Source organism: Sprattus sprattus (assembly GCF_963457725.1).
Source record: "Sprattus sprattus genome assembly, chromosome: 1".
Lineage (NCBI taxonomy): Eukaryota > Metazoa > Chordata > Actinopteri > Clupeiformes > Clupeidae > Sprattus > Sprattus sprattus.
Genome location: NC_137920.1, coordinates 58,843,700 through 58,987,878, shown reverse-complemented (window position 1 = coordinate 58,987,878; position 144,179 = coordinate 58,843,700). Strand labels below are relative to the sequence as shown.

The 144,179-nt window shown below is 44.8% G+C and overlaps 6 protein-coding genes across 7 annotated transcripts in view; 3 read left to right on the top strand and 3 right to left on the bottom strand.

The window, feature by feature from the left end:
- The window catches only part of cnih2 (cornichon family AMPA receptor auxiliary protein 2), a gene marked incomplete at both ends in the record, with an annotated part of 3,878 nt that extends 2,841 nt beyond the window's left edge, over nucleotides 1–1,037 (bottom strand). Inside the window, one exon of the mRNA XM_080838035.1 lies at nucleotides 957–1,037. Within this exon, the coding sequence (XP_080694161.1) occupies nucleotides 957–1,037 (81 nt within the window). The remainder of the gene's footprint in view (nucleotides 1–956) is intronic.
- Nucleotides 1,038–27,236: 26,199 nt separating this feature from the next.
- Nucleotides 27,237–46,853, top strand: ehd1b (EH-domain containing 1b). The gene is made up of 5 exons (XM_080839450.1): nucleotides 27,237–28,072; nucleotides 32,401–32,498; nucleotides 43,278–43,690; nucleotides 44,033–44,197; nucleotides 44,867–46,853. The coding sequence occupies exons 1-5, from the start codon at nucleotides 27,672–27,674 to the stop codon at nucleotides 45,386–45,388; spliced, it is 1,599 nt and encodes a 532-aa protein (XP_080695576.1). The 5' UTR covers nucleotides 27,237–27,671; the 3' UTR covers nucleotides 45,389–46,853.
- A 1,620-nt stretch (nucleotides 46,854–48,473) lies between these two features.
- On the bottom strand, nucleotides 48,474–53,226 carry rnf214 (ring finger protein 214). 2 transcript variants are annotated; one of them, XM_080855731.1, is made up of 14 exons: nucleotides 53,063–53,226; nucleotides 52,926–52,982; nucleotides 52,499–52,639; nucleotides 52,074–52,207; nucleotides 51,820–51,888; nucleotides 51,581–51,677; nucleotides 51,391–51,479; nucleotides 51,193–51,280; nucleotides 50,598–50,693; nucleotides 50,046–50,443; nucleotides 49,321–49,438; nucleotides 49,107–49,211; nucleotides 48,713–48,802; nucleotides 48,474–48,595 (listed from the first exon to the last, which is right to left on the bottom strand). In XM_080855731.1, the coding sequence occupies exons 1-14, from the start codon at nucleotides 53,123–53,125 to the stop codon at nucleotides 48,536–48,538; spliced, it is 1,605 nt and encodes a 534-aa protein (XP_080711857.1). In that variant the 5' UTR covers nucleotides 53,126–53,226; the 3' UTR covers nucleotides 48,474–48,535. The 2 variants fall into 2 exon arrangements, with proteins under 2 accessions (XP_080711857.1, XP_080711858.1); XM_080855732.1 differs by having other exon boundaries at nucleotides 49,122–49,211.
- Nucleotides 53,227–54,536: 1,310 nt separating this feature from the next.
- Nucleotides 54,537–56,964, top strand: btg3 (B-cell translocation gene 3; the record flags this gene model as incomplete). The annotated part of the gene is made up of 4 exons (XM_080835405.1): nucleotides 54,537–54,709; nucleotides 55,116–55,253; nucleotides 56,135–56,483; nucleotides 56,598–56,964. The coding sequence occupies 4 exons, from the start codon at nucleotides 54,537–54,539 to the stop codon at nucleotides 56,871–56,873; spliced, it is 936 nt and encodes a 311-aa protein (XP_080691531.1). The 3' UTR covers nucleotides 56,874–56,964.
- A 1,379-nt stretch (nucleotides 56,965–58,343) lies between these two features.
- cxadr (CXADR Ig-like cell adhesion molecule) lies at nucleotides 58,344–111,437 on the top strand. The gene is made up of 7 exons (XM_080852085.1): nucleotides 58,344–58,449; nucleotides 89,458–89,627; nucleotides 99,080–99,284; nucleotides 105,862–106,017; nucleotides 106,206–106,328; nucleotides 107,450–107,588; nucleotides 110,205–111,437. The coding sequence occupies exons 1-7, from the start codon at nucleotides 58,362–58,364 to the stop codon at nucleotides 110,476–110,478; spliced, it is 1,155 nt and encodes a 384-aa protein (XP_080708211.1). The 5' UTR covers nucleotides 58,344–58,361; the 3' UTR covers nucleotides 110,479–111,437.
- An 11,097-nt stretch (nucleotides 111,438–122,534) lies between these two features.
- Nucleotides 122,535–144,179, bottom strand: part of auts2a (activator of transcription and developmental regulator AUTS2 a) — a gene marked incomplete at its 5' end in the record, with an annotated part of 31,737 nt that continues 10,092 nt past the window's right edge. The window contains 13 exons of the mRNA XM_080845301.1: nucleotides 122,535–125,580; nucleotides 125,920–126,157; nucleotides 126,490–126,573; nucleotides 127,178–127,258; nucleotides 127,899–128,040; nucleotides 128,912–128,983; nucleotides 129,418–129,447; nucleotides 130,426–130,497; nucleotides 131,047–131,142; nucleotides 133,211–133,255; nucleotides 135,070–135,311; nucleotides 136,194–136,474; nucleotides 137,549–138,128. Of these exons, the coding sequence (XP_080701427.1) occupies nucleotides 124,161–125,580; nucleotides 125,920–126,157; nucleotides 126,490–126,573; nucleotides 127,178–127,258; nucleotides 127,899–128,040; nucleotides 128,912–128,983; nucleotides 129,418–129,447; nucleotides 130,426–130,497; nucleotides 131,047–131,142; nucleotides 133,211–133,255; nucleotides 135,070–135,311; nucleotides 136,194–136,474; nucleotides 137,549–138,128 (3,383 nt within the window). The 3' untranslated portion in view covers nucleotides 122,535–124,160. The remainder of the gene's footprint in view (nucleotides 125,581–125,919; nucleotides 126,158–126,489; nucleotides 126,574–127,177; nucleotides 127,259–127,898; nucleotides 128,041–128,911; nucleotides 128,984–129,417; nucleotides 129,448–130,425; nucleotides 130,498–131,046; nucleotides 131,143–133,210; nucleotides 133,256–135,069; nucleotides 135,312–136,193; nucleotides 136,475–137,548; nucleotides 138,129–144,179) is intronic.

Below are 144,179 nucleotides of genomic sequence, written 5' to 3'. Positions count from 1 at the left end.
AGATAAAGAGAAAGAGAAAGAGAAAGGGAGAGAGAGAGAGAGAGAGAGAGAGAGAGTGAGAGAGAGAGAGAGAGAAAGAGAGAAAGAGAGAGAGAGAGAAGGGTCTCATGACTGATGTGATGTCTGGATGTGCTTTTAGATGCAGACATGCACAGTACGGTTATGCCAGAGCCTGAAGACCCCTCTGTAAATATCATTCATAATTCTGTAGGAGGGTAGACAGAAATGAGTAAGTGTGATATCTTACTTTTTGTTTTCTTTTTTTGTCCCTCCCCCCTGTCACATTCCTCTGCTTTATGTTTCTGATTCTGGTGATATTGATTCCATTTTATATAGTCATTGTTTTATGTGTACTTTTGACTTTCAAATGTTTATTCTTTATGTTTTTTTTTTTTATTATTATTTAAAGAAGGCCGGGTATGTCTCGGATCTGACACAGACAGTGACTCATCCCTGGCTGGTGCTCACACATGCCAACATCATCATGGCGAAGACGACACCAACTCACACTTAGACTCATTCATACACAGGTGAAGTGGATGGGCAGGGCAGCTCTGACACACACATAAAACACACACTCTCACTCTCTCCCGCACACTTACATACACACACACTCTCACTCTCTCCCGCACTCTTACGTACGCACATACACACTCTGGATTACACCTGCAGTTTGGTCTGAGAGGTCAGTTCACATCACAGTGACCTTTCATTTATATCAAATGCTTCCATCTGGGCAAGTCAACGGCGCTGTTCTTGAGCAGCAAGTGACTATATCAATAAAATACTTTAATTAATTTGTGCATCTTTCTATTCATTAATTCGTAAGTTGCATGTATGTGTATGCGTAGGTGTTTGTGTTGGGTGTGTATTTCTACATTACATTTTTGTGTGTATGTGTGCAGTGTGTGCATGTATTGGTGTATGAAACTTCTGGTGGGAAGTGCCACACTCACCTGCCATATGACGAAGAAGATGAGCGCGGCGCAGAGCACGAGCGTTAGCATGTAGCAGAAGGCTGCAAAGGTGAATGCCATAGCGGTGTCTGCCAGCTTGTCAGTCAGTTGGGCCGAGAGAGAGAGGGGGAATACTCCCCGACTCTCCCTCTCTACGTCTCCGCCACGGGGATCCCTCACCGAGAAGACTGGAGGCTTCCGCCTCGGAGGTTTCTCTCTGCACTTTTTCGGTCCCCTATTCTTTTTCTTTTTTTTTCTTTCTTTTGTTTACTATTCCTTCCTTTTTCTTTTTTTTGTCCTTTGCTCCCTCTCCTGGTTCCCCAGGTATAGTGTGTGGATGTCAGGCAGGGGACTTCAGCTTCATGCGGGAGGCTCCACCTTCTCCCTCTCTGTTTCAAGTCCTCTCGTCCTCTTGAGTGCTTGCGTATGTGTTTATGTGTGTCTCGCCTTGCGTGTGTCTCGTCTGTGCATTCACAATGTCACAGGATGTGCAAAGCTCCGTCTCCGGTGCGTGTCCAGGAACACTGACAGACGTTCTGTTGCCTTGTGTGTCTCTTCTCGTCTGATCCCCCCCCTCTCTTGGCTTTCTGGACCTGACTGGAAGTCTCTTTGAATGCCTGTCCCCCCTCCCCCTACCCAAAACCTCAGCTCTCTAAAGGGTCGATGTGTACCTCTCTCTGCGTAACCCCCCTATGGAGTGGTTTACTGGCACACCTCACAGGTGGCACGAAACATAAATCTTCATCATAGTGTTGGTTTTGGTGACAGATCAAACATGGCTTTTGAGCAGTCTGCAAAGTTAAATCACTGTCGTATGGCAAATGTTATGGCTTTTTGTAATTTTGGCGACAAGAGCGTGCTGTGCACAAAATAGCAGAATGCTGTACTGTGCCAGGACTCTTCATGTACACTATAATGTTATATGCTATACAATTTCAAAGGTTCAAATCAAGTACAAGTTACATCTTTGCTGATAAAAAAAATGGGAAAACACCATGTTTCAATTGGATCACAGTTGTCTGTAATAATTACAGAATAGGTGTTAACAGTCCCCTCAGACAAAGAGCAAAATGTAAAAAAAAATTCATTAAAAAAATGAACAGTGAATAATAAATGCTAAACTTCTTTCTTGTTCCCGTGTACAGCTCAAGAATTGATGCTCATGAAAAAAACAACACTTCTGACTGATGACCATGTCGTGTTCTTAGGATGCTGAGAAAGCTGATGAAGATCGAGTGTTATTAATGAGAGCGAGCGACAAATAAGTGACTAGATGCTCAGCGTTCGCCTCTGTGTACCTGCTTTTGCCGGGAGAGCTGTGTGTGTGTCACTGTTTTCTCCAGTGCTCTGTCTCGTCATTCTCTCCCCTCATCCATCTGGGTCGACACCATGTCAGCTTTGGTCTGAGAAGCCTCACTTTGTCTAGCTGTGCTGCGTCCATCAGAGAATCTCTGCTCGCTTGTCAGCGCCTCAGTGCCCGCTTGAACATCAGAGCAAGCCAAAGAGCAGAGCACACTCAAAATCACTTAAGAAGATAAGCCTTGATTCCGTGAAACAGGTTTTATCACGTAAGACGGGAAAAAAACCTGATGTCCCTCGGAAGTCTTGAAGTTAATTGATTTCTCTTCCTTTTTTTCCTCTCCAAACCCTCCTCCCTGTCTCGGTCGCTCTCTCTCTCTTTCTCTCTCTGTTTTAAGCGCCTCTTTTCCTCTCTCGCCTTTCCAAAAAGGGATGGAGACGATTCGCTGGCAACCCCTGAAACATGCTCCCTTTCTCTTCTTTTTCTCTCCCCCCTCCACTGGGTTTTCCTCTGGCTCAGTGGTTGAGGAGGCTGTTGGTCTCGGCTAAGACAGGGTTGTAATCACTAACACATTCAACTGTTCTCTCTCTCCCCGTCTCAGTCTTTCTGTCGATTTCCTCCCTCTGTTTGCTGTATTTCCCCGCTCCCAAGAGAGATGTGAGGGGGCAGGGGGAGATCCGAATCATTTTTTTTCATCTCAGCTGGCGTCCCTTCATCTCTTTCTCTTTCTCCCTCTCTCTTTCTCTCTCTCTCTCTCGCTCTCTCTCTCTCCTGTCTGTCTTCTTTTTCCTTCCTTCTTATCACATTATTTTCTGACCTCAAACAGTAACAGTTCAGCCATTCAACCATAGAGTATTAATTCTAGGCATCCCTGCAGGCATGAATAATCATCCATGTGAACGCTTTGTTCTTTAGGCTCCATACACTATACACACTCAATACACAACAACCTTCTTGGCTCTGTGGTATATAACCTCAGGACCCCCAGGGACTCCTGCTCAATACTGCTCCCTTTTGAAATCATTCCTCCAGGTTTCTCTCCTCTTCTCTGACTTAATCACCATCGTCATGGCTTTTCTTTCTCCCTCTTACACACACACACACACACACACACACACACACACACACACACACACACACACACACACACACACACACATACACACACACACACACACACACACACACACACACACACATATAGACAGAACACACACGACACACGACACACACACACACACACACACACACGCACACGACACACACACACACACACACACACACACACACACACGCACACACGCACACACACATATAGACAGAACACACACGACACACCACACACACACACACACACACACACACAAACACACACACACACACACACACACATATAGACAGAACACACACGACACACGACACACACACACACACACACACACACACACACACACACACACACACACACACACACACACACACACACACACACACACACACACACACACACACACACACACACACACACACACACACACGCACACACACACACACACACACACACAAACACACACACACACACATATAGACAGAACACACACGACACACCACACACACACACACACACACACACACACACACACGACACACACACACACACACACACACACACACACACACACACACACACACACACACACATACACACACAGGAAGCGATATCAGAGAAGTACAAAAAAAGAAAAAAAATGTGTTACTTTTGTCCTCATGTTCAGTCAGGGATGACTGCCCATACTAATCCTTGGACAAAATTTGAATCATGGATGTCATGGTTATTTACAGCATTTGGCTGACAGTTAAACTTATCAAATTGATGATACATTTAAAAATATATATTTACCCATTTGGTCAAATTATCAAACGATGTTGATGTGTTCCTAACTAGCATCTTTTATTGAAGGGCTGATCACAGGTGCTGGTTTTGCATTTTTCAACAAGTAAAGGTAAGAGTTAGTTCAATTATATCTCTGTAAAGGTCAAGGGATAAACCATATGCTGCTGTGCAGCGAGGGAATACAGAGAGCCAATATAGTTGATCTCAATTAGGAAACATATGAAACTCAAGAGAGCCGCCTGGTGGATAGTTGCGAAAGGCCTTCTTTGATGAAGTAACCCATTAAATCAATATGATGAACTGACATGTTGCTGAGAGGATTTATTTAGTCCCTAAATCATTTGGTTTTATGTAATTTCAAGAGTGATCATCAAGCATGAACCTTCTTTTGTTCTTTATGATTCTTTAAGTCGGTAAAGCCCTGTTTAAAAGCTCTTAAAATCACACATTTACATAAAAATCTCTCATAAAGCCAAATTCAACTAGAAACTCCTTTCCAGTACCAGTGCGTTTCGGCCACCAGAGAATGTACTTGGAAGGCTCGCCTCACTGCAGAGAAATTCTGTACACTAGCTGGGAAAATGGGAAACTACATTATGCTGGTTGGTGTGGAGTTGACTTAACAGCCGTCATGAGAATTTCAGGGCTACCCTATCATACACTCATATCGTAGAGAAATATAGTCTACTCTGTGGTTGCACCACCACTTCCTCCTCAATCAGAGCCAGATCTAGGAGTGAGGCGAGGATTTCAAAGGCAACAGAAGGACAGTAGAGGAAGTGCTGAGGTGAACCAGTAGACTCTTCCTGCATTCAACTTATTTTCAGTGCGGGGCTAATTATCCCTGGGGCAGCAGGGATGGAGACACATGAAATTTCTCTCAGCTGGATTCAGTGAGTGAGAAAGAGAGTGCCAGACTGCCCAGCAGTCTCCTGTCTCAGGGACGATTTAATGTCTGGCCTTGGGTATGGAGCAGATTTATTCTCGTTTTTATTCAAATCTGAGCAAATTGGGGCACTTGATTCATTCAAATGTCAAAAGTCATTCTGTTCCAGCGTGGGGGATGTTGTACATTGGATATTAGAGTTAAAGGGTGTCAAATTGATCATCCAGAGATGAGTGGCCACAAAAAGGTTGAAACAGGTAAAGGTCACGGCAAACTTATAAGCTATTGTATCCAAAGGTCCAATGGGAAAATGGGAATAATGTATGGAAATGCTTTTGTCCCCTGGCTGAGCAATATGCGGCAGGCCTGATCACAATGTCAACCCTCCAACCCCAATCTGATGGCAGTAATGACCCTGCATGTAGACATATTTCTTAAAGACATTTGCAAACCAAAGCACTGTGCAAGTTCATCTGCAAAAACAAAAAGTAAAAATAAAATAAAATTGAGAGGGAACACCTAAGACCCATCTCTGTCTAATTGCATTTCAGACAAATATTTGCTTCAGTAATGGCTCTGTCATGAGCGAAAAGTTCCGGCCTAGCCAGAAGTTCCGGATGACGCAACAGAGACGTTCCTATCAGCTGTTTTGTTTTTCACGTGAATGATATAGAATCTTCATGTCACACCGAACATTACTAGGCATGACAGCTCCTGAAATTATAACTGAACACAGAATGATTGAACATCTAGTCACAAGCTGGCTCTTGCATGTGACATGAACGGGAGTTCGACCCGCACATTTGTATAATAAAAGACATTTATTTAAGTATAATACAAGCAGTCAGTGTAATTGTCTAAAATCAAAGTGTGGTGCAAGCGGGTGTCTGAGTAGTGTACACATGCCCAACAAACAAACATAAGCCACGCATCGAGGAGAGGGAGCCTCCTGCACACTGGACCAAGGCCTTCTTTTTTCCAGCTCATCATGGCGACATTCCTTACACCTGCAACGAAGGACGCACGACCACGAAAACAGCATCCTGCACACCACTGACCATAGGCGACAGGCCAGCCCCAGGACCAGTTGGTGGAGGCGACGGCCGACAAAGAAAACCCGACAATTTACCCTCAGCCACAAACCGAAGCCTCTTTCTTTCAAGGTCAATTTTAGCCAGTTCCAGCACAACTTTCATGTTGGCCTCACGTTCGTGAGCTTTTAACATTGCCAACTCTAACTGCAAATCTTTTTCCCTCTCCTGCCGGTCTTCCTGTGCTTAACATTTTTCCCGGCATATTTCTAATTGTAACAAAGCTTTTTGTTCATCAAATGACAAATGGCCTCTCATGCACGTACTCCATTTCTAATGCGACTTGGTATTAGAAACACATCGGAGAAAATGTCCTGCCCATACCAACCAGTGAGCTGTCCGGCATCTACCAAAAAAACCTATGTCCACCACCTACCGACTTCAGCATGACCGCCTGCGGCTTGACTGCTAACCAGTCCCCCCACGTGCGCCACGCCAATTTAACCATCCTTTTAACAAAAAACTTTTAGGCGTCTCACCTGTTACCGGGGTTGCACTTAGCTCTTATCTTGCCCTATTTTGTTCTCCACCAGGCACTAAACACCAAGTCACACCAGAACAAAACAACCAGATAAAGTAGCCCTGCATCTCAGTGCAGGACTCCAGTGAAACTCCCTCTCAACGTCGTTACTCCCGTACTGGACTCAAAACTAAACAACCATTGCTTTGAACTCCCAATTAACTTTACAAACCCAAACACGACCAAACTCACTAACCTGGGAAGCCATATCCCACCGTTACTCAATACAGTTCCCAACAAAACGACCCAAAAATCGTGCTCTAACGGAAAAATATTCAAAAAATCTTACCGATTCTAGCCACGACCACAAATTCAATCCCGGACGAGACCCCACATGTCACAAGCTGGCTCTTGCATGTGACATGAACGGGAGTTCGACCCGCACGGTTGTATAATAAAAGACATTTATTTAAGTATAATACAAACAGTCAGTGTAATTGCCTAAAATCAAAGTGTGGTGCAAGCGGGTGTCTGAGTAGTGTAAACATGTTCAACAAACAAACATAAACCACGCATCGAGGAGAGGGAGCCTTCTGCACACTGGACCAAGGCTTTGTTTTCTTCCAGCTCATCATGGCCACATTCCTTACACCTGCAAAGACTCTGCTACTCAGCTGTGGAGAATAGAGAGCACTGATAGCAGGGGGGCGGGGCAGACCAGGCTGGGTCGTGACAATCTCCTCTGACAGCTATAAAAGGCAAAACATTTTAACATGGTTAAATTGAATCTGCATTCAATTCCTCTTTCACCAATCAGACAATGCTAAATGATGGTATGAAGACCACCACAGGCTGCAAGCAGAGGAATGGCAGTACAACAGATGGTAATGAGGAGAGAGAGAACGAGTTCAACCTCTGCTATAACCGTTTTGACCGCCCCGTTCCAGCTCCTGTCTGTCTTGCTCCTGCTGCTGCACTACTGCCTGTCCAGCCATCACCCCCTCACCTCCCCCATAGCTGCTTATGCACCCCTCCCCCAGGCTGCCAGCTCAGATAAGGCAGTGCCCCCCCCTCACTTTCGCATATCAGCACATCAGATTAGGTCAGCAAGCCCCCTGCAGCGCTATAGACCATCATATGGTACTACATGTACATAACTACATTAAGCCCCCTGCAGCGCTATAGACCATTACTTAATTAAGTACCATACCGCACCAACGGCCATACACTTGCCTGGCTAATTTCCTACCTCTTTGACCATCTTCAGTTTGTCTATAATGAACCATCTAGTAATACGAAGGTAAATTATGGAGTCCCCCAAGGCCCTGTATTTGGACCCTTACTCTTCTCTTTGTACATGCTACCTTTAGGCTCTGTAATTAGGAAGCATGACATCAACTTTCATTGCTGATGATCCTCAACTATACCTGTCCATGAAGCCAGATAAAATAGCACTAATAGCTAAGCTTGGCACTTGTCTTAAAGATGTTGGATGACAACGACTTACTTATTTATTTATTTACTGCCCTAAAATTGGTCGTAGACCCTTATCATTAGAGAGACACACTGTCTAGCCACCAACGTATGCACATGTTGGCCTCTCACCCAACCCAAGATGATCTTGGTATAATCATCAATTGGGACCTCTTAAAACAGATCTTAGAAACATCCTTTTTTCAACTATGTAATATTGCCAAAGCCAGGAAAGTCAAATCAAATCAAATCATACTTTATTTGTCCTTTGATTTAAGGATGCAGAATAGTTAATCCACACATTTGTCACTTCAAGACTTGACTACTCCAATGCTTTACTCTCCGGATGCAGTAATGACTTCCTGAAGAGCCTCCAGCTGATACAAAATGCAGCTGCTTGCTTAGTGTGCTAGGACTAGTACTAGTAGTGTACTTGCTTCTTTTCACTGGTTCCCTGTCAAAAGTACAATCAGTTTCAAAATACTCCTTGTAACATTCAAAGCCCTGAATGGCCTAGCTCTGGATTTCATTTTGGATTACTAGTCCCATATTGCCCATTCAGAACTATTCAATCTCAAAATGCACGCCTTCTCGTACTCCCAGGAGTGTCTGAAATTATGGTAAGATGCAGAGCCTCTGCTATCTAGCCCCCCTCCCTTTCCTCTTTATTACTCCCCATAGTTAAGAGTGGTGTGCGGCGGTCCAGAACTCATTGCAATACCTCTGATGAAAAGGGCTGCCTCTGCTGTTGCCTCTGTGACTGGCCTGTCAGTCGTGGTTGGTACAGTCAGTTCCAGACCATCCTCATGGTGGTGTCCTCAGTGTGCACACTCCCTTAGTTATGCTGCCATAGGTTTTAGCTGCCAAGGACCTTATAGTTACGCTGCCATAGGTCTTAGCTGCCAAGGATTTTAGTTATGCTGCCATAGGTCTAAGCTGCCAAGGACCTTATAGTTATGCTACCATAGGTCTTAGCTGCCTTTCTCCTTTCTCTGTCTCTCTGATGGCTACTTTAACATGTCATTTTTAAATAGTGTACTATATTGTCTCTCTTCCCTCTCCCTATAGTTGGACCATTGCCAACCATTGCTGCCATTGGTCTTAGCTGCCAAGGATTTTAGTTATGCTGCCATAGGTCTAAGCTGCCAAGGACCTTAGTTATGTTGCCATAGGTCTAAGCTGCCAAGGACCTTAGTTATGTTGCCATAGGTCTAAGCTGCCAAGGACCTTAGTTATGTTGCCATAGGTCTTAGCTGCCAAGGACCTTATAGTTACGCTGCCATAGGTCTTAGCTGCCAAGGACTTTAGTTATGCTGCCATAGGTCTTAGCTGCCAAGGACCTTAGTTATGTTGCCAAAGGTCTTAGCTGCCAAGGACCTTAGTTATGTTGCCATAGGTCTTAGCTGCCTTCCTCCTTTCTCTGTCTCTCTGATGGCTACTTTAACATGTCATTTTTAAATAGTGTACTATATTGTCTCTCTTCCCTCTCCCTATAGTTGGACCATTGCCTCTAACGCTGATGGCCGTGACCATTGTTCTAGATCATCATTATAATATATTAACATAAGACAATATATTTATATATACACAACATACATTTCAAGACTTACATATGAGACAATCTATTAGAATCCCTAATTCCATTTAGTCATTATGTCTTATTTCCTCTCGTCTCACTTTAGATGTTCCACTGTGAGGTGTTGCTGTACCTTTCTTCCTGTTGCCCATCACGTCCATAGTTCTACTACACATTGCCTACAATGCATCCCACACACATTCGGATAGACAGCCTAAATACCTATTTCTCCACCTCTATGATTACAATCATCCACTCATTCTATTAATAGGAACCCTATGAGTGCATTACGACCACTCAGGGAGTTTTTCCTTGCCATCTTAGTGTTTGCAATAGGGGTTTCAGGCTCTGGGCTCTGGGCTCTGTAGCACCTTGAGACAATTTCAAGTGTTATTGGTGCTGTATAAATAAACTTGAATTGAAATGAATTACAGCCTCCCCTTCCACACATCATCACTGCAGATCAGGTCAGAGGAGAGCTAAAAAGACTTCGGCCTAGGCGGCTGGGCTGGGAGAACTACTTCAGCACATCTTTAATCTGAGCCTGCTTAATGACTTCAGACCGGTTGCATTAACCTCACATATAATAATATAATAATAATTGTCAGACTGTATCCGCACAAGCGACACACTGCAACACACACATGGATACATGGAGGCGACACAGGACACACACACACACACACACACACACACACACGCACACACACAGTCCTGAGGTCGTTTGTGAATTTAGTCTCCTCTCTTACCCATCCCGGACTGTCCTTCCTCCAGGACCCCAGGAGCAGTCTGTATCATGGGGTTCTGGCAATGTTTAAATGTCTTTGACTGCTGATATAGCCATCAGGGTATAATTAAAGTAATACGATTTTTACACATGCCACTTCTCTCTTCTCCATGGCTGACTAACTACTTTGGATTTTTAGATTTGTTCCCTGATTGAAATCAACGCAGGGACGGACGTGCTCTGAACGAGACAGAATTTCTCAGAGCACAATCCGGAGGCCCCAGGAGGGAGGAAAACCCACTGCAGAATAAATGACACCCTTAGAGAAGAGGCCAACCTATTTTTTGCCACAAAAAAAAACATTTCTCAACTCAATTTCTCAAACTGCTGTCATCCAGAGCGCTGGCATTTTATCAGCAAGTCTGCTCCCTGGGAATTAAACACATGACCTGACTAACTGCTCTGCTTAATTTTGCCTGAGTGACTAGAACTGAAACTGTTAACTGGTCAAACTTGAGCACATAGAGTACAATCTCTCTGAGGCACATAGATATGAGCATATTTATATTACATCTCAGAAAGCAAGCCATTCAAACATCACTAAAGTGTACACAAAATAATGAGCTTCCTTGAAAAACAGTAATTCTACCTATTTCTATTATTGTGCTGAAGCAATTCTTAGTGTTTCTTTGCAGTTGAAACTGCACTTGTTGTGCAAGAGAAAAGAAAAAAAACTGCAGGGTGACGCTTTTACATCTACCAGCGAAGGAAGAATTGCCTTGATGAAAGTATCCAGGGGCCCCGCATTCTGCACTATTTGTTAAGAGGTAGCTCAAGTTAGTCGGTTGAGGTCTAGTGGCAGGATGTCGGAAGGCACACTTACACAGAATAATGGGCATCATGCAACTGGTGAACAGAAAAGACAAACCAAGCAGACTAAGAAGGAAACATGCAGTGGGCAGAAACCAAAGGTTAGATGGCCAGGGGCCTGTGAAGCCAAGGAATGGAATTGTATAAATGTTGAGTTTAGAAGGATTGAAGGGTACAGCGGAGAATAAATTGAATCGCACTGGTGAGGTAACAGAGAGGAGGTATTAGCGCAGGCAAGAGTGGACTATATGTTAAGGAGGAAGGAGCTCCTCGGACAAAGATGGAAGAAGAAAAGAAAAGAAAGAAAAAAAAGCTAACACTAGCCAGCATTTAAATTCATGAGCGTGTGGTTTATTCTTAGACTGATTAACACCTGCCATCTGTTGAAAGGCTAGCCTACACATAAGTCTCTCCTGCTTCAGATGTAACTTTAACATCTCATCTGCTTAGGGCACTCAAATGGCCAAGAGTAGCCCTGTGTAAATGTGTGTGAAAGTAACTTTAAAGATACTACATATAATTTACTTTCCCAATAACCCTTGAGGTTAGTGCTCTATGCCAGCTATTTGAAACTGTTCTCTTTACTTTCTGTACAGAAAAAGCTCAGTACTTGAATGTGAGGCAGGATTGCCTGTGGCGTTCTTGACGGCTTTTACAAGGTGTTTTCTGTTGTCTGACCTGCATCCCCATGTCTCTCCCTGCTTCAAGCCTGCTGTGTGGGTGTGTGAAGTGTTTGGCAGAGGGGAGATGCGGGGGCTGTAACGTCAACCCCCCCTCCCCCTCATGGCCTCCAGTGGGTTTGATCGCTTTCTGAAGGTACAAGGCCTACAGGAGTGCTTACTGCAGCACAAGTACACACAAACACACACACACACGCACATGCGCACACACACACACGCGCACACGCACACACGCACACACACACACACACACACACACGCACGCACACACACACGTACACTCATACACACACACTTCAGAAATCTGTTAAACTTAAACATGATATTGCAATAGCATAAATTGTTAAAGTATTTGATGCTGGACCTATATGATGTGTAATACATACATACGTACGTACACACGCACACACACACTCACACACACACACACACACACACACACACACACACACACACACACACACATACACACAGCGTTTGCCTGGAGGGCTGGTCCACATGGCTAGAGGAGCAAAGAAGCAGACACAACACTCGATGACACATCCAGCCATTAAGTGCAATGAGGTGTGAGGAAGGCCTCCCACGCTGACATATTCCTGTAGGTTGTGACTTCCGATGATTTACATTTTATTCAGAGCTGTGTGTATTAGCCCCTCTCCCCGCAGGTCGAGCTGGAGTCACGACTCTGCTGTCTGCTGTTCTCCAGTCACCTGGTGAAGGGGAGGCAATGGATGCACAGGTGAAGGTAGCAGGTGAAGAAGTGCCTGTTTGCCTTTTATTGTGTTATTTTATTGTGGGGAAAGCACAGTTCATCCCCAAGATTTCATAATATACAGATGTCCTCTGAGAGGAGACAAAGAAAAATCCCAATTCTTTGATCACAGACATGGATATGTATTCCTTCCATTGATTTGTCCCAGTAGCCTCATGCCTTGTGCTTCAGATTGATTCAGTGGTTTTCTAGGCTTTCTGCCCCAGTGCTTTCTCACTCCAGAGCCATCAGGGGGACTATGGGGGGGAAGTGGAAAGAGTCAAACAGGAAGGGGATGCAGAGGAGGATGAGATGTGGTACGCCATGTAGACAGAGACAGAGGAACCAGAAGAAGAGACACTGGAGTGGAGAGTGGAACAGACAGAGAGGAACCTGAAGAGGAAAACAGTGCCAACACACTATGAAGAGGGGAAAGATACTCTAGATACACTAATAATCTAACAATGTAATTATTCTCAAAACTCTTTAATATGTTCATATTGTTTTCCTGTTTTCTAGGCTGTTGCCATTTATCCAGGTATGAATTCACATATGTGTCTGGCTCCCTCTAGAGGAGCCAAGTGGACTACAATGTAACAGAGTTATGCCTCTCCAGCAGAATAAAGAGGCATAGCTTCACTAAAATGGTGTGCCATGCAGTGGCTAGATTAAACAACATTTAAGGTTTGTATGTTTTCTGCTTCTTTGGGTTTGGAGGCTTCGAGTGGCCATTTGTGACTGGCCAGGCAATATGATTTAACATACTGAACCAATATGTATAACATTGTGCTTTGTTGCCCTGCTTAAATGTCACCATACATTTGTGTGGGCTTGTCACAATTACAGGTTCACCGTTGCCTGCGTGGGTGTATCCTTGACAGCACATTAACTCATATGCAAAGAGTGTGGTGTGCAGATAGAAGTGTTCAGTTTCACTCTGTCTGATTAGACTATGCACACTGAGACACACCTACTGAGCCCTCCACGATGTCTGATAAGATAATCAGGAAAGGGTGTAAGGGACAAAGATTCAAAAAGAGAGCGCAACTTTTTTTGTAAATTTGAAAAGAATGTTGTATCAAAAAAAGCACAGCTGAATAATTTAGTTTGCCGAATGTCAAGCTTGATCTTGCAAATACATTTAAACCAGAAGTAAGGAGTTTTGGTGGAAAACTAGCAATCTAACCTTAAACACTGGCTCTGAAAGGCTTAATAGCATGCTAAGTCACATTTATTGGCTATATAGTTATATGCTGTGAGATGACCACAGAACTGCATAGTACATTTCTACACACTTTTTTTGGTGTCTCCTGAAATGAATGACTTGCGCCAGGCTGAATCTTGACTTTCCCTTATGAAGGAAATGTGTAAAGCGCATCAACCAGCTCTCTAAAATAACTCAGGGGTGCATCTTGTCAACCTTTAACTTGCATCCATAGAGCAAAGCACAGTGTTAACATTTCTCACAATGGAGGAGCAACAAGGAAATGAACAGGGTCAACAGCCAGGAAGAAGAAGAGGAGTAAGGTTGCGTGGTGGAAGGGTAAGGAGGCAAAACAGAGGAAGAGGTAGAAGAGGCCAAGGAGCCCATACAGCACTGCGTGAATAGTTCTGCCTAAAGGGGGTTTCCTATGTTATCATATCTTATTTTATATTTTTTTCCTTTGTGCTCTACAGTCCTGTAAACCCGTCTTTCTTTTCTGTATCGCTATGACATGGTCTGTCAACAAATTACAGACCAAACCGTAAAAACATAAATGGGAATCCTGTTCAGTCTCTTGCAATCAATCTACCACCTGCAGCAATGTGTAACTTTTACTGTTGAAATTGGTATATGCCACACAGAAAAAGTGCAGCCTTGTGCCTTTTCAATCGTTGTCTTCAAAACCTTAGCCATAGATCATATCAGAAAATTGTTAAATAGTATACTTTTAAATTGACAATATGGCTAAGCATTTGGACTATCTTTTTAATATCTTCTTCTAGTATCTATCTTGTAAATACTGACTTGAACAAGCAAGGACTTGTCCTTTTGATGGCTGACATGTTCATTTGAGATATGAACTAAGCATTTTGACAGGCTTCTTACAGGCTTTTGCAGGTCATTTTGTGGTGCTGGTGTGGTCCATTGTGTGATGCTGTTTGAACAAATTGTTTTGAGAAATGCACTTACTGTTTTGAAAATGTTACGGATGATGTAGACTACCACTGTATAAGTTAATACAATGTAAAAGTTTTGAATTTTGTTGCAGGATGTGCATTTTTTCGTGGCAAATGTGAACAGTTTACTGTCAAAAGACAAAAGCTTTTGAAGACTTTTTGAAGAACTCTCACCAAAGAGATAAAATCTCAATAAGTGCATCATTTGAGGTTTTGAAAGTGAGAAAACTTTGTGAATACCATCTGCCTCAGCAACCTTCTGAGTCAGCACAGAAGTTCCTAAACATATTCCTCTCTTCTATCCTGAACATATCCTTTTGTGATAGTCTTTGTAGTTTCTGATATCATTCTCACTGTGATATGATAAAGTGCATTCAACAGTAGCCAACAGTGCATTGTAAATGTCTTCACGTCACAGTGATGATTAAATGATTAAATATTTCCATATAATCAAGAAAGACTTCAAAGGAAATCATATTGATCTGTGCAATTTGCAGTTTGCACCTAGGCCAAAATGTACAGTCTACAACTCAGTAGAGTAATACGGTCAAAGTTTAGTTTATATGCTTTCATAATTACAGAATAACGCTCCTTAATACTGATAGGAGCCCCTCAGCCTTCAACCTTGAGTAGCAATGATTAACACACTCTTCAGAAGGTATTTTTATTATGCTATTATAAACTGTCTTCTTTTCCTCCTTTGTAGGGAGTAAAGAGTTCAGAGTCTCTCCATTGCCCTGTAAGGTTTCATCTTTGCTTATTCCTGCAATTAAAAGATAGTAGCTGATTGTATGATAGAGACACCGAGAGTGTGTGTTTGCCTGTCTTTCTGAGATTGTTTGTCTATACATTTTAACGGCTTTACTGAAGCAAAAAAGACATTACCCCTAAGGTATGCTGGTAAAATATGTCACCTCTTTATCACAAACAAACAGTTTACTAAATGAATGAATGAATGAATACTCCATGAAAGAATGCTGCAAATGCAACGTCACTTGTTAATTTGGTATGAAAAATGGCCTTATGTCTTATCTACAGGTGGGACCCACCTACCTTTCCTTCCTTTCCTGAAAGGAAATATGAAGTCAGCCCTGACAGCTCCGTACACACAGGCTTGATAAAGCTAACACAAGTTTTGCTGTATGTTTAACATACATTGCACTGCTATGTCTGTTTTCATTGTTTACACTTGGCTTTTTTACCTGTTTTAAGGGTTTCAAAAAGTGACAATACATTTCACACATTGGGATGTTGCCAACGATTGATAGATTTACCTGTATGTAACAGATCATGTTTGTTGTGTACATATGAACTTTAAATGTATATTGAATGAAGAATGTTCTTAACCTTCCAATAAAACCAATAAAAGCATTCTTTAACCAAAAAAATGGTGAAAAAGGAAACTAGAGACAGTGTGTTTCTTGGGGCGTTAACTGTTGGATGTTCATTTTACAGATAATAGCCTCTTTACATGTCACTGTATGCAGTATGTGTAAAAGTTTAGTCCTTTTCCATTTTCTTCCATTAAAAAGAAAGACTTGTACAGGCCTTGAGGTCAAATGAACCCCTGTACTATTCCCTCTTTTATCTACATGTTGTAAAACATAGTTTTATCCACAGTCAGCCGTTTCTTCAAACCATAAACTGTGTGTGCCAAAAAAATCTACCTGCACACATCCAGCTCCTGAACATTTAACTGGTTTGCTGAATTGTTCTTTAACCAAACCAGCTTTTGATACACATTACTTTTTTATGTCAATTTACAGACTTTTTATCATCAGGTACTTCCTCGAAGCAGTAAAAGCACAAGTCACGTACATTTTTAAGGTGATTACTGAAACACAAGTCAGGCCATGGGAAGGCCGTACCTACACCACACCAACAACTGCAGCATCTTTTTCACCCAACACAGAACATCCCTGCAGTCCTCAGTAGCTCAGCCCTCGGTGGTCTCATCGTCATGGTCACACTGCATCACGATGCAGCTGAACAGGTGGTACATTGCTGAGGCCGCATGCATACATCAAACAAGTGTTTCATGGACACAGCCCAGGCTGCTTCTTGTGCATTTGAATGTGAGATGTACACATATTAACATATGTAAATCTGAACTGTGTGAGCTTTAGAGGGGGAGACCAAATGTATGCTTTTTCTTTCTTCCATGTTCTCTCTGGTAGTAAATGGTGACCTCATGTCTTGTGTTGGATTTCTGTGTAGGTCTGTGTTAATACAGGATGTTGTACTGAGGGGCCGGGCTACGGGCCTGTTAAATATTGACGTGACGTGTAATAATTAACCAGGCTCTAACTCCAGATCTCTCTTAAATGGAGTTCTCTGGCTCTGACATTGCAGTGCTGCCAGCCGCGCCTTACCCTGCACCTTAACTTTCAGGGTAACTCTCTTCTCCTCTCTTCTCTTCTCTTCTCTTCTCTTCTCTTCTCTTCTCTTCTCTTCTCTTCTCTTCTCTTCTCTTTTCTTTTCTTTTCTTCTCTTTTCTTCTCTTCTCTTTCTCTCTTGCTCTCTTTTTCGTTCTCAGCCTTTGTCCAGTTATGCCACCCCAACCCAACACACAATGCCACAGCTCCAGAGTGGTCGGTGTCTGCTGGAAGGTGAGTAAGGCTCTTAAATTATTTGTGGAGGTGCTGTAGATACGAGGGGACAAAAAGAAGCTATCCTATAGAGACAACACAGAGCAGACAAACATAATGGAAATGGTTCTCTTTTGAAGAACCTGCATGTGTTGTGAAAAAGGAAGGCAGTGGTATGAGTCAGGGAAGAAGGTGAGGCACACCAAACAGAGAAGTCAGGAAATAAAAGTGTAGGCCATTGTTTGAGAGAGTGGTAACGATTGACCAGCAAAGCCCACCATTATATCTAATCTTTATGGCTCCTTGTGTTAATAGCTTATAAATCACCAGTTAGCTGATTTTCAAATAAACTTGTGTGGACAAAGTCAGTGCTAGAATGAATCAAGCTTTTAAAATATTTTACAAACATGGGTGTATCTATGTTGTTACGGTAGATTAAAATATATATTTTGGTACAGGTGTTGTATAAAAACTATTGTCTGTGCACTATTGTCTCGATTGCTGCAGAGTATTTATCAAGAACAATAGTTTTCTGCCCCTTTCTAAATACCAGAAGATCAGTCAGATGACCAAGGCCAGAAACGTTATGGGAGGCAGGGAGACAATGGTACGAGCCAGAACCAAAAGCATAAATGCCTCACCTTCTTTAATTGCTTTAAAGTATTGCTCCTCCAAAGATAGTTGAAGGGGCTAGAGGGCTACCTTGAACTCAAAGTCTAGGAGATAACAGAGGTGAATAAGGAAATCTTTGCCAGACTAAAGATAGAGAAATTGTGACTGATAATGTAAGCAGTAAAGTAATGATACCAGATTCAGTAATCAGGATGTAATATAATGTTTTTAGAGAAGAGGGACTAAAAAGGTAGTGATGAGTACTGAAAGGAAAAAGCATCCCATATGATATAAGAAAAAAGAGAGTAGAAAATCTGAGAAACTAAGTGAGTTTGTCATTTCGAAACTGCAGAAAAAGAAAAGACCAAACGCCATCATGGCTGACACACCCATATCTGTCAATCTGCGCTTTCACATTCTGTGTTGTATCCCTCTGTTGACGTCCATCATAAAAGTCCTGTTATCAAGATAGGCCTTGGCACTTTGACCACTCTATTGGAGGCTTGCGCAGCACGATGTCTTCAATGGCCTGTCATAAAGATGAGAGAGGGAAAAAAGGGGGCAAAGTCGATTGCTATCACAGGTTCTCTCACGTGTACACCGTACTCCATGACTGTTCCTAAGTCCAAACCCTGACTTAACCTTTTTTCTTCTCTTTCACTCCATTGTTGCAGACAGCCGGCTTCCGACATTTCCAGCAAAAAGAGACATCCAGTTTATAGCCCACTGTAAACCAGTGTGTATGTGAGTAAGCAGATGAACACTGCTTACAGCACTGAGCCTGAATTTGAGTAGAGGTATGAGTGCCGGTGCACTTCCCCTCCTGCCCTTCTGCTATGCTGTGTCACTATGCCGGCTGGGAGAAAAACCTGGTACTTGCTGGTTGTAACAGCAACTCCATGTGGAAGCTGCCATTGTTCCAGTGGAGATGCTGTTACCTGTGGCGAGTTCACCTATGACCTACTCAGATGGACCAATGAGGAATCACCTTGAACTGTTACATGAAATGCCATTGTTCCATCCAGTAGAGCACTTAATGTTTACATCAGAAATAATGTCAGATTAGTTTCTATAACAAATTCCATTTTTCAGAGGAATGGCAGAGTTATATAAAAGAATGGGGCACAGGGTGATGACCTATGAATTGACAGCCAGTGTTTGCTGACTGCCTGTCAGTTCTGTAGGCCACTGTCCTGTTTGCCTTGCTGAACACAGACACAGTCGCACATATTTGAGGAAAGTGAAGTGATCAAGACAGCTGATAGATAGTTTGTTGTTTAACCAAGTTCAAGTATATGACATGTCAAGGAGTTAATAATTTCATTATGTTTTTTAATGTAATAATGATATTTAGTGTTTATGGAGTTTATGGATATTTAGTGTTTATGTTTAATTGTCTGAATTACCTCTCTTATGTCTTTGTTGTGTTTGACAATGCAATAAACAGACATGCAATAACAAAAGCATTGAAAAAACCTTTGTGTCTGTGTGTATTTACAAAAGTAAAAAGTGAAATGGTATTTTGTCATTAACATTTTTTCCCTTAAGGCTTAAAAGTATGGTTGAAGAAGTCCAATAAATGAATCCTCTATGCCAAAAGATTCAAAGTGTAATTACCACATTCTGCCACAGAGTGAGGCTGTTGTCAGGTAAACAGATAAGCTGTATTTATTTCAAAGGCAGAGTCAGCATTTTACCTGAAAGATAGCTGCGTTGGCACTCAATAACACAGACAAACACCCCTCATCTGCTGTATCATTTTGCTGAATATTATTTTGAAAGTGTTCTAAATAAAACTGACCACTAATTAAAGAAAGGGTTGTGAATACAAGGGTAAATATCATTGAGTTTCGAGTTCTCCACCCACCTGAAAAAACCCTCCACTCTCACCCTCCCACCACCATCTTGATCATGTGATATCCAGGAAATCCATGTAGAGAAGATTTCTCTGAACTTTCACTTTCCCTTGGTTTATTTTCTTAGACAGCTTTGACCTTCAGAAGGTTGAGCCGTATTATTCAGATGAGAGCCAATAAGATTCCTGCAATAAAATGTGCGTTTGTGTGTGTGTGTGTGTGTGTGTGTGTGTGTGTGTGTGTGTGTGTGTGTGTGTGTGTGTGTGTGTGTGTGTGTGTGTGTGTGTGTGTGTGTGTGTGTGGTGTGTGTGTGTGTATGTGTGTGTGTGTGTGTGTGTGTGTGTGTGAGAGAGAGAGATATATAGAGAGAGGGGTCTGCTGAAGAATTTCCAAGAAGAGATCAGGTAACTTTTCCCAATTTTTTTTATTTTATCAAAATTGAAGTCCTCGCAAGATTGGACCCTGAAGAGCAATTACCAGAAAAGAAAACACAAATATAAAGTAAAAAAGACTCTCAGTTAAGTTATACCCTCACAGCACTGATATGCTCTGTTCTCAAAGGTCTTTGAAATTATGGAATCCTAGTCTAAGCCAGTGGCTGCAACAGTGGCACGAGTCAGGGGTTGCGGCCCAATCTTTCTCCCTGACGTCTCCTCTATCTCCTTCAGTTTTAGTAGAGTAGTCAAGTGCTCACAAGGGCAAAAAAGGCGTGCTGAGATGAACTGATAGAAGAGAACAGTTTTTAGACTCGAATAAAGCCAAAACCTTTTTACAATTGCTCCAAGATGGTGTGGCATGGTTGAAACTCTAGGAGTGCTTACATTTTCCAGACTGGAAAGAGACCAAAGAGATTACTCAAGACTGACCAATCGTGTTGGAAAGCCGATGACTGTTGGCAGTGACCATCTGTCTTTCTAGATTAGCACACATATTGTCTCAGTATAGGTCCTTGACATATAGGCTATAGGCTATATGTCTTCCAAATGGAAAAACAAACAAAAAACTAACAAACAAAAAACAGCCACATTAAAACATGAATAAAAGTAGTAAAGGGAACTGAATGTATAAATATCACTGATAGAAATGACCAACGAAGGGATATTAACTTTCTTTTTTGTTAGCATAATAAACTGTTGATTGCAGTTTTAGTCTGTCAGAACCACGCTGACCTGAAGACTTTTTAAATAGGCTGTGTAGCCTACCCATCTAACCATTTTCAGTCGGTCTTAAACTGTGAAACTTTATCAAGACTTTAAGAAATATGAATGAAAAATGTGCTTTCAGTAACGTAATTAACATGTACAATTGGAACCCGGGTGGGGATTCTTCATATTTCAAATAAATCGTAGGCTCTATAAACGGACCTTCATTGAGATTTCCTAGCATGCCCGGCCTTTTATTTTGACGGGTGTTTCCGGTTACTCTGACGCCGATAGCAGCGTGAACCTAGCGGGAATAGAACGTTCAAACCGGATATGAAAACTGTTAGCCAAAACGGCTAAAAGTTAGCCAAACTATCAAAATAAAAGTCCCGCGATTTATACGGATCCACAGCGGTTAACAATGGGAATCCCTGACAATAATGATAATGAATTCCATGCAGCCACCCAACGGTCGAAATTTCGCCTTTTAATGTATAAGAATGAGAAATTAATGAAGATGTTTGGTGGAAACCTTCCAGATTGTTCAAATTACATGATAAAAGTAGCCTACTATTTTTCAATAGCTCTAAAAATGGCTCTATCTTTTTCAGGGGGATATATATCATTTGGGATACATATATCATTTGCCTTATTCGAGAAATAATTTATTTCTTATTTGAAGACCAAAGAAACTAAGAGGGTTACACTAAACACTACAGCTTATTGATGAAAGCCATTAAACAAGGCATTATACAATGCACACAATTAGAGTGCATGCATGACATTCAAATACTTGAAATAGGAAAACTAAGTCTTGTGCACCCTCAACATGGGGGTAAAATGAAATCCTTACAACATGACCTTTCAAATGACATATGATTTACAGGGCCTGAATCGCTTTTGTGGCATTGGCGGGGCATCTTGTGCCAACTGTGCCATTCGCCATAGACACGGCTGGAGAGCACATATTCAAATAGCTGAAATAAGAAAACTGAATCTTGTGCACCTTAACATGGGGGTAAAATGACATCCTGACAACATGACCTTTCAAATGACATATGATTTACAGGGCCTGAATCGCTTTTGTGGCATTGGCGGGGCATCTTGTGCCCGCTGCACCATTCGCCATAGACACGGCTGGAGGGCACACCTAATATTCAAACAGATGACATAAGAAAACTAAATCTTGTGCACCTTAACATGGGGGTAAAATGACATCCTGACAACATGACCTTTCAAATGACATATGATTTACAGGGCCTGAATCGCTTTTGTGGCATTGGCGGGGCATCTTGTGCCCGCTGCACCATTCGCCATAGACACGGCTGGAGGGCACACCTAATATAAAAACAGATGAAATAAGAAAACTAAATCTTGTGCACCTTAACATGGGGGTAAAATGACATCCTGACAACATGACCTTTCAAATGACATATGATTCACAGGGCCTGAATCGCTTTTGTGGCATTGGCGGGGCATCTTGTGCCCGCTGCACCATTCGCCATAGACACGGCTGGAGGGCACACCTAATATTCAAACAGATGACATAAGAAAACTAAATCTTGTGCACCCTCAACATGGGGGTAAAATGACATCCTGACAACATGACCTTTCAAATGACATATGATTTACAGGGCCTGAATCGCTTTTGTGGCATTGGCGGGGCATCTTGTGCCCGCTGCACCATTCGCCATAGACACGGCTGGAGGGCACACCTAATATTCAAACAGATGACATAAGAAAACTAAATCTTGTGCACCTTAACATGGGGGTAAAATGACATCCTGACAACATGACCTTTCAAATGACATATGATTTACAGGGCCTGAATCGCTTTTGTGGCATTGGCGGGGCATCTTGTCCCCGCTGCACCATTCGCCATAGACACGGCTGGAGGGCACACCTAATATTCAAACAGATGAAATAAGAAAACTAAATCTTGTGCACCTTAACATGGGGGTAAAATGACATCCTGACAAAATGACCTTTCAAATGACATATGATTTACAGGGCCTGAATCGCTTTTGTGGCATTGGCGGGGCATCTTGTGCCCGCTGCACCATTCGCCATAGACACGGCTGGAGGGCACACCTAATATTCAAACAGATGACATAAGAAAACTAAATCTTGTGCACCCTCAACATGGGGGTAAAATGACATCCTGACAACATGACCTTTCAAATGACATATGATTTACAGGGCCTGAATCGCTTTTGTGGCATTGGCGGGGCATCTTGTGCCCGCTGCACCATTCGCCATAGACACGGCTGGAGGGCACACCTAATATTCAAACAGATGACATAAGAAAACTAAATCTTGTGCACCCTCAGCATGGGGGTAAAATGACATCCTGACAACATGACCTTTCAAATGACATATGATTTACAGGGCCTGAATCGCTTTTGTGGCATTGGCGGGGCATCTTGTGCCCGCTGCACCATTCGCCATAGACACGGCTGGAGGGCACACCTAATATTCAAACAGATGACATAAGAAAACTAAATCTTGTGCACCTTAACATGGGGGTAAAATGACATCCTGACAACATGACCTTTCAAATGACATATGATTTACAGGGCCTGAATCGCTTTTGTGGCATTGGCGGGGCATCTTGTGCCAACTGTGCCATTCGCCATAGACACGGCTGGAGAGCACACCTAATATTCAAACAGATGAAATAAGAAAACTAAATCTTGTGCACCTTAACATGGGGGTAAAATGACATCCTGACAACATGACCTTTCAAATGACATATGATTTACAGGGCCTGAATCGCTTTTGTGGCATTGGCGGGGCATCTTGTGCCCGCTGCACCATTCGCCATAGACACGGCTGGAGGGCACACCTAATATTCAAACAGATGACATAAGAAAACTAAATCTTGTGCACCTTAACATGGGGGTAAAATGACATCCTGACAACATGACCTTTCAAATGACATATGATTTACAGGGCCTGAATCGCTTTTGTGGCATTGGCGGGGCATCTTGTGCCCGCTGCACCATTCGCCATAGACACGGCTGGAGGGCACACCTAATATTCAAACAGATGACATAAGAAAACTAAATCTTGTGCACCTTAACATGGGGGTAAAATGACATCCTGACAACATGACCTTTCAAATGACATATGATTTACAGGGCCTGAATCGCTTTTGTGGCATTGGCGGGGCATCTTGTGCCCGCTGCACCATTCGCCATAGACACGGCTGGAGGGCACACCTAATATAAAAACAGATGAAATAAGAAAACTAAATCTTGTGCACCTTAACATGGGGGTAAAATGACATCCTGACAACATGACCTTTCAAATGACATATGATTCACAGGGCCTGAATCGCTTTTGTGGCATTGGCGGGGCATCTTGTGCCCGCTGCACCATTCGCCATAGACACGGCTGGAGGGCACACCTAATATTCAAACAGATGACATAAGAAAACTAAATCTTGTGCACCCTCAACATGGGGGTAAAATGACATCCTGACAACATGACCTTTCAAATGACATATGATTTACAGGGCCTGAATCGCTTTTGTGGCATTGGCGGGGCATCTTGTGCCCGCTGCACCATTCGCCATAGACACGGCTGGAGGGCACACCTAATATTCAAACAGATGACATAAGAAAACTAAATCTTGTGCACCTTAACATGGGGGTAAAATGACATCCTGACAACATGACCTTTCAAATGACATATGATTTACAGGGCCTGAATCGCTTTTGTGGCATTGGCGGGGCATCTTGTGCCCGCTGCACCATTCGCCATAGACACGGCTGGAGGGCACACCTAATATTCAAACAGATGACATAAGAAAACTAAATCTTGTGCACCCTCAACATGGGGGTAAAATGACATCCTGACAACATGACCTTTCAAATGACATATGATTTACAGGGCCTGAATCGCTTTTGTGGCATTGGCGGGGCATCTTGTGCCCGCTGCACCATTCGCCATAGACACGGCTGGAGGGCACACCTAATATTCAAACAGATGACATAAGAAAACTAAATCTTGTGCACCTTAACATGGGGGTAAAATGACATCCTGACAACATGACCTTTCAAATGACATATGATTTACAGGGCCTGAATCGCTTTTGTGGCATTGGCGGGGCATCTTGTGCCCGCTGCACCATTCGCCATAGACACGGCTGGAGGGCACACCTAATATTCAAACAGATGACATAAGAAAACTAAATCTTGTGCACCTTAACATGGGGGTAAAATGACATCCTGACAACATGACCTTTCAAATGACATATGATTTACAGGGCCTGAATCGCTTTTGTGGCATTGGCGGGGCATCTTGTCCCCGCTGCACCATTCGCCATAGACACGGCTGGAGGGCACACCTAATATTCAAACAGATGAAATAAGAAAACTAAATCTTGTGCACCTTAACATGGGGGTAAAATGACATCCTGACAAAATGACCTTTCAAATGACATATGATTTACAGGGCCTGAATCGCTTTTGTGGCATTGGCGGGGCATCTTGTGCCCGCTGCACCATTCGCCATAGACACGGCTGGAGGGCACACCTAATATTCAAACAGATGACATAAGAAAACTAAATCTTGTGCACCCTCAACATGGGGGTAAAATGACATCCTGACAACATGACCTTTCAAATGACATATGATTTACAGGGCCTGAATCGCTTTTGTGGCATTGGCGGGGCATCTTGTGCCCGCTGCACCATTCGCCATAGACACGGCTGGAGGGCACACCTAATATTCAAACAGATGACATAAGAAAACTAAATCTTGTGCACCCTCAGCATGGGGGTAAAATGACATCCTGACAACATGACCTTTCAAATGACATATGATTTACAGGGCCTGAATCGCTTTTGTGGCATTGGCGGGGCATCTTGTGCCCGCTGCACCATTCGCCATAGACACGGCTGGAGGGCACACCTAATATTCAAACAGATGACATAAGAAAACTAAATCTTGTGCACCTTAACATGGGGGTAAAATGACATCCTGACAACATGACCTTTCAAATGACATTTGATTTACAAACATCCAAAGATGAGGTTTGTTGTAAAGCCGAGATTAATGGAATAAACACAGGTTTGTATTGAGGTAGGTGTTATTGTGGAGACTCTTGTTTTCTGGTAAGGAATCTGTAGAAGCCGCTGTGGTGCATCTAATTAAAATGCCTGAGAATGATGTTGACTCCAGTTTGATATGTATTAATAAATTGAATTGAATGGAATGGATAGGGTGTGTTTGTGTGTGTCTGTATGTGTGTTTAGGTCATGTATATGTATGTGTTTGTGTGTGGGTGTGTGGTTCTGCAAAGAAACAGAATACAAACTACTTAGCAATAATACTATATGAATCTCTCAATATACAGCTAGTCACAACCTAACATTCACAATAGCATTAATCAACAAGTTTGTCATCTAACTAAATTCACACTACTACCTACATTAATCACTTATTATTACACTTATAATTACATTATATCTGCTAAACAGCACAAGTTACACTAAACATATCCCTAAATCGCTAAAGAAGATTATATACATTTATAATTTAACCGCGACCGGCATTAATTAAATATACACCCGCGATCGTACAACGGATTTAAATATCAATGCTCGGTTATCTAAACACATACTGTAAGCAGAATAAACTAAGCATAATAAAGGAACATTATTAATACTTACAAGTATCTGAACGCACACGATTTAAATGATAATATTTAAACGGTAAACGTATGCAAACCAACTGCCTTCACACCAACTCTCCATCCACTGTTCTCCTCTTCCCGCGACTGGGTACCTTAAGTGCAAACAACTCTGATTGGGTGCACGAGTGGAGCCATGAGTATGCACGCACTACAGGAATGACCCAACAACAGCGAGTGCCAAATATCAACAAATAAAACGGTGCACAAGCCGTCACTTCGTTGCCAATGGCTCCCTATGCTGTAAATGACTGAGACACGCTTGCAACTTGTGTCCATTTTACTATCAATTTTTGCTGTTTCGCTGTCCTAAAATATTGAAGACAGACGTTAAAATGATTCTAGCAAGACATACCTACAGCCAAAAGTGTGATTTCTGTCAACAAATCGAGTTTCAGGAGAGCGTTTAATTGTACTTTTATTTTGACGGTATATTCTGCCGTTTCGGACTGACCGGACGTCTTATTGCCGCTACAGAAATCCTTAAATCCGCTAGTTTCACGGAACTGACGCCGATACACCCAACTAGAATTTTGCAGCCAGCGGTATCGGGACATTTTCACTCAAAGAACTCAGGAGAGGTGGGAGCAGCAGTGCTCTATACGCTAAGTCCAACTGACAGGGGAGAGTCTTGGGTTAAAAGGGCATCGGAACGCCTGATTAGTTTTGCTGTTATTTTTTTTTTTACAGATTTTTGTTTGAGTGTAGCAAACGAAATTCCGTTGATGTCTTTTTGCCCGCTAGTCAACCTACCACGCTGGCAATTTAACTTAGCGAGCTAACGTTACACAGACGGGGCAACAGACGAACGTTAGCTAGTACCCCTTATTTTGATCGAAACGAACAGTTGCTTAACAGCTTAGTGTAACGTTCCAAACAGACGAATTCAGATAGCTGAAGCTATAGCAGTTTACCAGAGAAGAACGCCTAGGCAGTCAATTATTAAGCACCATGTTTAGCTGGTCAAATAAGGACGGGAAGAAAAAAGACCCCGAACTATTTCAAACAGTCTCAGATGGGCTTAAACGACTTTACAAAACCAAACTCTTTCCCCTAGAAGACGCCTATCGCTTCCACGACTTCCACTCACCGGCTTTAGAAGATGCTGATTTTGACAACAAGCCTATGGTGCTATTGGTCGGCCAATACTCCACAGGCAAAACTACATTCATTAGGCATCTTATGGAGCAAGATTTTCCTGGTATGAGGATAGGCCCCGAACCTACCACCGATTCTTTCATTGCGGTTATGCATGGAGACCAAGAGGGACTGGTGCCAGGCAATGCACTGGTTGTTGATCCCAAAAAACCCTTCCGAAAACTTAACGCTTTTGGAAACGCGTTTTTGAACAGGTGAGTCTTTTTTTCTTTAAGGTAGCATTTTCTGCAATCTCTCTGTGTAGTGGCTATCTGGTCAAATGTTCCACGCTAGCTACAGCATAGTGTATCACAATGTTTTGTTACCCTAGGTGTCCATTGCTTTAGAGCTGTGGACACCCACAGGCTAGCGGGCTAGCTCGCTAGCTGTATTCGCTGACAAAGCGGTACTATGGCCAAGTGCTAGCAAATCAAGCAACATTCATTCATTTAATTAAATTGGGTTATATCTTGCATGTACAAAGTATTCCCACTGATGTGTATCCATATTTCGAAGGCAGAGTAACGCTATTTTCAATGAATGAAAGAAAGAGGTGGGGTTGACGCCCAACAGAGGCGTCCCCGCTTCTCTGGGTGTCACGGTGACATTGAGTTTCATCTCTCTATAGTTAGGAAGGTTTGCCATGTGGTGTATCATTGTCAGACAATACTTCTCTGGCCTTCTTTCTGTACGTAGCTTTACATTTTTTTTTGCCATCTGTATTGGTTCACAAAGAGATATGTTTTAAAGAGTTTTGGAAGGTACTTTTCATATACTAAGTGATGTGGGGAAATCAGACCTTAACTGTTGGAGGGATTAATACTTATGTTCTTTAAATTGATATAAATGGTTAATCTGCTCTATAGAAACTATGAACACTGGCGTTGCAACCTTGAAGCTGTGACGAAATCATCTAGTCACGTCTCTGGGAATCTCCTGTGCTCTGTAATCAGCACCAAAAGTTCAACATGGGCCGACTGTCAACCTTTCTGGGAAAATCCAAAGAGATGGACATCCCCACATGCCTAGAACCTCTCTTTGCATTGAGGATGGGCTCTTAAAGCTGCGTCCACAAGTAAAACAGTAAGGAATACGAAGGGATTGACAGGAGAATTAAAACAATTAAGTTAGCAGTAAGGCGGATGACAAGTTAAATATTCATGCTAGTGTAATGCAGTGCCTCCCTCTGGCAAAGCCTCTGTCCTGCTTCTCTCAGGGCTAGCTTGATGGCCTTAATATATTATCATGATCTCTGAAGCAGTTGTAGTGCTTCAGCTCTTCTTTCTTTCACTTTTACTTTTGACTGCCAGTGTTCACCTAACACATCTGCATTTTTTTTTATTAGCTTTGGTCTGTGGCAGTGTCATTTTTAAACACTGTTGATTTTTCTTTTCTTCTCTCACAAATCAGCATTTGTGGCGCATGGGATTCCCTGGATTTCCTGTCTATAAGCTGTCAATCTCTCTCAGCAATGTGACCCAAGCTGACTCTGCACAGCTTTGTTCAGCTGCTATCATCAAAGGAAGGAGAGCCTTTGTGTCAGTCCTTATGGAAGAACCGCCTTATTGTCAGCAGTCTCTGTTCAGTGCCCTGTTTTGGTTTTCAGAATAGAGTTAGGGTTCCCTCTGGACCAATTGTGAGGACCTTAGAAGCTTCCTAAAAGGTTTAAAGGGCAGATTTAAGAGTCAGGATAACCAGAATTAGCCTGGCCATTACCAGCCTGTGACTCCATTTCATTCCGTCTTTCAGTCTGGGCCAACCCAATGCATTTTGGTTTCCGAGATCGGCGGGTGCTTATCTTGAGGTTTAAAATCATTGGAGTTCCCTTAACCAATCAGCAACGTTTAGTAAGCATTCGGTAGATTAAACTCTTCCCAAAGCCAGTTGGGAGAAGAGCTACGACGTCCTTTCCAATCATAAAACTTACAAGAAAATACTCTTGTTCTCCTTTTAATTTTCTGATGTTCTCGAGAATTGAGACAACTTTTCCGATAGCTTTTCGTGTCTTTTCCTCCAAGGCGAGTTTTGCGTCACAGCTCTGAACTGTTCGCTGATTGGTCCTGCAAAATTTTGAGTTCTGGAGACGATTGTCAATGGGGTTGGGCCAGACTGAGTATGAGCTTGAAATCAATTCAGGCGGAAATACGTAGGCTGGTGTCACCAGGCTAAACCAGAATCACAGCTGACCTGATTGGGTCTTTTAGCGAGACTGAAATAAGATCTATTACGAACTGCTTGTGACTATGTGTATACACATTTCACAGCCTCATGCATGCATGACACTCAAATCCTCCCAACTGCTAGTGCCATGTGACCAAGAGCATTCTTTGCCATTGTCTTAACAGTCATAAGCCTCTGAGTCACTCATTATCTCTGTATATATGCAGGTAGTGGCTCCGGATCTAGCTGGAGCGTATAGCCTGTTCGACCTCTGTTCTGCATTGCACAGGCCCTTACAAGCACAGATGAAATCTGTGACTGGATATCATATTCCAAGACCAGACACAATCATACACACTTCAGTGTTGCTCCAACAAAATCGTGTTAGGACTTGCCAGGAAAGAGGCGGGACATATAGCAAACTATGGTATGTAGGTGAGGTTGCTATCGCAGAAGGCTCTGTTTGGGGCAATATGTAGATTTGTGTGAAAGTCTGGAGAAGCTTGTACAGTGCGGAGACCAGATTCATGTGAATCAGCTTAATGCTGCCAGGTCCCACCCCTATCACACCTTTGTCCTTAAAGCATAGTACAGGACACAGGGGCACCATGCCGCACACCCTTCTTTTGAAAAAGTATCCCATTGTCATTTTCTGAGATTCTGATCTGCTTTTCTGTTTTTGAAAAACTTCAAATTGACCCCCTGGTTTCCTGGTCTGAGACCTGGGTTTTTGTGGTTGAATGATTAGGGAAGAGAAGAAAAGTCAGTCGTTTTGTATTCGCTGTGTGCTACAACTCCTATAAACCAGGGAACTGACTCAGCGCTTTCACATAATTGTAGTCAAATGGCCTCTTTCTCTCTCTCTCTCGCTCTCTCTCTAAAAAGTGTTGTCTGCATGCATTTTCTTGTAGGGCTTTTTTGACCTGAGTATTTCCTTTGATTCTGCTGTGGCAGAATGAAGCCCTCCTTGTTACGTACTGGTGCTGCTGGGACTGCCTGTTCTTGAGACTAGCCCAGTCAGGTAATGATCAGGTGATCTGAAGGTGACTGAAATTATGTCTCAAGGGTAGTTGCCCTCAGTCCCCCCTCCCATTCCTCCTTTCTGTCTGGCACACACACACTTTCACATTGACATACTTACCTCACCTTCCTCCTACATGTTAATTAACATAGGGCTTGCAACTGTAAATACTCCTCCTAGAGAGGTACTCCAGGCACCGTGAGTGTGTTTGACAGGCTGGGCTGTTTTGGGGGCTCCCCTGGGGTTGCCCCGTGCCTCTCTGAGCCGTCTCTGTGTTTTGAAGCTCTGTTCAGCTCCTTGGCAACAGGCACACATGGAGAAGAGACCAGCGTTGGCTGGCAAGCGCAGCCAAGAACGTGAAGAATGCACGAGGCCGGGGAAATGTGGAAAAAGTGAGTGAGAGAGGGTTGAGGAGGCTGGGGGCAGGATTGGGGATGGGGCCGGAGAGTGCGATGGTTTGAGAGAGAGGAAGAGAGAGAGAGGGGGGAACTAACTGACAGGAAAACTTGTAAGATGAGAGTGATTGAAGGGTGAAGAGTGCAACCGAATGGGTGAGGGGTGTCTGTTTTTTGCATGACTTCAATCTGCAAGCATGCTGTGAAAAAGGGAAAAAGATTAGTGTGAGGGGTTGGAATGGAGGGCACGATTACGGGTGTGTGAGTTATGTACGCACAGGCACAGATAAGCAGAACACATGGCTTCATGGAAAAGGTGAGAAAAGGGTTAAGAGTGAGAATGTTTGCCCAAAGAAGAAGCTCAGCCTAACCTTGTGCAGCCTTGCAGCTAAGTGCACCTTAGGAAAGAGGAAGATGGCTTTGCATTGTGGCCCCAGCCATAGTTTAGCCGAGTGTGCTGCACACTCACTATTCTAGATGGCACAATCACTTACTGTTTTACTTATTGTCTCACCACACTCAGAATGTGAAAGACATGATTGCAGCGAAAAAAACACTCCACTCTCCCCACTTCAATGCTGCTTGCACTCGGCCAAAGGGCAGCATATGGTTTTCTGACTTATATTGGAAGGTCTCCAAAAACAATAATGTTGCTATTTAAGGCTTGCTGGAGCGCTAAGGGGAACCTTTCTGCTTATTGTCCTGTAGTCTTGCTGCGCCCTCAAGCAGCGTGGAGAGCCAGGTCTGTGACATGGAAGGCCATAAGCAAACCGCCTTAGCCCGCAGTTGTCAAAGAAATCTCAGTTTTTGACACTTGTGTGCTCATGGTTATTATGATGAAGAAAACGTTTGATTCCCATTGCGGTTGTTGTTTACAGATGGTTTTTGCTGTTGTCTTGACAGAGTTATGTTTGTTTGTTTGTGTGTGTGTGTGTGTGTGTGTGTGTGTGTGTGTGTGGGTCGGCAGGTTTGTGTGTGCCCAGATGCCCAACCCTGTGCTGGAGAGCATCAGCATAATTGACACCCCAGGAATCCTGTCAGGAGAGAAGCAGAGGATCAGTAGAGGTGAGTGATTGGAGCCCTTTCTTTTTCTTTATCCCCATCCCCCTACCTCTCTCTACCCTCTCCACTCTCTCCCTGTCCCTTTCACCTGTTTACTTTCACTTCCTCTTTTCTTGATCTTTTTAGTCTCAACTTTCACCACTCTTTCATTTTTATGTCTGCTTTCTGTCTTGACTGGTTTGTCTGGTTTGTGCTTGGCTTCATCAGCTCCCTAGCTGTCCATATTTGGGTCAGTGCCGTTTTTGAGTTTCCAAACAGTAAAAAAAAAAATGTATAGTTATAAGTCAGGTTTAGCTTTTCCTGTGTGAATCCACATGTGTATTTTTTATTTCTGTTAGTGCCCCTCGCAAAAGACGACAATATATGACATTTTAATGCATTTACCTGTATACACCCCTTAAAAATGTCATGCGGTAAAACTAATTTATTTTCAGTATAATATTAAAATTAATGTTAATGGCTCTGTTACAAACAATCAAAATGTAATTATTGATCTACACAGATGCTATACCCAGTTGCAGAATGTCAACACTAGAATTTTAAATATTTGATATTTTGTCTTTAAAGACAGCAGCATGTCATCTGTCAACATTTGTTACATCTTTTTTCAATTAGAGAGGCAAAAGTGCTTTAAAGTCAGGAATACCTTTAGATTTTATTAGCTCTTCTTCATTGTGTTCATTCACAATTTCACTTAATAGAATATTTTGTATATTTATTTCAAAATTAAGCGTTTTACCGCATGACATATTTTGTTTTACCGCATGACATAGACTCATGCGTTATGGTCTAATGCAGTTGTGCTAACAAGTTGAAGTTGGCTACTTCTGAAAAATGCCAAAGATAGTCAGGGCTGTTAAAGTGAACCTTTTAATGACATTAAAAACCTTTTTTGCAGCAGTCTTGTAACATTTGAATACATTTTTGGCTTGTGTTCTTATGTGAAATATGAACTGATAAATCAGATTTAAGGATTTATTTCCATCACTTAAAACAACTTAAAAAGCACAATAATAGTAAACAGTTTATCTGGTAAATCTGATTTAAAATGTTAATTTTCATCACTACAGTCAGATTAAAAAGAACAATGACATTCTTATTTGGTAAAAATGATTTACAATTTGATTTCCAACACAACAGTCAGCTAAAAATGTTTCAGCATATTATCAAAACCTTATGAACAGGTCTAAAACTCAGAATTCATTTTCTCATAGAAAAACACACTTCACTCCAATCTGCCCTCTCATTGTAATCTATCACTTGAACAATGATTAAAAACAACAACATCTTCTGAAATGGTAATCTGGTACCCCCCAATCAATCACCGCCCTGCTGCCAAGCCGTCACCCTCCCACCATGGCTGATCATCGTTATAACCACTCTTTCCAGCTTGCTTTATCTGTCGATACCTGCAAGAATAATAACAAAATGATTAATCTGATATGTGAATAAAATATAGTCATTAATAGTTCAGTTATTCATATCTTTATTGTCTGTAAGTCATTGAAGACACTTTATCTTTATACTAGTGTTGATGATAAAGACTACAATTCAGGTTTAAAGAGAATGCAGTCTGTACTGATATAACTGACTGACATCATATACTACCATCATATACTTTCACAGTTACTCTCTAGCAGCAGGATCTGCCCTGATCTTTGCACGGAAACGTGCACCCCTCTCTTTACTGGAAAGAGGCATCTGTAAAAATGTGAAATAATGTTTAAAATATACAAAAATGTATTAAATATGTTAAAAGTAATTAAGAACAATTGTACAAGCTTCACAAAGTATTAAAATATTTAGGAAAGAAAAAGATAATTCAGTTTAAAATATTCTCTGTCATGTGGTAAAACAGTATGTCATATGGAAAAACGTTTGTCCACATGACATTTTCATGACATTTTTTGTTTGTCCGCATGACGGATTGAATCATTTTCATTCCTAACAGGCAATTGCATGGCTACCTATTCACCACACTTTACTTGACCTTGACCTATAAACTTTAAATTTCATGTGTAAATCAAAATGTTTTACATTTTTAACGTTATCAACACTTTTTTGACGTTTGACCGCATGACGCTCAAATCTGTGACACTTTGTATGTCACCTGGAAAAGGTGATAATAACTTAAATATAGGAGCACATTTTGAACTTACCTCCAACTGTAGTTGTCCTCAGGGGTCCTCTGAGTGATGTCATCACAGGTCACATGATATGAGTCATATTTCTAAAGTACAAAATGGCTTCCAAATTTAGTTTTACCACATGACATTGAGGGAAATCTGTCTTTGCGGAACAAAGTGATTTAGATATGAATGGTATTTCTTCAAGATATATCCTATCAATATTTTGAAGGGCTATTCTGTACATATTTAAAATTATGCCAAAGACGAAAGTTGATGAATTTTAAACCTTTTTAGTCATTTTAAAAGCAGTTGTCTTTAAAAAAAAAAACTGGCTTCCGTTTTACCGCATGACATTTCACTCTTTAATGGTGTAAAAGTCTACCAATTTTGTATTTTTCACACAAATATGAATAGTGATGAGGGAGAATGATGTATGATTAATGAATATATACAATAAAAAACTTATTTTTGTACAAGTATGTGATAGAAATTTTCACTGGAAGCCAAAATCAGTATGGCACGTCATTGACCCATTTAACCTTGAGTGTGTTACACTTCCATCAGCCAGAACCACATAATAAACAGTGCACAACAGTTGCTTCATTTCACACTCTAAACAGCCACATTCAAACACTTTGGACACACCCTAAGCCACAGAGGGAACCGTAATTGAATTTGCTTCATCTTACCCCCACATTACTAGTGGAGTATTTTTAGCTGTCCTGTTTATATTATCGCATAACTATGCTCTCTGTGCTGCTATGTCTTATTCCTGTGTGTGCTTCTGTGTGTGTGTGTGTATGTAAGTGTCTGTTCTTGATTGTGTGAGATTATGTGGAAATATTAAATATGTGTAGTAGGTGTGTATCAGATACACTGACAGTCCATGAGGGTGTGTGGGTGTGTGTGTGTTTGTGAGTGTGTGTGTGTGTGTGTGTATGAATCATAGTGAGTGGAGTGTGTGTTTTTCTTTTTTGAGGTGCTCAGTGTCTCACTGAGGTGACTTCCCGTCCTGCTATCCTGTGTGTGTGTGTGTGTGTGTGTGTGTGTGTGTGTGTGTGTGTGTGTGTGTGTGTGTCTGTGAGAGAGAGTGGATGTGTGCACACGTGCCTGGCTATGGGAGAGTAGTGTGTGAGTGGCACCCTGAGATAAATGCTCCGACAAAGAGTGGGGCCACATCGGCCAGGAAACAGACGCTGCCGCTGCGTCAGTCCCCAGGGTGGGGCCAGGGACAGAGAGATACACTCACTGCACAGATCAGGAAGTGTGTGTGTGCGTTTGTGTGTGTGTGTGTGTGTAAATGCATGTTTTTGCAAGAGTAGGTGACACTTGGCAGCTTATGACAGCTTATATTTGATGTGTTTGATTTTTCAGTCCTCTATGCAAACTATGTGGTATAGGGTTTACACCCTTCCCCAAAACAAATTAGAATCATTAGCCATGTTTGGAGTATCATTTTCTTCGGTAATGTAAAATGAACTGTCTTGTATCTACAAGATATGACTCTAACATGATGTAACTAGTAACTTCCTTTAAAAGGTTAAAAAGTTTTAGGAAGAAAAAATTTGAATTGCTTAAATAGCTTGTAATATCTAAACTACATAAAGGTCAGTTATTAAGGCGGTAACAGTGGTAACAGTGTTTTGGTGCAGCATTTCCCAATAGGTAAATGTAAAAAAAATGGCAATGACTTTGATCCCAAACTTTTTTGTGGTGGCGCAGTGGATCCTTGGAAACAGACTTGGGAAACCCCGCGGCCAAGGTGCGTGCGTGTCAGGGCACGCCTAGCTGTAAAGGCTTTATTTATGAACGAGAACCCTGACCCCGGGATCTGGAGAAGGCAGTTTGTAGAGTACATACCTGACTGCTCAGTCTTATTTCTCACACTGACGCGGGACTTGCATGTTCCGCTTCTCCGCTCTGACTTTTCAATCTGAGCATTGGCCTTTACACGTTCACCCTCGCATTAAGCGGAATAAATCAAATCGGGTCCTTGTGATTCGTCTTTTTAGCCATTAGCGACTGAATTGTCAGCTCAATAAACTACCCTGTAGTGACACTGACTTGTGGTCAGTGAGAAGAAGTGACATTTCTCACCCAGAAGTCTGGTGCAATAAGGAAGCCATTCAGTAAGTCTTAAGTCTAAGAGCTTATCTCGGGGTGGGGGTTCTCCAACATTTTGTCTCCTTGTCATTGTTGAGGAATGGATGACCCGGTGACATGCTGGCCTCTGCCTCCACTGTGAAAGTCAGGGAAAGAGTGGGTGAGATCAAAGGTTGGTGACAGTGTGGTGCTAATACAGGATGGGACTGTGAACAGCATGCGTCATCGCTAAGACACGTCACCACAATCTACCTACAACTTGATTTCACAGCTAACTAATCTAATATGTTACCATAGGAGGATTGATGGCTATACCAGGCCACTTATCCTGTGATCTTAATTTCTCAATGATTGTGCCGTTGGTTTCATACCATATGGTCTGAGTGGGAATCATCCTATAGCTACAGAGGGGGAAGGAAGGATATAGGCTAGTTGTGTTTTGTTTCCTACCTTAGGTATATGTCTACACACACACACACTCTGCCTATATATAGTGTGTGTGAAGTTTGACAGGAGATGGGGGTAGGTTTCACCTCTTCTTCTGCCCAGGTTGTGAAAACATTACTCCTTTTGAAGAGTGTGGCGAACAGAAAGATGAATGGAACTGGAAACAAATGAACTCTGTAGGTTGTGAGGTCCCGTGTGTGCGTGCACCAAAGCGCCCACCCAGTCCTGTACTCACATCCTAATGACCTTCTTCCGCTTCTGAAAAGCTGTAATTGTTATAGCCTGATGTAGTTGTTAATAGAACCAGCCCTGTTATAATAATTAGCCAGGCATGGAAAATATGAACGGATCACTTTTCCCTCAGTTTTTTCTCGTAGTGTGAGAACACTCTCACGTCACCGTTTATGTCAACTATGTTATTTGCCTTTGGACTTCAATTTCTAATAGGTTTGGTGAAACACACACACACACACACACACACACACACACACAGAATCCAGAGGAAACTTAGACAAGCGTCAGAGTGAGGCCATGGTGGTCGCTAGCCCATTGTCTCTGTGTGTTGAGTGGCACCTGTCCAAATAAATGCTCTCACTTGTCCCCTCTGTGCACACATCTCCACCTTCCCAACCACATCCACTGGTCATTTTTCCTCCATTTCCCCTCACGCACACACACACGCACACACACGCACACACACACTCTCTCTTGCTTCCTCTCCTCCTATATGACATCACATGAAGAGGGCTCTCATTGATCTCCCCTCTAGCCTGTCCCAGACAGCAGGCTTGGCTTTGGTCTCTCACAATGGTGACATATAGATTATTTTCTCAGCTTGAAGAGGATATTAGGCTTCCAAATGTTTCAATTTCTTCTTATGGGATAGAATTTTACATGGAAATCCCAAAAGTAAAAGGATTATTAAACATCAATGGATACGAAATGATGGATGCCTTCAACAATTATGCTGAGTGGATTCCATACACTTAGCCGTGGTTTCACGATTGACTTTCTTTCCCCTCCAGTGCACCCAAAGGTGAACACACACTTCCTCTTTAGTGTCCTCCATTTTCTGTTGGCCCGGTCAGGAGGGTAGTTAATAATCTGCTCAAGTCTGCTGACACCCTTCTGGCCGTACTCCGTTTATAAGCCCATGGGGTGCCTTCACATCCAGTTAGTCATGAAACAGAGGCTGCTAAAGTGCCACAGCACCTCCCGCCAGAGAGACGCTCTCAGGTGGACAGGGAAAGAGAGAGGGGAGGGAGGGGTAGCGGCATCTGTTTAGACGCCTGTTGACTTGAGTCTTCTTCTTTTTCAGAGCCATTAACGTAGGTAACGTAAATAAGTTTGTGTGCAAACATTTTATTCTCTCGTCAGAGGTCATGTTTGCAATGGCCTGCCAGGCTTCTCTGGAAAGCCATTCTCTTTGTTAAAACAATACGTGAAATGTACAAACTGGTCCAACCCAAAACAAAAAACCCACTGAATTTCTTTATTTTGTTTTTTGTTTGTTTCGCAAATTATGCTGGCGGTGTTTAGATTGTCCTGATGACCTTGTTGATGACCGTGAGGAGAGTGTCGTTTTGAATTTACGCCTTCCTTTGTTTACTGTATACGCACTGAAATTGTGAAGTGCCCCGCATTTTGTTTAAGTGGCTTCACTAGTTTTGGCAAGCTGTTGTCTTCAACTTGGATCAGATGGCGCTTGGCAAAGGAACCCTTCATTTTGGCGCATAGCTGTCCCGACGTTCAAACTGCGAGCGATTGCACACATATGGATTAGCAGTGACAACAGATGCTTTATGCAACGTGGCTCGTTGAAGGAATTCATCTCATCATCATTGTCTCCATGCCAGAACAGCGCAATAATGTTGTTTTTCTTTTAGGAAGTATGTGAGCGCCGCAAGCATCCCCCAGTACGCAACACCCTTTGGCACTCACCAACACATAGCCTCTCAATGAGCAAGCATTCCAAAGAGTTCCCTAACAACCGAGTGGCTGAGCCAAATAGTGATGTCGTTCTAGGCGTAAGGTGCTATAGAGCATAGTTAGTTTTAAAAAATCCCTTTTCCTGAACGTCCGCTAAGATCCTTCCCTTCTGGAGTTTTTCCACTCCCCGGGCGCTCTGTTATTGGAAAAGACCCTGTGGTGTTGAAAGGTGACCATCCGCTAAGCACAGATTAGCTAATTATTACTGGGGTTAGCCAGTACCACTCCAAATGGCTACATTCCTTTAATGTAATATAAGTTTATAATATGTAATGTTTTTTCAGTCTATGTGAAAAGCAACATGCCTGTGAAGTATATGTAGTTGGTGCTGTGCAAACGTGTATGAAGTATGTGTATGTGTATGTGTACGTGTGCGAGAATGAGAGTGTGTCGAAAGCTTTTCCAAGCACTTATCCTGTCAAGAGCTTGAAATATAGGCTGTGCAGTTGATGCAGAACTAAAGGCAACATGATAGTAATGCGTCCTGCCACAAGATCATCAGGCCCTTAACACTAATGATACTGATGAAACAAGACAGCATAAGTTAGAAGTCAGAAAAGGAAGCTATATGCATGTTTAAGGAACTTTAAAACCCTAGTCTGATTTCACAATCAATCTCAAGTGGGAAGTGGGGAAACCCAGAAAACATCCACATTTAGGTTGAGTCTTATATTTTGAGCACTGAAGCAATGAAAACTGAAAGCCAGGTGTGATGAGGGAAAGGCCAGAAAGACATTTGAGAGGCAACACTCCAGTACTTTCCAAGTCCCTGCTTCGCATTTCACTTTCATTATGTTTTGCTTTCAGCTTGTGTGTATTTGGGAATGCATGTGTTCCCCTCTCCAGCTGCAAGTCCACGCTCTGTGTGTGTGTGTGTGTGTGTGTGTGTGTGTGTGTGTGTGTGTGTGTGTGTGTGTGTGTGTGTGTGTGTGTGTGTGTGTGTGTGTGTGTGTGTGTGTGTGTGTGTGTGTGTGTGTGTGTGTGTGTGTGTGTGTGTGTTCTCTCTTTCTCTCTGATTAACCAAATCTGACATCACTGTCTGGGAAAGCTCTGGTCTGTGTGTGTGTCTCTGGTCATGAGGCAGACGTCAGAGCAGGAAGTGGCCTGCTGATTAGTTTTGGTCCTTGTCAGCATCTCTGCTGCTGAGATCTGGTAACGCCGGGGCCAGATCTGCACCTCGATGGCAGCCGTGCCTCCAGGCCATCAGCAGTGCAGTAGTAAGGCAGGGCTCCACCCGATCACGCAGATAGCATAGCGTAACATGGAGCGTGTTTGCAGTGAAAACTGGAGGAATGGTGGCGGAGCGGAGGCTGTATGTACAGTGCATACAAACCGGCTGGCTCACACTCAGACAGCTGGGCTGCTCTATTTCCGTCCAGCACCCTGGAGGCTGGTGTCAGTTTACTACGAGCTCACAGTGTGGGACAGCAACGCACTGGGTCACTACACAGCACCCCTGAGGCCTCTCTCTCTCTCCTTCTCTGTCTCTTTATCTCTCTCTTTCTCTTTCTCTCTCTCTCTCTCTCTCTCTCTCTCTACTGGTCCCTTTCACCTGTTCTCTTTCACTTCCTCTTTTCGTTATATTTCTTTTATATCTTCATCTCATCTTTCCTCTCTCTCTCCCCCCCTCTCTCAGATGAGTATGCATTCCTTTCATCTGTGTAACAGCAGTCAGCCACACATCTGTGCATTCATGACATGTACTCGGTCCCTCATGGACACTGAGGCATCCCCTTTAAAACCTTATTATTTGGGCCTGATGAAAGGCATGCACTTAAGCTCCGAGCATTTTGTTCGGATGCCGTCATGAAAATGTAAGCTGTCCCTCCAAATAGCAATAGGCCTCATTTATTTCAGGAACGTACTTACATGGACAATCTGCTGTGGTTTATGAACGCTAGTACTGCACCAGCTGGAAATTGTTGGTGTTTTGCTTATTTGTAAGCATTTGTAAGTCTTTTCAGTTACATAGATGAACATTCCCTGACCTGACTTAAGTGTGATTAGACAGGGGTGGGCTATCCCAGAATGCCTCACAGGGAGATTTCCTTTTGGAAAATGCTGAGAGGAAGGAACCAGAGGGGAGAGGGGTGACATGTTATCGAGGAAAAACAGGAGAATACCTTCCATCTGGGCACACCCTCCCCTACAATGTGCGTGTGTGTGTGTGTGTGTGTGTGTAGGTATAAACGTGTGGATGTACATGTGTACATCTTATCAGGGCTCCCTCTCAGCTGAGCTTACACAGTTCTGCCGTTAAACATCTGGAGGTCGTTCCAGAAAAATCTCCCAGGAATACTCCCTGAGGGAACTCCCTTGTTGTTCTGGCTAAACAAAAAAAAAAACAAGAAATTAAATTAAGGAGGGGAGGACTAAATATTTTCATATATCTTATCGTCCTCACATACTCTTTCCCCATGGAGACCATGTAAACTAGATGATACAGATGGGCTCCTTGGCAGGCAGTAGTTTTTTTTCTTCTTTTTTTTTTCTTCATCAAATTACCTTGCACTTCCCGTTTGATCTCTTCCGCTGCTTTATGTGCTGAAGCCACTCCTGCGTTTGTGCTGTTTTATGGGATGAGAGATAAGAGAGTCTTCAGGTTGGACTTTGGTAAGGTTGGGACCAGTCGAGGTCACTCCTGGCAACCTGCTGACATTGGCAGAACTTTGACAGAGAACATGAAGTTCTTCCTACTCTATTTAAAGAAAGTTTGTAGATTTTAACAGTTGTGATTTTCTACATAATAAAAGAAATACTCAGCACAAAGCATAATAGTGTTTTTAAGGATTATGAGGATGGTAATATAAATCATACAGATTTGTGTATACTTTTGTAAACCTTTAGATTAATTATATATTACACTTGCTGACACCGCCCTGTTGCACAAGATGGTGGGGAATGGTTAATTATTAAAGGTAGTACTTATTACTGCAGTACTCAGTAGTAAAGTCATGGGAAATAATTGAAGCCTTCTTGTCGATCACCATGATTAATTCACAAGGATGAAGAAACAGTATGTGGAAAAGGTCCACGATGTTATCACTCAACTTCCCTCCAGGAAGAACCCAAATGACAAATGATAATTTTTTGTTAAAAACAGCTATTTGTGGAACTGGAGACGAACGCAGTGCTTTTCCCACAGCGGTAGCTATAGATCACACTCTGGCTCGTCCTCATATCAAAAGCATTTCCAAACAGACAGGCGCACACACAGGCGCACACACACACACACACACAGGCAGGCACGCGCACAGGCATGCACTCACACCCTTGATGTTCCGTTGTCCGGGTCAATCTCCCTACTCTGCCTCCTCCCTCTCCTGCTTTGGCCTTGTGACCTCCTGATAAAGACGACCTTGTCACTGAGTCAGACAGGGGAGGTGGTCAGCACAAGGAGGCAGCGTCTCCGTCCGTTCCAGCGCGGATGTTCCTGGGGTTCCTTCCTGTTTTGTGACAGTGTCAAGAACATGTGTGTGTGTGTGTGTGTGTTAGTGTGTGTGCATGCGTGAGGAGAGGAGAGGGACAGCCTGCACTCGGAAGGCTCCTGCCCGAGGGCACCTCCCTGGTTAGCTGGTGTCATAGAGACGACAGCGGGAGAATGGATGAGGTGCTTATTTGGTCCGCCGTTTCCTGCCACAGGAAAAACAGACAGTATTTTTTTTCTTCATTGTGTAATTGTTACCTGTTTGTGGCTGTTAGACACCCAGAGCGATGCAGAGTGCCTCTAGGCTTGAAGGCCGGCCTCAGGAAGTGCCTGGGTGGCATTGTCAGCAGAGCTGATGGATATTCACTTGGGGAAGCCAAACACACTCGTGACACGGCCACAGAGGAGCAAACATAAAATGAGGATGTTCTGGACACAAGGCCTTGACACTGGATAGTTACTGTAATTCATATGCATTACCAAGTACAACATGGCATGTTCAGTTGGAAATGGAGTTTGATATAGGGTGATGGGGCTTCCTCTTCCTTTATCCCTTGTACCCAGTCAGCTAAACAGTCTCCTCTCTACCTGTGCTTCTCTGTTCAATCTATCTATCCATCCATCTATCTATCTATCTATCCATCCATCTATCTATCCCATCTATCTATCTATCCAACCTCACCCCAGGTTATGACTTTGCCGCCGTGTTGGAGTGGTTTGCTGAGCGTGTGGACCGCATCATTCTCCTCTTTGACGCCCACAAGCTGGACATCTCGGATGAGTTCTCCGAGGTGATCCGCGCCCTGAAGAACCACGAGGACAAGATGCGCGTGGTGCTCAACAAGGCCGACCAGATCGGCACACAGCAGCTGATGCGTGTCTACGGCGCCCTCATGTGGTCGCTGGGCAAGATCGTCAACACGCCCGAGGTCATCCGCGTCTACATCGGCTCCTTCTGGGCAAACCCGCTGCTGGTGGCCGACAACAGGAAGCTGTTTGAGGCCGAGGAGCAGGATCTCTTCCGCGACATCCAGGGCCTGCCCAAGAACGCCGCCCTGAGGAAGCTCAACGATCTCATCAAGCGCGCTCGCCTGGCTAAGGTAGGTGTCGAGACGCTCAGGAGCTGATAAACGGCCCTTTCATCTACAGGGCAGTGCTCTGTCGTTGGCACCGTCTTGCAGTGTTTCAGGAAACCGTTTGATGGCTGAAGAATGGGAGGATGTCATAAAAGCGCAATGTTTAAAATGCAAGTTGATAGTTCCCAGGTTAAACACTTAATAATAGTAGTAATAATAATAATAATATTAAGAGTAATGTTTTATTTTGGTACTCAGCTGGAAAGATTTCATTCTCTCATATGGAGGTGGAAAGATTGAGCTAAACTTCCTTGACATGGCAACGACAGCAGCCAGGTTTATATAAGCGTCATTTGTCTCCTCCAGGTCCATGCCTACATCATAAGTGCTCTGAAGAAAGAGATGCCCAACATGTTTGGGAAGGAGAACAAGAAGAAAGAGCTCATTGCTAACTTGGGTGAAATATACATCAAGATTGAGAAAGAACACCAGATTTCGCCTGGAGACTTCCCCAAGCTGGCCAAAATGCAGGTAACGGCAACGGCAGGACAAAGTAAACCTTTCTTTCTCACTCCCATAAGCATTAGAAAACAAGTCACAGTCTCCATCCTGAAAAAAATATTCCCACTTGTTTAATGCTAGTCATTTCAACATAAACTATAAAAGCACTTTATGTACTCTTGAAAACTAACCAAGCGTGGCCACTGAGGAAGGAATTGTGGATTTAGCAGACAGAATCGATATCAATTGTGTCATTAGATTTGTTTGCAGGATGTGAATAAGACGCTAGATGAAAAAGTATAATTTGAGAAAATGATGACTCACATAATTAACTGGACGTTGTCATGCAATGACAGATTTAAGAATCCGCCCACTCCCACTGGTCATTCAATTTGAGTCCATTTGTTTTCATTTACTGAATGCAATCCATCTGACATTGCTACAGACCAGCGCCAAGCCATTAATGAGCCAAATAATGCTTGCTCCAGACACTGGCTGCTAAATCACCAACATAAGTGACAATAAAAATACCAAGCCATCTATCTTCCCCTCTCAAACAAACCATCAAGATGTGAAAAAATAAGTCAAATAGATTTGTTTGTGATGTGAATTGACATGTTTAGATGTAGATAATCTAACACTCCTTTTACTGAATCTATGCTGTATATTGACACGCCTGTGGTTGTTTCCATGTTGTAGGAGATCTTGGCAGGACAGGATTTCAGCAAGTTCCAGCCAGTGAAACCCAAGCTCATGGAGGCAGTGGAGGACATGCTGGCCAACGACATCGCTAAGCTGATGACCCTGGTACGGCAGGAGGAGGCATCCATGCCCAGCCATTCGGTCCAGGGTGGCGCCTTCGAAGGCACCATGAACGGCCCGTTCGGCCACGGCTACGGTGAGGGCGCAGGTGAGGGCATCGACGAGCTGGAGTGGGTGGTGGCGCGTGACAAGCCCACCTATGACGAGATCTTCTACACGCTGTCGCCTGTCAACGGCAAGGTGTCTGGCGCCATGGTCAAGAAGGAGATGGTCAAGTCGAAGTTGCCCAACACGGTGCTCGGAAAGATCTGGAAGCTGGCGGACGTGGACAAGGACGGCTTCTTGGACGACGAGGAGTTTGCCCTGGCCAACCACCTCATCAAAGTGAAGCTGGAGGGCCACGAGCTACCCAGCGACCTCCCAGAACACCTGGTGCCCCCCTCCAAACGGGGGATATAGACAGAGCCGAGCGGAACAGGCAGCGGCGGCGGTCTTTGAGCCAGGGTGGGGTGGGGTGGTGTGGGAGGGGTTAGATTCTGAGAGGGAGTCAGGTGTACAGGTTTGCATTCCAGAATCCTCAATGTTACAAAACATCCCAAACTACAAGCCTGTATGGGGAGTTAACACACATGTAATCTACTGGGATATGTCTTTAAAAAACAACAAAGGCATTTGTTTGGCATTTCTCTCGTAACTAAAATGTTTTGATCGTTGTGGTGCCTTGAATGCAGCCTTTGGGGTAAGTGGGGATTTCACAAGGGAAGGTTTTGAAAGGTGAAGATGGAGTTAGTAAAATACACCATATAAAATAACCATAATTAAAAAATGAAAATAACTTTTTAACTTATTCAACACCTGAATTCCAGTGCTGTGATATTATAGTATGACCCATTATCACCACTATTATTCTTAAAGCTTTGGGGCTGCAATCTAAGCCTAAACTGAAATGGTTTCATAAGTACCATTCTTTTGTCATTGAAAATACTCTGCCACAATGTATGCAAAGAGTTGTTGACCGAGAACCTGCTATGAAATGCATGTGAAAACCCCTTTAATCTTAACATGAAAAAGTCTACCATCTTCTTGATGTCAATGTAGTTTTCTTTCAGGCTATTCTCTTGGAGAAGGTTGAGCCCTTGTCACGACACTCCTCAATGTCAGACACAGCAGTGGAACAATCCCTCAACAAGGGACTTATTAAAAGGGCCCTTGTGTAGTGGGAGAAAGGAGAATTTTGTCTGTGTGTGTGTGCGTGTTTCTGTGTGCATGAATGTCTGTGTGTGTGTATGTGTGTATGTGTGTATATGTGGGTGTCTGTGTGTGCTGGTAACATCTGACTGGGTCCATGTGTAGTCTCTAACACATATGTCTAATTAAAAAAGAAATGATTTCCACCCTCAATATGATTTGTTTTTGACTAGACTAGAGTTATCAAAAGGCTGTTTAGAACTTAGTAGACACAATGTACAGTCACATGCATAACAATGTTGTTATCCCAAAATAAAGAAATGTTATTACACAGGCCTTGAAATCAGTGGTGAGATATTCAGTTATGTTATGTCAGAATTCAGCCTCTCTGAAAGTTGCAAATGCTACACTCATCACTATCTGTGTGCTGAATCAACTGTTGCACGCATTAAGTCTGCGTGATGCACATTGACATAAATATGGAACTTCCATTTTTTTTCCTGACTGTTCTTCAGTGTAGATGTTTCACAGGCCTTTCCAAAGATTTTCTTGTTTCCAAATTACAAATAAATGACTGTGTAATTTTGAAGTTAACATTCTCTGCTTGTATGTTCTCTCTTATGTTTTGTAGAACACCACTGTTTTTAAAAAGACCTGTTTTGAAGCAAAGTGCCTCCAATTGCAACAAAATGAATAGTACAGCAGCCATCCTATAAATAATGTTCATATGTATATGTTTTAGTCTATTTTGAAATAAAAATGTATCACATTAACATTCTTTTTTTGGTTCAATTAATGTGTACATTGTCTGTTATCATCTCATGTGTGAACAAGTTTAATACTCTTTGCCATATCATCAGTGCCCCCTGCTGGATTTAAGCCTACATTTTATAAATAAATAGCCTTTGTCCACAGACTGAGTGGCTGAGTACACAAAATTATATTTGATTGGTATTTTTATGGAATTCAGATTTTTTTTGTTATTTTAATGTGGTAAACCTGCATCATTCAACAGCAGTTGTAGTGTGTTGAATATTTTGTGAGGTGCTTTGGAGGAAAGCCATTTGAAAGGTTTAAACTCTACCAGGAGACCATGGATAGTCATCTTTTCCCCAAAAAGGTAGAAATAGACTTCCCAAAAGTAAACGTAAAACAAAATGTCTTGCCATGATAATAGTCTGTACAGTTGTACTACCCAACAACCTCAGGCACAAGTGTGAAATGGGCGCAGAAACTATCCGTGTATTGTTGCAACCTACTGCTATTAATATATGTTAATAAATAACCTGTGCTGGGTTTTGTATAATAAGATTATTTTGTTAACTGCAGTTTGCTTGATGGCAGCCTTTCATCCCAAGAACAAGTCATTAGCGTAATTAAGCATACACATTCAAGTATTATCATCTATCCTTATGCCTGATTAGGGATGCAGAGTAATTAGTATTCCAATTATTTGTAAACATAATTTATCTGTTTCCAGTATGTGGTTCAGTTACAGAACTGGTTAATTTCACTCAGAGTAAGTGGTAACCTCCTAAAAGAAGAGCCCTTAGGCTTTGTTTTGCTAGGAGCATGAAGCCATATGGCTGTTCTATTAGAAAGTGTACCTCTTTGAGTTGCGTACCCTGGTTTGTCAGTAAACCATGTCCCTTGAATACCACCAAGTTGTTTTATGGAGCAGCTGTTGTCTTCATAATCTCACCCAATCCAAAATCGTGTTAATTCATGGCTCATGGTATCAGGCCGTATAGTGTCTAAAGGTGTAGTTTTCCTACTTCCTCCAACTGTCTTTTCCTACACTTATGCATACCAAAACCAAGTCAATGTAGCAGCACAAAGCATCAATACGGCAGTAGAGAAACTGCTCATGTCATAAATGTTTGATTGTCCGTATCAGATGCCTTCCTGCCACTGAGTTATTCAACACAAACCTGCCACTCCACATGTAATATATGAAGTATGTGAAGGAAGTGTTTCAGACTGCAGATAAAGAGAGAAAGGTTCAGCCATGTTTGATGGATGAAGCGTGGCTGAGGAATTGCTTCCCATGGTATTTTAGTCCTGCCCTTGGTGGCGCTGTCAGTGATGTATGTGTGGTGTCACTGAAGAGCAAAACAACACAACAAATCAGACCCAACTCTTTGTCACTGTAGTGGATGGACCCATTCAACAGAAGGAAAAAATATATATCCCCAGTACTGTAACCTCTGCACCACAAATGTATTCACATTTGATACAACATTTTTATACAAAAGTGTTACATACAAAATCAATTTGCATCTGATATAATAGCACTTGAAAGAAAAAAAAGAAGTAGAGAAGTACTATCAAAATGGAGAGAACGTATATATATTTCTGTGTGTGTGTGTGTGTGTGTGTGTGTGTGTGTGTGTGTGTGTGTGTGAGATGCAGAGCCCTTTAGTCTGGACAGATGGGACATTCCTTTTTCGTACCGGTCTGGAGCCAAACACGGACACACTAGAAGGCCACAGAGAAACACATTAACATATAATACCCTGAGCTGTAAGGTTGCGTATGAATACACACATACAGTCTTCTGTAAAGGCATAGTAAGAAAGGGATTCTACTTCTCACCTGTGTGTGAATGATGTGAGAACATCTCATTCTATACTGGCTGCGTTCATCTACATGGCCCTGGCACACCAAGCACAAACTAACCACAGGCTGAAGGGTGGCGTTTGGGGGGGGGGGGGGGGGGGGGGGGGGCAAACACACACACACACACACACACACACACACACACACACACCCACCCAAACACACAGAGATACAACACAGATATGTTATTAACTGAGGTGCTAAGTATGGACCTGCAGTAAAGATGCCACTATTGTAAATGGGACACAACCTGCTTGAGGTAGAGATACATTTTACTAGGAAGGACCAAGAGTTACATTTTTGACATTTAGTCAATTACAGTTGCATTTATTGATTTGCCTGACTTTCTTCAAGTAATTGAGACATTGACCTGTTGAAATGGTACCTGGACACCCTGTGGAAGGTTTGAGGGCTGCTGTAGCTTAGACAGGTGAGGGGGGACGCCAACAGGTGGATGCCCAATAGGTGTCATCACCTGAGGGGCAGAGGAGTTGGAGAAACGGATAAAGTGTGTGTGTGTGTGAGTGTGTGTGTGAGTGTGTGTGTGTGTGTGTGTGTGATGATTAACTTGAGTAAATCCTCACAGGTTTCTGGCTGTGTTCCAGCCGCTCTGCCACCTGCTGGCAGAGATCCTCCATGGCCATGCCAGCCAAGGTGCCGCGTGCAGACTTAATCTGCTGCAGGGCAACGGTGATCTCGGCCCTGAGGGACGCAGGCGATAAGGGAAAGAGACAAGACACAGAGTGACATAAAGTGACAGTCAGTGCAAGATAAACTATGGGTTGTGTTTACATGACCAAACTGAACATACAATTTAATCAAAATGACTTTGCTTTGTACTTCACATTATTTTTGCACTTCGAGACATTAAATCAGTCCTGTCTAGATCCAGTCATGTTGTGGAGAACACCACAAAAAAAGGCCCCAAATATTGCTGTACATGTATCAAAAACCTGCACCAAGAAGGAGATGGCTTTGAATTTTATGGAGGTCACCACTTGTTAAAACATTCAATTCAGGAAATATGACATTATTGATAGTCTAACGACTGCAACATTACTTTGCTTGACAGAAATTGCTATTTTGTGTGAATAGTAAGTGTTGATGTGTTTCACAAGCACACAGAAAAACACCGAAACCAAACAGGATGTAATAATAATAATAATAATAATAATTCATTTTATTTTTAACGCACTTTTCATTCCAAAGAATCTCAGAGTGCCTACATATTAGAAATTAACTATAATAATACAATAAAATTAAAAACAAATTTAAATAGAGGATGTCCACAAATAAGAGTCAGACATACCTTGTCCTTGTTGGTAGGCGAGAGCCCAACATTTGCAGCACCTTGTCCAGCTGAGAAGGCTGGGCAGTAGCAGAAGCAGGGGGCGGGGGGGCAAGTGACGGCGTGGTGGTCGTCTTCAGTACAGGCCTCTGCAGCGCGGCACCGGTATACCCTGGAGCCAGGCCTCTGATTGAGGGTGCCATGCCAGGGTGTGCAGCTTGGAACATTGGGTGCGAGGCTGGTGCCGCTGGGGCGCCTGGGCCAAAGGCTGGCCTGGCTTTGGACTGTGATGCAGGGCCAACATGGCTCATACGGGCAGGGGACGAATAGAAAGATGACATCTGGGGTGCAAACGGTCTGGCCATGAAACCATAGGGCTGGCTTGAGACCACGTGGGTTGGCTGGGAGAAGTAGAGCAGCTACGGGGGTGAACATAGAGGGATGAGCAATCAGGGATGAGCACGAGGAACAAATACAAACACATCCTAATGTCAGGCTGCCCTGTGTTCATCCACAGTCAAGCGCTGCGGACCACAATTTAAAGGAATAGCTGTGCTGTCTTAAAATACTTACCACTGGGATTTCTGGTAAAGGGGGAAGGGTAACTGTGGGAAGGTCCTCAAGTATCTGACCCTGTTGAATCTGCTGGATCATCTTGTTAAAATGTTCCTGGAACAAAGGAGAGGGAAAACATTAGGCAGGAAACACTGACTTAGCATAACTGCATAGCGGTATAACAGCACATTGTTTTAGCTGACCCAACTGAATTCCAAGCCTGGTGAGTAATCCACCTAACAAACCTACAAGCCTTTTCAAATACGCCCACACCCAACAGAACAGTAGCCTGATTATGGGCCCTGCTTTCATTGCAGGCAACAGGCAATGAGCAAAGTCTGCTGCGCATGAACTAAAGCTAATGTTATAACTTGGCTAAATCAATTTGCTCATTTAATATCATGAGCAAGCCCCTAGGCATAAGCTAGAGTGGGTCAGCACAATGCTCCCACACGCCACACAAAAGCTTAAGTTTGTTGCTCTGCTATGAAGTTGAGGCCCATTAAAATAACGTTTTTTTTGTTTTTTTTTAAAGAAGAATACATTTTCTTACATGGAACACATTTCCACAGCTCATATGCAGTCCACAGACCATCACCAATTTAATCCTCACCTGTAGGCTGAACACAGTGCTCCGGATCGTTGCTACTTTCCTCTCCCACTCCAGGCTGTGGTGCAGATATTCTGGTGATGGGTTCAACCTATCCAGTTTGGACACGCAGAGAGAATACGTGGCAAATTCAATGGCCCATCAAATTATAAGCCAATGATATGTCACACATACAGACAAACACATAAGCATGTGGCATACCTCAGAGACTGAATATGTTTCTCAGCCTCGGCCAGCCATTCTTCAAACTCACTCATGTACACCTCTCTCTGAAACTCCAGTGCTTCTATCTGTTCACACACCAACATACAGCAGGTGACTCAAATGACGACACGTGTGGTCTCAGAAAGGTGTGTGAAAACTGAAGAAATAAAATATGTAAAAAACTCACCTCTTCTCTCAGAGCATTCCGGCTGCCCTCTTCAAATTCTTTCTTTAGTCTGTCCCTCTCTTCTTGAAGATCAGCTATCTCTTGTTCCCAGGTCTCTCTATGTGTGAACACACAAAACAATGCGTAGATTTCTTAGATATTTAAACTCGTAAAGAAAGTATTTTTATATTTAAAACAACTGAGACAACTCTGCAATACAATGCACAGTGGTAAAACCCTTTGTATCTCCCGATACTCACTTCTGTAGTACCTGCTCTCCCTCTAGCTTAACCAGTGCTTCTTCCTTCTCCTCCAGCTCCACTGTCAGACTGATAAGAGACAAATAAATGGCAAGGTGTGGCATCCCCCCCCCCCCAAAAGAAATATAATTTTCTTTACCTCTATCCACTACCCAGTAAAACAGAAAATATTTCCATGTTTATTTGGCAGTTGCATTTGTCAGAAGTCTTTTCCTATTTCCTTTTGCATTCCTTTTTCTTGAAATAGTTTTTACCTTCTCCCCTTCTCCTCTACTTGTTTCAACTCTGTGAGGAGCTCTTCCTGTTTGGCAAGGAACTTCTTCTGGTTTGCTTTTCTCTTGCTATGTTCTAGTTTCAGGTTCATGGAATCCAACTTCTCCAGAAGAGTCTGCGGTATATAGACTGAGTTTAAAGAACACAACCAACAGGCACAACAAAGAGAGGGCACCGACAAAATTAAGAGATCAGAAACTCTTACAACTGAAGAAGGCACACATAGGCTATAGCCTATGCACACTATTGCATATTTGCATTTACATTACTGATGCTTAATTATCATCCAAATCCTATACGGTGAAAATCAGAATGACCACTTCGTTTGTGGCCTTCATAACTAACACATTGGGTCAATCAACGACTGAAGAAACAACAGTTACAAAAACACAGAGTGTGTACTAACCTGATGCTGACATTTTTCGGCATTGATCATTTGTTCTAAGTTCTTGACTCTCATTTTATGGTAAACAGTTCCAGCCTCCTGCTGATGTTTGAGGTCTTCATACTCATGGGTCAGGATCTTAGTCCCCTCCTCCAGCAACCTCTATGAGGACAGAGAGAAAGAGATAATAAATAAAAAAATAACCGCAAGGTGTATGGCTTAATAGCTGCTCGATTTACTCTTTGACTTGGACATAGTTGATATCTTTGGGTAGATCAGTCCCTATAATTTAAATACTCTTAGTTATGCCTGTGCCCAACGGGATAGTATTGGTGTAGATTAGAGGATAGACATTACACTCATTAGGGAGATTTTAGTCCTGCAACCCCACTATGTATAGTAGATATGAAGTTATAGAAGTTATAAAGCCCAACATGTAAATAGTCACCATCTTAGTTTCCCAATCCGGGTCAGTGTTGACAGCTTTGTCTTCCATTAGGGAACCCTATGAAAATACAACAGTAAACAGTTTGTCTGTGAGTTTACATGTAAGCGAATTTGGTATGGCATCTCACGCATTCCTACCGAGAGCACTTCCTTGTCTGTTTCAGGACTGGCTGACGATGTCAATTCGGTTTTGTTCTTCATGTTAAAGCTAACCGCACAACTTGTCGCTGGTGGCCAAGAGCATAACTATCTTAGGCAAGATTCGGACCAGCAATCATAACAATGAAATAGTGTTTAAGGATCAAAACTGTCTCGGGTGACCGAGGTGTTGTGCATTAATGCGGTAACTCTGGGACATGTGAACTTCCGTGTGAAAGGTCTAAAAACGCCATAATAAGAGTACAAAAAAGCTACTCTCACATACAGGGGTTTCATTAAATGCTTTTTAAAATAATCAAATCCAATAATATATTTAAGTTACTAAACTGTAATATCTTGTGCTTTGTAAAGGTTACATGCATACAGCTATATGAGCACATTACGTGAGTATAATCATGCCAACCTCAATAAATGGATAGCTGATATTTCAAAATCAGCACAGACCTACTTGCCTAGGGTTACACAAACAAAAACCAAGCACACAATGCACTATTTCTTACAATATTTGCAACCATAGACCTATTGCTTAATACAATAATAAATGCGCGCTGCTACACTATGCAGACCTGGTTACGTATTTTCAGCACAGACATTGAAATCATGCAAACTAAATGTCCGAGAGCTGTTCATCGCACCACCATAAACCAGATACACACACACGCACATTCCTTCACAATCATAGTGCCCCTTGTGCGTTACATATCTTCAACCAAGACATTGAAATCATGCAAATCAAATTGTATTCAAAGGTTTTTTTCTATTATATATTTTTTTTAAATTAAAATGTACTTTAACTTGTGTGTGATTGGTCATATCAAACGAAGTGTATCCCTCTCTGCCATTCAACTATCCCTGCTCCACGCCAGTAGATGGCGATCCTTGCCAAAGAAAGATAAAACCGAACTCAACTAACGTTATGAGCCAGTCAAGCGAACCTTCGCGCCTTGTTGGCGCGCCGGTGGAAAACTTTAGGGCAGAGCCAGAGCCATAGGAAGGCCACACTGTCAGTTGCATGTTGGCAGCTAAATACCACCCACCACAACATCAAGCAACCATAATTGGGAACACGCATTTCTCCAGGCAGGAAATACACGGTTAATGTCGAGGTGAGTGCTTTCAGAAGAGATGTCTGTCTTGTAGACTGAAAATGTATTTATTGTTAACTTAAAAACTGGCATCTGGACTGGGTGTTTATCCGCACGATAAAGTTGAGTCTGTTACATTAAGCTTATTACAAAGCTGTGCAGATCTCAACATTAGATCTGCACCTTATTGGCAGCTCATCAGAAATATACAAATATTCATGTGGCTATCACGATTTTTTGTCAAAAAACATTTGACACCAAGTTGAACAGCTTTTCATAGTTTTATTTTTTTGATCACTATATGTACTTTTTATTTGCAGGAATTGGTCAATATCTGCTCTACTTAAAGTTTTCAGGTCTTCCTAAGTATGAAGAAAGAAATCCAAGCGGCAGGGGTTTTCCTGAAAAATCTGGTTAAAAAAGCTGACATGTTGAATTCGGAACAAGTGGATCTCTTTGTAGAACGGCTCATAGTTCTACTACAAGAGAGGTACAAAGGTCATTGGTACCCGGAGAACCCAACAAAAGGCCAAGCGTTTAGGTGAAGTAATATTTCCTAGATGTTACTCGATCAATAATTAGGCTACTGCTGTAACTTCGTGAATGAATTGAAGATGACATTTTACAGGAATGTTTCGGTAGGCTATCTTTTTTTCGCTAAAAATACTTTTAGGAGTAGGCTACAGCAGTAGCCTAATGACAGTGTTTGAAATAAAAACGTGCGGTCTACATTTTGTTTCAGCTGTGTTTTGACAACAGCACCTTCGGTTTTCATGCAGAATACTTGAAGGGGAAACACCTGAAATAAAATAATATGAATAAAGTTAAGCTTAGTGAGAAACATGTTTTTAAAATCAAACTTTAAGAATGGCATCATTATTTGCATTTCTTGGAGCATTTATATCTTTTGAACTATATTATCAACACATGGATCATTAATTGTGCAGGTGTATTCGTGTCAATGGTCACCATAAGAAGGATGCTGACTTGCTTTCGGCCTGCCAGGAAAGTGGCGTGCAGTACTGCTACTTAGGCTTGCCTATAGAACTCACCCTCTGGGTGGATCCAGGAGAGGTCAGTTGCAGGTGAGTCCTTACACACATAGATATATGGCTTGTCTTTTTGTTGGATGTGTTGGATGCATTGTGAGTATTATTTCTCATAGATCTTTAAAGTGCAGTATGGATGATTTAGGGTGATTTGTGTGAAATGTAATATAGTATTCATAATTATGTTTTCATTGGTGTATAATCACCATAAACTATGAATCGTTTTGTTTTAGTTAACTTAGAATGAGCCCTTTGTATCTAAATAGGGAGCAGGTCTTCTTCTACCGAGTCCCCCATGTTGCACCACCATGTATCTACATTGGCTCAGAACGGACAAACCAAAATGCTGGCGCTAGAGAGGGCCTTTGACATTTTATTTTATGGCACCTCATGGCCAAGATGGCTTCTCCTACACGCTTGGAAAGGGAAGCATATTCAGGTGGTTGCAATTTGCAGCCTCACTACTCGATGCCATAAAGTCCCACATACTGTACCTTATGTTCTGTTTCGACCTCTGATCATGATTTTTATTTTAAGATGTTATAACCGTTTCCATGAAGATCAAGCTTAGCAATTGATACAAGCATTTATGTTCTTCTATAATTACATGATGAAAAGCTCATGCAGACCCAAATGCACTGAGAGTGATTCTGATCCCATAGGTTCTGTAACAGGAATCGAAGAGAACAAAGCAGAGTTGTTTACATTATTTAAGGACATGGTATGGTTGCTGTAGTAAAGTGTCTTGGGTTGCTTCATTGTAGATTCAACCTGCAGCGTTTGTTTGTAGTTGTTTTGCAATAAAATAATGCAGAAAGCTGTGTGTTGAAAAATGATGTTTGGTCCAAAACTGTTTGCCCTTTAAGTGGTGCTTGGGTCTGAGAGAAAATAAATCAAATTGGTTCTGTTCTTCTCAGGTACAGTGAAGACACCCCACCCTTTACTCTTGCAAGGTTCATTGGAGAGGATGATAATGAGAAGGTCTTGCTGAAAGTGAGAAGTGCCCTGGAAAGAGTCACCTCTGACTATCATTCGGAGACCTCATCTGATGATGATGGTGTCTGTATATCCCCACCTCCTGAGAATGACAGTGCTTTCGCTACCCCTCCTCCAGAGAGGGACGTAGGTTATGGCACTGCTTCTCCTAAAAGCATTTTCTGTGCCAGGCCTTCTCCTGACAACAATAGTATCAGTGCCACTTCATCACCCCCAAATAGGTGTGGTGGTGCCTGCACACCTCCTCAAAACAGAAGTCCTCCTTTGCAGGTACACTGAGAGAAAGTTGCATACAAAACAAAGCCTATGTGTCATTTATCTGTTCATGCGGTATCAATTGGTGAAATTGTAATGTGTATGTGTGTTTGTTTTATTTTTCTTAAGGTTGTTTACCAGGGTCCACAACCATTGGCAGCACTCTCCTGGAGAATACCTGTGAGAACTCCTGCTGAGCCACGACCCTATTTCATGCTGAACCCACGTGTCAGGCCCTTTCCTCCGGTCAGACCTCATAGTTTGTCTAGGCCGGTCTACCGCAATCCTATGTGGGGCTGTCCTTCTGCCAGATCTCACCATGGAGGTACTGCAGCAATATGGTCTTCGCCTGGAAATGAAAGAAGATTTGTAGGACGGATGAATTTGAACAGACCACTAAAGTAACTTGACCAAATACGTTTTTTTAAATAATCAAAGTCACTACTTTGACTTTTGTATGTCCGATCTGCATGAATGTTTTTGCACTTTAGGTGACTTGTTGGAGAATTGTGATTCTGTATTTTGTTAAATCAGATTTTGTATTATTTATGTATAATGTCTAATGCAATCAGTGCTCTTTGATAATGGTCTGTATATTGTCAATAACTAATATTTAAAAGGCAGTATTGTATTTATTTACACAATGGTGTTAATCCTTTAATGGAAAATAAACGTGCATCTGCTAACCTGAACAGGTTCAGTTGGGAAATATCTGTCAGAATGGCATTTTCCCTGGAAAATATCTTTTTGTTACTATACTTTGTAGCTCTAATTCAGTCTTCACAGAACAATACATTGTAAAGGTAGAGGACAAAAGGGGCTCTGAAATTAAAAATGTGGGATCTATTTGAAAGGTTTCCAGGTCAGAGACCATACATACTGAGACAGACAAGGCAGAATGAAACTGTCTTCTTCCTATCGCAATGGACCGAGAGCAATGAAACAAACCATTATTCAAAAAAGCTGTCTTATAATAGGATGAAACCTCTGCGAACGAATTCAGTGGTTTGTGGTAGCACAAGTGCAATTACTTTGTCATGGATGGGAAACTCAATGAGTAATGATGAAGAATGACTGTTTGATTGGGGATCACCATGTTGTAAATGAAATGCTCTGAGGCTAATGAGGATCAGAGGCCAAGTTGCTTTATCAGATAACAGAATGAGCAAATGCAGCAAGTGAAGCTCTTACATGGCAGGCTTTTATAGTGAAATCATATTGCAGTGCCGTATTAAAATGTTCACAGAATAAATTATTATACAGAAGGCTCACTTTGACTATGCTAATAGCATCAATACAACTCAGTCAGTGACCTGTAGATGTGTAAAACTTGTCATCTTGTTATGGGAAGGTTAAGTGGTGGTATTCTCATTAGTTTGTCCAAAAATGGGAAGTGTTAAGGTTTCCATGAAATCTAGATTCACGTGTAAGAGCCCAGACATAGCCTACATCACTGCAGAGGCCTGCAGTAGCCTATGGCCTTAACATGAAATGTTAAGTAGGTAAATAGACCCCTTCTTAAACAAGAAGAAATACACGATTTTCCTTTTTTCTTTGTCATTATGACTATATTTGTTGATTATAGGAAGAGGTTACGGACAGGGTTTTGGCATTTTGACAGCAACACTGTGCCACCACGTATGGGATTCACATAAAATATGTGACAATTGGTAGCCTATATTAAACATACCATAGGTCCAGTTTATATGCACACTAGGTGGCGTACAAGGTGCATTGTGCTTAAACAAACTTTACAATGGGAATGGGTACCCTCCGGAAATCACGTGTCTGTATCCCAGCCTCTATCCACCTGCTGAGGCAGAGAGGGAGCGGAGTTTTAATACAACGAAAGGGAGGTCGGAGAGAAAAGGCATCGAAGTTGGTGTGTTGTTTATGCCAAGAAGAACCCGTGGATTTAAACCAAAAGGGATGGATTTGACGACATTTCAACTTTGTTACTTTCTATTAGTAGTCACCGCAGGTATGTTCTTCAGATTTATTTTTCATTACTTTGGTGAATGTCCCACAATTTGAGGTAACGTAATGTTCCTGAAGTAACGTTGGCCTTAACGTACCAGCTTCCGAGTCCAAAACTTAACCAAGGTTCGGTAACGTTCGCTGGTTTTCGAGTTACAAAGTTAATGTTGTGCCACCGGAGACTAAGTCTTTCTTGTGGGTTTGTATATTCATTGATTCAAATATGTATTTTTATTTACTGACCCTTTCGCACCGAATTGGATCCTCAAGCAAGTGAGATTTTGAGCTAGCTGTATAATGTTACCACAGGTAGAAAAGACACATTAGCTAGCAGCAGAGACCATGCGACAGGTTCATTAACTCAAACGTTTCGATGTTGACCCAACACTGACATAATGGTAAGTTCTTGTGAGATGAAACTTGAATGCTTCGTGATTAGGCAGCCTTCAGTAACTCTTTATATACCCCTATGTTTTATTTAATTGTTCAAACAACGCGACGCTGTATGTAAACCGATATTGGCAACAAAACATGCTAGCAAACAATACGAAAGTTGAATTAAATACTATAACAGTGATCCTCCCATTGTGTCTTTGGGATTTCAGTCAAATCATTTCACGAATTTATGTGAAACGCCTGAAGGTCATGCTTCGGATACAATTTGACATTTTAAACTGAAGTTACGCCAGGTAAACATTAACCTTTAATCTAAAATGATCGGAAATTTAAAAAACAAATATATAAACCCATGTAATTGAGAGAACGTTTCTTTAGTCTAGCGTCAATGAGTTCAGTAAACTTGATATAAGGCTAAGTCCTTATATTTGGCTTATAACATGGCTAGATCATTTATTTTATCGTTTTTGGTGGAATGTGGCGTAACAGGCATTGCCTGTGAAAATTCGTTGTCAGTGTTTATCTCATGTTTTAGTGTAATTTAATGCTAAATCTGAAGCTTCAAAAATCACATACTTGAGTCTTGGAACCTAGCTTCCACATGGCTATAACTAACGTTAGGTTTTTTGGAAAATATGACATTGTATATAGCCCAAAGACCTATAATTGCTAATTATTTCGCCCAAACTGTAATCTACGTGGGAAATGTTCTCAACAAATCGTTCATGTATGATGCAGACATCAGGCTTAGTTGGTATTAAGTTGTGAGAATTATTTTTTTTGACCTTCAATTAATTGGTATTCAGGCCGTCTTTAGAAGGAGTGTTTCAACAGTTTGTTTTACCGCCGATAGCTAGTTAACACAATGCCTTGATCCGCCTTAAATCCTTCACCGGGTTTCAAAGAGCGGCGGGTTTGTCTACCATCTGCCAGAGTAAAAGCGACCAACAACCCACCCCGCCCCCTCCAACCCCTCCATAAGACAACAGTCCACAGGTCTTTTATGTAGATCTGATACCTTTCCCCCAGCAAGTTATTTGCCCCTATTCATAATTGTGGTTCAAACACAGAGGTAGATGTTTCATTTCCTTTTCATGTGATCAGCAGTTCAGAAATGCGTCCAGCGATAGAAACATTTCAATTCCAATTTGCGGAAACACCATCGAGACCACACAGTGTTGTTCTTGTGCAAAATACATCTGTTTTTTTTTTTTGTGGTAACCCAAATTCCCCTCCGCTTGTGATTTTTAATTCTTGTATATGGAAGGGAGTGGACACGACCACTACCAATGTAGCTGTTCCGTCCGTTATTGGGAATAGACCCTCAGGGTTCATCTCAGTTGGGCCCCAGGTCCTGTCTGGTTTAATATCTGTTGAGATGGTCCTCTATCGCATGAAGACATATGGAGAGACAAAGTGTTCAGGGTTATATGTCAAGTGATGCAGATGGATTGTTAATATTGATTGCCAATGAAACGGCTGCTGTAAAATGCAGTTACAGTTCCTAAATGTACCCCTTTTTTGTGTGCCTTCTGACAGCGAAAGGGAGAACTGAAAGATGTAAGCTGAAAAATATTGGGCAGAAACTGCCATACCGATCCATTCTCTCCTTTTATGCCGGAAGTGAAACTAAATATAGATAGTGTTCAGATCAGGCTTTGACACTAGTTGTAGTTAGCAGTTTAAAAGGCCATTAAGGTTAGAGAGCGAGAGAGGGATAGAGACAGAGAGACAAACCACTGACAGTGCAATAACATTCCAGTCCACTGGTTACTGATAAACCCCTAGTAATAATGACAGGCTTTGCATACAATTGCACTTCTCCAATGCATGTCTTTGTCTAAAAGCCATAGACAGTGAAGACAATGATGTGAAGTTTGTGTGGTTCTGCTGAATTTCCTTCCTCTCCCCCCTACTGTGTTTTTGTGTGTTCTCACACCATACACAATGTAGTAAAATGAAATTATCATTACAACAGCATTGCAACGTTTGTTTAATAATAAAATTTGTTTCACACCAATAATAATATTTACGTCACCGAAGAGTCCAGCGCTTTGCAACATCCAGTTTTGACTTGCAGTGACATTAAAGTGCTCACGCAAGAGTTTTGACATTTCTTTTTACTTAGTCCAGTTCCCTTTGGTAGTCATGTTCAATGTGTAATTTCCTGTATGTTTGGGAGCCTTCTCCCTCCAATCTGGTTAGTAAGCAGGTGCTAAGAGAGACAACCCAGGACTGGCTGTAGCTGTTTGCATTTCATACCAGCTCCTCACTTCCCTATCCCCTTTACCACTGGTGACTATTGGAGGTGTAATCCAGATATGTTTTTACATGTGAAGTGCTAGTCAGATGGTTATTTGTTTAGTATCTGAAAGATGATAGATGTGTTGTATAGATTATTCTACAGTAGGCTTTGTACCATCTAATGGAATAAACACTGTATCAAAAGATTTCATGTGTCGTGTTAGCAGACCAAGTGTGAAATTGGCTGAAAACATTCACATTAATAGTAATGTGAGCTTGCAATGCTAATCTAGTTTGGCTAGATTGAGAGGCCAAAAGGTTCAGTTAGTACCTGATCAGCCTCCCAGGCGACCGTTGCTAGGATACCTGTTGCAAACAGCAATGCAAGGATATCCTTGAAACGTGTGGTTGTGTGTCCCAGTGTGTCCCAGTGTATTTCTCTTAGATGTGTCAAGTCTATCCACTCCTGAATGCGAGTGGGTGTTGAAAACAAAAAAAGGAGTGTTTTTTTTGTGTGGTCTCAAATGATGCTTTGTTTCTCCCATTTCTCAGATTAACCTTTAACACAGTGAATTCACTGTCATGGGAAAGATAGTTGCCCTATTTAGCATCCTTTTTCATGGATACATTTATCTTAGCCTTTGTCCCTGTGTCTTGGATCACATGACAAAGCATATTTCTCTCAAATGTGGCCAGGACTATCGGGTTTCAAGGTAGCCTCTTGGTTTTGAGTTTCTCTTGAAATGGTTCTGTTTTTGATGAATGAGACTGCTGGTCACAAATGGCCCTTATTCATCATACTCTCTGAGCAGATTTTGGTACAACTTCAAGTGAAGTGAGCCATGAAACAAAGTGTTTGAAATGTTTGTTTATCACAAACAAAACCAACAGGGGATGGCTCTCACATGTCTTTTAACTGTGAGCCCCGCCTAGGAGCTTTTCATCACCTCTGCCGAAGCATTGGAATATTTACACTTCAACTCGTCAATCAAGCGTTTGCAAGTAAAATTGCAATTTCTGCAAACGACAATTAGTCTGGATTATGTGCAGGCTATACTGATAGCTTTCAGATGGAATTAGACGGATTTACTAAGAGTAGGATTCCAGTGGCGGATATTATTAGGCTTGCTTTTATTTTATTTATACATTTATCCTTCCAAATACTGCAGTACACATCATGCGTTTTCATGTTTTCTGCCAAAAATGTCCAAGGAGATGTGATTTTGGTGTATGTGACCTTTGAGTATTTAGTATTTGAGATTGTGGTGAACTTTGCTGTAAATGTGTTTTTTTTCCCCACTAATTATGTCTCATACAGTTTCCTATCAGAGCAAATCCACAAACATGCCTTGTAACGCTTGCCTTTGGGACGTGAGTGTTAACGCAATTATGAGAATAGAGGAGGAAATAACTGAATGGCAGAACGAGAGCGAAAAAGAGGGAGAGCGTGAGGGAGCCAGTGGCTGATGGACTGAAACAGACTTGAGGCGAATGAACCGCTCAACCTGAGAGATTGTCATTGTCCCAACGCAGGCAGTTCCTGCTGGAGGTCACCACTTTGCATTCCGTTCCCGTGGCGGTGCTGTCGTAACCGCGCAGCGCTGATTTCTGCAGTGGCAGTGCTGTGCTCTCACCTCCAACCCAACGCAAGCATCCACTTGCTCGTTGTCCTTGGAAACTACCGCTTCATTTTTGTTAGACAGACTTGTGGACTGCGCATGGGCGGCATGGAGCAAGTGACGCAAATGTCGGGTCAAGCCTCGTAATTGGGCTTTTCATGCCTGTATTTAGTTAAAGATGTAAATGCACTTTGTCATCGGTGGAAAACACTAGATATCATTTCCTTTATTTTTCCAGTGCTGAGAATGACTAATTTATATCTGTCAGTTAGACAAATCAGAAACCTTTATGTCTCAGTAAACTTCAAGCACCTACTGTCAAAAACATGCACATGTAAACCATAGAAAAAGCCATTTTGTGTAGATAAAGCCCTTTCGCCGCAACCCGTTTGCTCAGATGATGTTGCAAAATGGCACTCACTGAACTCACTGCAAAACGTAGTAAGTAGACTTAGTTGGAGATGTGTGCTGTCCTGCATACGATCTCCTGTTGCAGAGGGCTCATTTGAGCCCTGAGGTCTAGAGCGTTAGGCAGGGGTGTCACCGAAGCAGTGCCCTCCCCGTCTGTCCTCCACTGAGATGATGTGTGAGGCTGCATGAATATTCAACACCGCACCCCCTTTAATATTTTAACATGCCAGAGCTGTACAGGCAATGCGTCTGCTCCTGTTCCTTTAACTTTGTGTGTGTGTGTGTGTGTGTGTGTGTGTGTGTTTTGCGTGTATGTTTTGTGTGTGTGTGTATTTTGTGTGTGTGTGTGTTTGTTGTGCGTCACAGATCTGGGTCTTAACCTTGCCCAGCACACCAACAGACTCTCACACGCGCGCACACCCCTACCCCCATGCATGCACATGTTATTTTATTTCCTTCATTTTCAATTTGGAGAGTGAGTGGACCATTAAGACGGACCGCGATTGCATGTCATTAAAAGCGGTGATAAGGATTAATAGCAGTCCTGGCAGCTTTGTGCTCCGTTTTCATCCTCTCTTTTTATTATCGCTCCGGCAGAACAGGGGGCCTTCTCTGTATGCACGGCCCATCCCTCATACCCCTCCACCCCTCATTCACAGCTACCTGCTGGAGAGACATCAGCCTCGCCATCAGCCCCTCGCTGGCTTCACGCCAAACTCTGCAGGAAGGGTAGATGAGAGGAGGAGAGAGGATGGGAGATGAGGGGGGGTGGTGGTTGTGGTGGGTGGTCAGGATTCACAGGTGTGTCATGATGCTGTGTGATATTGAAAGAGGATATACACGTGAAGAGGATGCTGCGACACGGAACAAAACGCACGCTGCCTACTCTCGAACTTTCGCCACCTTTTATCGATTCATTGTTGTGTTGTTTTTTTTCCTTCTCAATTTCTCTTGTGTCTCCCCCCCCCCACTCAAGTTTTCCGTCGATAAGCACAAGGTCACAATGCCATCGCTAAACCCTCCTCACTCCATCAGTCATCCCAGTGGTATCGCTCCGCCCAGCTGGTAGGAAGATAAAAGGCGTCGCACATCCATCACCCCCGAGCCTCACGCCCCTCCGCTGTAATGAGGAGTAATGGACAGCATGACGGATACACCTCGAACTGACACTAAAACTGGAGCTCAGGGTTTCATGACGCTCTTAGGTTCTTCACAGAAATAGCCTCTTTTCACCCCACTTCTCTGGAAGATCAGTGGCCTTTAGATGTCATCTGTCGTCGTTTTCTAAGAGGTCTTGTGTTTTATGTATTCACTTCACATCTCTCATAGAATTAGTCTGTAAACTAGCCTAACGGAGGGTGTTTTGAATAAGTTGGGATGGTAGTGTGGGTTGCATTGTACAGTGTGCCAAGCACTTCCATAGAATTGCCTTAAACCCTCTTGCTGTTCTCCCCTTGTACATCACACCAGTCAGCAGTTATGTAAGAACCTTCTGAACTGAGGATGACTTAGCCCTTAACAGATCTCAGCTCCAGCATGAGAGAGGCGAAAGTAATAGAGAGATAAAGAGCTCCGAAGCTGCCGGTGTCTCTCTGTCTCCACGTGTGTGCTGTTTTGCATTCATGAAGAAATGCCTCACCAGAACAGCTGGAATAAATGAATAAATGGATAAACCAAAAAACAAATATGCTTCATAGCCTAGGCTTTGGAAGCCATATTAAAACTGGGGAGATGTGTGTGTGTGTGTGTGTGTGTGTGTGTGTGTGTGTGTGTGTGTGTGTGTGTGTGTGTGTGTGTGTGTGTGTGTGTGTGTGTGTGTGTGTGTGTGTGTGTGTGTGTGTGTGTGTGTGTTTTTTTTTTTACATTCCAAACCCCCCCAGTGGTTTGGAATGTGTCACTGTTGAGAGGGTTCTTCCTTCCTATCTTCTCATCAACTCCTCTTATTTAGATTCTTCCTCATAAAGCCTGCATCTCAGGTAAACATTCACACCCCACTGTTCTCTTTCCTTTGCTGCCTTTTTTGTCTCGTTTAGGTCCATTAACTCTTTCAAAGCCTCCCTCGCATTCCTCAGCAATCTAACCTATTTCCTGTGCTCTGATTTCCCTCTGGGAAAGGGTAATATATGCAAGCGAAGTCAGAAGCACTCGTTTTGGCACTCCGCTGACTGATGTAGACTCCTTTTAGTCAAAAATAGTCACAGGTTTTATTATCAGTGCTATTACTGTTAGGAAATGCACTGACCCAGTATGTGGCTCACATAATTACGAGTGTACAAATGACTGTAATTTCCTGACTATTAATCATGGTTTATACGTTGATTTAAAAAAGAAACCTGCGGTTAATACTCAGGTGCATCCTATAGCATACAACACAGCGATAAACCAAAAGTGCTGCAACCAAATCTGATGAATTCGCATACAAAACACCAGGTAGTTAGTAGCGCAGACAGTAACACCACCAGGTAAAGCGTGAAGGGGTCTCTCTCTCTTTCTCTCCTCCCATCTATTTATCAGGATGCTATGGAGAGCGAACCTCCGCAAGAGGTGAGTGATCTAGGAGAGAAAGAGCTTACTCTGATATCAATGTAGTGTTACTAAATGAGAGGGTAGAAGTAATAGCACTGATACGTTGGCGGTTAATGGGTCGGAATAATGCTGTAATCACAAACCGCAAATCAAAGGTAGATTCCGTAGCACTGTAGAACACTCCTCTCCCTTTTATGGGTGTGTGTGTTTTGTTTTCATTGCATGGCAAAAGGGAGATTTCACATCATTGTTTGTCTGTGAGCGAAGAGAGTGCTCTTTGTGTATGCGTGAGGGAATGTGTGCGCGTGACATTATTGCCGGTGACAGCTGTGTCTCCGGGGTGTGGTTGTGGCAGGTGTTCTCAGGTGCCGGCCCTCATCCTACCTGCCAGCAAGGTCTCAGCTTGCAGCTCTTCCCAAACCAGCCGTCGAGCCGCATTATACGCCGATGCTGCTGCAACCCTTGCTGCTGCACACAACCACCCCCACCCCCCTGTCTTCCTTACAGAGGAGCAGGAAGCATTCCATCGCACTGCTAACCTCCCGATTACCTCCAGGCACTCACCAGGAGAGAGAACACTTTGAGAGAGAGAGAGAGAGAGGGAGTTTGAGAGAGAAGCCCTTTTCATTATTAACTCTAACTCCACTCTCCCGGCATCGAACTGTAGCCTAATACTCTTGTCAGTGCAGGTTGTTTAATACTCCTTCACACGGCTTGCGTACTGATAGCGTTACAGGGTTTTTTGTGTTATTTTGACAGGGCGGATGTAGGCGAAAGAAAATGACCTTGGGTGGTGTGCTCTGTCTTATCAGCCTGGATCCTGGCCCCATTATTAGGCTAGTAAAGAACACTGGAGATATAAAATATTATGCTTCTGAACTGTAAGAAGCAGAGGGTAGAGCTGGATTTAGAAAGTGTGTGTGTGTGTGTGTGTGTGTTAGCCTGACGATGTCATACTCATAATTCTAGTCAGAATATGAGTCTGAGATCGGACAATTGGGCTGTGATTATGGGGCGTGTTTCAACGAACCAGGAAAGAAAATTCCTCTTCGCTGAATTGGATACCTAGAACCAATCAGCGTAACGTAGTATTACCATCTGACAGATTAAACTTTTACCTGCTCCCGTAGGAAGGACGGCAAAAACATCTTTTCAATCGACAAATGCCTTGATCGCGTTTCTCTGTTCCTCTTTCAAAATGAATGCGCTGTCAATATCTGCTGAGATATGCCTGCTCACGTTACTTAATTAGCACTCAAGGCTAGAACGATTATTTTGGCCAACGCGTTAGCATAACCGATCAATAATGGTCTAGAGTGCTTTAGTTAGGACCTAAAATCCTCGGCAACACTCGTTTTGCGTATACACAACTAACCGAGTCAATGTAGACATAAAAAAGTCGTGTAGATAGCTTAAATCATATAAAATATGTCCCACTAAGCTCCCGAGACGGCGCCATCTTTGTTCGATGTATATTCCGGTATATTCTTTCTATATCTGTCCATCAACGTATAAAGCCCGCCCTTACAATTTGATTGGTTTAGATTGCGTTTCAACCTTTTTGAAACGTTAAATCTCTCCCAACTAACTCGATTCCAGACTGAATCTCCCAGAACAAAAATTTTGTGGGCGGAGTTCAGGCTGGTATCCAGGCTATGTGTGTGTGTGTGTTTGTGTGTGATGGTTGAGGTTGGGAGGCGATTGAAGCAGCTGTTGAAGGATCCATTTTTAGCGGTTTATCTCATTGAGAAACATTACGCAGTGTTGACCGTCAGCTCACAGGGGAGGAAGGCAAATATGCACAGACTGAGCAGAGAATGGGGGGGGTGGTGTTAGCAGCAGCGAAACATTAGGCCCTGCCTCATTTCATTGCCCCCTCAACCCCCACCCAACCCTTTTACACAAACCATTGATATTCCAACCACTGCTGTTCTAATGTCAAATCAAGGCAAATTATAATTATGCACATACATATGTAAATGCCCTTGGTTTATCTCAGAACATGTGATTTGTTTTCCTCAGATAATAATTAATATGCCAGATACTTTTTTTTCCCCCCATGGTAAATTTGTATTGACTGAGATTGAGAGCGCAAAGACTGCCCTTTTTTTTCTGCTTGGTTGAGCGTGGGTTACCATATCTCATGGTATTTTACAATAGAACCATTTATAAAAAAAAACCTAATCTCGTTTTGCCCTGGGAATATAAATAATGTAGATGGGGCTGTCTATTATTTATCTTTTTATTTATTTGTTGTCGGGGTGAATTGCATTTGAATTAGTTTTTTCCCTGCAAACTCACAAGGGCTTTGACAGGGGGTGAGAGTGGAGCACGCCACACAAAGCCACCGCATAAATGTTTCATTTCAGGAGTTAATGGGGGAGGGCAGGTAGCACCTGCATCTAAATGAACGGCATTAACGCCGCTCGGCTCTGTCACACCTCTACATCTCCCAGCGGGCGACAGCGTAAAACACCTCAATCAGACTCCTGGCTGCTTCGTCCTTAACCTGCAGACATCACCTGTGCCCTCGTTCCCTCTTTCTTCGTGTGTGTGTGTGTGTGTGTGTGTGTGTGTGTGTGTGTGTGTGTGTGTGTGTGTGTGTGTGTGTGTGTGTGTGTGTGTGTGTGTGTGTGTGTGTGTGTGTGTGTGTGTGTGTGTGTGTGTGTGTGTGTGTGTGTGTGTGTGTGTGTGTGTGTGTGTGTGTGTGTGTGTGTGTGTGTGTGTGTGTGTGTGTGTGTGTGTGTCTGGTATGTCCGTCTGTCACTGCCTGGTGTTACTCCCACTGACAGTGACGGGGTTGAATATGTTACACATGCAGGTGACCCCTGGGGCTCCAAGGTGATTGGCTGAATCCCAGCAAGGTCAGCCGGGCCAGGTTTAATTACAGGACTCCATTTTACACCTGTCCACCCACATGGACTGGCCTCTGCCCGGCAGCAGCAGTGGCACACAGTTGATTCCACTGAGGGGGCTGAGTTCATGGAATGCGATGGCCGCTCGATAGATCAGCCCGTTGCGTGGAGGCCAGCGTTGACACCAGTGGCAGCTGAGTTTGCCATGGAGATGGGGAACAAAATAAGCACCTGCCAAGCGTCAATGGTGTGTTAGATGTCTGTGTTGGCTGCTGAATGATGGCGGTCGCTGCGCCACTCTGGTGTGTCAAATACAGGTGCTGTTCATCTTTGAAAAATACTTTGGTTGTCTGTCTACAGCTTGGCATATCTACATGACCGGGGGAGAGGGGAGAGTATGACACTAATATCCACACAATTACACAATTCGAAGAACTTCTCCACCTACCACCGATGTTATGAGACCTAAGGCAACCAGCATTACCTCAGCTTACCTTGCTACAGCTACTGCTGCTAAGGGGATGAAAGAATTCAGTGTGATGTAGGGATTGCACACAGAACACGAGCGCCGTAGCAACATTCGTTCTCGGCATTAACATTGAATACTCGCGCATAGTTTTGTGGTTTAGTTTTGCATTTTGTCCGTTTTGTATTCCAGTTAAGCCCTAATCAACACCTAGGATCGATGAACAAGTTTTTTCCCCCATTGACCCGAAAAAGGTGACCCGTCAGAGATCTAGCCTCTAGCCTCCAACTTGCACATATGACCTCATCATTTTAAGTGCAAATCGTATGTTTCATAGACATACGCTCGGGGAAGATGGATCAGAAAGTGGTAATGAGTAGTAGTGTACAAAAAAAAACAGCAGCATATCTTTGTTATAGTTTGCAAGGCCAAAGTCACCTGTTCAGTCTCAAAATAGGCAGATCTTCATTGATTTGGTGATTGACATTGATTTTTTGATCGCTCTGATGAAAAACACACAATTACTCGGAGTTGACGGGCCATTTCTCCGAGATGGCTCTACTGATTCAACTGATAATGAGGACTCGCCAAACTGAAGGAAAAAGAAGAACCTATATCTGAATAAAATGGAAACCCACTCTGGTGGCGGATTTTTTTTTATCTCGGGCTAGTGTAGAATGTTGTCTATAATTCTGGTAAAATCAATACTGGTATCATCAATACTGAATCACTGCACAGGGTGAGGCCAATTGTTCAGGACAGGTCCGAGTCTTTCTTGAGATTACTGACATTTGTGTTATTTATTTTTGCTATGGATTTTTTCCTTATTGACAGTATTTGAGTGCCTTCACTTCACAACGAGCCACTGTTGAATGTTTACATTTTCCACTGCTGTACCAAAAATGTACCAAACCGTGACCACAAAAGCGAGGTACATACTGAACCGAGAATCTCGTGTAACGTTACAACACTACAGGGTTCTTCATGGCCTCTCTGGTAATTCCCACCCCTAATTTGACATGTCTATTATTGTCAGAGGCTTTGTGAAGGAGAATGCTGTTGAGACGTGGGACTGTTTGCCAGCTAACTACTGGTGTTGGAAAGAAAATGTATGGCAATAATGAACAATTACTGTTAATGACGGTTAACAGTTCATTCTTTTGTGCCAAATCATAAAGGAGTTGGCTGTGTTGAGGTCTAGACTTGTAGACGTGAAGCAGACTCCGTATCATGTATTCATTTTTCAGTGGAAAGTCTATAAAGCCGCAAGAGGTCCTCACAAATTAACATATTAGGCTAACAGAGTAGAGGTGTCAAATTTGCATTCGTCCCTTACAGTAATTACATGATATGTGTTGTCCCAGCTTTGTATGTTCTTCTCATACCTTAATCAGGTTTATACCAAAATGCACAGCCTACTGAATTCAGTTATGTTTTATGAGCCCCCACAACCCAAATTTCTGACTGGTCATAAATTTGTTGGGTGGTTGGACACTTGACAACACAATAATGGAGTGATCATTTGCTTATGGTTCAGTCACACCGTTTGGGCCAACGATAATGGTTTTGTCAGCAATTCAACATGCAGCCACGGTGAAGTAACAATGAGTCTCTCCAAGCCTCTCTCTCTCTCTCTCTTTCTCTTTTTCTCTCTATCTCTCTATCTATCTCTCTGTGAACATTTCCATCCACCTCTCTTAATGCTCCCAGGAGAAGGGCAATCTGCTCAAAGTGTGCCGCGTGCTCCTGGCGCTGTTGGCTGTGGCTCTACCGCGGCTCTGTTTGCTTTTAGTACCCCCCTCAGCCCACCCCCCGCTCCCAAAGACGGTCACTAATGGTAACATTTGTCAGGACGGTGTAATGTGAGCACACTGTTTCCTGCTGTGCCTCTTCTCTTCCCTCTCTGACTCTACTGGGAGTCGTGATGGATCCACTGGGTACGCCGGCTTGCTCAGTGTGTCTCGCTGCCTGGAGGGGACATCACTGCCATGTCTACTCATCGGGTTCTCTTCCTCCTTACAGGGAAAAAAATAAAGCTGACAGTCTTGCAGAAGCCAGCTGTTAAGTGTCTTAATGGACTCCATGTTTAATTCATGACCATATCACAGGATTTTCTCTGCGCTCTCTTTCTTTCTCTCTCTCTTTCTTTCTTTCACTCACTCCCTCTATTTTTATAGTCATTCTGTTCGTTGCGTCAGCATGGAGAGTGACAGTTGTCATATTCAACACATTACGGCCAACGTTAACACCGTAGACTTGGCATTTCTACATGACTCAAGCTGTGATCCCGCACACACACACACACTGTGCACATTTATACTCCAATAAATTGTAACATTGTAATTGGTGAAGGAATCCAGGGAGTTGTTTTTCCTGAACTCTGCTACTATATCACACTACAGAGAACAACCGCTGCTTGTGAGTGCTGGTTGTGTTTAGTACAAGAAGTGTTCAGAATGATGTTTAGATATTTGAATGATGGAGGCGCATGGATCAGTTAGTAATGAGGAATGGTCAGTGTGTAGCTATGCATATAGTGTGTTCATGTTCGTATTTTGTCAGCCAGCATTCTGACACTGCCTTAAAAAACGACACTCTGCCAAGTTCAATTTCAGATCCCAAATCGAAACGATCTTATAAGAAAAGTCCCATGAATAGAACTTGCACGATCCTGTTACGATTGGAGTGCGTAGAGTTCATGTAAGTTTTCAATTAAGGCCCACATGGAGTGTTTATGCCCAATCAGGCTTTGTCTGAGTGGCTAAGTGCACATTAGGTGCCACTGTAAATTATCCTTTGTAATAGTATGCCACCTTTGGCTTAACTCGGCCAGTCTGTCTGTCTGTTGGGCCATTCACGGCTGAAAATCTCCTTACGCTGGTCAGACCAGTCGCCGCACATGTGTTGTGGTTTTAGCATTTTGCTGAGGGAGTGTGTTTTGCATTCAGTGAGTGTGTGTGAGTGTACGAGACAGTGCTCTGGGGAGTTAAAAGCCACAGATCATTTTGAGATTAATGTCGCCAGCTCCATGCAGCCGTAGCAAATGTCATTCTCTCCCAGGCAAGCATGCTCTCTCCTTTGCTTTAAGTGATATGCAGATTAGCGTGTGTGTGTGTGAGTGTGTGTGTGTGTGTGTGTGTGCGCACATGTTTTGTGGGTAATTCAGGTTAGGGCTATTTTAAGTGTGTTATATTTCACTTTGAAATGACACTGAAAGGTCAAGTTTTTTTTCTTTTTTTGTAGCTTTTTTGCTTTGTTGTTAACCAGCTGTCCACTTAGCTTTTATTCTTATGTCCTTACACTTATGCTCGGCCTCTCTCTCTCTCTCTCTCTTGACCTTTTGCACATGCACACGTACACACACTCCTCAATGTGAATATAGGGCAGGAGCTGGAGCCTTCCCTCAGGTGTACCCAATATCACGTCTTCTCCAGGTCACCTTTGCTCCGGTGTCTCAGCACAGCATCTCTCTCTTTCCGTCACTGTGTCGCTCCTCAATCAGTCAAAAGGGATTTTTTTTTAAGCTCTCTGCTCCCATAAATAATGTTTCTGCTCAGTGCAAACGCTTCATCATGTCCCCCTAAGATGGATGGGTGGACTGCTTTTCAACACAACACAACACCGCAATCACTCATCCCAACTCTGCGCCCAGTCACTTGTTTTGTTCACTCTCCCCGCCATTGTTTGGCCGTCAAAGAAGGAAACTAAACAAAACAATAAAAAAAAAAACGTCCATGTTTCATACGTCTCGGTTTCGGCTCCTCGCTTGGTTAGATTGAGTTGCCCTTAAAGCACAGTCTTTTTAGTTTCAGTCTCAGAGTGATGTCTGATGTTTTAAGATGGAGCTGAATGCGTCCTGTTTTGGGGGGGGGCAGTTTAAGAAGGAAGTGGCATTGAATGATTTAAATGTGGGTGAAATATAATACCACAATACCACATATAACCACAAAACAAGACAAAAGGGCTTTCCTTTCATTGTGAGCGGGGAATAATCCAAAGCGACATGCTTTTGAGGGAGCTAACAGCAACGCTGCACTGGGATCAGGCGGTCGTCGGCTCCGGTTTCCTCCCCTGGCTCCCCGGCTCTGTCGGTTCGGTTTCAGCCTCGCTAAATCACCCCGCTCTTCTCTCTCGCAGGCGATCCCAGGCAGATTTCATGCTCTGGGGGCCATTCCAAGCGCCTGCTGAATGTGGTTACGTTTCCTCTGGAGTGTGAGAATCGTGTGTGTGTGTGTGGTGTGTGGTGTGTGTGTGTGAGAATGTTGTTTAAAGCAGAGATGAGTTAGGTTTGGAGCCATAGGGAGTTGGAGCCGCGGCACCACACCAGCGGTGAGGGGAAGGAGGTCTCTGAGAGGAGAGCTGTTGCAAATGGCCGCTTCAAGGACAGATGCAGGCAGGAGAGTAGGAGAGCAGACCCATGGGTGCCGTTTGCAGCTGGTCTGGCCAGAAAACACTTTAAAGCACTCACATAGTCATGCATACCTACAAACGAAAACACTGTACACATACACACACACACACACACACACACACACACACACACACACACACACAGAAAATCGCAAATCTTGCTCTTTTGTCTCACGCACACAGGTATACATTCACATACTCACACGTTCTCTGTCTCTCTCTCTCTGCAACACATGTTCACACACACACACACACACACACACACACCATTTCCCAGGCTGCCAGTCCACTGCATGTGTGTGGCTTAAAACGGAGCTTACTGTGTTTATCTCTGTGGGCCAGGCTTGCTGCGCATCTCTCTATCGGCTTTGACAAGCCTGGTCTCACGCTCACGCTTTGAGCGAGCGCCGCGCAGAGGGATACAGTACCTCTGAGTGATGGAGGGCGAGTGTAAAAAGAGGAGAGGAGAGGAGAGGAGAGGGAGGGGTAATCTCTCCATCCATCGTCTCTTCACAGCCGTGATTGCTTAACCAAAGCTGGGTTGATTGAGTGCCCCCCCCTCCCGTCATTCCTTTTTTTCCTTTCTTTGGGTCCTATCTGTGGTTGTCACTCACTTGATTGAAAGAGGCAAGAAGAGGGAGATCTGTGTGTGTGTGTGTATGGGGGTGGGGGGGTGGGTGCGTACATTTGGCTAGGCAGATACGAGATAGCCACATATGACGTGTGTGTGTGTGTGTCTGCGCCTTTTTTGTGCTTTTGTGTGTGTGAATGTGTGTTTTTGTTGGAGGTGTTGTAGGAAGTGAAAGAGCCTGTGTGTCAGGCACAGCCAGTAATGGACCGTGACAGACCTCTAGACATCTGCAGGAGTGATCTGACAGAGCTGTACTAACAGCACCTGCTACCTGCGTGTACGTGTGCGTGTCTGTGTGTGGTACTGTCTGGGTGTTTTCAGCCCTCACCTGAGGGAGAAGAAAATATTTTTAAGAAGAATGAAACTCATTTCAATACCTTTGAGATTGGTAGCATTACTGTGTGTCTGTGTCTGTGTGTGTGTGTGTGTGTGTGTGTGTGTGTGTGTGTGTGTGTGTGTGTGTGTGTGTGTGTGTGTGTGTGTGTGTGTGTGTGTGTGTGTGTGTGTGTGTGTGTGTGTGTGTGTGTGTGTGTGTGTGTGTGTGTGTGTGTGTGTGTGTGTGTGTGTGTGTGTGTGTGAAGTTGTCTTTCAGTGCAAGGATTCAGTTGAAAGAACAGTCAGAGGATTGTCCATGTTAAATGATGGTGTTTGTCACTGTGCGAGGTTCTGTATCATGCTATGAAAGGATAGAGGTTTATGTGCATGCGCGAGTGACGGTGTATGTGTGCATGCGTGAGTGACTGCGGGTTCAGACAGGAGGATCCTCTGGAAGAGTGATGGTATGGAAGAGGTTCTGACAGAAGATGACAAGACTGCCTTGCTATTCATCCTCCAGGGGAACTGATATCTCCATAAAAGCACTTCATCAAATCTCTCCATCCCGTCCCGCTGTCCCAATGGAGCAGTTTGTCTGAAGCACAATGTTTTTGAAAATGATTAAGAAATGGCTTTTATGTTGCCTGGAGGAGTACACACACACAGATAGCGACAGACACCTAAACGTATACACACACAGACACACACACACACACACACACACACACTCTCACATGGTCACAGACACACACACACACACAGACACACACACAGACACACACACAGACACACACACAGACACACACACAGACACACACACAGACACACACACAGACACACACACAGACACACACACAGACACACACACAGACACACACACAGACACACACACACAGACACACACACACAGACACACACACACAGACACACACACACAGACACACACACACACAGACACACACACACAGACACACACACACAGACACACACACACACACAGACACACACACACAGACACACACACACAGACACAGACACAGACAGACACAGACAGACACAGACACACAGACACAGACACACAGACACAGACACACAGACACAGACACACAGACACAGACACACAGACACAGACACACAGACACAGACACACAGACACAGACACACAGACACAGACACACACACAGACACACACACAGATAGCAGGCAGACACCTTAACGTAGACACACACATGCTCACTCACATGCTCACTCACCCACTCACACACACACCCAAACACACACTCACTCAGAGAGAGGGAGAGCCTGACGTACTCTCTGACATTCACACCTCTGGATTAAGGCACGTCTCTGTGGAGATTTGTTTTTACATTTTGGTTGAAAAGGTCTTGAAGACCATTGGCCGCCTGCCCTGAAGAGCAGAGGCTATATTTAGCAGCATGAGCAATGCTGAATCACCCTGAATCTCCCTTTAACCAGTTTCCGCTTTGCAAACATCCAGAGGCACACCCTTCAATGAAGAAAAAAAAAAATCCCTCTACCTTGTTTCAGCACAGCACTTTCAAATCCACGAAAGACACCCGCTGAACCCAAGAGTTGGTTGAGTTGGGAAGGGGGAGGGGGGAGGTCGGCGCCAGGGCTTTTTCTGCCGCGGGCATCCGCACTCCAGCGCACCGATGAAAATGTCAATTCGATTGAATCATCCGTCTGTGGATGAGCAGATGCTAAATTGCTCGTTTATTGAGGTCATATTGGAGTGGGCCTGGAGACTGGTGCATTTGCTGGGTCAGAGTCCAGCCAAAGACGGATTATTTACTAACGTACAACTGGGTGTTGTGTTTCCGAACAAAAGCTGTAACACGCAGCCGTGTTCTGTGGGAATTAGCAGGGGAGGCGCACTCTCGCCATACAGCTGTGGCTCTAGCTGCGCTGGAGTGAGCTTTGAATGATGCTTCCCTGTGGAATGTTGACTCTTCTGGTTTGTGTTAATGATTACATTTCTGGGTTGGTGTGAACGAGGTTGTCATTCCTGCTCGGTGTGTTTTTTTTGTGTCCGCTTCCTCCCTTCCGCCTACGCAAGACCTCACTTCGCTCCGACCTGCGGTGCTCACTCAGCATGATGTGGACGGAACAGCTGAGAGGGAAGAGAGGGCTGCTTAACCGCATCAATCACGTTGTGAGAGTCGGTAATAACATCAAAATCAAAATACTATCAAAAATGGCAAATAGTAAAAAGAAAAGAAAGTAAGACAGACAGAGAGGAAGTGTGGTTCAAGATTATGTTAATGTAGCTTCTTGGTTTCTCTCCACCCTCCTCCCTCACTCTATCTCTCTGTGTGTGTGTGTGTGTGTGTGTGTGTGTGTGTGTGTGTGTGGTACATGCATTATTGAGCAACCAAGTCTGCACCTTGTTGGCCCTGCGGGGTTGATAGCAGGGTGTTAAGCTCTGGACATGTTGCTGTTGGCAACATGTTCCCTCATAAACACTCCAAACAGACCAACCTCTCTTTTCACAGTAGTCTGCCACATCTGCACTTCAGCCTTTCCTTTCTTTCTCTCTCTCTCTCTCTCTCTCTCTCTCTCTCTCTCTCTGTCAGTCTGTCCTTCCTCTTGCATGCTCTCCCACTCTCTGTGTCAGCCTCTACTTCTTCCTATTACATGCTCGCCCTCTTTCTCTCTCTCTCTCTCTCTCTCTCTCTCTCTCTCTCGCTCTCTCTCTCTCTCTCTCTCTCTCCTTGCCCTCTGATTCTTCGAAAGGCCCCTCATCACTACCAGGCAGTGGCCCTGGATCATTTGAACTAAAACTGTTTTAATTCCTGGCTTTGACTTCAAAGAGGCCTGGTTGACAAGTCTCTTACCCTCTCTCCACTCCTCCTTTTTTCTTTTTTTTCTTCCTCCCCCCTTTTCCGCAGCACTTGAGCTGCAGTGGTCACTGGGTTCATCAATGAAAGTGGCTGAGAGGGTATCTCGGGGATCCTTGTGCGTTGTGAGTGGTCTGAGGACGTTGAAATATTGACCTGGATCGCCGGGAGCATGAACATGGCAGCAGACATCTCTAAAAAAGTCTTGCAAAGTCCCTGTGTCGAATGGCTCTGAGAAGCGCCCCTTGTTGCTTTAGGAGGGCGGTCTGCTAATCCTTAATTGAGGCCTGAGTTTCAGGAGAATGTTCTGGAAGGATATTCACGCTCTGTCACACTAAGCTGTCTCCCCTCTCTCCGCTCTTTCCAACATTATTAAGGACGGTCGTGAGAACGTGGTGAGTAAAAAAAAAAAAAAAACATTTTATGGAAAATGTGCTCATTGAATGAGCACGTGCACACCACACACACGCACGCACACACACACACACACACACACACACACACACACACACACACACACACACACACACAAGCGGATTCAGATATACACATTACACACGCTTATATCTCCATGCACAGCCATGCATAAACCATCTCATCAGTCGGGATAGTACTTTTTGTAGTGTTTTTGTGCATCCACCATATGTGTGGAGTAAATGTTGTTTTTCCACCCTGCGTCACACACACTCGTGCTGCATCTCTGGGGATGGGAGTCATGCTCCGAGTGTTTGTTTCTGGCCGTGTGAGCAACCAGACTGTGGCCCTTCTGTCAGACGCAGACAGACGAGGCGAGGAGATGAGAGAGGTGCTTAGATGGAGACTGATGGGCAAGGGAGAAGGGGTCCGCAGTGATGAGCATCTGGTCTGCCTGCCTGCCTGCCTGGCACACACACACACACACACACACACACACACACACACACACACACACACACACACACACACACACACACACACACACTCTCTCTCTCTTGCTCCTCTCTCTCCGTCTCTCTCAGTCTCTCTGTTTCCTTATGTCTCAGGCTGCTCCCCCTGCTTGCCTGAGACACACACACACACACTCCAAGCATAACCTTCCTCTCTTGTCCTCTGTGTTGAGGAAGGAATGGATCTGTTCTCTCCTTTTGCCCCTCAGAGCCTGTAAAGAAATGAGGCCATGAGAGAAGGATATATATCTCTTTTCTTCTCTCTTACCAGCCCCTCCCCTCCTCCCTCCAACTCTCTCTGTTACCTTCATCCATCTCCTCTGTCTTGCCTCCCGCCCTCTCAGGGACTTGGGGCCCAGTGTGGACAGCCCTTGCCTCCTGTCCTCCATCACATTCCTGTCCCCCTTCTTTAACCGTCCTCCAGTCCTCTGCTCCGTCCCTCAGACCCCACAGTGCTGTCCGGCCTCTGGCCTCACGCAGAACATTCAATACGGTAAAGGATCTTCATCTTCAGATTGGCTTCAGGCACAGTTAATCTTGTATCACCCGGTCAGTCTTGCAAAGACAAAGCCACACACACACACACACACACACACACACACACACACACACACACACCGTCAGACGGAAGTTTCTCATAACCTTGTAGTGTATTGGCATGAGCGAGAACTGTTACTCCCACTGTTTGTCCTCCCAACCCTTTTTGACACAACAATGAAGAATGAGGGACTTTCACATTTAGCTTAATCATTAAACACACTGCTTGAAAGCCAGGGCAAATGCCAGGGCAGGAGAGGGACAAACCTTATCAGAGCGCCTAACTGACTTTGGACCAGTGACCTTGGTACTGGCGCTGACGGTGCTCTGCTGAACAGATACAGAAGTAGCAGAAAGCTAGAGTTAACTGTACCAAAATAGACAAAAGAGCGAGGGGGGGGGGGGGGGGGGGGGGTGCAGGTGGGTAGAGTGGGGGGGGAGAGAGAGAAAAAGGGAAGAGGAACAACACAGATAGGAACAAGGTGGAAACACAGGAAGGTATGAGAGGAGAAAGAAAGGGGAAGAGGTAAAAAGAGGGTGAAGGGCTGACAGAAAGAGAGATGCACAGATTGAGAGACAGAAGTGAGAACAGCATCAACAGAGAGACACACACACACACACACACACAGATGGACACACCCATCTCTGTAACTCATGGTATTGCATGTGGTGCAGTGCGGCCGAGGCGAGGGCTGCCTGTAAGCTGCTTTGCGTGGAGGCTCCCCTGGGGGCTGCTCTCACAGCTGGAAGGGCAGTGTGAGATGGCCGCTGCCGGCCACGGGCCCAATCTCTGTCTCGCCCAATTATTTATTTATTTTCCTTTTTCATTTTTCTTTCTTTCTTTTTTTTCCCCTGATCCTCCTCCTCCCCCCCCCCTCGTTTTTTCCTCTGTGCTCAGATTAAGAAAAATGTCCCGACGGAGAAGGCGGAAGATTTATGGGCTGGTGAACGTGAGCAATCGCCCGCGATCACCCCGCGCGACCGCTCTCTGACCGCTCCCAACGCCAGCCCTTATTACCGAGCAGGCCTTGTGAATGCGTTTCCATGGTGATGGGGGTGAAAAAAAGCCGGCTGGCCGCCAGCACTTATTTGCAAAAGCGATCGACCACCACCACCCTTTCTTCCCTTCTCCCCATCCAGCTTTTCCCCAATTTTAACATTTCATTTAAATGACTTCAGATCCACTTCCACAACTTCTGACTCCATTACTGAGCGTGTAGCTCACCCAGAGCCTCATAAATGTGCAAATTAGGCTAGTGTGTGTTGCGTGCCTGCGTCCCTTTGCTCCGCTTTGCCTGTGTGCGTTTGGAGCTGTCAGGTGTGTGCGTGTTTGTGTCAGTTCACGTGTGTTTTTCTCTTTCTATTTTTAATGTGATTGAAGTGGTTTTCAAGCCCATGGTGTAGAGCAGAGCACTGTATGTGTTTGTGTGTGTGTGTGTGGCAGGCAATGGGACATGATTTTGTAATTACTCTTGCATTTCTCCTGCCTGCTTCAACTCCAGCGCTCTGCTTTCATTTGCATTCGTCCTCTATCAGTGCGCTGCAGAGAGCAAAAGCGTGTTTGCCCTCTCCTTGTGTGCTTCTCTCATAGCACCTCTTCTGCTGCTCACGGTCGCTCAGAGCCTCCCGTCTATCAGTCCTGGGCAGGATGCATTCTTTCTTTCTGCCTTTCTGTTTCTCTTTCTTTCTGTTTCTCTTTCTTTCTTTCTTTCTTTCTTTCTTTCTTTCTTTCTTTCTTTCTGTGTTTCTCTTCTGTGTTTCTCTTCTGTTTGTTCTCTCCTTCTTTTCACCTTCCTATCGCCCATCTTTCTCTTTGCTATTGCTCACTTTATTTGACTTGTTTTCCTTCGGCAGTGTTCATCTGTGATTTATCACTCTTTCACTTGCATCTTCCCCACCTTCTTCCTGTCAGTCTCCTCTCTTCTCCTCCCTCTCTCCTCTCCTCTCCTGCTGTGGCCGCCCTGCTGTGTGTTTGTATTGGGGTTGCTGGTATCGGCTGGTGCCTGCTTTGTGTCTGTGGGCCTTTGGAGGCCGTCTCTGGCCGCTATCTCGGCTGTCACCACCATCCTGCTGTGGCCCTCTCATTCTCCAGGCATGCCATGCTGGGAGTGTGTGTGTGTGGGGGTGGGGGAAGGGGCTGTTAGGCAGCATTCAGGGGTGGGGTGAGAGGGGGGTGTTAGGGGGGAATGGACTTGAGTGCATGAACTGTCAACATTTGTCAAATTTAAAAGCAAACGTTGGTATCGGTTCAAAGCCAGCGTGTTTTTTGGCAGAATCTGACGGTTTGAAGTTCTGAAGTTTGGCAACACTTTTAGTTTGGTGGGAGGAGGTGCCATGCCCTTTCCCATGGGGATGGGGTGTGTGTGTGTGTGTGTGTTCAAGATGGGGGCTGGAGTGGGACTTGCAGAAGAGGGGGGGTATTGAATGTATAGAGGTGGGAGGAGCCCTTTGTGAGCAGCCATGCCCACTGATGGGAAAGCCATAGCTCCCAGAGACAGGCAGTGGGGGTGGACCACTGATGAGCAACACCCCCTGAGGAGGAGGAGTAGGAGGAGGAGTGGCAGAGGAAGAGGAGTGTGTGTTATCTGATTGTCCTGTGTGGGCTGATTAATTAACTCTTGTCTCTGGGGGCCTGCGGGCAGAGCAAGCCAGGCGATGATGTGTGTGTGTGTGTGTGTGTGTGTGTGTGTGTGTGTGTGTGTGTGTGTGTGTGTGTGTGTGTGTGTGTGTGTGTGTGTGTGTGAGAGAGAGATTCTGTGTGTGGTTTTTGTGTGTGATCTCGATGTGTGCATGCATGTGCATTCATGTAGCTAATACACTCAGAAAAGCAGATCCATTTCTGGAAGCAACAACACCCAGTCCCAATCAACCCACCATTAACCAAGGGAGAGGAGGAAAGAGGGGACGGACGAGAGCGGGAGAAGCAGTGAGCACCCAGGCGAGCATGCAAGGTCCCCGGCCAGACAGCGAGGCAGTGAGCACGGGGCGAGCTGACCACTGACCAGAGACTCGCTAATGAAGGAGTCACAATGGCTTTGGGCTCTGATTAAAGAACCATTAAGGAATCAGACACTGTTAGTAGCCCTCTACACACACACACACACACACACACACACACACACTGCTTTCTCCCTCTCCACATTCATTTACTCATCCCCCTGCCCTCGCCCCTCATTAGTATTCCTTTTACTAAATGAAACACGGAGCACAGACCATTTGGAATCAGCAGTGAAAGTGACGGTGTCTGCCATGGTGACTCCAACACTTGAGGAACTGCCGAAAGAGCAAAAGAGCAGTCATCTCTCAGCCCACCTTCCAGTCTGCACTCTCTCACGTTGCGGTTTCACTGAAACATGTTGCTGACTTATTTGTTCATCATTCTGTGATTGGTTTATTGGAGATTTGGGGCGTAGAGCTGTGATTTGGGACTGATTTAAAGCCGCTCCCAAAATGCAATGATGGTCAAGTGCGTTTGTGGCTCTCGTTGTGAGACCTCATCAGACCCTGCTCGCCAGTGTGAGTTTGATGACAACCAATCCCTGCCTCACCGCATCGCTTATAGCTGTTAGACACTGGACATTATCTTAAGCTGTTTCAGTTCGAGGAAAATGGTGCTTAGTGTCAAGAATTTCTGCTAAAATCCCTTTAAAAGACAAGCTGTGTACTCATTTCACTTTCCTCGCTCTCTCTCTCTCTTTTTCTTCCTCCTGCCGTCTTTCTCTCACTCTCTTTCCTTCTGTGTCTTTACTTCTCACTTGCTCACTCTTCTCTCTCTCTCTCTCTCTCTCTCCTCTCTCTGTGATGCAAACAATGCATCCCTGACTGTTCATGTCCATATTGAGACAAATGGGATTTCAGAGGATTTGTGTGTGTGTGTGCTTGTGCGTGCGTGCGTGTGTGTGTGTGTGTGTGTGTGTGTGTGTTTCTCCACACACACATTACCCACACATGTGCATGTGTCAGCCGTAATGCTTCATCTCATAAAATCTGCTAGATCTATGAATCCTTTTCAACCCAGCTGCCAGCAGTGCATTATTGAACTCGACACACACTATCCCCCTGGTCAATGGCTGTGCAAGAGAGTGCATTAACGAAACGTCAAGCTCTTATCTACATTGGGGGGCTCATTTGCCTCCTGACAGTAACCCCAGTAAGGTTTTTTTTTTTTTTCTTTTTCTCCTTCTTAAAAAAAAAAGAGAAGACGCCGATATGCAAGTGTTAAGCTGTGCTGCCTGCTTGCCCACCCCAACGAAAAGCTGCCACGGCTCCCTCTGAAAGACTCCTCGTCTCTGTCAGCTTTGTCAGTTACTGACAGATCCCTAAATAAATTCCCTCTCTCTCTCTCTCTGTCGTTTGAGAAATGTTTTTATTAGACTGAGCAAAGGCAGAGAGAGAGAGAGAGAGGAAGAGAATCAGGAAATGCTTTCTGATTTAGCACCATGGGATGCTCGCTCCCTCCCTTCCTCGAGTGAGACTTAATTATGATGCCGGCGTTCACCCCTGGCGAAACAGACTGGCAATTTTAGTATGCTCAAATCAGGGAGTTATGAAATGCTTCCCATCTTCTCATTTCTCCTTTTTTAACCACAAACACACACACACACACACACACACACACACACACACACACACACACACACACACACACACACACACACACACTGTTTACTATGCTGCTTAATCTGTAATCATTATTCTTTCAAGACCTTATGTAGTGGCTCTTGTAGCTACGTGTTTTTTCTGTGGGGGTGAAAGTGCAAGCACTAAAGAAGCTCATGCCCCTCCACCCCTTATGTGCTGGAGGTGAAGGGTCAACCCAAGCGGGGGTTCAGAGGGACTCTGCTGACCACTGCAGTCCCATGCTTACAGTCAGTGACCCCCGAGATCCTCATCCCGACCCGGGAAGCTCATTCAGAAGCCTCCCTTTTATCCAGCAGTCAGCTAAGGCTCCTCATAGAAGACATCACCATGATGTTGAAGTAGGAGGCCCCAGAGTTGTGTTAGTGCTGGCTCAGTGTGTTGAGGTCTGTCTTTGGAAAGTTTGGGTTGGGCCTGTAACCATGCAGTCCGTGACTTGGTATCTGTTTCGCAAATGGTCGTTGGTATTTGAACAGGCATTCGAATTACACCCCACCCTGGCCTGCCGTGCTCCAGAGGCACCGTGTTGATTGGCTGAGATTGTCCATGTCCATTTGGAGCCATGGCCTCGTATGAACACCCGAGTCTCAAACACGGAACGGACAGCCTTCGTGAGGTGAAACTAGCTGAATTTGACGTAGTGTATAGGATAAGAATCGCGGACTGCACCTTAAATGAGACACAGCTGATGTCACTGCACTGGGTATTTGGCTGTGAAGCTCTCTAGGAATGCTGTGACTGGAAATCTGTGAGTCTTATAATGGGGCCAAACTGTTGGAATCCCCACCCCACTAACAGCTGAGAGTGCATTACGATAGACCCCCCCCACACACACACACACACACATACCCCATCCTCCCTCACCCTTTTTCTTGCCTGCCTGCTTTTTCTTTATCTCAACCTAGCACATCTCTGCCCCTTTTCTGCTTCTGTCATCCTGCCTGAGCTATATACCCCCACCACCACCAGCATTTCTTTCTCTCTCTCTCGCTCTCTCTCTCGCTCTCTCAAGTGCCATCCCTACATTCTCTGTGGGATCTGTTGCCAGGAGACAGAAATCTCTCTTGCTATTGTGTGGATACAAAGGGTGGGGAGGGAGTGTACTTCACCCGCTATGGTGAGAGTTGGGGACTCAGGAGAAGGGAGGAGAGTAGAGTAGCTGGGGGAGGTGTAAGCTATAGAAGAGCCAGCCCCCCCCCCCAGAGGCACAGATAGGATCTGTGGGGCAGATTATCTGAGTCATGTCCCAGAGTGCCGAGTCAGGTCTTAGGCTACCTCCACACTAATACGTTTTCATTTTAAAACGGCATTGGAAAACGAAAACGATCTCCGTCCAGATCCGTATCAGAAATAATCTCTGTCCATTCTAACACGCCTGACAACGTAAAAAAAAACCTTCCTGAAAAATCGGGGAATGATGTAAAACATGGGTATCTGCGCTAACGTTTCAAAAAGTCTCCGTTTCAGGTAGGCTAGTCCACAATAAAACAGCACCCCTGTGTTTTCACACTAAAAAGGGGCTAGGACATTTTATGGGCTTGACAACGTATAGAAACCAGGTAACATGTAGACGTGGGGAAAGAGTTGCGTTTTTAAAAGTAAAACGTAGTAGTGTGGATGTGGCCTAATACAGTGTTTGTACAAAGCACTACCGCTCTGGTCTGACCATTACTGCCACTGGGCCCAAGACAGTGGAGCCTGGACCTGCCTGTGTCGGAGGCATCCTCTTCTGCCCAGTGCACACTCAGGTTCCTCCTCAGTGGTTTCAAAGCCTTCTGCTTATCTAGAGTTTGGTCATTAGATCAATGTGCACTTGTACTTTTGTGGATGCACATGACACAGACACACACACACACACACACACACACACACACACACACACACACACACACACACACACACACACACACACACACACTAAAATACTTTTCTGATGAAGTTAATCTTCATAATCGTCATCTCTCCTAATAATGGGTTTTCTTATCATCTGAGAAGCCATTACTGAATCCTGCTTACCTCGTGTGTGCGTGCGTGTGCGTGCGTGCGTGCATGAGTGTGCGTGCATGAGTGTGTGTGCGTGCGTGCGTGCGTCCGTGTGTGCGTCCATGCCTGCTTGTGCACATCATTATGGCCAGATTGAGGTTGTTCATGTATAACCTGTGATCATTCATGCTCAGACCAATGCTAAATTAGAGCTTTAACTGTTAGCTAATTGATCTCTGCCAAGTCCTTATTCAGTGTCTAATGCAGATTGTCTAGTCGACTACCTTAATGTAATTAGCTGGCCAAGGTGCTATCCTAATCTGTTATTATGGAATATATTAATTAAAGTGATTGGAGCCTTATGGCTGTGAATGATTGATTGCTATCACGATTATATCCTGTTCTGTTCTGCATTTAGTTATAGAAGCATTAGTTGTTAGAATGTTCTAGATGTGCCATAGTGTGAACTGTGTTAGCCTATCCTTTCTCGTACCTCTCATTTGCTCGGTCTTATTTCATCACCATAATAGGTTTCATTTTATAGAGTAAGCATTTTTATCGAGCTCATAATCTCCTAGCCAGCCTCGCTCAACACACACAGACACAAAATCCATTCTGCCATGTAATTATTAAAATGGTAGATCTATTGAACATCTCCCATGCTGTAATACACTTTGCATAAAAGGATGGCCATCTGGGTAATGTTTTTTTACTTCTTTTTCTGAAAAACTGCGTGTGTTTGTGTGAGCGTCTGTGTGCACTTTGAGGTTTGTTTTGTAGAATTCCAGAGTAGAGTCAGGAATGCTTTCAGTGTCCTTGACCAACTAGGGTAAATGGAGAAGTCCTTGTGTTGAAAATGTGTACATTGTGCAATTCAGCGTTGTGTGGGAGAAGCAGAGCTGTGTGTGTGTGTGTGTGTGTGTGTGTGTGTGGGTGTGTGTGTGTGTGTGTGTGTGGAGAGCCACTACATTAGGGAGATTGTCTCGGCCCTGGAGAGATGTCGAATGCCTGAGCTCTGTTGGGTAATGTCGTCCAGGGACAGGAAAAGATAATGGCACGGTTAGATTCCAGACGTCTGACAGAATCTTCTAATCACTTTTTACACGGTACCACAGCTCCGAGGGAAAACACGGCAGGGAGATGAGAATTAACAGAGAAAAAAGGGAAATGAGGTTCGAGAGGGAGGGAGGGAGGGAGGGAGGGAGGGAGGGAGGGAGGGAGGGAGGGAGAGAAAGAAAAAAGAAAGAATAAAGAAAGAAAGAATGAACCTGAGTGACAGACAGAGCGAAATGTAAGAGTGAAGGGAACAGAAGAGCGAGTCAAAGAAAGGAAATCAGAAAATGATTGCCAGATAGAGGAAGACTGGCAGAGAGAAAGAAAGCGAGAGAATGAGAGCGAGAGAAACAGAGGGGGTAAGTAATGACCTGTGCTTGAGTGGGTGCCGTTGCCAGCACCAGCCCCATTAGCTGCAGGCGGTAGATTTATGGCTCATCCAGATGTGATGAGGTGATTGAAGGCCGCGCTGAATTAGTGCAGAGGCAGCAGTGGACCGCACAGACCTGCGACGCTAATGACCATTCCCACAAAAGCCTGGGCTCGGGCTCCGGCTCCGCCAGGAATCCATCATGTTAAATCACCACCCTGCTCATCCGCAGAACACAGAACTGTTGAACGGTGCGTTCAACCTGTAGTGTGTGTGCGTGTGCGTGTGAGTGTCCGTGTGCGTGTGCCCGTGCCCGTGCGCGTGCCTATGCCTCTCCTGCTGCTCTGGTTTTATCCTCCAGACCAGGGATGGGGTTTATGTTCTTCATTAAGGGTGCTGCTTTAAATGCTGCTCATGTCTTACCAGCGTTAAACTCCAAATTGCGCTGCTCTAGTGCAGATGTGAGAAATGGCCTCTGGCTTAACAGCATTTCGTTTGATTTGCTTTGTTTTAGGATTAAATAATGTGTTGTGCTAAGGTGCATGAGTTGTAAGGAATCACCGTAGCCGTGGGCCAAGGCTGAGTGTGACCTTATTATCTCACACACACACCATATATAGTCCTATGATGAGACAGGAAATAGACAAGGAATATGATCACTTGGCTGGTCTTCGTGAGAGCTGAATGGTGTAAAACCGGCAGGACTAGTTTTCCCGTTTCGGACAAGCATTGTTGTCACAGCTGAGTCACCTCACTGAAACTATGTCCCGGAGTGCCTCAACCTATTCACCAAACCTGCCTTTCCACGTTGTCATCTGTGGCCCCGTAGTTTCTGTGAGAATGAAAGCAACAGCCCTGTCCCCTGCACAAATGTGCTCTCTCTCTCTCTTTCTCTCTTTCTCTCTCTCTTTCTTTCTTTCTTTCTTTCTTTCTTTCTTTCTTTCTTTCTTTCTCTCTCTCACTTACTCTTTCTCTCTTTCTCTCTCTCTCTCTCTCTCTCTCTCTCTCTCACTTACTCTTTCTCTCTCTCACGTATTGTGCACTCCCCCAACTCCCTAACTCAACCCTCATTTAGCCACCTTGGCCCCCCTGTTTGATTTGTGTCCAAAGTGGGCTAATGACTTGTAAAGTGTGTTCTTGGCAAGACGTGTGTCAGTGAGTGTGCTGCTGGCAAAGCTGGCTTTGTGTGTCTTTGTATGTGTGTATCTGTTTGTGATCGTGTGTGTGCAAGCGTGTGTTTGTCTGTGTATCTGTTTGTGTGTGTGTGTGTTTGTGCGTGTGCAACTTTGTGTGTGTAACTGTGTGTGTGTAACTGTGTGTGTGTAACTGTGTGTGCGTATGTGTGTGTTTGTGCGCGTGTGTGTTTGTGTATCTTTTTGTGTCTGTATTCATGTGTGCGTGTGCGTGTGTCTGTGTTTATGGCTCCTCTCCAGGCTCCAGTCCCCTCACAGAGGAGTCTGCGCTCTCGTCTGTCTGGCTTCTACAGGGAGGCTGAACCCCAGGAGTTCAGGCCCATTCCTCATTCCTCTCTCTTCCAGTAACTCCCAGATGGGCCCATCATAGTGCCCCTGTGGTTTTATGGAGGCTTCAGATTTACATGTTTTGTTCAGCTCCACAAACCTGCAAGAGCTTTGAGATTACATGTGTGCATACTGTTTGGATTTTGTTTTGTTTGGTGTTCAGCAAGATGCCGGTAGATGATTAACTAGCCATTTCTTTCCATTTAATCATTGTTGAAGCTATATCGAGCGGTATTAACAGTGCGCTGCATCGAGAATACATTTAGTCGCCATCTGTCCCTAAAAATGGAAATAAGAGTGGGAAGGGGGGTGAAGAAAAGGAAACGGTTTTGCTTGAGAATAAGTCCAAATGCCAATTCCCTGGTCCGTCATTCAAAAGCAGAGCTGAATTGATTAAATTCCGCCCGTGCTGTAAGGAAGGCATTGTCCCGGGGATTTTAATATAAAACGACAGCACGTGATGAGTCGTCTTGGACACGGCTCCTGCCAGCGGCTTAATGCGGTGCGGAGTGGAGATGTCACCAGTAAATTATGAGCATTCCAAGAATAGAAGAATCGTCGAGGATGTTCCGGGGGAATGAGGTCATATCGTTTCGTGTTTACATGGCAACCTACAGTGTAGTGCCGCACAGAATTTCTACATTTCATCCATTCAGGCCTTTGCTAATTCTGATTTGGGTGGTTTGGAATATGTGTGAATGATTTTATATGATCTTTTATGTAACCACCTTCCATTTTTAATAAGGATGTGCTGAAGGCTGTTCGGAGAAGTTTTACTGAAGGTTGTCTCTCTGCTCTAGCAAACAGCATATGCTAGATAGAGATCCTTTCATTCAGTTCCAGTGAGGAGATGCTGTGCTGATGCTGTGATGTTTGTCTGACTGACTGTGCTTGGGAGGTCTGTTTGTTTACTCATAAATGCTGACTTATCTGAGCCCATGTGTCTAAGATGAGAAGAAGACCCATTTTAAAATAGTGAGGTGGTATTAAGTATTGATTTTCTTTAGAACAAACTTCAGAATCGTAGCCTGACTTGCATTGAGCTTTTCACCCAGTCCACAGTTGTGATAAATGTTGTTCATTTTGCCTTAGATTGACTTGTCCCAGGCGTTCACCTTTCCACAGAACTTAGCCTGGTCCTCCTTTGAATCAGCCCCCCGAGATGGGGTTTGGTTTCTAACATTTTTCATTTTTTTGTATGGGTATGCAGAGTAGGATTTTTAATGTGTGTTCTATTTCTGTCCTTCCCTGCAGGCTTTAGCCATGGCCTGGAGATCATCTCAGCGGGCCCCGCGACGGTGGAGAAGGCCAGTGGAGAGAGCGTGAAGCTGGACTGCCAGTTCTCACTAGCCCCCGAGGACTCTGGCTCTCTGGACATAGAGTGGAGCCTCCAGCCCTCTGACACCCAGGATAATGAGAAAGTGGTGAGTGTGTGAGTGTGTGTGTGTGTGGTGTGTTGCTTCATGTGTTTAGGGAGTGACGTGTCTGCTTTTGTTTGCGTGTTACAAGGAGGACCTTTTAAAGCGTATGTCAACCCTTATGCCTTAACTGCCACGCTAGTACTTTATTTGTTTCAAGGATAAACAAGAATGCTAAACCGGTCATGTGCACAACCAGTCCTGCTGTTTCCTCAGGCTGTCATACGGGCGTATTTGTGCATAGTCTACTGCAAGTCCCCATCATCTCTCTTTTCATTTTGTTTACATTAAGTTATCTTACGGGCCATTATCTTGAGCTATATAATGTATTATATGTATAATCCTCAGCTTTAGTCCAACCATATTTATACTTACATGCTTTATTAAAGCACAAGAATATTGTGCTTAAAAGGTTAATAATAACCAGCCCATGAGCTATACATTTATGAAGTTACGACCTTAATGGTGCACAGATTTCCATCTTGTGTTCCAGAGTGAGTGCTTGTGATGTGGCTCCAGCGGTAGTTTGGTGGTTGTGTGGAAACCCCCACTTCCCCCCTCACCCCCCCCAAACAAACACACAGACACAAATCCTATTACCAGGCTTCACACAGGCCTGAGCGCCATGACGACAGAGCTAGTTAATGTTTTATATGCATGTAGCTTTGTTTTTAGGCCCAATAAAGTCGACCACATTTGGCACTGTGTGTGGCATAACCCTAGGCTTTAAATGGGAAATAGGCAGTGTGTCAGTATTGCCTGACTATATTGGCTATGGAAGGTGTGTGTGTGTGTGTGAGTGAGGTTGTTTTTGGATGCGTGTGCCTTGGTATGTGAATGCTTTAATGTGATTAACCTGCCTTAGTTGCTCTATGTACTGGGCCTCCATCCTTTAACAGCCAGACAGGGAGAGAAGGAGATTTAGGGTCCGAGTAGAGGACATCACTTTTACACACAAACACACACACACACACACACACACACACACACGCACACACACACACACACACACTATTCTCGGCACCATCTTCTGCACTGCGATGTTGTTAACACACTCGGCGGCCGGCTAAGGTGAGCATGGTGTTTAGCCCGGGGCACTGGTTTGACACAGAAAACACAGCCCTCTTCCTGGCGCTGGGCTCTCGCACGCGGCCCAGCGGCCCCCTCACACCTTCAGCTGCTTGCTCGGCCGGTCTCGCAGGGATCACCACCACACACACACACACACACACACACACACACACACACACACACCCCGACCACCATCATCACCTGTGCCAGGGGCCGCTGCTGCTCTTTGGGTCGCCACAAAAGTGGGTCAGCGTACACTCGGCTCCGCTCCACTCTAATGTACCCTAGCCCTAGCGAGGCCTCGCCAGGCCCCCCAGAACAGAACAGACCACCCCCAACACCCCTCATCCACCCCACCCCCCCTTCAACTTGGAACGGCAGAGCCTCTCATCTTTTTTTTGTGGGAGAGAAAGTTTGACCCAGTTTGTTAGATTTATAATGGGAAGGACTTGTGATTTAATTTGGAGAAAAGGGGGGATGGTTGGAGTAGCGTATTGTTTTTCTGCCTTTAAACAAAAGAGGGCAGGCATCGAGGACTTGGTGTGCTGGAGCTCCTGAGGAATGCACAAGGCTACACGGCAGTCTACCTCACCAGAGGTTCAGAGGGCTAAACACACGCACACATCGCCAGGCTCCTCTGTAGTAGCAGTTTACACATGTTTACCCATGCAACTCTTTGGATCCTCTGTAGTAGCAGTTTACCCTAGTTCACCCATGCAACTCTTTGGCTCCTCTGTTAGCAGTTTACCCTAGTTGTCCCATGCAACTCTTTGGCTTCTCCCCGTAGTGGTTGTAAAATGCCATGAGGATTTCTCTCTTACTTAGTCCTGACTTCTTAGCTCCTCTTAGTGACTTCCATCAGGAGGGCAAGTGGGCGGTTGTCCTTAGTGGCCCTTAATAGGATAAGTAGGATAGTATTTCAACCGGGTCATTAGATGTCAAATGTCTGCACATCATAGACTGTCGGTGTGTCTCTCTGCGTAGCAAAGGTCTATGTGTTGATGTATACATGTGTTTCTAGGTGTGTACAGTTTTGTTTGTGTTTGCATAAATACCTGTATGTAAGCCTTGGCTAGGCGATGTCTTTCTCTGTGTGTGTGTGTGTGTGTGTGTGTGTGTGTGTGTGTGTGTGTGTGTGTGTGTGTGTGTGTGTGTGTGTGTGTGTGTGTGTGTGTGTCTGTTTGTGTGTGTGTGTGTTTAAGAAGATGCTTGCACAAAGGTCAGGGGCTGTTGGCCTGCCCTGCACTCCCGGTGACTGTGAGGTCATTCCCCGTCCACGGCATCCTGGGTAATCGCGGCGGCCCAGCTTGGGCGGGAGTCTGATTGACAGCGCCCTCCAGACTGGATTAGTGAGAGAGAGGCTGAGAAAAAGGGTGGCCACTTGCTTTCCCAGCGCTTCCCCTAATCTCCGCTGCCCTTATCTTTATAGCACCCCCTGCTCTTTTCACTGGGTTTGGCTCAAATGTCCCCCCCTCCCTCGGTCAACAGGTTGAGCACTATTAGAGCTCAAAGACAGTTTGAAGGCTGAGATGTAATGATTGTGTTTTACATGAGAGATGTGCTCACTGTGAAGAAGCCTGATATCTGGCTGGAAATGTGAGCTGGTTATTGAAATCAGAAAATATTGAGTAGCTGTGAAGAACTGAAATTCTTGGTGGCGTTTTTACTAGGTGTCCTTTTTATAGGCGGTCAGACTGTGGTTGTGTAGTTTGTGTGGTAAGTGTGTTGGGGGGTGGTTGTGTAGTTAGTTTTGTTGTGTAGTTAGTGTGGTTGTATGGTTAGTGTGGTTGTGTAGTTAGAGTGGTTGTGTTGTTAGTTTAGTTGGTGTAGTTGTGTAGGTAGTCTGGTTGTGTAATTGGTGTTGTTGTGTAGTTAGTGTGGTTGTATAGTTAGTGTGGTTATGTAGTTAGTGTGGTTATGTAGTTAGTGTTGTTGTGTAGTTAGTGTTGTTGTGTAGTTTGTGTAGTTGGTGTGGTTTTGTAGTTAGTGTTGTGTAGTTTGTGTGGTTGTATGGTTAGTGTGGTTGTGTAGTTAGTGTGGTTGTGTAGTTAGTGTGGTTGTGTAGTTAGAGTGGTTGTGTAGTTAGTGTGGTTGTGTAATTAGTTTGGTTGTGTAGTTGGTATGGTTGTGTAGTCGGTGTAAGCCTGTGCAGAGCAGAGCTGATTGTTTACTGTAGGTCTTTGCAGGCCTTTGTGTCTCCGACTGGCGGCTGCCTTTGTGCCGTTCCGATTCCTCCGATGTATGTATGTGTGCCAGCAACAATGGGAAGCGCCTTGAATGCAGAAACCCAGTTTTAGATCATTGTCTTCTCCTCTCTGAATGCAGGGCTCTTTTGGGGAACAGTGGAGCGTGATTGATGCTCGCTCTGTTTTTCTGTAGTACCAGTGATGAGCTCAGAGATTCCATACATGCCTGCCCACCCGCCCCGCCCACCAAACCCCACCGCGGGCATTGACGTTAAGTGGTAACTTTAGTGTTCAGAGGAAACTGGGTGTGGTCGCCTATACATAGGCTGGTCTCCCAAATATTCATCACCGGACACACAATGACTGCAGCTACAGTAGGATAACCTGCTGCGCTACATCGGAGGTGTTAAAAAATAAATAGAAAACAAAGCCAGCGCATTGAGCACAGCTTTTCTATGGCTCTTAATATAGGCTGGTGTTTGTGCTGGGATTTATCAGATTTTCTAATCCCCAGTTCAATACACAGCCTTGCGCTGACCTGCTGGGCTGTAACCGTATAGCTTGCTGAATATGATTACACCATGATGGGATGTGTGTGTGCGTGTGTGTTTTGAGCATGAGTTCATCTCAGCTGTAGGATGACAATATCTGTGTGTGCACATTCATCACATTGCCAATTTTAAGTCCAATACCCAGCGATGGCCTCCTAACCTCAGACCGCAATATCCTGGGGTGCAGTTTCAGGGGGGGGAGGGGATGGGGGGTTGCTACCTAGGTTGCTAGGAAATCATACGGCAACAGAATGAAAAAATAACAAAGTTCCTCATTGAGCATCAATTGATGTTCAGTGTGTTGTAACTACGTGCCCAGCCAGGGTTGCTGTTAATCATCACTTTAATAGTTTGTAGTCAACAGTTAGATGTTCATTTCATGGTTGGTGTGCCCGGCGAAGTGAAATTGATGAGGCCTCCGGCTGCTGTGGGCCTCCATCTTTGGGTTGAGCCGGTGGAGGTCAGTGTAGGTAGGTGGATGACCACAGGGCAGGAAGACTCAGGAATGTTCCAGGGCAGCCAGGTGACTCACCGTTGATTTGCATATCAAATGAAGTGCTATGTTTGTCATCTCTGTGTGTGTGTGTGTGTGTGTGTGTGTGTGTGTGTGTGTGTGTGGTTCTGTGACTCCAGCCGATGAGCTCACCTTTGAAATGCCCTCATTGAGGCTGCTTTAACACAAGGCCCCTTTCTCTCTGGGCTGGGCCTCGGCTGTTTGCCTCAGGTGGATTTTATAAGGAAAGCAGAGTGTTCCCACATCAAGACTAATCAAAATCAGATGCAGCCGCGGCAAGGAAGAAGGCAAGAAGAAAAAAGAAAAACGTCTGAAGCGAACATGCACAAATCCCCGCTGCGGTGTGCAGTAGGCCTCTCTCAGGTGGACTTAGTCAGCACCCGCCGTGGGGGAGGCAGGGAACGGGTGAAGAGTTGTGCTGGCCCATTTGCTGCTCCCCCCTGAAGGCCTGTCCACAGGTCCCCAGTGCTCGCTGCCATCAAACTGGAGCTGGCATGTGGGCGATCATCCCAGATCAGAACTAAGATTACTTTTCTACCATACTCTGTGGCAGGTAACACTATCATCACCCGCCAAGCCCTAACCCTAAGTTTCTATGACGGTGGGTGAATGCTGGCGCCTACTGCGCCACTCTGGGATGTCAAATACGGGTGCTGTTCACCTACGAACCTGTTTCTTCAGTATGGTCATGTTAAAAAATGGCTTTCCATATCTACATGACATGGGGAGGGGGGAAAGACACACTTAGAGACACAATTTGGCTACTGAATGCAGGACTTGTAACATTTTGCATTATGTGGAGATACGGTGAGTGGCGACTCCCTCTACTACAGCTACCAATGTTATCGGGACTCTCAAAAGCTCGCTCTGCCACAAGGACTGTATAGCAGCTTTAAAGCTCGGCCCGTGTCGCTTCATTTAGCGTGAAAATTGCACATAAAGGTAGCCTTTTACCGATACACAGGCACTGTCACAAATACTGATGGACCACAGGAGGTGCTCAATCACCTGCCTTTATGTCTTCTGAGTTGATGAGTGCGCTTTTTGCAGGGCATTCAGTTTCTAACGATTTCTAATTTAATATTTTAGTGCTTTAACTATTAACAACGCCGTCAGTTTAATTGCGTGCCGTTACTATGGAAAACAACTGTTTGGGTTGTAATTCTACGAGACATAAGCCCACAACTATTAAAACCTCTTGATGCAGCCTGCGATAGACCAGGTACCCTAACTTAGACAACAGCCCACTGTTAAGCTTCACAGCAAACAAGCGAGTCTGGGTAAAAATATCCTCTGCCCTGTTAATTCAATTAAGTTAACCATATTTAACTTTTTGATTAAAACAAGAGAACATTAGGCAACAAGCATAAAACAAGTAAAACTGTAAACATAGCACAAAAAGTAAGGACATTTGTGTTTGGTAGATCTTGTAACAAAGCTTCTTGGCAATAAATCTTATACCGTTGGATAGCCTGTTTATTTACCTTTTAAATGCCACATTTGTAAGGAACATGCATTTGTGGGATGAGCAGCACAGCTGAGTGTGTGGGTTGCGCCCAAAATGTGCCAAATCTGCTCTGCCATTACTAAACAGCTTATTGGAAATGTGTGTTTTGTAGATTATTTCCTTGTTAAAACAATGCCTCTTGGAAATACATCTTATACCATTGGAAAGCCTGTTTATTTACCTTTTAAATGGTGCCACATTTGTAAGGAACATGCATTTGTGGGATGAGCAGCACAGCTGAGTATGTGGGGTGCGCCCATGAAAGCCGAGAAGCATTGTTACAAGAAAGAAAAGATCTACCAAACACAAATTTCCTTACTTTTTGTTCTATATTTACATGGTTTATAGTCTATGCAATCAGATCTGAATCATAGGCCATCACCCCTTTATTGTGCTCTGGCAGAGATGTAGCCGTGGCATGTTGCCATCTATGTTGTGGTCAAGGAAATGCTCAGTTTGATCCACAACTTCATTGATAGGCAATGGGTTATGATGAGAGGCAAGGTAAGCTATAGCTCATAGGCATACTTAAAAAGCTGGATGGAGGTCTAAAAGATAGAGTGTCTGTGCATGGCCCTGCTGATACTAATTATGTTATAAAAATCCGTCTTTTATAATATGGCGGGTAAAAAATATGCCTGGCCAGTAACTCATTTTTTCATCTTCCACCCGCTTTGGCCTAAACGTTAATTTAGTTCCCTGCTGGAAACACCAGCAGGAACCCCCTGACCTCAGTACAAATAGCCCTCTCCACTGGGTTGTGTATTGTTGTGTGTGTGTGCGTGTGTGTAAGTGAGTGAATGTTTGGTTGTAATGTTGGTTTATTTGGCAGATGTTGTCTTGTAATGGCCTGTATGTGTGTGTGTTTCTTTTAAAATATGTCTTTAAATATTGAATTTTTGTTCATGATTAAAAAGGTGAGTGAGAGAGAGAGCTCTCTATATTCTAGTATGCATGCATAGCACATGAACACGGGTGTTTTTTTGCATTTGAAAGTTGGCATGCAAATATGTCTGGGATGGTGTGTGAATGCTCCTATGTGTGAGAAGAGGAGTTTTGTGTGCGAGTGTGCGAGTGCCAGTCTGTCTCAGCTCCAGGCTGTTCAATTTCCTCTCCCCCGTGTTCTCATTTCGGAGTGCTTACCCCCAGTGCAGGGAATGCGGCTGAGGTCCAGTAATATGGACCTGTCCGGGGGGCACAGGTGGCACGCATTAGACAAACATGCTCCGTGCTTAATATGGACAAGATGGCCACTCATCTTAACAACCAACCTTTAAACTTGTGCCACAGGACAGCCACCTTTTTTTGTGTAGTTATTCCTCTCTCTCGACTGTGCGCTGTTTAATATGTCTTTAGCCTGACACTTTATGGTCAAAATCTAAGCCTTAAACACCCCTCACAAAGGGCTCTCTATCTCTTTCTTTCTCTCTCTCTCTCTCTCTCTCTCTGCATCTGTCACCTTGCATATATTCTATCCTAGTTTCTGTGTCCCCTTATATCACACTGTGTTTGCCTGTCTTTCTTCCAACCCCCTTTGTTTATCTGATTCATTCATTACATTTCCAGTTTGCCATCGTCTTGTTTTGGCCTGTGTTTATCATGCGCATCTCTCAAGCACCTTAGGCTGTGTATTTGTGTGTATGTAAGTGTGTGTGTCTGTGTGTGTGTCTGTGTGTGTGTGTGTCTGTGTGTGTGTGTGTGATGGCAGAGACTGCGTGAGGCCTTTGCTTTATCTGTGTGGTTATTGAGAGCACACGCCTCCTGCAGTGTGTGTAAATAGGAAGCGCTCAGCGTCTTTGCTTGGCCGCGTTTGGCACTACAGAGTTTTGCACACACAATTTGAGAAAGGATTTAAGTGGAGTGATGTCTACTTGGGCTTTGAGAGTCAGTCAGAAATAGAATGTGTGTCTTTTCGTGTGTGTGTGTGTGTGTGTGTGTGTGTGTGTGTGTGTGTGTGTTTGGCAAGCATTGTGTGTGAGTTAGGGGACTGTATGGATGGTATCGGTACTATATCAGGGTATTTTTTATCTAACCTTCATACAATGCGGTTTTATCTTTGGAGTAGCAAAAGCAACAACATTATGCATTTCAAAAGTATTTAAAAAAAAGAAACATTTCAAAAAGTAAGATGATCCAGAAAGATTAAGGTATGAAAACAAATGTTTTTGTTAAAATTATGCATTTGAAACATGGCTTGAAGAGTTTCTTCAAATGAACAGTTACAATAAACCAATTAAAACTGCAAGCAGTGATGAGAGGGCCATCGCAAACCAATAATCACAATGAGCACACTTTACTCATTAAAATTGCCATGAGCCCTCATAGCTCTTAGCCAGGAACACCAGCCTGTTGATATTTACTGGCTTGTGTGTTCTGGTGCATGTGAAGACATTTACTTATAATAAAAAAAACATAATTTATAGACATTTTAGAAAATGGCTTCATGGCTTGAGGCTACTGTGTAGGAGTGTGTCACTCACCGGTGTGTGCTTAGAATTTTGGTTTGGTTTGCCGTTGTTAGAACTTAGAACAGCGCCAACATTTCAACCAGTGGGCCAAAATCTATATATTCGTTCCACTTCAAAACCGGATATTGTTCTTAATCAGGGCACAAAATTAGCACTATGGCGTGTCGATTTTTGTGTTAGTGCCACTCTGGCGTGTAAAATATGGGTACTATTCATCTTCGAAAAATACGTAAGTTGTCTCTCTGTAGTCTACAAGTTAACCTCTTTGGATAACCTGTATAACCCTTGTTTGGTGTCAGGTGCATGGTAAGATGGAATGACGACCATGGTGAAATTAGTTTGATATAGGTTTGAACAAATAGGTAAAAAATATGCCTAGCTGGTTGCTGGCTGGTAGGCCAAGAAAATTATTTTGTGCCCTGTTCTTAATTAATCTCATTAAAAATCAATTTCACAGTTTGCTGTGTCTCATTTGGTAATTGTAGCAAGAGAATTAAGCAGACAAATGTGGAATTCTCTAACAGACAAAATTCAGAGTGTGTGGTGTGTGTGGTGTGTGTGTGTGGTGTGTGTGTGTGTGTGTGTGTGTGTGTGTGTGTGGTGAGAGAGAGAGAGAGAGAGAGAGAGAGAGAGAGAGAATGTGTGTGTGGGTACCTTGGGCTGAGCGGGGTGTTTACACAGCAGGTGTTGATTTGGCTCAACAGTAGCCCTTTGTTTGTCTCGCTGCGTGAAAAGGGCAAGCATGCCTGCCCCTCTGAAGGCCATAGCTGAGATAAGAGAGGGGCCGCAGGATTGCGCTGTCTCCTCTGTGAAGGCCAGATGATCCGCTTCGAGACGTCTGACCTTCACCGACCCCCGCTTCATGGTTTAAGATTCCCCTCTGTTTTGCTTTAGTAACATAACCAACCACATCATATCTTGTTCCCATTCCCTTGTTCATATCGCCACTGATATGAGTGCCTGAGTTTGGTAGGAGTGTGTTGTTGTGATTTAAATATTGAAACATTAGTAACAGTAGTAAGTAACATTGCAGTATGTGCAGTATCTCAAACTAAAGCCTAAATCATGTATTATAGTCCCCCCCCCCCCCCCCCCGATACCTCCTTTCATACTTAAAATCGCAATACTGACAAGCTTTTTCACTTCCTATCTTTACCATAGGTCATCCTCTACTCTGGCGACCGGGCCTACGAGAACTACCACGCTCCTCTTAAGGACCGCGTCCACTTCTTCTCCTCTGACCCCAAGAATGGCGATGCCTCCATCAACCTGCTGTCACTCAAGTCTGCTGACACGGGGACGTACCAGTGCAAGGTGAAGAAGGTCCCAGGCATCCGCAGCAGGAAGGTGGTGCTGAGAGTGATGGGTGAGTTTGACGTCCGTACCTCTAGAGGCCTGGGAAAATTCAGTAAATACATTGAAAGTTTTAGAAAAGTCATGGAAGTACATTTTGTTGGATATAGGTCTAATTCAATTAATAATGTTGTTGTACTCTTCCATGGATAATGTTGTGGGAATTTCTGCAGCGTGATTCAGTTTCCACTTCCATATATGGTTTAAAACTAGGTTATTTAGTTTTCATTCAATAATTAGGCTCAATCAGTGTTGTAAAGTACACGATTTTGTAGGTTCGGGAAGCTCATGGGAATTTAATTAAAGGTCCTTGAAAGGTCATGGAAAGGTTTTGATATGTAGGTCTGGTATTTGAAGACTAGAGCTCGATGTCCACTGTCCTGGCGCACCTGCTGCCTCGGACTGATACAGTTTATTTCCTATGGATCTTCATTGACGGGTCCGCACGGCATCTCGGTAAGGTGGCGTGGCCGTTTGAGCAATTCCAGGGCATCAAGAAATTGGGGCAAGCTCAATATTATACAAATGAATTCAGTGAACGCAACACCATTATCCAATGGTAGAATCTTTCATAAACAAGGGAGGCTCTCCCTTGTTTATCCTTCACTGTAGTGCAACAGCACATGTGATATTTGTTCCGTGTGTCAAATATTCTGCGTGAATTATGGAGGAAAATCTTATTATAGCAGTTCTAGAAGAGATGCCAACCCAGCCCTCCCCCATCTCCATGAGCGCCTCAGGCAAGAAACGCCCATAGCGCTTGAACTGAGGAATGCCCATAGTGTTTGAACTGAGGAATGCCCATAGCGTTTGAACTGAGGAACGGCCATGGCGTTTAAACGGAGGAACAGCCATAGCGTTTTAATCTGAGGTTCGCACTTGCATTCAAAATCGCACCAGAACAGCGGACATGCAGCCTTGCATCCAGTCAGGTTTCAGTTTTGTTGTAATGACGAAGGAATGGACACGTATGACTGAGGGAATTAATCAACCCCTCATTTTGTTTCCATTGAAAGTTGTCTTGAACAGTGGGCGTCATTTTCATAAACCACAGAAAATACATTAAACTCACAAAGTTAGATAGAAAGATTATAGATACTTTATTATTCCCAAGGGAAATTTAGGTCATCCAGTAGCTTATACACTTATGCACTCACAGACATATATACCTAAATAACACACATACATACATACATAGGGAGTTCACTAAACCTTAGCAAGGCTTGGAACATGTAGACAGAAATGCCAGGTCTGTTGACGTCTGTTAAGCAGCTGGATGCTGAGTCAGACCTGTACTTCAACCCATGGAAGTGAAACCGTATGATCTGAAAAACACAGGGTTGGATGAAATCTGCAGTGACCACATCAGCAGGCTCCAAGATATCAGTGTCAGCCATTTCACAAACACTACACACTTCTGACCCAGTTATATCAGCACCCAGAGCTCACAGTACCGGTTGGTCTTTTTCCACCATCACTGCACTCACTTCACAACACTGAAAGCCAGTTCTCTGAGTAAAAGCAGCGATACGGTAACAAAATAACTGATAGCTGTGGCAACAACACAATTTAAGTTTCTAGAAATTAATTTTGATGTGATATGGTCACGATGAGGACTGATAGATACCTACTGGCCTTCCCAACTATTCACTATGTATTTCTTAACGCCTGGGCATGATGTCGACAAATACATCTCCAAAATACATCAGCAAGTCAGCTAGTTTTTATAAGTGTCAAATATACTGTTGTAACTGTTTGCACGGCAAGTCTGCTGCCTTAGGTAGCTCTGTATTGTAGACAACTTCTGCTTGCTGCTTTAAGATGTGGAGGAGTGGTACCTCTGCTCTTCATTCTCAGCATTCCAGTTAAGCTTGTGATGTCATCAGTGATACTGACCTGATGCATCTCCACTGACTCAGTGATTAAGCGATGCGTCATAACTTAAGAGAGGCCCTGTTCTTCTGAAAAATCAACATAGCATTTCTCTTTTTCTTTGATACTCTGATAATTTGTTGATTTGAAACGCAGTCATGTAAGTTATTCATCATGATGAGTCTCATCATAAACGGTATCATCGTGATGAGGCTATCAGTGCAGCCTTGTCCTCAAATGTGAGTTTTGAACCTGCTGCCACTGTGCAGAGCATTCTTGTACTGAGCCAAGAGTGCCCCTTCAGTATAGCCTGGTGTCTGATGAAATCAGTGGGTCTCTCTGTGAAAACAGTGCACCTTTCAGTGTCTTCAAGTGTGTCTTCATTTGCTTATAAACAATCCACAGATCAAACGCTTTCATTTAAGATGGGCCTGGTATAAAAAAAGAGGCAGGCGATTAAATGTTCGGCTCAGTTGCTTACTCAAAAGCAGTTTGTAGGGGATTTCACTCCAAAAACAAACACGACCCTAAAATCCTGTCAAAATGATTGCCGGTGAATAAAACCTGTGACGGACACAATCGTGCAGACTATAATAAGACCAGTCAGACCTGTGCCACCGTAAACCATTTCCTGAAACCGAGTCATCATGGGAGTGTAACAGACATTTGCATACAGAGACAAGATGCCTGGTATCTGTTTGCTGACGCAACAAACAGCTTGGCTGGGCAGTGGGCTGATTTCTTGAAAGCAGGTGTGTTCTTCTGAAGCGGGCGCTAGGGGTTCTTTCCACAGGAGATCAGGTAGGATGTTCTGTCTCACAAACTGTGTTCTCGGCAAAGCCCTCTGCAGAGCTTAATCCATGAGCTAAAATACTGGGCTTTGACTTCTCGCTGCCATGACATTTGAAAGAGTGGATTCAAGTCCTCAAAAATCCTGGCGTACATATCCACTTAGTTTTGGATACTACTCTTTTCTGTGTGTGTGTGACTGTGTGACTGTGTGACTGTGTGTGTGTGTGTGTGACTGTGTGTGTGTGCCTGCTATATGTGAATGGTGTAAGGACTTGTTAGCCACTCATCCTGAATAAGTGGAGGCATTACCCTTCAATCCCGTCTTGAGCCTGAAGGGTTGACACTGAATTAAGTTTTATTTATTGCTGCCGCCACCCCTGGCTCCCCGTGCCATAGGGAGTCATTTTCCAGGGGTCAGATTTAATTGTCGCGTGTAATCTGGCCGTGGGTAGGTGCTATCAATTATGAAACATATTTCAGCAGCCTAATGAAGAGTGAGAGAGGGGAGAGGGGGGATGAGATAGAGGGGGGGGGGGGGGGGGAGGGAAGATGGGGAAAGCGATAGCAGTGGCGAGTGCCTTTGTGAGAGAGATGCAGACAGATAGGGAGAGACCGAGATAGAGAGGCTGAGATAAAAGAGGTAGAAACAAGAGTACCTCAGAGACGGGGTCTATTACATGGAGCCTCCAGTGAAACCATTTCATGCCAAACAACCGGTGGTCAGCAGAATTATGATATGTGATATCTGACTGTAAGATAAGGCTAGAGTTTAGTTCAGCCCGACTGAAACGTGGAGCAAATGGGTTATTTTCAGAACAGAACAGACAGTTCCTCATGGGTCGTGATGACCACTGACTCTGGAGCAGTCTCTGGAGAATTTGACCGGCGCGGGTCCATGTCTGATTAGGCCTACTGCTGGTCCAGATTCAGGTGATATCAAGAAAGGAGATGGATGGGCATTGGTAGTTGGATTTTCTCTGAGGTTATCAAGATGGCTGCGGTCTAGTGAGTGAGTGTGTGTGCTGCTGTTAAAATGTGTGTGGTGTCCATTCCTGATGACAGGTGTATGTGATCTCTTGTCATTGCCCTCAGTGTCATCTCTGCACAAGCCCTACAGGACCAGGCTGCATATCAATGTGTGTGTGTCTGTGCATGTGTCGGTTTATCTGAGTGTGCAACACACACACACACACACACACACACACAGACACACACACTACTCACACAGTTTCCAATCACGTCTCAAAGTGAGCGTGCAGCCAAGGAGAAGCGCACACACGCGTCTAGGAGGCTTTTGTGTGGGTGCCGTGGCTGCCCTTGAGAGCCAATTCTCTGCATCCAGGCTTAACAAACAAACAAACACACACACACACATACACACACACACACTCACTCCCCAACCCAGCTGTAAACATGCCTCAACGCTAATCCCCCAGATCGCCCACTGAGCCCTGATGCCCCCATACTAGCGACCAGCAGACAAACCACAGAACGTAAGCACACACAAACCTCTCTGAGCACAGGTTTTACCCTATCACCTTCATCCACATATTTTGTTTCTTTTCCATCTGAACAACTTCGACATAGTGAGCATGCAGAAGCCTTTGTGAGTTTTATTTTATGGTGTGTGATTATTCTGTGTACTGCTTTATTTTTCGAGGCTTGCACTGAGTGCCCGTGAACGTGATGAAGATTATGATAATTCACTGGGATCGTCTCTATGCGTTGTAGAGCGTGAGTCATTAATTATGCGTGCTGCTTGGTTTTCATTTGATTAGCTTGTTGGGGTTTCTAGTTGGTCGACTATAAGCACCAGAGGACACTGAATGTGTAATGGTAATCTTTTTTTAGCTTATCGGTTGTGTGCGTGGGCGCTCGCATATGTATTTGTGTGTTTGGATGATCATGTGTGCAGATATTGCTGTTGGCCTTAAGTGTTTGTTTGAAGGTCCGTGTGCGTGTGTGTTCGCAAGAGAGAGGCTAATATCTGGTAGTTAGCATAAAGCCTCTCATGCCCCATTGTCATTCACAGTGCATTACAACACATTTAATTTCATCTCAGAGAGAGAGAGAGAGAGCAAGAGAGCGAGAGAAACAGCAAGAAAGAATGGAGACCGCTAGAAAGAAAGAAAGGAGAACCTTGACCAAGGAAAGGAAGGAGAGGGTCATGTCTGGGTCAGACGGGTCACAGACCTCCGGAGGACAGGCAGGTTATTAGTCTACAGTGGAATGTGATGTAGTGTGTGTGTGTGTGTGTGTGTGTGTGTGTGTATGTGGGGGGGGGGGGGCTGTAGTGCGTGGTGAAATATGTGTGTGCGAGTGCTGATGTAGGCTATTGCATATTTGATGTGTGTAGGATGTGTGCTGTTAATCCAGTCTCTCTGCGCTATAAGCCTTTGGCCCTCTGTTTTCACAAGCCATGATGTCAGCATCCAGCCCGGTTCTATCGCCCCGGATGGGGTTCCGTGGAATCTGACCTGACCCGACCCCAACCCTCCCCTCCTTCACACACACACACACACACACACACACACACACACACACACAGACAGGCACAGACAGGCTCTTCTCTCTCCTCCCTTTCCCTTGCTTTCTCTACTCTACCTCCTTCAGTCTCTCTCTCCCCCTCTCCAGGCTGGTTTTAATTTAAAGCCTTGTTTGCCTTTGGATTCTCATCTCATCCCCTGCCAACAGACAGTAGAGTCTGTTTGCCTTTTCTTTTCGGACTTCACAGAGAAAGAGAGAGAGAACCCCCCCCCCCCCCCCCCCCACCACCCGTTTTCCCTCTTCATTGCCTCACCCACCCTCCCTCTCAGGCCCCTACTTCTGCTATGGCCTTGCCTTTCCTCTCCTCTCTTTTCCTCTTCCCTTCTTTCCTCCTCTGCTGTCTTCTGTGCCATTGTAATAATAAATGTCAGGGACAGTATCTGCGCTGACAGCAGCTGTGTCCTCCCCCTGATTATTGCAGCTCATTAGTTTGCGGATGGGAGCTGCAACATAACGGGAATAGGCATCAGACACGTTTACAGGAGGTTTTTTTCCACTCTGTGTCTAACGTAATCGCACGGTGATCAGGTGCTCTAAAATGAATCACAAAATTACGAAGGGACATTTTCCAAGAGGTGTTTAAATGTTACTCACCTGTGATAAAATGTCCAATGAAAAAGTTGAGACGTCCATTTGGGACTTGTTTAACGGACCCGTTACGTGTCTAATAGAGTTGTCAGGGCATTTGGCGAAATGTGTGTGTTGGAAATACTCAGTTTGCTCAAGTGGAGATAAAAGAGCATCGTCGCTGATGGGGATTCATAATATTCACCGTTAGGAGCAATTCACTCAAGAGTTCAATGACATCATTTTCAGAATTCGATGTAGGATTTCAAAAGAATAATTTAGCTTTCCTCTAAACCTTTAAAAACGATTCTAAAGCTAACGTTTTTTACACTTGTTTGAACACTTACAACATAATTGTGCGGATAGCCAAGGTAGACAGCTAAACGAGTGAACATCGTTCATAAATTCATAAATTGCACTAACCATTATGGCTTAGCTGCGTGCTGTTTAATATGTCTTTAGCCTGCATTTTTATGGTCAAAATCTAAGCCTTAAACACCCCTCACAAAGGGATCTATCTATCTATCTATCTATCTCTCTCTCTCTCTCTCTCTCTGTGTGTCAGACAGTGATATGTTAGCTGCATGTGTGGGGATTGAAGGGTAGTGTTTAAACATCGAAGGCCCCATGTCAGACCCTAGGAAAGCAAACAGAGATGGCTGTTCATGGAGGTATGCACAGTAATTGTTTGCACCTGGCCCTTTGTTTTTGATGTTCCCTCTCGCTCTCCCCCTGTCTGTTGGTCAGTCTGCCTCTCTCTGTCTGTCGGCCTCGCTCACCCGCCCTCTTCCTCCCTCTCTGTTGTTCTGCAGTGGCTCCCTCTAAGCCGCGCTGCTATGCTGAGGGGGCCACACAGGTGGGCAAGGATGTGGTGCTGCGCTGCGAGTCCAGCGAGGGCACCAACCCCATCGCCTACGCCTGGGAGAGGATCACCGGCTCCAAGCTGCTGCCCGCCTCCGCAGTTCTAGGTAACACACACACACACACACACACACACACACACACACACACACACACACACACACACACACACACACAGACATGCATACATACTTCACAATACATAGTGTTAGTTTGCACATACACACCACTTACATATACCATGATATTGGTACATCTTCCTCATCTCTCCTTCTTCCTCATCCTCTATCCTCAGACCCTGTTAGCGGTACCATCAACATACGCAATGCGAGTGAGGGTTCTTCCGGAACGTACCGCTGCATTGCCAAGAACCGTGTAGGCATGCAGGACTGTGTCGTGGACCTGGGCATCACCCCACGTAAGTACCACTCACACGCCCAGACAATTACAGACTGCTGCACATTGTAAGGCCCAAACACATATTCCACAGTGCCTACTCTCTACCATCCTATGGCACCTCCATGCCGCCATACCAGCCTCACCCATGGCATGACCGTGCCCCTGAAGCTTTGGCCTCATGTAGGGATTGTTTGCCTATCAAGAATAAAGAGTCATTATAGGTGTTTCTGAAAGCTTTAAAGCTGACCTATTATGCTCATTTTCAGTTTTCATCATTTTAATTTTGGAGTCGACTACGAGAGATTTACATGCTTCATTGTTCGAAAAACACATTATTTTTCTCATATCTATTCGGCCTTCTGAAATGCTCTGTTAGTGCTCCTGGGTCTCTTAGCCCCCCTCCTGATGAGCCCAGCTAGATGGGCAATTAGGATTGTGTTATGCGAGTTTCATGCAGCTGGGAAAAGTGGTTTCTACATGCATAACAAGCTTTACTAAAGGAAAGGGGGGAAGTGTAATTGGTCGTCCTCTTGAAGTTTTATATTTCCCTAAAGTTTTCCCGAAAGTGGTCACACATTTACAGTGTCACAGTTCCTCCCGGAACCTTAAGAAGTTCCAATTAGTTAGTCATTACAGTTTATAAAACAATTGGGTTCTAGCGCGTAATTTAGCTGTTTCTGATTGGACGAGAGACGTTCCATGCTATAGGTTATTCGTCAACATACCTACAGTTACGGGACTTTTCACAGCTTAAAATAAATCACTCCGCGATGAAACATTCGCATTGATGATAACCGTTAATTCAAAGTTTTTAAAATTCCAAACCAAGACGTTGACAATGGAACAATTATTTGTTGCAGAGAAACAATGGCGAAACAAACCATTTTTAATCAATAACTTTGTGTTGAAATGTTAATTTGTTGACAGTAGAATTGTTTTATAAAAGCAATATAGCACTCGTGGGAGTGGGGTAGGTAAGGGATGGCTACGGCCGAACACCACCCGTGGGATTATCCCTTACCTACCCCACTCCCACTCGTGCTATATTGCTTAAATGATGTCTGACTAGTGTGTAGTTGTGGCTTGTCAGGTGTGTTCTGCAGTAGAATGCTCTAGAATGATGTCTGTTCTGTCTGTCAGCTCCCAACACGGCGGGCATCATAGCGGCGGCGGTCATCTGCGTGCTCCTAGCCCTCATCATCATCGCCATCATCCTCTTCTGCTGCTGCCGTGCTCGCAACCGCAAGAAGTACGAGAAGGAGATCTCCTACGAGATCAGGTAGGCCACAGTTTACACAAACACACACACACACACACACTTACCGCACAAAGACGAGGTAGTGTGGTCTTGCGTGGAGAAATATTCTCCAAGGCGGTGGAGTCACAGAGTGCCATTTATTTACATCCCTTCATCATTTATCTATTAACAAACTCTAGTTATCCAAAGTTTGTTGCAGTGCGCCCAACCGTTGCTCAGTGGGTGAAAAGCATCCAGCATTCACTGGCACAAACCCACCTTTCCCCTGGCTTGGGCACATCTGTTGGACAAACAGGCGGAACCAAGGGACACCTTTGCAATATACATGTCGTTTAAAGCTGCACATATCTGCAGTGCCTCGCAGCACAGTAAAGGCATACAGACCATTAGTACCTGTACACCTGCTGGAACCATGCTCCCATGTCAGCTGCTCGCTGCCGTTTAACAGATGGTGCAAAGCCTGGCTATACCACGCTGGAAATGTGATTAATGACTTTTTACTAATCTTAGCCACGGTCGGTTGCCGTGGATGATGTAAATTTCAGGCCTTGGGGTGAAAAGTGGACGGCTCATTTTGTGTTTCGTGTAGGTAGCGTGGTAGAAAGAGTGATGGATGGTGCTCATGGTGCTCATTGGAGCCAAAGGGGTTTGAGCTGCGCTGGAAGCCACAGGTCATATTTCAGAACAAGGGTTGCGGATATCTGGTATCTCTGATATCTGGAAGTTGTTGGATGCCTGCCTTAAGCATCTGTTGTGTAGCCTCCTTTATGGAGATTCAGGACCTTAACATGTCTCTCGTTTGGCTGGGCTTGAAGTAAGATTGTGTGCACTGGCATGCTGATGTGTATGCGCCCGAGCATCTGTCCCGCGGGTCCCCTGTGATTTGTGTGATTGCTGGGGCTGGTCAGCAGCGAGCTAGCGAATAGGTCTGAATCAGCCCGCATGCCTGTGGGTGCATGTCATCCATAGACCGCGCTTTCACTTTCAATCCTCGGCTTTGCTCTGGCCGGCCAATTACTCCCCCCCCCCTCTCTCTCTCTCTAACACATGCACACACATTCACATACACACACACACACACACACACACACACACACACACGCACACAGACAAACACACACACGCTGTGCACAGCGCAGAGCCAGGATAAAATGGTTGTCGCGCCATCAGCTCTTTCCCCCCTGCTTTTCTTTAAATGAAAGGCTGGTGTAATCACTTTTAGAGGGCTGTTTGTTCAGTCCATCCCTGGCCAGCTCTATCAATGCCCTCCCTCCCATTGGCTGCCCGGCCCATAGAAACAGCTTTTCAGGAGAGCCCCGGGGTCTGTCTCGGACTCGACGCTCCCCCCCCCCAGCCCCCTCGCCGCAGAACACAACCCAAAGCACCCACCCCTCTACCCCCGCCTGTGGCCCCGCTGTCTGTCAGCGCCCAGTGTAGTGTCACTCCGCCTGCGACAAAGGGGATTAACAGAGAGGGCCTGCCGAGAGGCCAGCCACTTCCATACAGCTCTCCACAGAGCACACTAGCGGCACACAGTCCATCACCCCCCCCCCCCCCCCCCCCCCCCCTCTCTCTGTAGTGCCTGTTCTCTCTCTCTCTTTCTCTCTCTCTTGCCCTCTCGCTCCCTCCCTCTAGCTCTCTTTTATTGCTTTTGCTCTATTTCTGTGTCTCTTTCTCTCTCTTCCTCACTGTGCTTTTGTTGCTGTTGATTGCTCGTTAATTTGGAGAGGATTGGAGCCTTGGGGTGGGAGAGTTGGCAGTTGGCACAGTCTCGCTTGTCTGGGGCATTCCTCTGTGTCTCCCCTCGCTCGCCACTCACAGTGGAAGTTGGCACGGTGACGCTGGCACTGGTTTCGCCCCACACCGCCCTTATAGCTACATCCGCTAGACAGCACGTCTCTCTCTGTCTGTCTCTCTCTCTCTCACTCTCTCTCTGTGTTTTGATTAGGTGATTCTAGGAGAACTTGATGAACTGTAAACACGTAAGCTAATCCCGGGTGTGATGTCAGGCTAGTGTAAATACCAAAAGCAGGTGATCCGGCTATCCAAACAAATATGTGCTGTGCGTGACTATGGTGATGGGCAAAGCAAACATTGACAGCCTTTTGAAAAACCTTTTGGAAACATCCGCCTGTGTACCAGGAACCCTCTCACCGCTGATGTCCTACTGATTCCTGATGTTGATACTGAAGACACTCCCAGCACATGTGTGGTTCCAAGTAGAATAAACTAATAAACTAACTTGGGATTTTAAAGATCAGCCTCCCCCTTGTTACGCAAGTGGAATGGTATGGATTTCGTTTCGAAAGGTTTTCTGTGTGTTCCATCTCTTTCTGTTTTGCCACACCTCAGCGAACCACATCCAAGTTATTATAGCAAACTTCATTAGTGAAATGAGCTCTACTCAGGAATAAACATGTCAGTACTCTTGATTACCTGAGCACGCTTGATTGAGCTAAAATAGGACATCCAGAGCTAGATGCTGAAACGAAACCTTTCACTCAAACTGATTCACTAATCTAATTTAATGACTTTTGTCATTTATTCATTTAACTTCCATCATATGCATTTATCAGTCCATGCATGGTATTGTCAGTGTAATAGTGTAATGTTTAACCCCTTCTCTGCCCTTCCCAGAGAGGACGTGCCCCCTCCCAAGAGCCGCGTGTCGACGGCGCGCAGCTTCACCAGCGTGGGCAGCCAGCGCTCCTCGCTGGGCTCCATGTCGCCCTCCAACCTGCACGAGTACTCCAAGCCGCAGTACGACAAAATCCCCTCGGACGAGTTTGAGCGCCCCCCGAGCCACGCGCCCCTGCCTCCCCCCGGCAAGCCGCACGGCCCCAACCTCAGCCGCATGGGCGCCATCCCCGTCATGATCCCAGCCCAGAACAGGGACGGCTCCATCGTGTAGCACCCCTCCCCCCCAGACTCTCGTCACCGTAGCAACAACAGGTCTCTCCATGTAACTGCGTGTGTGTGTGTGTGAGACTGTGTGTGTTTGTGTGATTGTGATAAAAAACCCACTACGCACTCAAACACCTGGACAAATGGTAGACAAACTGGCGATGGCAAGTGAGACCGGTGAAAAAATGAATTGACCTTCTGAACTTTTACTGAGCAGAAAACCATGAGTGAATGACATGATATCTGGTCTGCACGGTGAGTATGGGTTCACCAGTTTTTATTGTTGTAAATAGCCCAGTGCAAACCCATCTTTTTAGACTAAGAAGATCCTGTCCAACGCCATACAATCTGCTATTATTAAAGGTATTCACGTGGGAGAGAGGAATATTATCTGTAAAACAGACAACGCTTCATCTAAATTAGCCATTTAATTATTATATTGTGCTGAGATCTGTAGCACCTGCTCGTACCTTTTTATGAATTTGGCCTTTTCTTTTAGATAGCCGGTGTGAAATCTGTTCAGGTTCCCACCATTTTACTGACTACATGTCTGAGGATATGGCTAAATGACGCAGATGAAATGTAATATCAACAATACCGCAGTCTCCATCAGACAGGCTTACTACATTGTTTAACCCTTTCAGGTGATTCTATGAAGTTCTTTTATGTTCAGAGAAGGCTTTTCTTTCCTTATGTTACTTTTTAAAATTATGTTCAAGAGATTGTTTGCAGGATGCATATTTTTCTTTTTTTATAAATATTGATCTTCGATTTTACTCAGCCATTATTTTGGGAGCCTTGGATGCCCCCACACAGACACACACACACAAACACAAAACATCACCTCCACTACTCCCTCTTCTTTCCCTTGTCCATCTCTGTGCCATGTTGTTTGTGGGCTCTGGTGATCTGGTGAGCCAGCCACTCTTCTCCCACCTCTTGACCGTTTGCAGCGCCCTTGGCTTGGTGGTGGAGTGCTTCAAAAAGAAGGCTTTTGATTGGTGGGTCTTTGTTTGTCCTTGCGTGGCTGCGGCACCCCTCCCAGCAGCTCCCCTCTCCTCCTTCATTACTGGGCCGTTCCAAAGATTGAGAGAGTTTGTGTGTGTGTGTGTGTGTGTGTGTGTTTTTAGGGAGTCGCAGTAACTGGGGGGGTGGTGGGGGTCATTTACTGTTCACAGGGCACTCACATTTGATTATGTTCAGCTGCAAACAGACCTGCCAACTCTGTTCACCTCAAAGCTGCCCTACTCCCATAGTTAAATAGGGAGCATATTGAAGGCCCCATTGCCCCTTTATGACACACACACACACACACACACACACCCACATTACTCTGATTACATAACATTTTTTTATAACAATGGCCACAATCCACACCTCCTCCTGCCTTGTGTGTGCGTCTAAGTATGTATGGCCCGTTGGGTTTGATTTAGAATATGAAGCATCCCACTTCTGTGCCTGTAGTGAGCTGTATTATTTGCACCACCAGTCAGATTATTTAATTTGAAGGATTAACTAAATTTAGTGTGGTGGGGGTTCCTCTTATACTTTTTTCTCTTCCCGATCCTCTAATCCCTCTAGTAGTAATAGCATTGACAGCATCCACACACACACACTCAGATTGATTAGCAAAAGGCCTGTTGGGTCACAGTAACAAAACTGACTTTGACTGTAAAAGCCCTCAGTCAGCCCCCACCCCCCTTTTCCCAAGACCATGGTAAGTTTGAAACTTGCCCCACAGTACATGTGCCTTGACCGTGCTGGCTTTCATGGACTAATGCAAAAGATGTAGCTGACAAACGCCCACTGCGTCACCGTAAAGGTGGCGCTGAGTCAGGTTGGCACAGACAGGGTTTTATGGTGGGATGAATACTGGTGTGAGGTACGGATATAGGTAGGAACGCATTGCACCCTGGCAACGTTTGGTTGGAAAGGTCACCAAACACTGTTTTGACACTGACCTTGTTCACTCCAAACATGTAGCTGTGATTTTTAAGTCCGACATTTAGTCAAACCATCAGCTCAGTATCCATGACATGTTGTCCTTCATCTCCAAACATTCATTTAAACAGTCCCTTCTTTGGAAGGAGCCATTTTAAACAACGGTTTCAGATTCTTTTTTTATGAACATGGTTTCTGTTTTAATATGTATGTATATACTGTAATTTTGATTCTGAGTGTTATTTTCATTTGGATGAACTGTGTATGATACATACTCCCTCACATGCTGTGATTAGCAAGTGTAAATCTGAAGATGAGGGTTTTGTCTGGGGGGGTGGTATGAAACTTCAGATGACCTTAGGTGTAAATGAAGGGGATTGTGTACAGACTCACACAGGTGAAGGCTGTTGAGAGAATGTAACTGATTTCTGGGTTCAGTAGAAACATCATTTGCAAACAAACCTGTGCTGGAACTCCATTCTCTTTTTTTGTTTTGAGATGATGAGAACAGGTGAAGAGCCCATTTAATCCTCCACTTCATGGAGACCGAGGCCTGTTATTCTTCTGCAAGCTCTCCTGGCTGAATGTTGTCTTCTGATTTTGGATAGGGACCTAGTCCTTTGGTAGCATTAGACATCTAGCCATTTAACTGCTGATCTAAAATCGAAATTAAAAGTCAGTAGCGATTATAGGTGAAATTGTACAGGTCCTTGAAGTTAAAGGACAACTTTTACTTCTAATACAGTTAACTGTAGATTTGAAAAAGTGTACTAATATTGTTTAAAGATATTATTTCTTTCTTTGTTTTTGGTTGGCACATTATGTAAAAAAAAAAAACTTAGTTTTTTTCTTTTGTGTGTGTGTAATTTTGTGATGTATTTTTAAATAATAAAAGAAACTGAAAAACAACAACCTGCCTCTAGTCTCTCCACCTCTCCTGTCTTCTTTCCACCCTTGTCCTCCATCTGGGTGAGCAGCTGTTGTCTGGTGGTGTTGCCGAAATTAAAAATCGTTTTCATCCTCGTCCCCATCTCTCTCTCTCAGCAGTCTGCATATTCTCTTTAGCCCCTGTGCTAGCCAGTGGCTTTGCAGGGTGATTAATTTTAATCTCTCACCGATTTCCACATCTAACTCCAGGTGAGGTGACTCTCTACCCGCCTAATGACTGCGATTAATCAATGAGCCGTGAGTGCGAACGAGAGAGAGAGAGAGTGGTGTCGGCGACAATGACCAGGGCCTGGAGGCTGGAAACCACAGCAACAGCAGAACGACTGATGTTTGGCTCCATCCGACTGCATTAAGCAGCGGTGCCCTTGGGGCCGCTTAATCAAACAGACTCCACGACTGGGCGATTTTACCTGCAGCAGATAGCCAGCCGCTATTGTACTTGCATGTAATGCTTGGGTGCCGATGACCAGTCGTTAGCCAAGCAGGTGATCAGTCATCGGGAGGCTGGTTTATCGGACAGCCTCACTGTATGTCTGGGCAGTATCCAATGTGCAGATCTCCACATCCTGGCTAAACGAAGGGGAGGATGGCCAACTGCTCCATGGCCGCCTCTGATTCAGGGCTTTGGCCTTCAGTCCGAGTGAGTCAGAGAGTTGTTTTCCTATGGGAGTGGATGCTCATCATGAGTTCTGCTAAGATAATACCATATACAGTTATGTGCAAAATAATAGCAGTGTGTTTAAAACAACAGAGAAAAAGTTCCATGTTCCTAATAGCATTTATTTCAATACATACAAAGGCACTAGGAGCAGCACACATTCAATTCCACATGAAAAAAATGTTTTTGTTTTTTTTTTAAACTGAAAATAAAGAAAAAGATTATTCGACTGTTAAAAAAAATAGCAGTATCTGCATTTTCATTTACGAACTGGAATATTTACAGTATAAACTTTAAAATTAAATGAAGATTTAGCCCCTACTTTAAGCACTGAACTAATATTTAGTTGTGTAACCATTATTTTGTATCACTGCTTTACATCTGTTTGGCATAGAGTCAACTAACATTTGACACCTGTTAACAGAAATTGCAGCCCAAACTGACTGGACTACACTCCACAGATCTTCTGCATTCTTGGGTTTTGCATCAAAAACTGCATTCTTCAGGTCACTCCACAAATTCTCAATCGGATTGAGGTCCGGGGATTGGGCTGGCCACTTCATCACATCAATTTTGTTGGTCTGGAACCAGGATGTTGCCCGCTTGCTGGTGTGTTTGGGGTCATTGTCCTGCTGAAACACCCATTTTAAGGGCATTTCTTCCTCAGCATAAGGCAACATGACCTCTTCCAGTATTTGAACGTACTAAAACTGGTCCATGGTGCCTGTTATGCGATAAATGGGCCCCACTCCAAAGTATGAGAAACATCCCCAAACCATTATGCTCGCACCTCCATGTTTTACAGTCTTCACAGTGTACTGTGGCTTGTATTCAGTGTTTGGGGGTCGTCTCACAAACTGTCTGCGTCCTTTAGACCCAATAAGAACAATCTTGCTCTCATCTGTCCATAAAACATTGCCCCACTTCTCTTTCGGCCAGTCAACATGTTCTTTGGCAAACTGTAACCTTTTCAATACATGTCTTTCAGCAGTGGTACTTTACGAGGGTTTCTTGCAAATAGTTTGGCTTCACATAGGCATCTTCTGATCGTTGAAGTACTCACAGGCAAATGAAGATTTTCTTTGATCTCTCTGGAGCTGATCATTGGTTGTTTCTTTGCCATTCTTGTTATTTTACGATCCACGCGGATGGTGGTATTCCTTTTTCTCCCACGTTTTTCTGGTTTTCTTTGCCATTTTAAAGCATTGGAGATCATTTTAGCTGAGCAGCCAATTATTTTCTCCACTTCTTTATAAGTTTTCCCCTCTCCAATCAACTTTTTTATAAAAAGGCACCCAAAACTGCTATTGATTTCAACACACCCATTTGAACACCTTTCATTAAATTAGTCAATTACCCCGACTCAGCAGCATGCATGTCATGTCTGTTAAGTCTGTTGTTTGGCCATTGCTCTGCTGCACCTAGTCATGAATTAGTTCCCATGTTGTATCATAATTTCTGCCAAAATCAGTACTTAAACACATTAGTGATGTGAAACTGCTATTATTTTGCACATAACTGTAAATAGAGATTTACTCACCAACAGTTGATGGTTTAAAACTCAACTAGCCTAACGATGTCATACTCATAATTGTAGTCAGAATATGAGTCTGATACTGACCCATTGGGCTGTGATTATGGGGTGTGTTTCAACAAACCAGGAAAAAAATGCCTCTTCGCTCAATTGGATGCCTACAACCAATCAGAGCAACATAGTATGACCATCTGATACATTAAAACTTTTACCGGATCCCGTAGGAAGGACGGCAAAAACATATTTTCGATTGACAAATGCCTTGATCGCTTTTTTCTGTTCCTCTTTCAAAATGCTCACGTACTTATTAGCAGCAAGGCTAGCTAGCTACTATGTGTTTCAATGGATTTTCAATGGATCAATAATGGTCTAGAGCGCTTCAGTTAAGACCTACAATCCTCTGCAACATTCGTGTTGCACATACACAACTAACCGAGTCAATGTAGACATAAAAAAGTCGTGTAGATAGCTTAAAATATGTCTCACTAACAGGCTCCCGAGACGCCGCCATCTTGGTACGATTTCTAATCTATCTATCTAATCAACTCAAGCGTTGGTTGGTAATCTGTCCATCATCGTATAAAGCCCGCCCTGACAATTTGATTGGTACGGTACAATCCGTCCGCTGATACTCTCTCCCCAACTGCACAGAGCCAGACCAAACTTCCCAGACTAAACATTTTGTGGGCAGGGTTCAGGCTGGTATCCAGGCTAAAGGTTCTACTAATGGGCTCAACAGTAGCCGAAATCGTAGAGGTGTGTTTCCTTGTAATTAAATTGTTGCAAATGTGCTTTTGAATTATAAAGACTGACAAGTTGAAAGTTGCTTTTTTTCTTTGATGCAAGCACCCAGAATCTGAGTCACAGATAGGAAGGTCAGTATATCCAAAGAGAGATTACAATCAAATCGATTAGTAAGACAGAGTTGGATGTTATATTACTTAATTACTATAACTTAAATTAGCTGTTTTTGTCAGTTATGTAGGCCTACTTCAATGCACTTCATTCTCTAGCTTCGTGGCTGTTCCTTCCTCTGAATATTTTGGCTATTTAAGTCTCACCAGAATGCTACAGATTTAATCGCCAGTGACTGCCGGGCTCTTTTGCCCTCGGGGTCTGATCAATGGCACTTGGCCATTTTGTTTCTGAACAGTTGACTGGTGGCCTATAAATGGACTAATGGATTAAGCTGCAATGAAACAGATGCCCATAGACATAATTGAGTTGTCAATAATGAATAGCACCCCGGAGTAGGCCCCACTGATCGATGGCTTGTTGAGAATAGCCACGGACACTAACGACCCTTTGGAATAGTTCTGCCATTAGTTTATGTTTGTGTAGCTTGGCGAAATCATTATGCCGCCATTATACGAATTTCTGCGTAAATGATCGCATTACAAAGTGGACGTGTTAATTGAGCGATTGCGCACAGTGCGCCCTCAAACCCGTCATCAAAAAGACATTAGTGCTGGACCGTAAATTGCTGATGCCAGGGGAATGTAATGGTATCATCTTGTCATCTTCCCTATGTGCATTTTTTTTTTAAATAGGCTACTAGTCCTTTTTCCTCCTCCTTCTTGCTTGAATTTTAATGTACACAGCAAACTAATCCGCCACTAATAAGTAGACACCTTTTCTAACTAATTCCACCTATTGTCCTCATGAACATGGCCCAGCATTTTTTAAGAACCTGGTATTCGCACGCCTCACTATCACCCTCCCCCATTCCATTTCCCTACTGAAGGAATTAATTGTTTGCTCAAATTCTGGAGAAAGGTAGTGGGGCTTGATGGGGAAGACGGCGCGGGGGGCAACGGCTTATTGGCTGTCGACGAGGGTTTCCTAGGCAACCTTATCAGGTTGTACACAGTCTGAGCAGGCTCGGTGAGGGAAACGATTTATCTTGTATGCGCAAAATGCCTCACTGCTGACAAAAGGATGTACTAAGAGCACCGGTCTAATCAAACTACTCTACTTGCGGCAAGAAAGAAAAAAGTAATCCCGCCGTGAAGAAGGAGCTGCGAGCTGTTTTTGGAAACGTGATAGCTCTCAGGAGAGGAACGAGAGCACCCTGCCGCCCCCCACCCCCCAAACGTTCACCGTGCTTCAGAGGGTGCTGGCGCTGATTAGGATGTCATCTGTCTCTTCTCTCCCCTCCCGTGCCTTTCCACACCTCCGCATTCCTGTAAAGCAAATAAGAGTAGGAGGGGATTTGTGTCTGCCCTTGGAAAAACCACCCCATTTTTGCCCATATTTGAAGCGTTGTGCTTTTGCTGCATCCATATCTGGGTCAGTTCCAAGCCTTCACCGTTAGAACTGGAGTGTAGTTATATCCTACTGTTACACCAGCCCGTTACTTTGAGGAGACATGAATGACCTTTGACCTCCTCTGGTGCTCATTTACACCACTGCTGTACTAGCCACCAGTTATTTTTAAAACAAAGTCCCTTGGGGAAGATAGAAATGCAGTCAATTGACATATATGTTTTGCGTCTTACCATGGCATATGGTCCTACAATTGGGATCAGAGTGGTGAATTTTTTACACCTGCAGTTACATTTCTTCCCCATTAAATAGCATTATGCAAGGTGCTGTTAAAGCACCACTTAGTGCATCCTCCAGAATGATTTTGGTGTGTGCGTGAGGTGACATCATGCACCTTGTAAATGGGCCTCAGCCATATTTCTCATGGGGAGGGAAGGAGGAGAGATGGCCCTGAATGTGTGTGTATCAGAGCGTGTGCACGTGTTTCAGTGTCTGTAAGTAAGAGGACGGAGGAGGTGAGGTAGACAAAGATGCACAGACACATGCTCAGCAGGTGAAGGGGTTTAATACCCCCAACCCCCTCCTCTGCCTCTCAGCCTCTCAGAAAAGTGAGTGGCTGCCTCTGATCAACTGCCTGTCAGTGGCGTCTGCTCCTAATCTACATCGTCTGATGTCAGATCGGGAAATAAAGCAGGGCTCCTGCCAAGGAAGGAGGTTATTGAGGGAAGGAGGGTGTGTGTGTATGTGTGTCGGGGTAGGGGGGGCTTTGTGTGTTTACAGAGGTTTACTCACTGCTTTTGTAGGCCATTAATCTCCGCCTCCTCTGGATTCCATTACAGGTAGTCAGCACACAGTGGAGTGTAATGGTGATGGTGGAATGAATTAGAAATACGAGTTCGATGCAGCCTTGAGTGCTGGACGTGATGAAGTCCCCCCCCCCCCAACACACACTCTTCTCCCCCTCTCTCTTATTTCAGTCTTTAGTCTCTCTCCTTGTCTTATTGGGGTCATCTCCTTTATTACCATGGAGATGGTGGTGATGTATCTGGTGTGAGTGACCGTGTGTGTGTTTGCGTGTGTATGTGTGTGTGCAAGTGCAAGACCATCATCAAACATCTCCCTTGGGAGAGCAGAGGTCACACAACTTATTTAGTCCAGCTCTCTCCCTCTCTCTCTCCGTTGGCCTCCTCCTCCTCTCTCTTGCTCGTCGTCTCCCGACCTCTCCTCCTTTATCTGTCGATCGCTCGCCATAGCCCCCATTGGAGATGACAGAATCGCACCCCAGAGCTATTTCCAGCCCGGCAATTAGAGTGCCCTTCTCCATACCTCACACATGCATTCGTGCCCAGCATCAGACACTGAGCTCTCCCCCAGGACCTACCCATCATCTGTGGCTCCGAGTGGCGCTCCGGGGCCAGGGTTGATATGTCGGAGCGCTGCAGATAATTTGGCTTTCCTCCGGAGAGGGGCCGTAGATTGTTTATATGCTGGGATAATGGCTCCGGGGGACAGGCAGGGTCAGGCCGCAGACATAGGCGCTAGTAATTGGCTCTGAGATCTGGCCATGCGGTTGGTCTGCATGCCGGTATGGGGGGCGGGGGGGAGGGCAGGGGTCCTTCACACACTAGGAGAGGGAGAGAGAAAAGGAACCTGCCAATCATGCTAGTTAAGGGTTTGTTGTGTTGCACAGAAGAATACAACTGAGCATGCGTTGGCGTTGTTAAGTTTCTTTGGATGTGTACATAGAGAACATAATTATGGATGAGCATCAGGAAACACTGGCAATGCAGTCCTCAGGTCTCGCTGGAGCTGCAGCAGAGCTCTAACAGAAGCAGCAGCATTCTCTTCTCCACTCAACCTATCAGAGACGGCAGAACCGCTTGTCATGCGAAGGGCCTGAGTGAGAACACAGAACAGACCACCCTCTCAGCCAGGCAAGTTGTGCTCGTGATTCTAGCTCCCGCAAGACTACGTTCTCGTGTAAGACATGATGGCTCCAGGCTTAATGGTCACATATTAGTGAACATAAAAATCAATAGAGCTGCAGGGCTATTCTGAGGGTCTTCTCGCAAGAACCTCTCAGGAGATATAGGCAGTCTATACCTCCCCAGAGAGGGAATGGTATTCCCACAGGTTAGGTCTGACTTGCACTTCTCTGGGATTTAATAGTGAGATCTACTTTGACATTTAATAGTGATTGTTAACATTAATAATGGACATGTTCCTGACCAAAATATGCTTGATTTCACCAATAAATAACTGAATTACAATAACTGCGTAAACTGAGTGGTTTAGCGTCATTTTAAAGTCTGGGTTATTGTGTATAAGGTTAATGACATGTTAATGTGACATTTCGGAAGCAGATAGACAGTATAATGATATCAGATAGACAATAGTTATTTATAAGGCTGCTGTTGTATAAGAACAGCGTGGTCGAAATGACATCAGCCTATTTACCTTGTGATAGATTAAAGCCAGTAGCAAGGCTTAGAACAATAAATAGGCATCACCATGTTGGAACGGGGAAGAGTGGGAGTGAGCTGGGTTTGAACGTGATTATAAATGCTGAGAGAGACAGTGTGAGTGTTTCCACCTAATCTGCTTTTCAGCTCAGATGGTATTGGGGCTTGATAGGGAGAAGAGTAAGCAATTTGATGTCTGACTAAAAGATTTCCCCTCTTGGAAAGTTTCAATGCTGCTCTAATGAGGGGATTGCGTTGTTTCTACAACACCATGTTTCAATAAAATGATATATTGCCTCCTTTGCCATCTACCTTTCCACATTAAAGAGTAGCAGTGCTTTAATGTCAGCTGACTTGCAGTTCAGTTATTGTGTCCAGTTATTTATAGATACTGTAGCTTGTATTATATATTGATGTGTCCCCTGCAAATTACAAGCATTAGCTTGACATTGCAGGTACTGTTATTGATGTTGCAATACCAGATGAACTACAAGAGCATGGATGATTTCTTTACCTCTGTAGGGAAATGCGCAGTGATAGGAACTCATGTCCTTCCAGTGCACACCAAAGTTCTTTAGTTTCATATTATTCATACACATGCGCACACACACACACACACACACACACACACACACACACACACACGCACACATAAAAGCAAGACAGACCGGACCAGTAAGTTTGTTTGTTGTTGTTGACTCTGAACTCGACAGTTCGATAGTTTTTTTTCTCTGCTCTCTCTGAACTCTGAACGTTACTCTAAAATGTCTAGATACAGCTATGTCCTTTTTAGCTTTTTCTACCTTCCACTTTTGAAAATGTGTTGAAAAAAGATATGGCTACATATGCTGTTGTTCATGATATTTACAGACTACGAAAACTATCGTATATTTTCATTGAAATTAGCAATACTTTATCAAAGGTTAAATGTTCTTACGTGTTTTTCCACTCATGTTAACGTTTTGCATTTTTAGTCCGCACAGACCCTGGATTACACGTCTAAATAATATACTTTTCTGCCATCTGGTGTTCATCCGTGGAACAACTTAGGCCCGCTATGCAGCACAACATTTTTGGTGATAAAAACTATTTGTATTGTTTGGGGATTCATTATAATGTTGGTCTGCATTTATTCTTGAAATAACTAACTTATATCTATAGAATACACTCGGAGTTAGACTTTAGATAAAAATAGAATTAAAAATGATTTCTGTTTGCCCTCCCATGATGCTTTGGCGACATCTGCTGGTGAAGGGATCGTGGTGGGTCACAATGGACAATAGAAGTTAGTTTATCCGTCAAGTTTTCTATCGAAAGGAATATTCTTCGTAGTGTAAATCACACAAAACATCCATATAAATAGAACTGAAGATACATCTCGCTTTTAGTCAGTCTAAGTAGTCTAAGAAGTAAATGTTTCGAAGACTCCAGTCCTAACTAATTGAAGTAGCCTAAGTCAAATATTCTTCGACAGTTTTCTTATGCTTACCCTAAATCTGTGACATGATATTAGCTGACATTTAGTTAGTTATATGGACTTCAATCACACCATAACAACATGATATTGTTCCCTATTGGTAAGAGAAATTGCTCTGATTGATGTCTTTCTTTTGATTTGTCTGTCCAGTCTCTAAGGTGATGTAAAAATGTAGTGAGGTCTAGAACATCCTCCTTCTTATTGAACATCCTATCTCACCAGATATATGCTATAATCTCTACATGTATTAAAAGACGTATCTACTTTCTGCTGCTCTCGCCATAAAGTGCAGTTACTTTTCACATTTTCTTTTAGAACAATGAATCGTTTGGTCCAGAATTACAAACAGACCACTGTTCTGTTACCATAACATTTCCACTAAAAAATGTCTTGACAACTGATTATTTGTCTTCTCAAACAGTAGGCCTACCACTAAGTAGGATTTATCAATATATTTAAGAGAATATATTGTGACATCAGAATATCAATTTCATTCATGATCACTGTCGGATTATCTTAGTCTAGCAGTTATCTTTATTAGCCTATGAGCTTTAATAGATGTCATTTGTTAGAATTTGTCCTTGAAGTTTTGGGACAGAAATGCTTACACATTTGATGTATGAGGGGAATAATATCAAGCTACAACACTGGAACTTGCTTTTGTGATGTTTGCGACCACCGACCATGTTTGTGTACAACATTCTGACAGAACGTTTGTCGATTCATTTGTGCAAGTTCTGTGATATCTGAATGATTTCAATAAAACCAGCAAGACCAGTTTAGCTCACATTTTTTAATAACATGGCACAATTTACATAACACAAGTTTAAATGAGGAGCATGCTGAAGATTCAGTCGCTTCACTTTTTTTTTCATTTTGTACATGATCTAGAAAGGACTTCATTTTCTTACGTACATGATAGACAGCAAAAAAGTTTCTGTTAACAATCTCTTTGCAATACTCATTGACTAACCACTACTGCTCCTGTGAACATTTTTAATGTTTGATTTAAAAAAAAAGAAAAACACTGCACAACATCTGAATCTCACAGAGTTTGAAGCGCACAACTAAGCCTATCGGTGGACTACTAAAATAGATCTTTGCCCATTTAAAAACCGACTCGTCCACAGTTTAGACTTCTAGCTTTTTTGTCTTTTTAGTTTTGTAGATACAACAGCTTAGGATAGCACTTTAATACACTGTTAGACCAACGGGAACTAATTTTCAAATCGCCAGACACGACTTATCACTCCTTGAGCCGAGAAAAAAGGTGTTTGTTATGTTTGGTGTGCATTCTCTCCACAACAGAAGACGTTGCTCAAACGAAACATTCTACATTGTGGTCAGTGACCTCAATGGTTGGACGATGCAGCAAAAATATAGATATAAATATACCTCTACAAAAACACAATGATAAGGATTGTCACCACAAAACAAGTCGAAAATGTGATTTGTATTGTCTGTGCATACTGGGTAAATAAATTCACCTTCCCAAACTACATGGGATGCTCTGGTTGTGGAGAGAGTGCAGGACTGGGGCGTCAGTTAGATGTGTGTGAGAGCAAGGGAGAGAAAGAGGAGGTGAGAATGACAGGAACAGAAGGGAAGAAGAAGAGAAGGATACAGGTAAAGAGCAAGATAAAGAGAGAGATAGAGAGAGGAAGGTCAGATGGTGAGATTCAGAGGTGGAAAGGGAGAGTTAGCGGGGTCCCATGTGTTGCATAGTTGAGGGGGCGTTGGACTGAGAGTTAGGGCGGATGGGGAGTGTCTGGGAGTGATGTAAAGTGAGCCTTGCCAAGAAGCCACTGGTAGCCATAACTGAGCAAGAAAACCAATGTGAAAAAAAACAGCACATTCTGCACTTCAATCTTCATATCCTTTATGTACATTTGTTCAAAGTAAAGCTTTCAGAAACACCCTTTTGCATATTTTTGTACCTTGATTTTAGCTTAAGGAGTGAGAACGTTGACTATACACATTATCTACACATTTTGACCGCCTCAGTAATGTATTGACGTAGCTGTACATTCCAAACACAGTGCTCTCTTGGATGGGGGTGTTTTGTCCATCTGTCCATCTGTCCGTGCCATTCTCGTCGCTTCAGAGCAGGTTTCTGTACAAACGGAGGCCACACAAAAAGCAGGAGCAGATAGGATAAAATGTATGCAAAATGTTCAGTTGTTCAGAGAACTGTTCGCTATTCGTAATTGATTTGAAATTTTTACAAAAGGAAAAAAAAAAACAGGATAAAAAGCATTTCAGTGAGCCTTTCTCCTGGGATTTAATATACACAGGTATGATGCAGTCTCATCTGCCCAGGGTTAAGTGCTTGCTTTGAGTTCCATATCAGTCTGTCAGGCACAGATCTTGGGCACGTGTGTGTGTGTGAGGGGAAGAGTCAGTTTCATCGCGCCTCGATGTCCTTGTGTGTGTGTGAGGGTGGTCTGTCTCTGAGGTCCGTGCTCAGGGGGGTAGTCCGTCGAGGAGAGACAGGGCGTGTCCCCAGCGAAGAGATGAGGGGGGGCGGGGCGCTCAGTGAGGCCGTGGGCGGGGTCTTGTTGAGAATTCCGTTTTGATGGGCAGCTGCTGCGGCAGCGGCTGCTGCGGCGGCTGCGGGGCTAACGCGCGGGTAGTGCATGGTGGGGAGGCCTGGGGCCATGAGGGCGTGGTGGGGCAGGTGCGCGTGGGCATGGGCGTGGGCGTGGGCGTCCAGGTGGTGAACGGAAGGGGGGTGGAGGCGTGCGGCGGCTGCTGCCACTGCGGCTGCATGCTCGTAGTCTTCACGGAGCGCGTGCAGGCGCTCACGCTCGTCCAGGTGCCGCTCCTGGTCCCGCCGATGCTCCATCGACAACGCTGCCGCGTGTGCTGCGTGCACCGCCGCGTGCGCCTCCCGGTTGAAGTCGTGCGGCTCGCGGTCCCGGTAAGACCTCTCCGCCTCATACAGCCTCGGTCCCGTCCCTGTCAGCCGGTGCAGCTGCTCGTTCCTAAGCAGCAGGTCCCGTGCCAGAGGGTCCCTGCGGTGGATGTCCAGGCCCCGGTACGGGTCCCTCATGGGGTCCCAGTGAAAGGCCGGGTAGGGGAAGCGCTCGGCCCCCGGGATGGGGCTGATGCCCATGAAGGGCCCCACCATGCGAGTCCTGTCCAGGCCGGCGATGCTGTTCATGGGGTGCACGCTGGCCATGCCCATGGGAAGGGACATGGAGGAGGGCGGGTGCAGTGTGGGCATGGGCGGCCCCAGCGACTGCGGCGGGTGCGAGTGCGGATGCTGGTGCGGATGCGTGTGCGGGTGCTCGGGGGTCCGGTTGGGGGTCCGGTTGGGGGTCCGGCCTCTGTCCGGCTCCTCCTTTCGCTCCTCCTTCACCTTCACCTCGTGGCTCTTCTTCTGCGCCTCCCCGTACAGCACCTCCGCCTTCTTGTCCAGCGTCTCGCGGCTCAGCCCGCCGTTGGCCCGCTCCAGGCCTCCGACCGCACCGGGCCGCATGTAGGGCGACGTGCTCACCCTCCCCACCGGCTTCTCCTCAGACATCCGGCCGTCGTGGATGACCGCCGTGTCCTTGTCTCCGCCGTGGTGGTGGTGGTTCTCCTTGAGCTTGTGCTCATCCAGGCCGCCACCGGCCTCCTTCCAGGATTCCGGGTGCTCGCGCTCCCTCTCTCTCTCCCGGTCCCTCTCGCGCTCTTTGGGCTTGTCCTTGTCCTTGTCACGGGGCTCGGAGGGTGGCCGGTGGTTCCTCTGGGGCTCCGGCGGCCGGTTAAGTCCCAGCAGGCTGAGTGGGTTGACGGGGATGGGTGATGGGTGGCTCGGGTGTCGCTTCTCTGCACTGTCCCTATAGAACAAAGCACAGCAATCTCACTGTTACTCATATGATACTGAGGTACTTCAAATGGGTTACCATGCTCTTAAAAAGACTTTTGATGAAGAGAGTTCCGATACTCCTCTCTAGGTACATATATGATGACCCAAAGTGGTGTATGATAACGTACATTTTCTCCAGTGTTTGCAGGTTACTTGTATTATTTAAAAAATAAAGCCTGAATCAAGGGTTTGGTTTCCCAAAGAATGAACTACTGTAATGGTAGTCAAACAAAAAAACTTGATGTTTATTCTTCCTGCACTTTATTTGTTATTATATCAGTTTTTTTAACCAGTTATTTTTTTCACCCACCTGTCCTTATCATCCTTGTTAGCGGACGAGTCATGTTTGTCAGGCTCGCGATCCCTCTCCCGGTCTCGTTCGTGCGAGCTTACGGAGGCGCTGCGCTCTGATTCGCTGGGCTTGATCCAGGGCGGTGGCGTGGGGAAGGAGGGCGGCGTGCGGTGAAGGCGGTTCCAGGGCTCGTGGCTGCCACCGAAGGGTTGCTGTCCATTTGGCGCCTCCTTGTGGCCGAACATGGAGTTAGGTGCTGTTGAGAGGTAACGGAGAAAACCAGTTAGGAACAGCATCACTAAAGACATGGAAGCAGATTTAGATTAAACGTGCAAAGCCTCAAACTTGACCAAAGGCTTGTTGATATTCTAAGTTGAACAGCCAATCAAATACACGGTCCGGTTTCCCATTTAAAGGGCCAGGACTGCTTTTTATTTATGCACAGTAGACTGTTAGTTAGAGGCCCTTGAGGAGAATTTAGCTGAATTTGATGAAAAGTACTGAATTATAACCAAGGACTGCACCTCTAATCTAAATGGAAATAAGTATTTTATTGTGGTCTGAGTCAGTAGAGATCTGGGGACTTACTGAGCGCTGGGTTCCCCAGGCCTCCGAAGGCAGCTGTGCTTAGAGCTCCCAGACTTCCGAAGCCCGGCGGCCTACTGAACGACTCTGTGATAGATGACGACAAAACGGTTCAGTTATAGAAAACACACACACACGCACGCACACACACACAAAACATGCACACCTACTAACACAGGCACAACAACTAAATGTTAGAAAATACACCCACACACACGCTAACGACTATGGCCGGCTTCTATGAAAATAAACAATGTAGATGTTTATATTTTATTTATACTCCTTTGTGAAGTGGGCCTTAGCTTTGTGCTATTATTTACGCGCCTGTTTTTTTTCTAGTCAGTCACCTAAATAAGCCAGTTAGTGAGTTGGTGAGGGAGAGGTAGTCTTCCCCAAATAAGCCTTTATAACCGCCTGGTATGATGACTTACAGGTTTGTGGTCCTGTGCTAACACGCTGCTGTGTGAGATGTGTGTTTGAGATGAGCTGTGTGTGTGTGTGTGTGTGTGTGTGTGTGTGCGTGTATGTGTGTGTTTTCTATAACTAAACCGTTTTGTCGTTGTGTGTGATTGAGATGAGCTGTGTGTGTGTGTGTGTGTGTGTGTGTGTGTGTGTGTGAGGTGAGAGTGAGAGTGAGAATTGAGTGTGATGGATGTGGGGACGAGAGGGTGGGCTGACTTACGAGGATTACCTAGGTGGGACGCCTGCGTGAGGAAGTTGCCAGGGTGATGAGGCGGGTGCCCGAAGGGTGTGGCCGAGGGGTGCGTGGAACCTTAGAGAGAGAGAGGAAGAAAGACACATTAGCGTATTGTGTGGCAGCGTGGGCCTAGCTGCTGTGTGTCTGCGTGTGTCTGCGTGGGCCTAGCTGCTGTGTGTGTGTGTGTGGCACTGTTAACACTGTCTATTTATGTCTGTTGGGTATTCACCTAACGCCTTGACAGACATGTCTGTTCTGCAATGTCAAGCACCTAATGACACAGTGGGGGAGTGAGATAAACAGCGGAGGACCCAGCCTGCATACAGATGAGATAAGGCAGCTATGCTCAGCTATGCAGTGCACTGTGGTGCCACAATAGGCTTTATCATATGTTCCCCGTTGCTTGCTTATTTCCCATCATTAAAGTCATTATGGCCCGAGTCGATCTGCCATCGCTGTAATCTCTGAATGCAGCTGTGTAGATACTGGCATAGCTGAGGACAATTCTGTGCCTTTGTCCAGCGTAATGTATATGTGCAAGCGTGTAAAGTGTCACACCAACAGGGCGCCAAAAAAACAACTGAAGGAGACCACAAGACTAGACGGAGACATCCATCTCCACTGTGCATGATTAATAACAGTATAACAACAACTGTAATCTGTGGTTTATCTCACACACACACACACATACACATACACTTACACATGCGCTCACCTGCAGCTGAAAAGAGTGTTGCGGGGCGGGCCAAGTCGTGGGGGTGATGGATCGCGCCAAAGAGACTGGGGCCTGGTGGTCGACTCAGGAACTCCGGCTTGAACCCAAAGTCCAGCTTGTGGGGATCGACCTGCATCTGCTGCTGGAGAACGGCACACCACAGAGAAGACCACATGAAAAACACTATTGCCTCACCGCAACACTATAAAATGTGGAACATTACCAGACTTTAGCCAATCGGTGGCCTAGATAGTAATTTCCTCATTAGAATCACGTAAATGACAGACCACAGCAGTCCTCTACACTGGCCGCCTTAGATGCATTCAAAGCTATACTATTATTCCCCCATGCACAAACATCTGTGTTGCTAAACACAATTCACACTGATCTTTAATCAGCTCAGTGTGGCATTGATGTTTATAAATGGTTGTCAAGTGTTTGTTGTTATAGAAGGCGTTTCAAAGCTCAGTGGTGTATAAAATGGTCTTTTTTTGTCCTGTCCTAATGGAGTTGGAGCTAGCCCGCAGTCTGGTGTGGAGAGCAAATGCCTGTCTTGTGTGAAGGTGGGAGAATGCTTGTCTTGTGTGTAGGGTGGAGAATGCCAGACACCGATTGGGGTCAGAGGGCACCTGTTATCTGATAATAACAGAGCCAACAGTTATCGGAGATCTCTGAGAGATCAATACGCAACCTTATGAGCCCTTCCAGCCCTTTCTGAGAAAAAAAACACGCACAAACACAGACACACACAAGCACACCGTCATTGTGAACACACTTACACACCTACTGCGCTTTCTCTGGACAAAAGAGATCAGTTTTAAATATGACCCTGGGGTGGATCTGCTGTCATCCTGTTATCCCCCACCCACCCTGGCACACACACACACACACACATACACACATACACACACACACATACACACACACATACACACACACACACACACACACACACACACACACACACACACACACACAAAGGGGAGCTCTGTGAGGCTTAGCTGAGGACTCACCTTGACCTTCTGTTGGTGGTGGTAGATCTGCCAGGCGATGTGGACGTGCATGGCACACCATTTCCCTGGTTTCTGCTGAGCCAAAGAGCAAGACCTCAGGCGTCAGATGCAACCAATACTCAATGCTCCACGTAACAGCTTAACAGACAATCTCAACATCCCAATGGTATGATATGTCTTACAAATAAAGCGCTTCATTTCCAGCAACTATGATAACGAGTTTTAAAATAGTCCAAACTAATGAAATGATGTACTGTTTTGCACACTAATTCTGTCCTCGTACATGTTTACAGATATTATGTCATATTTGTGAAGGTTACTAGCTCCATTTGATGGATGTCTAGATGGGTGTGTTGCTTTTCTATGTGAGCTCTTTTTTTTCAGACGCTAATTAAAAACAAAGCTGAGCTGAGATCCCCCCCCCTACCCCCCCCCCCCCCCCGCACACACACACATTCTGCGGGAGCCCACAGAGACGCTGACTGTGTCACTAATAAAGCACTTACCCTGAGAACCGGCCTGAATGGGTCCGTCAACTACAAAACCAGAGACAAAAGGAGGTGGTGGAGAAAGAATGGGAAAAAGAGTGAAAGAGGGGGACGAAGGAGAAAGAGGGAGAATGACAGAAACACAGAGAAAAGATGGTGAAATAGAGAGAGAGAGAGAGGCTTGGTTACACATCTGTCACTCAACACTTCTAATTAGCCACTGAACATCGCTTCATTACTGACCAAATTAAAATGTCCAAATTTCCCTTTCTAATGAAGCGTTGCTGGGAATAATTAGCCCGTTTCTCACAGTCCCCTCAGGCGCCCAGTGGCCCACTGCATACCAACAGCGCAAGCTGTTCAACATGGCCGACACAAGATGCCGGCCGGCTCGCCCTGGCCAAACACACAACTGAGCTAATCGGCCAGCATGGACATGTGGTAGGGTTTAAACACGGACATTGATTCAAATCAAGACAGTTTCAGAGATGGATAATTCATCCCCCTCTTCTACTGCAAGGGAGATAATCTTAAATAGTCTCCAAGAGCGAGAGAGAGAGAGGGGAGGGGGGTGGTACAAACTAATGGGTTAGCCTTGAAAACTGATCTGAAATAAGAGCCTGCTAAGAATCCCCAGATCAATAAAGCCCATATCCACATAAGGTTTAGTGGCAACTGGACTGCAAATTGATCTCATTAATCTTCCTCCCACTGCCATTAGAAATAATAAGAGTGAGTGTGGGTGTTTTGTGTGTGCGTCCATATGCATGAGGGTGTGTGTGTGTGTGTGTATTTGGTGTGTATGTGTGTGTTTTCTTTATAGTTTTGTGTGTGTATGTGTGTGAACTGTGAATTTATATGTGTATATGTGCATCTGTGTGTGAGTGTGTGTGTCTGTTTTCTTTATGTTTTTGTGTGTTTATGTGTGTGAACTATGTATTTATATGTGCATATCTGCATGTGTGTGCATGCGCGTGTGTGTGTGTGTATGTGTGTGTGTGTGTGTGTGTGTGTGTGTGTATGTACCCGAGGATCCTTCTGGAGCAGGGCGTGGGGAAGGGCCCCAGGTCTGGCTGCCACATCAAGGGGATTGGACGTCTGAGGGACACAGAAACCACAGTGAAGAAGAGCACCAATGACCCTCAGCAAAGCCGGTGACACACTCATGTCTCACACAGGTTACACCTTAACCCAGCACTGCATATAAAACCCACACAGGGCCCTGTTCCTGTTATCTTTTCCTCCTGTAATAAATAAATACATTTAAGATGTATTACATCATTTATGATATATTACATCTTTCTGTGCTGTAGCACACTTAGCTGAAATCATTAGCGCTAGCCTAGATGAGCTAATCCTGGGCATTATAGTGGAATGTCAACTCTGAACAGGTGTGTCTGGGGAAGGCTGAGATGGGAAACATACAGAGGCAGGACAGAGACGCCCTGATCCACATCAATGCTATTGCTTTTCACAAGGATGGAGGACTTCACTGAGAGAATAAATACATGCTGGAATCACATACTGCATTAGTGCAGGGTGTGGTATGCTTTGGTGTGGTACAGTGGGTATGAGGGGGTGTGTGGTACAAGTGTGTGTGTGTGTGTGTGTGTGTGTGTGTGTGTGTGTGTGTGTGTGTCTGTGTACCTTGGGCTGGAAGGCCCCCTGTAGAGATCCAAAGGGCCCGTTGGGGGGGATGACGGGGGGAATGCCAGACACGGTCGGAGGGTAGGAGTGGAACAGCTGAGAAAAGATCCAGAGAAAAGACTGTTTCAGCACGGAGTTCATATTTGAACACGGAGCACAGTGAAACGCTGCAGCTGCTGCAGAAAGCCAACTTCCTCAAGGATTATGAGGTGACACTTCTTGTGATGGAGAGACTACTTGATCCAAGAGAGAGAGCTCCTATTCTCAAATGTCTTTTCACTCACAACTAACTCTCAACCCAGAATTAAATGGGTTTTTGTAGGCCTGAGGGAATCCGGCAGCCTTTTCGATTAAAAAAATGCCACCCTTAACTTTGAACTATACTTACATACTATCTTATACACACCATAATTACAACTTTCTGTTGCAGCCTAACATGAACACTTACTGACACATACTAACCGTGGCGACTTACAGCCGTGTCTGATTTTAAAGACAAAAGCAGAGCAAGCATTTCCACCCAAGATATTAAAATAATCAGCCTTCTGAGCCTGACACTCAATTACCATGTGCATGAAGCATATAATCGACATTTAGAGACTATAACAGGGGAAAAAAGACAAAAAGAGAAGTGACCTTGCTTCGAGAAATGATTTGACAGCTACAAAATAATAATTATACTGATTACAGAACGCATGAAAAGAACATACTGTAATTTCGAACTGACACAAAGCTAACTCACTGTTCTACACAGAGGTTTGTTTCAAATGGGGGTCACTTTGAAAAGAGCTGTGATTATGGTGATGGCTCTGGTAAGGAGGCCGTGTGTCTTGGGTGTAATTGCTGCTTTTACGCTCATTGTGAGCAGTGGCTGAATAACCTCAACGCACCACTGGAGTAATTGATGGCATAAGGTCGCACCAGCCGGGACACAAAAACACACACGGTGCATGCGCTATGAGATGGAGAAAATAAAACGCATGTATCTAAGACCCTGTGCCAAAATCAATGCTACAATATGTGGAATGAAGAGATGTTAACATAGGTAAATGAACCAGCAGGCACTACCAGTAAGCAGACTAATAGCAATGTACGTACTTGCACTTCTACTAGTACTTAACTTGCACTTACAGCAGTAACATTCCTGCACTTTATTTCTATTTCTTATGTAAAATAGTATTTATTGTTACACTAGGTCTCTATTGCTCGTAGCTTGACTGTTCTCTCCCTTGTCTGTCGCTTTGGACAAAAGCGTCTGTTTAATGACTCAATGTAAATGTAATGTAATAGCACGATACGTGATGAGTAGTTATCCAAAAGTCTGCATGTTGACCAAATGCTACACAATGACTAGCTAGATTAGCTAGACACTCTCTGAAACAGTTCCATACTTGACGTGAGAGAGGTCCATGAGAGAGTTAGCTATTACATTGGCCAGAGTCAAACAATAGAGTCACTATGTGACTACTTTACAGGTTTACTATAAAACTAGTAGAGAGCATCATATTCTGCGAGATCAATCTTGTAGACTGAGGGTAACTTAATGACAGAATAATGAAGACGGGGCTGCCACTCTACTCTAGATTATCTGCTAATCACATTTTGGAAATTTTAGGGTGCTTATATTGCCCTGGAGCAATCATTCATAAATAAGCAATTTGGTGCAATCACAAATGTAAATAAGCAATTATATCCAAGTAAGCAATTAATACGTAATTAGAGACAATCTCTCTGTTAACACTCATCTGTCTCCCGCACCTCTGTCTTCATGAAAGTCGGACGATCTATGGAACTCACTCAAGCTATGGCACTTACTCTCACTAAACAGTACTGGTGCATCTCTCACTAAACAGTACTGGTGCATCTCTCACTTAACAGTACTAGTGCATCTTTTGGGGGAGAACATGGATGGAGAGGGCAAAGCAGCTACGGACAGACAGACAGACACAGACAGACAGAGGGATGGACGGACAGACAGACAGACAGACAGACAGACAGATGGACGGACAGACAGACAGACAGACAAACAGACACACAGACAGACAGCCTAACAGCCATGGGCAGCTACAGATGAGTGACCAGGCAGGCAGGCCAGCGGGGTGGGGATGGTGGGGGAACACGTTAGCTAATAGACCAAAAACAGATAAACAGTGCGGGAACTCACGCTGTGCCTGTAGAAGGGGTCGACTTTCGACGGGAATTTTTCAAACTGTGAAAGGAATGAAACAAACAGAACTTAGACACACAAACGCATAGGAGTGGCAAGACAAAAGATTTTTTTCTCTCTCATTTTAGCTCCCAAGTGACGTGTTTTCTTTCTTTCTTTCTTTTGGATGACACGCTTGGCGAGCTTCAATTCAACACTCTTATACAATCTGGCCTTGTCTCTCCCAAAAGCAACACTGAGCGAATAAATCACCAGTTTATGAGGTAGTGTGTGTGTCTGTCAGCTAAAAATACTTTAAAAATGGCATCTCGTGGTTGATTTGCCATTTTGGGGAACTCGACATGATTCCACTCTACTGGTCTCATTAGTGGTCAAACTCCGTGACTCTTCTCTTTACTTGGCCCAGTCCGTTACTGTGGTGACCTGTGAAACGGCCACAGCTCTACTTCAAACGCTACCTGCTCCTTTACTTACTGACGCTTTCGAACCTTAAAGTAATCTAAACTAGATCCAGCGAGATCTGTTTCCCTGGTCTCGTGGCAAGACTGCTGCGGTTCTCCGGCATATAGGGTTTTATGCCCTCATTAGATGTCAAAGCGTCTCAAGTCAACATATTCACACAAAGCATGGGAGACCTTAGGGTGAGTATGTGTGTGTGAGCAAATTAACATGTGTGTGGAAAGGAGAAACAGTGTGTGTGTGTGTATGGTTTCTAAAGCTGTTGGGCCTCAGATGAACTGCACACTACCAGCCCAGAGCCCTTGGTCAAGTAACATGAACCCCTCTCCTGCTAAACTCGGTGATGTCATTAGAGCCGGCAGGGATAAACTCGCATGAATTCTCAAAGCTTGGCTGAAACTGAGACGAGCTGCTCGGGAGCTGTTACTGGCAGCTCTCTGGAACAGAGAGAGAGAGAGAGAGAGAGAGAGAGAGAGAGAGAGAGAGAGAGAGAGAGAGAGAGAGAGAGAGAGAGAGAGAGAGAGAGAGAGAGACATCAAAAGGAACACACACACACACTTACACAAGTGAGTTCACCCACTCAGAAATGTTCTACTCTGTTGTTCCTACATAATGGTTGTCTGCTAAATGGGTGCTGTAGTATGTGCTGACTATGTTCTCTGTGTCCCTTATTACAAATGAAATCCATCTTATAACTATTCAATTTAGTTTCATTCAACTGAATTTGATTAGAAAACACTGACCTAACTTTCCTTTTTAAGAACTGAGCAAATAAAGCATCAAAACATTTAAATAAACCCCAACCTCTGTGACCTAGCAATAACCTATAATATGCTTGTTAGTCTTGGTAACCCAAAAAATGAGGTAGCCTGCAGAGTATCAGCGGTTGGAAGAAGTGATTCTCAATTCTCTCCCACTGAATGGAAAAATGTGAGCAACTCTGACACACGGTTGGCTGGCTCACTTTGTGTTACACAGACTAGCAAACCTAACCCTAAGTACACATACGTCATGCGCATGAGGTTGGATGGCTAATGGAAGAACTGTCATTAGTAGGGGGGGACTGGCCCATTCAGTGGGAAAAGGCTGTCTGGCTTTCGTCTGTAAACGGGAGCTAGCATTAGCATTAGCGCCCTCGGACCAGGCCTGCCATACATTATAGCAGTCAGACGAGACAGGCTTTCTGCTCTCGTGCACCCACCTCAAACTGCATTACTCTTTGAAAAGGACCACTCATCAACCCCAGACCCAAACCCTTCTTCCACCTCCCACTAACCCCATACCGCACCACACCACACCACACCACACACACCACACCACACCACACCACAGACATCCTTTTCATAACAGTTTGATACGTTTCGTTCTTTTTGGAATTGTGTTCTACTTATCCTCACATTTCTGGCTGGGGTACGCACCATGGGTGGTGCAGGCGTGGGCATGATGGCCGGATGCTGGAACGGGGTGAAGGTGTGCTGGTGTGTGTGCTGGTGTGTGTGCTGGTGCTGGTGCTGGTGCTGGTGTTGGTGCTGGTGAAACTCGGTGCGCAGGTAGGGCGGTGGGCCCAGCGAGGCCCCGCGGTCGGCGCTCTGCGAGGCCAGGAAGCGATTGTTCAGCTCCTGCCTCAGCAAGTCTTGCTCTGCGGGAGGGAGACAGAGTGGGAGAGAGAGAGAGAGAGAGAGACAGGGAGAGAAAGAGAAGGGACAGAGAGAGAGAAGGAGCGACGTTAGATGGGCATACACTGAGGTATCAAGCTACTGAGCCGCTCAGGTGATTAATCTAGTTCCTACACTTAGGCAAGGTGCCAACCATAGCAGGTTCAGCTCTCAGAGATTTGGATATGGATTTGCTTAACAAATGCCTGTAAAGGACTGACAGGTAATGTACTATCTTTAAAATGGGACTCTTTATATCTGTGACGGCCTGGTTATATATTATTTCAAGGCTTTTCCACTTTAACAGAGTGTTAAAGTGTTAACCCCCACCGCAAGTAAAACATTATCAAATAAATGGTATGTACATACCACACGCACATACACCACACACACACACACACACACACACACACACACACACACACACACACACACACACACACACACACACACACACACACACACACACACACACACACACGCACACACACACACACACACACACACACACACACACACACACACACAAACACACACACGCACACACACACACACACACACACACACACACACACACACCTTAATACATCTTCTAGACAGATTGTATCTGTGCCCTAGCAGTCAGTTCTCTGTGGCTCAGTGGATGATGGAGGTGATAAGAGCAGTTATCAGTTATCTGAGTGCCATGATAGGAGATGCAGAGGAGCCGAGGCGGCAGCAGGTAATAACAGGATGATGAGTCAAGCGAAGAAAAGAGGAAGAAGAAAATAGGAGAGCGATGTGAAGAGGACAGGAGAACAAAAGTGTGGATGAGCCCCCCGGAGGAGTGTTGGTGCGGCACGGCGTGGTGCATTGTGGGTAGGTACCTGAGTAGGCTCCGCTGGCGGCCGCGGGGTGTCCGGGCGCAGGCAGGGTGTTGGAGGTCAGAGGAGGAGGCGGGGGCAACGCAGCGGGGGGAGCGAACATGCTGGGGTGGTGGGGGTGGGGCGAGGGGAAGGTGTGGGGCGCCGCGGGGTTGGCCGGCAGGGGCAGCGGGAAGGAGGCGCCCGCTCCAGGGGGGGCAGATTGGTGCGAGGGCAGGTGCGGGGGTGGAGTTGGAGGAGGGGCCCCGCTGTGGGACTTCCCTGGAGTGCTGCTGCGACTGCTGCTGGAAAAGGACAGACAGAGGGAGAGAGGGAGAATGGAGAGGAAACACAGGGAGGAAGGGAGAGAGAGAAAGAGAGAAACAATTAGCATCATTCATAGCTTCAACTTCACATCTGGAGACAATTTCACACAGAGACACTCATCAAGAGCAGAAAGACTCAAGTGTAATACAGTAACGCACCACCTGAATCCACACATGTTGCCTGTCAGTAAGTTCTCCGGCACATGATAATCTAACACGACCTTCTAAAGACATAGGGCCCCAGAGAATAACACAGACTCCAACACTAATACCAACTGCTGTTGACACACCCTAGCTAACCCTAAGAGCTAGAAAGCCCCTCTGAACATGATACCCTATGTGGGCTTGGTCCATGCCTGCCTGCCAGCCTGCGTGCGTGTGTCCTTTCCCCAGAGTAGTCGTGGATGTGGCTGTGCTCCGCTTGGCTCAGTAGATTATGTGGGGGGGGGGGGGGGGGTTGGCTTTTTGCATAAGGCCTGAGAAGAGACGGTGGGGGGAGAAGAGAGCTGAGTCGGCCTTTGTTCCTGGACCACTTCTCCCTGGGACACTAAGCCCTAAAGCTCATTTTCTCCAGCTGTCCCATAATTATTCACACTGGATGCCATGCACACACACATACACTGAGGCGGCTGAGGTAGACAGAAGCCAGGGGTGTAATCCTGTCAGTGTGGATGGTAAGCAGGAGAGGAGCTGGATCACCGCTGTGCTGCATATTGGCAGCATGTGGAAGTGTTCTGTGTGTGTTACAAGATACTTCACATGCGTACTATATGTTCCAATGTGTGTACAAGAAGTGTGTGTGTGTGTGAATGTGTTGAGCCTGAGGTTGGATGTGTGTGCGTGTGTGTGTGCGTGTGTGTGTGTGTAAACCATAAAGGATGCTGAAAATCGCTCTTGTCTTCACTCATTGTTTAAGAGCTCATATTTATCATGTTTAAGCTCATACATCATGTTTAATGTGTCAAGCATACACTCCAGAGCTTAGCTGCTGCAATGCTGTAGTAATACGATGGCAACACTGTTTCCAAGGTTTATAACCCTTTTTTTACTCACCTCAGGCTGTTGAGGCTCAGGCTGCTGCCGTAGGCTGGCAGGTTCCGCGGGTGGCAGCGCGATAGCGGCCTCTGGTGGCCGGGCAGGGCGGGGGAGGGCGGGTGGTGCTGGGGGCCCGGCGTCGGGGGTGGCCGCGGGTGCGAGTGCAAGGGGGGCTCGGGCAGGAGCTGTGGCCGCGGGGGCGCTGCCTGAGAAGGCTCGTGGCCCTGGGCGAGAGGCAGGTTGGCGGACGGAGTAGGGGGTCTCCGAGGAGGCGAGGGACGCGCCGCCTGCTGGAGCTGGAGATGCTGTTGGTGGCGCGCCTGGGGGTGCTGGCTCTGGGCAGCTTGACCCACGGGCCGCAGGGGAGCGAGAGGAGGCTGGAGGGGGTGAGGGCGCGGGCGAGGGGGCACAGGCACCGGCGCACGCGGCTTTGGCTGGGGGGTGGCGGCGTTGGCGGCAGGCGCGGGCGGCGGAGGCTCCCGGCCGTTATCCTGGCTTTTCTCCTGGCTGCGCTCTAGGCCTGACACTTTGGGCACGCCCAGGCCTCGCAGCTCTTGGCTGGCATTGGTGTGGAGCGGGTCAACGCCAAAATCTGGGACTGGAGACAGACAGACAGAGGGAGAGAGAGAGAGAGATAGAAACAGCACAGGTTAGCACAGTCAGCATGGGAAAGCACTAAAGATGTCACTGTCACCCCAGTCAACCCACACCGACAGCTTTCTCTACAGCACTCGACCCGGCTGTCACATCCTTCAGAGGGACACTTTGTTTTTTAGACCACAGGAATACGGGCGCAGACAAGCGCTTTTGGCAAGCTGCCTCGCTAAACAACAGACGAGAAGCGCTCCTGACACATAAAAAAAAAAAAAAACTGTGTAAGCACCAGTCCTGTGTGACCAAAAAACTCCATATCGTGACATCTGAGTGACGAGGAGCACGATGAGAGGAACAAAGTCTGTCAAAGCAAAGCGCCGCCGACATGACACACAAACAACAAACAAACAAAACAAACGGCAAAGGCTGAAGGATAAATTAGAACACAGCGTCGAATAAGCAAACGCTCGCTGTGTTGAACAGAGAGACAGAAGCCACCGTTGGAGGCTGGAACAAACAGCGAACGGCGGGGTTCTGCCAGAGCCCGTGCCAACCTGCCAATTTGACGTGGCATTTCGCTGGGAAGCAGATACTCTGCCGACACGCCGGTGTCCACCGGTGACCTAGAAATGCTTTACAGAACTTCAAAGGCGCCTTTTTTTTTCACAGGTTGGGGGGACATCACACAGATGCAGCAGACTGGTGAGTGATACAGAGTGTGTGTGTGTGTGTGTGTGTGTGTGTCTCCACATGACTCTGTCTCTGCACCATCTGTGCGGGGAGCAGCCCTGACTGCAGGCAGGCCACCACAGAGAGGGTTCTGGATGAGCGGCGGGGGTCAGCAACAGGCTGCTGAGACTGACATGGTGGGCCAACACCATGACACATAGCTGAGGGGCGCTACAGGGGACTATGACCCAGTTACCCACAATGCACCATGCTGAGTGGACATCTGGACCCTATAGGAGGGACCCCCCCACCCCCCCAGTCCACAGACACCACACACTCATTTCATTAAAAAACGTGTGTGTGTGAATCTCTGTAAGACAGTATTTCAGCAAAGAAGTCCACGGTAAACATGCATATTTATCTCATTCTTTTCTGTATTTGAATGGGGCACTCATTGAGTTTAGTTTGGTAAGGGACTGCATCTCTCTTTCTTTCTGAGTCTGTGTATGTATGTCTGTGTGTAAGAGAGAAAGAGAGAGAGAGAGTGAGAGAGACAGAGAGAGAGAAGGAAAAAAGAGGGCCTGAGTTAGCTATCATCTCCCCTGAGAGTCCGCTCGATTTGCTCGAGTCCCAGGTGCCTCAAGGGGAGATGGCAGCGCATATATATCCTGTAATCAACTCCTATCTTTAACCCTCCAGGGGCGCACCCATGAGACACACACACACACACACACACACACACACACACAGAGAGAGAGCCTGAGCTCAAACTGTTGATTGGAGCTGGCTCCCCCGAGTGCTGGGAGGCCTGCCGAGGCTGTGCTATGGATGGCTAAGCCCTTATGACGGGCCCGGGGGCCTCTTGGCATCGGCTCCCGAGGGAAAGTGGAGAAGGATGGGCTGTGCCGCGCTGTGCTTAAGTGTGTGTGTGTGTGTGTGTCAGGGTTTCCACTAGGATTTGTTCTTGCCGGTCCCTTGTCTGGAAATAATTTATTTTACCAGAGAAAATGTTTTAAACACACCACTCAAAAATACAATATGCACCTAGGTTGACTCAAGAGAATGAGAATGGCCTCAAATTAGTTTGCTGCTGACTGGAAATCAAACGTGTCCCATGTGTCTTTGAGGCTTGCAGTAGCTGGGTTTCCATCTAACTCATTCGCATAGTTTATGCGCATTTATGGAAATGTGGCTGTCTGTGGGAGTCTGTGCACGTTTACATCCTGTGTGTTATTAAATATTACGAACTGATAAAGTACTTCTCCAGATGACTTTGCAGTTCCGTCTTAATTGTATTCTGCAGAGAGAAGCCCCTCTATGAGGGCACCCTTGACACAGACAGAACACAGGCAATTTTAGTCAGTGTAGCCCAGTGGGGTGTGTGTGTGTGTGTGTGTGTGATGCGATCATTAAGGAACAGTGAAGTTCCCCCCAGGCAGAGCACGATCGATACCCTCTGAGCCAAGACCAGCCCCAACAGGCGTGTCATTAGGTCCAACATCTGTCACTCTGAGTGGGGGACAGAAGAAAACGTGGACTGAACCCCCGACCCCCCCCCCCCCCCACACACACACACAAACACACTCACACATCCAAGTACCACACATCCTGCCACAACATAAATATCACCATCATTCGACTGGGAGGGAAATTTCATCCCAGAGGCTCAGTAGCTGTGAACTGTTTTGCATTAGGAAGCCTGGCTCTGCCCTTACTCATCGTCTGGCACTGACAACCCAGTCAGACACACACACACACGCACACACGCACACTCGCACACACACAAACACACACACACACACACACACACAGTTGAACTCTGACTGATGGAGTGTGGAACCCTCCAAGCTATGCTTCGAGGCGGACGCGCCTGCAAATGAGCTCCCCTCAGATTTGAAAAGAGGGGGCTGAATGACTCATTAAAACCCTGTCAGTTCGCTCCGGTCATCCCATTTGCTCTGACATGCTTTCCCTCTCTCTCTCTCTCTCTCTCTCTCTCTCTCTCTTTTTCTCTCTCTTTCTCTCCCTCGTTTGTTCTCACACACAAAACTGCCTTTTCTGTTTTGCCTGCAGCTTTCTTCTATTCATTGATGCCCTCATCACCATGGCTGCGTGTCCATCAGCGGCCCCGGCCGAGGGCTGATCCCTCCTCCCTGCTCCCTATTCCCTCTCCCATGTATCCAGCCAGGCCAGGCTGCTATGGCGCTGGCCACTGCTGGGCCTCTGGCAGCTGCCCCTCATGGAAAACATCCAGTGCTTAATAAACAGAATGGCAAGCAGGCAAGGCAGACAGGCAACATCACCACCACCACCACCCCCCCCCCCTCCCTCCCTGACCCCCCCACTGCTGCTGAGGGTTGTTTTTCAAAAGTGCGAACACTTTTTTTTAGAGAGAGAGAGAGTGAGAGAGAGAGAGAGAGAGAGGGTGAGACAGGTGAAGTCTATTCTTCCTGTAATGAAGCCTCGAGGGCCAGGCTAAGGTGTTAGCGATGAGAGCTGCTCCTCCTCTCCTCCTCCCGTGAGGGTTAATTTGCAGCACGCCTCATCCCTAGAAACAAATATGTGCGCCTCAACAGCCTAACACTCTTAACATTGGCTCACCAAAAAAAACTAAAAGAAACAACACTGTGGCTGCTTTTAAATTTAAAAGGCTTCCATGGACACTGATAGTTTTCTTCTTGAAATGGAGAAACGTTAATGTGTGTTTGTGTGCCTGTCTTTGTCTGTGTGTTTCATGTAAATATTGATGACCACAGAGACTCCCGAGTGTGGAAATCATTCTTCATCCCAAGGGGCAATCCCTCTCAACAACAACCTGATCAACAAATCTCAAAGTAGCGCTGCACCACGGACGAGCCTAAGGGACACTATTCCGGAAGGAGGAGAGAGAGAGAGCGGGAGAAGAAGAGGGATAACGACTGACTACAAACATAGCGTGAGATACAGAAGATCTTTTCACAGTCTCACAAAATCTTCACAAAACCCTTCTTCTTGTCTTTAAGCTGGGACCAGTTTTCGCTCCACTCAATTAAGCCCTCTTAAAAGAAAATGAAAATAGGGAAAATGAAAAAACAACAGAGAAGCAGACCTTGGTTTCCAATGGTGCTCGGCTAAAGGAGAAATAAAGTCACGCTGCTGCTGCTGACGCAGATGGAGAATGACATCCTGGCTCGAAGCATGTGGTCGTGGCACGCTCTGATGCCAGGGGCCCGTCTCCCCCGGAGAAGCTCAGCGCACACCCCCACACACACACCAACCTCCGCCGACTGCTGCCAATTCATCGGACTGCTCTCACTAATCCTGTTTGATAATGACCACATGCAGCGTAGCGCTCTGGCTCTGAACAGCCTGCTTTCACCCATTTAGGCCCTGGCTCCCACTGTAGAGCTCGGTGCAAATTGGCGAGCATTAGTCAACGCGGTGGTGAAAAGAATAACAAAGGGAGCCGAGGCACCAAAAAACGAATGTTTGCGCTCTTGCCGAAAAATTAATCGCCGGCACGATTAAATAGGAACGGAACCTCAGTATCCTTACGGAACCTCAGTATCCGTTCCACATGGACACGTTTACGCCAGGTTCACTGGCTCGCATAATTGATGTGATATGTGATGTGACAAAAATGTCTCAAAGTGCAGTAGGAGAGGAAACTACTAGAAATTCCAAGTGATTTCTCGCAATTCCCCTCCCAAATGAAATGGCATTTGCGGGAGATTAGAGGGTGTAGCAGAGTGATGAAGTGTGTAATTGGAAAAGGAAGAATGTTTACTAGAGTCAGGCAAGTGGAATTACTGTGGTGCAGCACGAGAGGCTCCGACAGCGGCCAGAATGACTGAAGGTCTGACAGAGAGAGAGAGAGAGAGAGAGAGAGAGAGAGCAGGCAAAAACATGAACAAATAGGAATCTTATTTGAGATAATTCTGATGTGGTGATTGCAGGGACTAGGCTAGGGGCCCGTAGACATCATAATTCTCACTTGCCAGTGCTTAACCAAGGTCCTTTTGCTAAACACACACACACACACACACATATATGCATATCATTCCAATATACTTAACACTAATACTAAATATCAGCTCAGGTGCTCTTCTCTTTTTCAGCTAACCTGCAGATTCCCCTCCCTCCCTAACCCTAACCCCCCACTGGCTGGGTTGCCAAGTGCCTGAAGGAATGTAGCAGCCCCTCAGCCTGGAGACACCCTGACAGATTTATGGTGCTTCAGACCTTCGGAACATCCCACTCCTCACCCCCCACCCCATCACACACACGCTTGCATTGCGATCCCTTAAAATAACCAGGGCCTGATCAGCTGAAAGGTGAAAGTGTGTTTAAATCCTGTCTGTCAGATCACAGGGCCCTGCAGGCGACCGGTCACCTCACAGGCCGCCACCTTTAGCATAGCTGACCCCTGAACCCACTGTATCCACTCGCAGACAGTGTGTGTGTGTCTTGCTTGATGCAAGTGGCTCTGAGGTCTCAACTTCCACAACTACACAGCTCTGGCCTCCCAAAAAGCCCTACAGAGATGACCGTCCCCTGCTTTTCCAATTCCAACAACAGAGTGGCTGTGGCAGGGTTCTGTTCAGAGCAGGGTGAGAGTCAATTGAACATTACAGCGCAAGAAAACATTTATATTAACGTACGAAATAAATCTCTCTGAAAATATTTAAATGTCACAAACCTGCAATATTGCAGAATTTCGCATGTTTTTTTAACATTTACATAAAAATGAAAATGTAAATGTAAAATGTGCCCTGAGTATTGCTAGGCGGTGGAAGAGTCTCCTCCACACCACAGGGGGGAGTCATTGTAGATGACTATTGCAGTGGACAGGAATGACCTCCTGTAACAGTCCTTACTGCAGTGGAGTAGGTTGTAGGTGTTAGTAGGTGTTTAGTGTTGTCCGTTATACTGAGCAGCTTGTGCAACATGCTTCTCTCCCAGACCATCTCTAAGGGCTCCAGCACAGAGCCAGCCTTCTTTATCAGTTTGTTCAGTGTCTCTGTGTCGCTGCCTCTGATGCTACTACCCCAGCAGACAGCAGATGGCTGCAAAGAATATTGCACATGCCACAACAGACTGGTAAAAGATATGCAACATCTTTCTGCATACATTGAAGGACCTAAGCTTCCTCAAAAAGTAGAGTCTTCTCTGTCCCTTCCTATAGACAACCTCAGTGTTACATTCCCCGTCCACTCTGTTGTCCAGGTGAACGCCCAGGTATCTTAAGCCCTCCACCTCTTCTCCTGGTATGGAAATGTTATTGACGTCCATTCAACCGAGTCGGGTGCATGTGGGCTATTTTGTGCATCAGACACATCGTACTCTTTGGACTTCAATAAATCAATTAGAACAGAAAATGAAAAACCAGAGGCACTCAACTCTCCGA

What these genes read in the sequence shown, in the direction of transcription:
- rnf214 (XM_080855731.1), bottom strand. Translation starts at nt 53,125, where the DNA reads ATGAAGAACAAAACCGAATTGACATCGTCAGCCAGTCCTGAAACAGAC. An exon ending in CCGAAAAATGTCAGCATCAG is followed by an intron (nt 52,208 to 52,498) that starts GTTAGTACACAC and finishes TATATACCGCAG; the next exon opens with ACTCTTCTGGAGAAGTTGGA. An exon ending in CGCCTACCAACAAGGACAAG is followed by an intron (nt 49,439 to 50,045) that starts GTATGTCTGACT and finishes TGCGTCCCTCAG; the next exon opens with GGCCGAGATCACCGTTGCCC.
- ehd1b (XM_080839450.1), top strand. Translation starts at nt 27,672, where the DNA reads ATGTTTAGCTGGTCAAATAAGGACGGGAAGAAAAAAGACCCCGAACTA. An exon ending in GGAAACGCGTTTTTGAACAG is followed by an intron (nt 28,073 to 32,400) that starts GTGAGTCTTTTT and finishes GTGGGTCGGCAG; the next exon opens with GTTTGTGTGTGCCCAGATGC. An exon ending in CCAAGCTGGCCAAAATGCAG is followed by an intron (nt 44,198 to 44,866) that starts GTAACGGCAACG and finishes TCCATGTTGTAG; the next exon opens with GAGATCTTGGCAGGACAGGA.
- cxadr (XM_080852085.1), top strand. Translation starts at nt 58,362, where the DNA reads ATGCCAAGAAGAACCCGTGGATTTAAACCAAAAGGGATGGATTTGACG. An exon ending in GCCCGCCTCCGCAGTTCTAG is followed by an intron (nt 106,018 to 106,205) that starts GTAACACACACA and finishes CTCTATCCTCAG; the next exon opens with ACCCTGTTAGCGGTACCATC. An exon ending in GAGATCTCCTACGAGATCAG is followed by an intron (nt 107,589 to 110,204) that starts GTAGGCCACAGT and finishes TGCCCTTCCCAG; the next exon opens with AGAGGACGTGCCCCCTCCCA.